This window comes from Cupressus sempervirens, chromosome 6 (assembly GCF_028749045.1).
Source record: "Cupressus sempervirens isolate cs-2001-9-10 chromosome 6, ASM2874904v1, whole genome shotgun sequence".
Lineage (NCBI taxonomy): Eukaryota > Viridiplantae > Streptophyta > Pinopsida > Cupressales > Cupressaceae > Cupressus > Cupressus sempervirens.
The window spans coordinates 454,281,011-454,425,189 of record NC_143123.1 but is presented as its reverse complement, the minus strand read 5'-3'; the positions used below and the strand labels follow the sequence as shown (position 1 = coordinate 454,425,189).

Genomic DNA, 144,179 nt, shown 5'->3' with positions numbered 1-144,179 from the left:
TGATGTAATTCTTTCTTCATTGCTTGAATCTAATGATCATCTTTACATGCTTCATCTATACTCTTATGTTCAACTTGAGAAATCAAACATATCTCTTCATTAATTTTGTTTCTTGTCACCATACCTTTGTCTTTACTCCCAATTATCTACTCATGAAGGTGATTCTTTGTCATGTTTTTGCTAGAGTTGGGAGTTGCCATCTGAACTCTTTCTCATTTCTTGGTTTAGAACTTTGTTCTCCTCTTTCCTCAACATCATTCTAAAAACCATTGTTAGTCTCAAAGAATATTTCAACATTAATTTTACCAATTCTTGAATTTCTTCTTCTTCATTAGAGTTATAACCTACCATCTTTTCCTTAGTTCCAATCTTTTCATCAATCTTAACATTTGTGCATTTAACTATTTTCTTAGTTCTATGATTAAAACATTCGTGTGCCTTGCTTTTCAATGAATAGCCAAGAAAAATACCTTCATCACTTCTTGGATCAAACTTATCAATGTCATCTTCTCTCTTAATGTAACATTTGCTTCCAAATATTTTGAGATACTTAACTAATGGTGAATGACCAAACCATAATTCATTAGGTGCCTTGCTCATACCTTTTATGATTTGTACTCTATTTAGAGTGTATATTATTGTATTGATTGCTTCTCTCCAAAATGTCTTAGAAATATCATTCTCAAACAACATTTCCCTTGATGTCTTTGCTACTGATTTATTTCTTCTTTCAAGAATCTCATTCTTCTTAGGTGTTCTAGGTGAGGATAGTTGTCTTTTGATTCCATTGTCTTTATAAAACATGTTAAAATCTCTAGAGGTGAACTCTCCCCACTCTATCTGATCTCAAACACTTTATCTTAACACCAGATTCATTCTCAACTCTATTCTCAAATATCTTAAACTTGTCAAAAGATTTTGATTTCTCTTTAAGAAATGCTACCCACATCATTTTAGTGAAATCATCAACAAAAATCATAAAATACCTTTCATCATAGAATCTTCTTATTCTTAAAGGACCACTCAAGTGGTGGTGAACTTCTTACTAGGATATTATACTTTCTTTTGTTTAGCTAAAATGCATTCTTCACAAACAACATTAGTAGGCTTTATTATTTTAGGCAAGTCTTTGATTGCAAATGTACTACTAATTTTTACAATATTATCAAAATTTATGTGACAAAATCTTCTATGCCACAACCAATTGTTGTTCATTTTAGCTACCAAACATGTCATTTCAATAGGATTCTACTATAATACATTACCTTTGGATCTTGTGCTTATTCTAGTCAACTTACCATCTTTTTCTTTGATAATGTAGGTCTTCTTAGTGAATTGCAACTGACAATCATTGTCCACTAGCTATCCAAAACTTAACAAATTATGCTTCAATCCATCAACAAAATAAACATCATCAGTATTAGTTTTACCATCAAGAGTAATGGATCCAATTCATGTTATATGACCAGCTACATTATTACCAACTCTAACAATACCTCTGTCATGATTCCTGAACTTAACAAACTTATATATATCACCAGTCATGTGATGTGAACATCCATTGTCAATTATCCAATCAGATTTCTTTTTGACTTGGGAAACTAGAGCTCTTTCTTCTCTAATTTCTCTATCAAGATCATCTTTCTTGATAGCCACAAATCCCAATTAATCATCACTTTCACTATGACCTCTCTCATTAGACTCTTCATCTTCATTTGCATACAAACAGCTTTTTGGGTTTCCTAGGTCTAAACTTTTCCTTATAATTTTTCTGTCTTTTAGGACATTTAGATGCATAATGACCAAATTTATCACAAGTCCAACATTTAAATATTTTCTTACAATATTTTTCTTTTCTCACAAGAAGGGCTATACCTTCCTCAATCTTCTTTTCTTCATCAAATCTGTTGCTACCAGTAAAATCTCCATGTGTGCTTACACTCCTTATCAGATTAGGTCAAATGTTAAGGGCACTAAAAATTATTTCCACTCTTTCTAGATCTCCAAATTTTCTTAGATCTATGTATGTAGCTACTAATCTTCTAAGCAACATTTCCTTGGTAAAATCCTTAGTGTAGGGTATCAATAGCTGAATCACCTGAGCTACTTGCTTGAATGGTGGCCCCAAACTTTTCAAGATTTTGAATACTACCTCATATTCTTCCTTGGTTCCACCATGAAACTAAACTCCTAAAATAATTTTTGATATTCTACCAATATAGTTTCTTACAAATTCATCTTCCATCATTTTAACATCTTGAAATGCACATATCCAATTCTACAATCTAATTCTCTTTGCAAGTGTATCACCTTCAAAAGTAGATTCTAATGCTTTCCAAATTTCATGAGATATTTGAAGTGACTTTAACTAAATGTAATCATTCTTAGGAAGGGGTGATAGTAATGGTTCTCTTTCTCTCATGTTACACATGAATAGATCTCCCTCTATTTCACTGCATTCTTTCAAGCTTTTCTTCTTTCACAATGGTATTCTCATTCTTTGTCAAAATCTAGTAACCTAGACCCATACATAAGAAATAAGTCTTCATCTTCTCCTTCCAACTATCATAGTTGACCCCATCAAATCTAGGACTATCCTTCTAAAAAGATTCTCCATAGATCTCCCAAAGCTATTAAGATTTTCCTTCAAGGACCTGTTGCTCTGATACCAATTGTTAGAATATATAATCCACCAATACAACTAAGGGAGGGGGCGGGGGGGGGAGGGTGAATTAGTTATACAACTATTATCACAATTATCAACCTTAAACATACTTAACCATATGAGCAATATAATTAGAAACCGCAACAAGATACTCATACACAATAACACTAGATATCTTAACTAGGGAAACCCTTGATCAAAGGAAAAACCCTAGTGGGGATGGTACCCACAAGATGATGTACTAATATAAATATTCCTTGTTAGAGGATGGTTTTGAAAATTGGCTAATGGAGATATGTAATTGTTGTAATTTATGGAAACACATGATGTACATGTTTGTAGGAAACCTTTGAAATAAAGATACGTAGCTTTTGGTAATCAAAAAACTGCCTAAGTATGGAATTTGGTATACAACAGTGTATTATTTTTTTTATAGCTTGTTGCTAATGTCATATTATAGCTAGAAAATTTAGATGGAGATAGTATACATGTTGATGATGACGTGTATAACCTCAAAAGTTAGTATGGACTATACGGAAAAGAGACATTCATGTTTTAAGTGAAATAGGACAATGGAATTGAAGGAAAGGAATTATTTTGTTTAAAAAATAATTACTTGTCCAATTAGGGCCAACATCCTAGATGTTTACTCTAAGTTGGTAAAGTGTATTGTGGTCTTAGCAGACCTAGCAAAAATTTCTGTAAAGACATGGTATTTATGCAAAGGACATCTTGCGATGAAAAGTGGATTTGTGTAGTTGTGATGTTGAGCAATTGTATGTGAGCTTTTGTGACAGTGATATATGCAAAGTTTGTGAAGCTATTTTGTGATCCAAGATTGGGCTGAGAAAAAATCTATATTCTAGAAGTCTGATTACTTGTTTGGGTAGTGAGCTCTTCTTGTAATTGGAAGTGCACATTTGGGTAATGGGCTTGTCTTGCATTTACTATACTACAACTCCTAACAAGGTTGGCATGGCTCCTAATAGGGTTGGAATCTCCTAATAGGGATTCAAAGTCTCCCAACAAGGACTCCTTATACTTAATTTACTCATTGACTCCTAACAGGGTTCATCCTCTAAGAAGGAACTTATATATAAGTATATTATCTAGTGGGTATCATCCCCACTAGGGTTTTCCCTAGTTAACAAAATATGGTGTTATGAGTTATCTTTGTGCATGGCTTCTATTACTATTCAGCATTACTTTATTACTTTGTTATGTATGGTTCAAAATAAAGAATAATTTCAGTTGGTGACTAAAGTTTGTAGATTACAAATTCAACCCCCACCTCAATAATTCCTATTTCTAACAAATGGACCCTATTAGGAGTATATAACAATCATTCAATACACATCAATCCCTATTAGGAGATTGCAACCTTGTTAGGAGTTGTGGAAGATAGCTGGACCCACTACCCAAACAACTTCAAGGTTAAGACCAATGAACCCACTATCCAAATGATCTTTGTATTATTCCTTTTAGAATAATAGAAATGAATAATACTTCCTTCCTTTGTCCTATGAACCAAAATTTTTCTCCTTTTGATCTTGTAACCAGATCAAAAAACTTGCATCCAATAATCCCTTGGATCACTTACTCATATTTAGTAAAACACTCTGCTCATTTTCACACTTCGCAATTCATACAATGCTTGATTCTTATTTCAAACAAGGAAAACATCTTTCCTTTATACCATGTCTTCAAAATAATTCCTTGCATTGACCATGAGGCTTTCCCAATTAATTATAATAAGATAATTAATTAATTACAATCATAATAGCACTGCCTACTCATAGTTTATACAAAACTTCACACATGTGATACTAAGGCTTGTGCATTTTCTGACATCACTAATAGACTATCCTCTATCACTAGTTGATTGCACATCTCTTCATTGCATGTCAGATGTAAGATAGTGAAAAAACATCAAGGATTGAGCACTTTCCTAATGCTTTGTTTCTATACTTCTCTTTGTAAATCAGGTACAACTCCCGTATGTCTTTGACTTATGTGTTGTGCATTGAACCACATCATCAGAATATAGTGATGAATATGTCCATGACCATGCATCACTAGAAAAGAAAAGCCTTCTCTATACAACTAATATCTTTGTCTGTTACTCTAGAAATCTTAACAAACTTACTACTATGTTGACATCAATGACCAACACAGTCATGAATGCAACATGTCAATACGTTCCAATGCTTAGGATACTCCCCCAAAGTAGTATCATCATCATTCATGCTAACAAGCTCAACCAATACTAGAAAACTTGGGAACTATTGTAACTTGGCAATAATAAGTAGAATGCACAAAATGAGCAAGATTACAAGGCAACCCAAGATGCTCCTGCATCAAGTTTAAAGTTGTCTTTTAATGTCATTTTCTTCAGAAAAATTGTTAAACTCATTTGAAGTAAACTCTTCACCTCTATAAATCTCAAATATTTAATCTTTGAGCCAAATTCAGTTTCAACTCTATACTTAAATATATTGAATTTCTCAAAAGCTTCATATTTCTGTCTAAGAAATCCTACCCACATCATTCTGGTGAAATCTTCAACAAGAATCACAAACACCTTTTACCATCGAATGTTTTTGTCTTAGTAGGATCACTCAAATTTGTGTGCACAATCTCCAAATTTATTGATGTAGTAAACTTCTTGTTGGGAAATGTAATTTTTTTCTATTTTTCCATTTCAAATTCCTTACACATCATATTAGCAGGTTTTACAATCTTAGGAAAATCTCTAACTACAAGTGTAGTAGTAACCTTCATAATATTATCAAAGTTGATATGACAAAATCTCTTATGTAATAACCAACTATCATCCACTTTAGCGAGTAAGAATTTCATATCAGTATGATTCAACTAAAATGCATTACCTCTTGTCCTTGTACTAGTACCAATCAATGAACCATATTTGTCTCTGATAGTGCAAGTCTTCTTAGTAAACTGCAACTAATAACCCTTGTCCACTAGTTGTCCAACACTCAAAAGATTATGTTTCAAACCATCAAAAAAATAAACATCATCAATTTTAGTCTTTCCATCAAGTGTAATAGATCCTTATCCTTTTATTTGAAAGGCTACATTATTTCCAACTCTAAAAATTCCTCTATCATAGCTATTGTATTCAAAAAACTTATTCATATCTATCATCATGTGATGGGAACAACTACTATGAATATTCCAATTAGATTTCTTCTTTTAAACTTGTGACACTAATACTTTTCCATCTCTAATTTCTTTTGTTTTAGGGATTTTTTTCCTTAATAGAAAAAAATTTTATTTCATCATTGCTATCACTCAAGATTTCTTCATTTAACTCATTATCATCATCTTTTGCAAAAAAATATTCCTTAGGCTTTCTTGATTTTAAGTGCTTTCTATTCTTTCTCACTCTCTTAGGACACTTAGAAGAATAGTGACACTATTCATTACAAGTCTAACATTTAAATATTTTGTTACATTTAGGTTCTCTTTTCATAAGGAAAGTCCTTCCTCAATATTCTTTTCTTCTTTCACTCTTGTTCAACTACTACTAGCATAATCTCCATTAGTACTTGCACTCCTCATCAATGTAGGGTGAACACTAAATGCATTGAAAGCAATTTCAACATTAGGAAATTCTCCACTCTATCTCATCCACTTATCTCCTAACTATAATCTTCCATGAAGGGTCTCTCTGGTAAAAGTTTTTGTAAAGGGAATAACTTGTTCAATAATTTGTGTTGTTTTTCTTAATACGGGTGTCAAAGTCTTTAGTGTCTTCCATATAATCTCATCTTCAGATTTTTCTTCTCCACATGTCTTAATTCCTCCAATAATTTATGTTATTCTTCCAAAATAACTTCTAAGAGATTCATCTTTCATCATTTTATCATCTTTATATAGTCATATATATCAAATTTTCTAGTATAACCTTATGGCCATGATTATCACCTTCACAATATACTTTGTAAAGAAGTCCAAAATTCATGACAAAGTCTCAAATGTTTTACCTGAGTGAATTTAGTTTTAGGAAGAGTTGATTGTAGAGCTTCTCTTGCAATCATATTGAGCATGAATACATCTCTCTGAGATTCATCACAAGTTTCAAGATCATTTTCTTCAATCACAACCTTTTTCTTTACAGTAATCAACCAATATCCCAGACCCATGCATAGTAAATGTGTCTTCATCTTTTCCTTCCAATTGTCATAGTTAACTCCATAAAACTTTAGACTTTATTTCTTAAATTGTGTCATAGATCTCCTTAAAATGTTAATAATTTCCTTCAAGAACCTAGTTCTGATACCAGTTGTTAGAAAGTAAAGTCCACCAAGATAACTGAGAGGGGGGATGAATTAGTTATGCAATTAAAACAATTATAAATATTCTTATTAATTTTATAACATATAAATAGTAGATGCAACAATCGTAGAAAGATCACCATACACAATAACACCAAATTTTTTAACTAGGGAAAACCCCAGTGGGGATGGTGCCCACAAAATAATGTACTAATATATAAGTTCCTTGTAAGAGGATGGACCCTGTTAGGAGTTAAGGAAATACATTCAATACATATAACTCTCTATTAGAAAAATTTGAATCCTTGTTAGGATATTCCAACCCTATTAAGAGTTGTGCCAACCCTGTTAAGAGTTGTGCCAACCCTATTAAGATTTGTGCCAACCCTATTAAGAGTTGTTGTGCCAACCCTGTTAAGAGTTGTGCCAACCCTGTTAAGAGTTGTGCCAACCCTATTAAGAGTTGTTGTGCCAACCCTGATAAGAGTTGTGCCAACCCTATTAAGAGTTGTGCCAACCCTATTAGGAGTTGTGGAAGGAAGAAGGACCCATTGTCAAAACAACTTTAGGGAAAGGCTGTCAAAATCACTCTCTAACTAGCCTTAGTACTATCATTGTCAAAATAATATCAGTATACAACTGTACAACAATAATTTATTTTTCCAAATATAGTCTCATTGTGAGCTCATTGTGCCTCAGTTATAACAAACACTTCTCTTATCAAAAGATGTTCTTTATCAGGCTCACTAGATCTCACATACAAGTTCACATACTCACATTACACAAATATCTGCATTGGATATCACAATCACATTTCATGTCATTAACCCCAAGAAAATGACCTCTCCTTTATACCAAGTCCTAAAACTAATTATTGAGTTGGCCTTGAGGCTTTTTGAATTTATAATTATAATATAAGACCATCTTAAGAGATTACATTTACATGTTACATTAGAATATTACAACTTTTCACAATTACCAAAAAGTTGTTGGCTCATAGTCTTCATTACTCTTGACTCAATGAACATCTTACTTTTCTCACTTAACCACATCATTTTCATCATTTCGTCTACCTTTTCACAACCTTTCTTAACCATATTCTATCATGGTTATTAGAAACAATCAAAATATCAGCAACTTCTCAACCAAAAACTTTGTCTAAATGTTGCCTTCAATAAATGTTAAATAATTTAACATTATCTTCATTTTTCTAGATGCAGACTTAAAAATATCATTAGGAAACTCTATAGAACATTATCCCAATTCCAAATAAAATCAACTTCATTCTTTGATCCTTGCAAAACCAAATGATGTCTCTTGTGTTGCCAATCTTCACAGAATAACTAGTATGTTGACATCAATTACAAACTTTGTCATGAATGCAACACGCAACCTTTGTATCATATCTCCAATAATTATCAAATACTACCCCATAGGAATAACATCAAAATTCATTCTTAATAACAACATGTGACAAGAGAAACATAAGATAGCAATGAGAATTCAATCTAGGAGTAGGCTTGATAGTTCAAATTTTGAATTCATGAATTAGAGTTTCAAAGTTGAAAGAGAAGAGATTATAAAAGAGAGCATTGTCCAAAGAGAGGTTAGAATGTTTATTGATTATCTAGAGAGCCAAGAGAGCTGAGTTAATCATAATCTCAAAGTGAGAAAGAGTAACAAATTGAACTCATAGATAAAGAGCTAGTGTGTTGAGGAGAAACTAGTGAGTCCGAACAAAATAAGAGAGATCATATGAGAGAGCAAAAAGTGCCAAGCATGTAAGTGATTGTGTTTGAAATTGAAAAGCTGAGAGAATGCAAAGAATAGTTTTAAACAATTCAAAGAAGTGATAAAGGGATCTATATTCAAGCTAAGTGTAGTAGCTAATTCATTAGATCATACCTCTATTGTTTACTTATCTCTACAATAGTAAATCTCATCGAGCGTGGACCCTATTGGGAATATGGCTAAGTAGAATGAGTTAGGGTTGTCATTTATGGAAACATATACCTTTAGAATGGAAGGCATAATGTATAGATGAAGATTCTTTAGTCAAAGATAGAAAATTTTCTAAGTGTTAGATAGTCTCACTAACAATACATAGACAGTTTTTGGTATTGCAAAGTCTACAAAGATATTTGGCATGTGCACAGTTAGGTATGATCACTATAGATAGTCATGACGACATGGTCAAGAACATAGATCAATATGGAATAATTTATAGGCTATTTATTAGTAAGATAGTATATATGAAAGAATAGAGCATGGAAGGAAAGAGGTAATTACAGGTTGAGGAATTATTTTGGGAATAAAATAATTGCTTAACTAATTAGGGATGACATCCTAGAAGTTAACCCTATGTTAGAAAAAGTTAATTTTATAATATGCCAAGAATGTGAAATCTTGAAAGCCAACTAAATAGAGTTTTGTAAAAAGGAAAGGTATAAGTAAGAAATCATAATTTGTGAAGTGTGTGGTGCAAATGTGAACTATGTATGTGATATGTGAACTTATGTGAAGGCCATGTGATGTGAATTCTAATGAAAGATCAAAGATATGTGAAGTACAACAGTCAAAAGTAAAGAGTTTTTTGTATCTATCTCTTTTGTATAAAGGCACTATATTGTATAATTGCATGTTTGGGTAGTGGGATCTTCTTGCATATATTTGTAATTTTTATTAACAACTCCTAACAGGGTTAAAGAAACTCCTAATAGAGTTGAGGCTTTTAATAGGGCCTAGTCCTCTACCAATAATCAAGACACTATATGTATTTCATAGACTCCTAACAGGGTCAATATTTTTAACATTATTCTTTTTTTTAGTGGATCATTCTATGGGTACCATCCCCACCAAGGCTTTCCAGTTAATAAAATATGGTGTTATGAGTTCTCTTTGTGTATAGATTTATTTACTATTCAACATTTTTAGTTTACTTTCATATGTATTTGATAAAGTAATTAACAATATTCATCCCCCTGCCGCCCCCCCCCCCCCCCCCCCCTGCCCCCAACCTAGTATTATCTATTTCTAACTATTATAGTAAAGGGTTAATTTAATTTAATTTATTAAGTTTCCTTTACTCCCTTCTTAAGATTTCCCTTTATGCACTTGTATTTCCATTTAATAATTGATTAGTAATTAGTAAATGCCATTTACCTCTTAGGGTTTCCCTTTTAGGTTTTTGACCTCCTTCTATAAGGATTGATCAATTGTAAATTTCATTTCATCTTTTTAGTCTAATAATATAATTTTCCATATTTTCAAAGCGAAACCCTTGCCTCTTATTTTTCTTTTCTTCTCTGTGATAGGTTCTTGCATGTAGGTATTCTTCAAGCTTTGTAGATGTGTATTTCTCAAATCCTTCATGGTATCATAGAATGACTTCTTGTAGCTTGTTCTTATTTGGAGAAAAAGAAGAACAAGGGTCTAACAGAATAGATCTAGTTTTTTTTAGGTATTTTATATGAAAATAGGTGGATCTCTTATTTTTGAACCACTTTGAGGCCAAATAGACTTCATAGTTAGATTTAGAAGATGTCCAAACTACTATTTTCATATTAAATTTATCAATTTTGGACAATGTTGACAGGGTAGGAAAAAACAAATTTCATTCCAAGGTTATACAGCCACTAGCACACATAACAATGTGACTATGATAATTTTTTTAAATAGAAAATTTAAAAAGTGGCAATTCAAATTGCTACAGTTTATTAAATGACACAATGGTTAGAATTATGTTGCTTGTGGTTAGAAGAGTCACTATTGGCTGTCACTAAGAACATGTCGCACTTCAAACACCGTAGCTCATCCTCCACTCAAATTGCATCACTTCAGCACCACCACCCTACCACCATTGCTAACTACTCACCGCCCGAGCCTCACCCAACTCATGGTCCTATCAGAAACTAGGGGGGGTTTAGCCCTTTTTCCATTTGTGTGTAGTTTAAAAATAAATTATTTGTTATACAAAAGCCCTATTAGTTTTTTGGCTCTAACTTGAGTATATGGAGGCATTTTTTGGATCCAAAAGAAGCGTTGGAAATATGATTCTAAGATGCACATGATGATGAAAGTCTTTTTGGGTTTTTTTCTAGTTTGGTACATATATTTTTTCTTGAATTCAAATGATGCTCTCTATCTTCCTGGGGGCATAAATTGCCTATTTTAGCTCCATTTTCCAATCCGAAAGAATTATTTAAAAACTCTTCTCAAGAACTATCTAGATTATCTATTATCTTCATCAGCATTTTAAAAAGGTATATGTGATTCTCAAATTGAATCTTTTTTCTCTTTTCTTGTTTACGCATTCCTTCTAAAAGTTGGGGTTTAGTTTTTTGCATTTTGGGCGTTGTTTTGTATTATTTTTTCTATTATTTACATTAGTAAACCATAAATCTTTCAAAATAAAATCCAATACCTTATAAAATAATGGCCAACACCTCTTCTTGTCTAGAACTTATGACCCCTCATAACTATCACACATGAAAGTCCCCAATGACATGACTTCTCTAGCCGAAAGGGTTGTGGTATTGTTTAGATGTAGTACACCCAATTTTATAGAGGCCTCTTGAGGTCATGTAGCATAGGAACAAGATGGATGAGAAATGGGGTTGATTTCTTTCTAGGTATTTGATAGTTTACATTTTCATCTTGATGGGTGCAATACCCCTCTAGCTATGTGGAGCAAGCTTGATGACTTGTTTGGTATTAGTGAATGAGTTCAAGGAACTATAGATTGAGGCAGAGCTTACCTCTCTTGTATAGATTATTTTCCTTCCACTGAGGAATTCTTGATGAATTTCAAACAATAGAGATCTTCATTGTAGGGTTGTGGGAAAACCAAGATTGACAATGAGTGCATATACTTGATTCTTTCTAAGCCTCATGGAAACTTTCAATTTTTTGCTTCTACCTTCTATTCCACCAAGGATTCTTTGGGTACTAGATTTATCATGCCATCCTTTAATTTTTTTTGTGATCGTTTGACTTGAGAGAAAGCTAAGCTCTCTCAATTAGATTCTCTCACAAGGTCACAAACTTATGCATTAATAACTTGGCCATATTCTAGGATGAATGAGAAGAAATAGAAGTCACATCCTATAAAGTCTCAGATTGATTCTAGCCCTCAAATCACATCAGTTCCACCTGCTCCTAAGGGGGATAAACCAAAGCCAGAAAGATAAGCCCAATCATGATTATTCACATTTCCATGAGAAGAAGTTAGATGGCTATGCCAAATAGGTTTCATTTTTGGAAACTCTCCTTCTAAAGAGAAACATTGATATTCCTTTTACTTCTCACAAATCTTCTTCATCATTGTCATTTCAGTCAGATAGTAAAGATATAGGAAATGGTCATGCATTATGTGCAACTACTACTCCACAATCTTCTAGATGGTTACTTGATTTAGGGGTTTCACACCATATGGCATCTTCTCAAGATTTGTTCTCTTCTTTTGAGGCTTCTCCTACTCCACACATTTTGATGGGGAAAAACATTGTTATTACTATATGTGGAAAAAATTTCTATTGACATTAACGATGGTATATTTCATGATGTATTATGTGTTCCATCTTTGTCCTAAAACTATCTCTCTATTTATCTGATTACACACAGTGGGACATAGAAGATAGTTGAGTTTGCACAAGATTCAATGCACATTAGAGATAGTGAGATAGACAATATTATTGCTACTATGACTATTGACCACTCTTCTCTCCTATACTCTTTCTCTCATTTTGTTCCACCATCTCCACTATCGGATACTCTCTCTCCTTCTTCACAAGAGACTATTGAGGTGAAGTTGGGTCACTTGAACTTATGTGTTGTTCTTGATACCATTTTTGTGACTTCTATACCTCCACCTCCTATTTAGATTCCATCTATTGTATAGGATTACTCTTCAGCATTTCCTACCATTGTAGCTCCAGTCATTGAGCCACCTACTATAGTTATTGAGGATATATTAGAGGACACACATCTCCTCTCTGATGAAAAATTCAGCATACCTTTTATCCCACCTCCATTAGAGATTCCATTTTAGTATTCTCATGCATTCTTCTTTGAGTATTAGCTAGGACTTCCAACTTCACCTTACATTCAGGGGTTTCACCCTCCTTGTCCAATGCCTTTGTTTCTTTTAGATTGAAGCCACATTGGAATGTTCATCAACATAGGAGTTTTTCCATTCTATGGAGGCTATGGAGTCTCAATCCTCTATCATGGGTGGTTTCATTGAACTTATGGTCTTGAGAGAGTCTCTTGAGATATTTCATTTGTGTATATTTTTCTATCTCTTTTTGGAGTAGGATTTTTCCTACTCAATTTTCTCCATTTCTCTATTTCATAGAGATTTGGTTGTGATTGGGTACATCATCAAGCCTTATTGTCGAGACAAAAGCTTTGCTTTTAGTATTGTAGTTTCCTTGCTTTTTTTATTTGTAGATGCATTGTTTCTCATCTTAAGTGGGGTGCTAGAGTAAAGGGTTAATTTAATTTAATTTATTAAATTACCTTTTCTTAGTTCTTAAGTTTTCTCTTTATGCACTTGCATTTCCATTTAATAATTAATTAGTAATTATTTAATGTCATTTACCTCTTAGGGTTTCCCTTTTAGGTTTTAGATCTCCTTCTATAAGGATTGATCAATTATAAATTTTATTTCATTTTTTCAGTCTGACATTATGATTTTCCATATTTTCAAAGAAAAACCCTTGCCTCTTCTTTGTCTTTTCTTCTCTATGATAGGTTCTTGCATGCAGGTGTTCTTTGAGTTTTATGGATTTTTATTTCTCAAATACTTCACTACTAATTGATATCAAAGAAAAATTACTTAAAAGAGGCTTAAAAGGTTGAGTAAGATCTATGTGAATATGGATCAACTAAAGAGGAATCTTGATGAATGAATCCCTTGAATAGATTGATCTTCTTACTGAAGAAAGAGACAACCTAAAAGAAAGGTATGAAGATGAAAAAGATTATATTGGTAAACTAAAAGACAAGATTGATCATCTCAAATCTAGAAAAGAACCTAGCAAGAAGAATAATGATAGTTATGAGGTAGCAACCCTAAAGAAAGAAAATCAGATTTTGAAACATGAGTTAAAGATTGATGAACTAAAGTTGAGCTTGAAGAAAGATGATAGCAAGATTGAATTAGATCTAAAATTTGAGAACGTGGATCTAATATCCCATTTGACTCAAGTGACATCTAAATTAGATTCTATCAAAATAGAGCATGTCAAATTAGAGAAGTGCAACACTATTTTGAATGGAGAATTGACTCAAGCTAAGCAACAGTTAGAGAAGTTATATTCCACTGGTGAGAAAATTTATGAACAATTATTCTATCAAAGATCTTCTTATGATAAGAAAGGTATTAGATATCTTATTGGAGAAAAATTAACAAAGAAAGACAAAGCTAGAAAAGAACTAAGTCCAATTGTTGAAACCCCTGAATCTAAGGAGAATAATTAGAATAGGATTAAACCAAACAAGTCTAAAAAAATACCTAAAGAAGTTGAGCAAGTAAGTCAACCTAAGAAATTTGATGAACCCAAACAAACAAAGTGAGTTGAACTACCTAAAGAAGTAAGACATGAATTCAGATGTAGATGTTTTATATGTAATGAAGTTGGTCATATAAAGAGATATTGCATAGGTAAGTCTTTCAAACTATTACTAATTTCTTTTGTTATAATTGTCATGGTTTTAGACATAAAGTAGTAGATTGTAGGAAACCTAAGTTTGATAGTAATCATGGAAATAGTACAATGTTTAGGGATACTAACCTTGTAGGTAATAAAAGAAGGAGATCCTCAAGAAAATCGAATAATGGAGAAGCAGATAATGGAACAAGAAGAAACATTGTGTGTTATAAGTGTAACAACTTTGGATTCATGGCAAGGAATTAAAGAGCACTAGTCAATCAGAATGGACCTAATTAGAGAAGGAGTACACCTGTCTGTCAATTATGCAATAAATTTGGACACAGTGAGGTTTTGCAAAATGGATATGAGAAACATCAATAAGAACCCAAACTAGAAAAGAAACAAAAACTAAAATGGCAGAAAGAATGACAGTGGCAATAACAGTCAGAAGGAAGCACTTAAAGAGCATGTTGAAGAATTCAAGGAAGTATTTGACAAATAAAATGATCCATCAAGTTCACATGTGGCTTTAGAAGAATAGTATTTTGATGCACCTGATGAAAGAGTGAAGTCAACCATTGTGTGGGATTCATCTTATTTGAATTAAGCACTTATCTATCAAAGACAGAGTATCAAAAAGATGGAACAGAGGTTAGAGATTGAGTTAGACATTTCAAATTTAGAAATGGGATTAGCAGATAGTAAGAAAGCTCTGATTAAGAGTACAAGTAATTTGGAGACCGTACAATGTGGTGTGAATGAAAAAAAGTTTACTAGTTAACAAAGAACATCGTTTATGAATTGGATAGTTGTGCAATCAATATGAAGTTTAATTCAAAAAGATTTAAAGGATGCAAACAAGATTTTGAGTACCATTCAATCGTGTGAAGAATTAAGAAATAATTGAGAGTTATTTGAGGATGAAGTAAAGGAGAATTTGAATAATTTACAAGCATGAAGTAAGAAAGCCCAAGTTACATGAATCTCAGGTATTTTATAGAATTTTTAAGTTGTGTTTTGGAAATATATGAATCAGTTAAGATGGAAAATCCTACTATATGTGATGTAAGTGAAAGGCCAAGGTACAAGTTCAAGAAACACTCATTTGTGTCAATGGAAAATGATCCTTTGGGATTATTTTTACAAGTTTTATTAAATGTATTGGATGTAGAGGATGTAAGGGCATACATTCACTACAAGTTTGATACCATTGATGATAGTGATATTCACAAGGATTTCGATGTGGTATGTAACAATGATTTATCATTGAAACAAGGTTTTCAGCATTTAGAAGAATTGAATATTATGAGGTAGATGTTCTACACAGAGTTTGATAACTATGAATGGAGTAGAATTATCTTGAGCATAATCCATGAAGGAATGTTTTGGGTAGGAGACATCCCTGCAATGATTGATAATGACATGACCTATGGGATTATTGGATTAAGCAATAAAGGAAGCAATCAAGTGAATGAGAAGAACGTGAAGAAATTGGTTGAGACCAATCTTAAGGCCAAGTCAGATGGTAAAAACATGAGAATTGATCTGATTAAGGAAGATAGTGTAAGAATCATCAGCAAAATTATAGGCTATAAGATGAACCATAGTTCAAGGTTGAACTTTGTACATGCTAGATTTATACATGCAACATATCTAATGATAGTGAAAAAGGAAAAGATCGATATCTAAAAAATTGTAAAGCAATAGATGCTTGACAATATTGAGAAGTTGAAAAGGACAAAGAGTACAGTTTTTAGATTTGAATCACTGATAAATAACCTATTCTTCCAAGTTATTAGAAATTTTCCAAGTATGTTAGACCATGAATGGAATGGAAAAAAGTGCAAAATGAATTTGACTACTAATCATTATAGAAGACAATCAAAGGAAAGAATTGTTGAAGACATAACCAAGATGATGTAGAATTTCCAGTCTAAGATGAAGAAGAGATTTAGGATCCCTCCATCACTAGTGGATAAATACAAGAATGACATATGCTTATGGTTGAAACTGATGTCACATGTATGGGATTAGTTGAACCCAAAGTTAAGATTGTAGGCCCTATGGGCTATAAAATGAGTGAAGATCTTGTTGAAGGCTATGCAAAGATCATCCTAGAGCCTGATAGGGATAAAGAATACCCTATATGGGGTACTTATGATGAAAAGATTAAAGAAGTTTGTACTAAACTTTATAGAAAGTATATTAAGAAAAAGGTAGATAAGAAGATAGAAGTTATCTTGAAGGAATATGTTATGACCAGAGAAGAATTCAATGAAGTAAAAGGTATAGCCCTAGAGATGAAGGCAAGTAGGAAAAATAAGGTATTGGTAGCCATACCTATTTCTATGGAAGGACCTATAGAAGGAGTAATAATAGAATGATCTACTTTGTAGATACCTATTGTTCCTTATCCTATCCTAGCACAAGTGAAGCCCACTATGCACAACTAGTTAAAAGGATTGATGAAGAGGAAGTATAGATAGTAGAAGGGAAATCAACTACTCCTCCAACCAAAAGAAAATTAGAGAGACTCACTAAGGTTAAACAAGATATTGAGTCAACTAGCAAGAAGAGAACTAAGTAATTATATAGTGGACATAGAAAGAGAAGAAAGACACTATAGATGATTGAATTAGAATTAGATGAAGAATATGAAGAGGAAATAGAAGATAGACCAACTAGACAAGTAGTTGGTGAAGCAAGGACATTAGTTGGAAAGAAGACCTGGAAGCCCAAGGTAGAAAATTTAAATATGTAAATTATTAATAAAGACAATATCATTTAATTGAATAAGTATTATAGCATGTGTAGTAATATGGATAGACTACAATTAGAGAATGTTATAGTTAGAAATATGATTATAAGGAATAAAAGGTTTGAAGATATTTAGAGAAAGATACCAAAAGATCTGTATAATAGATTAGTAAATAGGAAAAGAAGAGTTACTACTGAAGACAAGGGTATTACAGAGAATTTGATCAAGAAATTTTGTGGAGTCCATAGTGATGAGGACATATAGAATATAATGAAGGGTATTGAACCCCTACTAAGAAATTAAAGAAGAGCTATTATTTTGATTGAAGGCAATTATGAAGAGGTAAACAAGGAGATAGAAGAAGCAATTGTTAAATACATGACTTCAGTTTCCAACGTAAGTGTGATTTTAGGGGGAGCTATGTCTATTGAATCAACTACAGTAGCACAAATGATAGAGGCAGAGGATACAAAGATGCTAGACTGATCTCCACAAATCATAATTAATATCAACTCCATGCAAGTAGACAATACATAGATAACAATAACAGATAAGGAAGATCCTTTTAAGGATCTTGGTACCTACATTGTTGGCAATATTATTGATTACTCTAGCTCAAATGAGGAAGAGGAAAAGAGAAAGAATGAAGAAAAAGAGAAAAAGAGAAAAGAAGATGAGAAGAAAGAAGAAGAGAGGAAGGAAAAAAAGGGCAAAAAATGTAAAGAAATAGAAAGAATAAGAAAGAAAGAAAAGGAAAGAAAGAAAATGGAGAAGGAACGAAAAAAACCAAAAAAATCAAAAGAAGAGGAGAAAAAGGAGTCAGAAGAGAAAAAGGAGGAAGAAGAGAAGAAAGGGAAAGAAGAAGAAAAGAACAAAAAGAAGGAAGAAGAAGAGGAAGAGAAGAAGAAGAAGGAAGAAGAAGAGGAGAAGAGGGAAGGGGAAGAAGAAATCAAAAGAAAGAAAGAAGATAATAAGAAAGAGGATGAGGAAAAGAAAAGAGAAGAAGAAAAAAGGAAGAAAAAAATAGAGGAGGATGAAATGGCAAGTGCACCAAACACATATCTCACCCTAGCTGCACTAACAAGTTTGGATGATGATGATCAAACAGAGTTGATATCATCGCTTAACAAGATTATCAGCAAGAATAAGCAAGTGAAGAGTTTGTAGAAAACTCTTATGGATGTAACTAAAAAGTTACAAAGCACATTAATAGTGAAATCACTAGATCCTAATCCAAAGGATAGAGCCAAAGTTGTGATTCAAGCATTCGATGTTGAATTCAAAAATTTGTTAGAGGTGGCAACATCTCAGGAACAAGAAAATCATGATACTCAAATGTTTGACACTATATGTCAAAATATCATAAATGACTTAGGAGTTCTTAATGCTTGCCTCAAGGAGTTCAGAAGGTGTGAACTTGAAGGAAAGGAATTATATGAAAAATGTGTCATTTCCTTTAATTTCACCAAGGACATTGATGAGGAGCAAAAGAAAAATAATGATGAAGTCAAGGCATCAACAAGATTGAAGGAATTTGAGAACAAGTCAGCAAGACTTATGATGAAATAAGTCTTCTAGAAGTCAGCAAAGAGAAGATCATCAAAATGTTCTCACTTATGAGAGAACACTTACCACTAAAGGTTAGCACAATTGAGCAATAGTTAGAGGATTTCCTAGTAGCAAAGGCATCATTTGATAAATTTATTTACTTAGACCTAAATGCGGTTGAGATTACATCTTATGGATTATGCGCTATCCTCAACATATTAGAAGGAATGAAAGACACATGGGAGAAGAATTTGAAAAGTTTGATAGTTAGATTTGCAGACTGTATCTCTCTCTTAATGGCCTAGAGTGGAGATAATGAATCAAAATTTGGATATGAATATAAGTTTTGACACCTTTGTCATTGATGTCAAAGGGGGAGAACTGTACAAGAAATTTCTATAGAGTAACAATTATATACTAAGGGGGAGTAGTATTATAGTATTATTAGAAGATATAAGGAAAGATGGTTATAAGTGTAATGATCCACAATTTTTTGTAATTTTGTAAAGTTTTGAAGGCTAAATTTTGAAAAAGTCTTTGTGTAACATTTTGGGACTTATCCAATTTTTCCATATGTTGTCATCAATGCCAAAGGGGGAGAATATTGGAAATATGGCTAAGTAGGATGAGTTAGGGTTGTCATTTATGGAAAAATATATCTCTATAATGGAAGGCATAAGGTATAGATGAAGATTCTATAGTTAGAGATAGAAAACTGTCACAATTGTCTAAGTGTCAGATAGTTTCACTAGCAATACAAAGATAGTTTTTTCTATTGTGAATTATACAAAGATATTTGGCATATGTGCAGTTAGGTATAGTCAATAAAAACAATCATGGTAGTGTTTTCAAGAGTTTAGATCAATACGAATAGTACAGAATAAGTTATAGGCTATTTATTAGTAAGACAATGTACAGGAAAGAACAGAGCATGACAAGAAAAAGATAATTACAGGTTGAGGAATCATTTTGGGAACAAAATAATTGCTTAACTAATTAGGGATGACATCTAGCATGTTAACCCTATGTTAGCAAAATTTGATTTTGTAATACGTCAAGCGTGTGAAAGCTTGAAAGTCGATTGGATAGAGTTTTGTAAAAAAAAAGGAAAGCTAATAAGTAAGAAATCATAACTTGTGAAGTGTGTGGTGCAAATGTGAACTATGTATGTGATATGCAAACTTATGTGAAGGTCATGTGATGCGAATTTTGATGAAAGATCAAAGATATGTCAAGTACAAAAGTCAAAAATAAAGAGGTTTTTGTATCTACCTCTTTTGTATAAGGCACTATATTGTATAATTGCATGTTTGGGTAGTGGGGTCTTCTTGCATACATTTTTAATTTGTATTACCAACTCCTAATAGGGTTGAAGCAACTTCTAATAGGGTTGAAGCAACTCCTAATAGGGTTGAGGCTTTTAATAGGGCCTAGTCCTCTAACAAGGACTAAGACACTATATGTATTTCATAGACTCCTAACAAGGTCAATATCCTTAATAGGATTCTTTTGTTCAATGGATCATTCTATGGGTACCATCCCTACTAGGGTTTTCCCTTGTCCAAAGTTTCCCTAGTTAGCAAAATATAGTGTTATGAGTTCTCTTTGTCTATGGATTTATTTACTATTCATCATTGTTAGTCTACTTTCATATGTATGTTATTAAGTAATTAACAATATTCAATTGTGGGCAAACATTTGTAGAATACTGATTCACATCCCCCAACTCAATATTATCTATTTCTAATAAACCCTATCTAACTCTTTGTACTAAATCATCTAATAGGGTGACACGTCAACTTGTATTCTAAAGTCCTTTAACTAGGTTGCTCCTAATAGGGCAAGATTTTCAAAGGTCCTAGTCAAATCCCTTAACCAAGTTGTACTTAACAATGTCATAATATTTTAATAGAGATAAGCCCTTGACCAAGCACATTTTAGGAGAGTGCAAGCTTTGTGATGATCGACTCACACACCATGGTTTTTACCCCCATAACATAAATAATGTGTTATGTTTTTCTATGTTTGTCTTCATTGTTTTTACTTAATCATGACAAGTTAAGTTGTGGAAAACACTAACGTGTAGATTGGTGTGAAGTCTGATAAAAGAGGAAAGTTGAAACTACTTGGGTATACTGATTTAGCCCCCTCTTAGTAGACTAACCTGTGATTGGACCAACAATATATATATATATATATATATATATATATATATAGTTTACTTTTATATGCATTTTATAAAGTAATTAACAATATTTAGTTGTAGGAAAATGTTTGTAGAATACTAATTTACCCCCCCCCCCCCCAATATTATCTATTTCTAATAGACCTTGTCTGAATTTTTGTACTAAATTTCCTAATAGAGTCAGACATCAACTTGTGTTCTGAAGTTCTTTAACCAAGCTACTCCTAATAGGGAAATATTTTCAAAGGTCCTAGTCAAATTCCTTAACCAACTTGTACTTAACAGTGTCATAATCTTTTAATAGAGATAAGCTCTTGACCGAGCACACTTTAGGAGAGTACAAGCTTTGTGAGGATCGATTCACACATCATGGTTTTTACCCCCACAAGATACATAATGTGTTGTGTTTTTCTATTTTTTTCTTCATTGTTTTTACTTAATCATGATGAGTTAAGTTGTAGAAAACACCGACCTATAGACTGGTGTGAAGTGTAATAAAAGAGGAAAGTTGAAACTACTTGGGTATAATGATTCAAACCCCTCTTAGTAAACTAACCTATGATTAGACCAACAACTATTAGATGTATAGAAAATTGGCTAACTTTATGATGAGATTTTAATCATTTAATGAAAAAATCAATTTATTTATTTGCAATCACATAATTTTTGAGTATGATTGAATTTTTTGTGGCATTTCACATGTCATGTGTTGTGTAAAGACTTGATGATTTGTAAGATATTTTATTATTTCCTTGGATTTATGTAGAGGGTATGTCAACATATGTTAGCCTTCATTTATTAGTATAAGTAACATAACTATTAATTGAATTTAAAAATATTTAACCTAGAAAAATAATTACATCTATAAGTGATTACAACATACTTATAAATACACAGAGGTATGAAGAAATTTGGTTATCGAAAAATGGCAAGGGGGGCAGGTGGGAACTTGGTAGGTGGGAATTTGGTAGGAGGGAATTTAGCTAAGGGGTTTGCTTCTAGGTGTTTAGGGAATCTAGATGTAGGGTATTCAGAGGATGTTGCAAGGAGTGAGGAAGTCTATTTTGGCAATGGATTAGATGGGGTTCAAGAGTAGGAAGAAGTCAAAGTTTTGTTGGGTTTCTAAATGTATTAGGTCTAATCTTTTGCCCAAGATCCCATCTCTTAAAGGGGGCCCACTCACAAATATTTTGAACGGGGAATCTTCTCTGGGTGAGTGTAAGAACTCTGAAGTAGTACATTTTGAGGAGTAGAAGAAGGAGGACAATGAAATAGGTCAAAGAAAGCGGTCTTCATTATTTGGTAGAAGGCCAGGAGGCAAGTCATCTTTTCCTCCTATTACTTCTAAGTACTACTAGGAAAAAAGTGAGTTTTAGATTTTTATCCTAGATTCAATAATAGATTATTCTATCTCTACCGTGGATTTAGCCCTAGTTGGGAAACTTTTGGAGGCCTGACCAGACATTGAAACCCTAAGAAAATGATTAAAAGAAAATGGGCTCTCCCTGATCAAGTGGATATTACTCTTATCATGAAAGGCTTTTTTTTCCTTGTAAGAGAGATCTAGATATGGTCTTATGTGGTGGACTATGGTCTTTTGGGAATAGTACTTTAACAATTAAAAAATGGGAACCAAATATGGATCTATCAGATATTTTTCCTAACTACTCTAGGAAAAAGGTGAGTTTCATATTTTTATCCTAGATTCAATAATAGATTATTCTATTCTACTATGGATTTAGACCTAGTTGGGAAACTTTTGGAGGCCTGAACAGAAATTGAAACCCTAAGAAAATGATTAAAAGAAAATGGGCTCTCCCTGATCAAGTGGATATTACTCTTATCATGAAAGGCTTTTTTTTTCCTTTTTTTTCCTTGTAAGGAAGATCTAGATATGGTCTTATGTGGTGGACTATGGTCTTTTGGGAATAGTACTTTAACAATTAAAAAATAGGAACCAAATATGGATCTATCAAATATTTTTCCTAACTACTCTGGGAAAAAGGTGAGTTTCATATTTTTATCCCAGATTCAATAATAGATTATTCTATCTCTACTATGGATTTAGCCCTAGTTGGGAAACTTTTGGAGGCTTGACTAGACATTGAAACCCTAAGAAAATGATTAAAAGAAAATGGGCTCTCCCTGATCAAGTGGATATTACTCTTATGATGAAAGGCTTTTTTTTTTCCTTTTTTTTTCCTTGTAAGGAAGATCTAGATATGGTCTTATGTGGTGGACTATGGTCTTTTGGGAATAGTACTTTAACAATTAAAAAATGGGAACCAAATATGGATCTATCAGATATTTTTCCTAACTACTCTAATGTGGGTAAGACTCTTAGGGCTCCCTCTTGAGTTCTAGCATGAAGATATCTTTAAGGGGATACCTGGATGATTTGGAGAACTTATAGCTATTGATAATATTACTACCTCTATATCTAAACTTTATTGTGGGAGAATATATGTGAAAATGGTGCATTTGAAAGACCTCCCTCAGAAGGTGGAAATAAACTCAAAAAATGAAATCAAGAGGTTTCTTTTGAAGTTCTTCCTAATGCCTACTTTGTTTATAAAAAGATGGGACACTAGTCTAAATATTGTTCATTGAAACTTAAAAATGACCAAAAAATGATGAATATGGAAAAGAAGGTTCTGAAAAGGGTGTGGAAACCTAAAATTAGTCTTGAATTGCAAGGCCTGAAAGGGGAAGTAAATCTAAAATTGAAGGATGAAGATAAGAAGATCTAGGACAATGAGGTCAATCAACCAACATTTAAAGTCTCTATAAATTCTGAAAACCAAATAGTTATCTATTAAGAAAAGGAAGAGGAAATGGAAGATGTTGAGGAGTTAGAGGAAATTGAGGAAGGAGAAATCCTTGAGGAGAGGAGTGGACAATTGGATGAGAATGATATCTTGGAGGAATTATAGTATGAAGAAAATCCAATGCTTCTTAAACCTCTATGTCTAGAAATTCCTCTATTTTAAAGTGACTTAGACTCTATGCATTTGGATCTCTTATATGAGAAGGAAGAACCAAAATAGAAACAGGCTCAAAGGGGGAAAAAAAATAGATAAAAAATCTAATCCTTTGCCAATAGGAGTTGTGACTCAAAGAAGTAAGTTGGAAAACCCTATAAATTTGAAACTGGATGTTGGAACTCTAGATAAATCTGGAAGAAAAACTACCAAAAAAGGAAAGAAGCTGAAAGTATGTAGAATATTGTTGATGGGAAGAAAACAACTATTCTAGATTTCACCCCTAAAAATTTATAATAAAAATCATTACATGGAGTATTAGGGGGGTGAATAGTATTCATAAATTGGATATTGTTCAAAATTTTGTTAGAGAGCATAAACCTGATATAATGGTGATTTAGGAAATGAAAATGGAAAAAGGTAAAGATGAGAATTTTAAGTCTTTCAAGAACTATAGTGTTATGGCTAGTAGTTTTAAAGAAGCTTAAGTAGGTACTCTAATAATATGGAAGAATTCCATGTTTTTTGGCATACTGATGGATTCCAAAAAGCATTTTATTGCAGTAAAGATCAAGGATTTAAACCAAGATAAAATTTGGTATGTAGTTAATGTGTATGCTCCTAATAATAAAATCTCTAGAAAAAAAATTCTTGGAATCTCTTTCTAAGTTTAAAAGTTTAGATTATTATGGAAAATGGCTATTTTTGGAAGATTTTAATGTTCCTCTCTATGAACATGAAAAAAGGGGGAAATCCTAGTCAACTAGAAGGTAGACTGGATCTTATGGATTTTATATGTAAAGAAGGTTTGATGGATTTGGAGCTCCAAGGGATTGATTTTACTTGAAGTAATAAAAGAATTGGTAATGATTGTATTCAAGCTTGTTTGGATAGAGTTATTATTTCTCCATAGTGGACTAAAGATTTTGTTTATACTCTTAATGTGTTACAAAAGATTGCTTATGATCATTTTCCACTCTTTCTTAAGGCTGTAGCTACTCAAAAAAGAATGAATGTTCCATTTAGATTTGAGAAAATGTTGGGGGTGAATCAATTATCCAAGTTCTAGATGTACAAATAAAACTTTTCAATTCTTGGTAGACTCATATCCATAAAACCTTATCAAGCATGTATCCATAAGATCATACAATACATAAACTTTGTAGGTTATTGTCCTATGTCAAAATAACTTTGCAAAAATGTAAACATAAAACATAACAAATTCAATAACACATTTGACACAAGAATTTTATGTGGAAACCCAATTTAAGAAAAACCACCAGTAACATGCTACTAATTCTCACTCTTCCGAAGTGATTCCTTGTGAAAGGCCAACCTTGTTAAAGGCTACAATACACATTTTTAAATGTGACCTGGTTAAAGGATTTCAATCATCTTGGTATGAGTCTTTTTAGAGGACTTTAGAGCATTCCATCAGAATGTCACCTGGTTAAAGGATTTACAAATGATTGTTAGGTCAACCTTAATCCAAAGGATTCACCCTAGACTAATACAATGATTAGAAAGTAATAGTAAGGCTTGATCTGATAACAAATTACAACTCACTTGCAGATTACGGATCTCAGTTTTAATCATCCATTCTACTTGGCTTTTATACACTTCAACTCTAATAGCTTGTTCACCCTTCAAGCATTCATACTATTAAGCCTTCTTTCTTTGCATACCAACTACAGTCACTTTTTTTCAGCCATTGAATGAATCAATACCCTGGCCTCCTTGTCTTCCTTATGTTCTTGCACATGAAAACCTTTGCTTCTAACTAGCTATCTCTATAAATAGATAATTAAGATCTTTTTTTGCTTAACCACAATCCTCCATTTAATGGTTACATAGGATTAGGTAGGATATAATGAATCTGCTCACTTTTCCATTTGGTTCCTCTAGAAACTTCTTCTAAAATCTTCCTTGAATTCACCTCAAAATGGTTTACCTTGAATTCAATGCCACCAACTCATCATAGGTTATCTTCCATATGCTTCACACAATTCAAGAAAATAAAATAGTTGGCTTGAATTGATCAAATCTTTGATTTAACACTATTTGTTGTCACTTGGCAACTATATGGTTTAGTCACTCAACCAACACTAGATCACTCAGCAAACACTAAAGTTTACTAATGCTCCACACCAAGTAACATTTACTCGGCATATATTTACAATCACTTGGCTTGCATTGTTTTTCATCTTTGCTCAACACCTCTTATTTTTCACTTGGCTTCCACTAATTTCTTCTCAACTTGTACTAACTACTTGTCAAGGCTTGGTAGACACTTTTCATACTTGATCTACTTCCAGTCTTAACTTGAGTAATCTTTCATTTTATACTTAGCAGATAAACAATACACTATAGTCTCAATGTCTTACTTGGTCTTAGTGCTTCTTTTACATACCAAATAACTCAACCTTTCTCTACATGCTATTGTTATCTCCTCTTTTCAAATCCTCGTCATCAATTAACTAAATGATATCTTTCAGACCAAAAGCAATTGTCTCACCAATAGGTAGCAGGTTTGACATCATTGAAAAATAATGATTGTTCCATTATAGGTTCTTCACTTCAAAATAATCTCATATCAACATAGAATGTGGATGCAGCATCCTAATTTTGAGGTTTTGTTGGTAGATTAGTGGAATATTAATGGTGAAGGAATAACTTGTTTTCAAGTTGCATCCAAACTAAAGTATGTTAAAAAAAGAGTAAGAGAATGGAATAAGAAGTCTTTTGGGAATATCTTTGAGAATAAGTTGAATCTAAAGGATGATATGCAAACTATCTAAGATAGAATTCAACAAGAAGGTTATTTGGAGGATCTAGTTAAAGAAGAGAATGAAAAGCTGGTTGAATACCATGATATCATTTCCAAAGAGGAAAATTTTTGGAGGTAGAGGTCTAGAACCATTTGGCTGGAAGAAAGCAATAAGAATACTAATTTTTTTCATCTAACAACTATGAAACATAGAGCTAAGAATCAAATTTCTAGCATCATTAAGGGAAGAGAGAAAATTAGAAATGATATTGAGATTTATAATGAAAGGTTATCCTATTCTCTTCACTTTTGTCTTCTAATCGTAATGTGGATGACACTAGGAAGTTTGAGCTCCTTGAAGTTATTCATCATGTTCTTTCTAGTGAGTAGAACAAAATGTTGATAGTCATTCCTAGTGGAGAGGAAATTTATAAAGTTGTTTGTTCTTTTGAAGGAGACAAATCCCTAGGCCTAGATGGGTTTCCTATGTTCTTCTTTCAAAAAGAGTGGAAACTAGTTGGTAAAGATGTTTGTGATGTTGTTAAAGAATTCTGTGAAGCTAAAAGAATGTTGAAGGAGACTAATTCTACTTTTCTCTATCTTATTCCAAAGAAGCATGGAGCTAATTCCCCTGATCAATTTAGGCCTATTAGCCTTTGTATTTCTATTTACAAAATCATTTCTAAAGTTCTAACTTTGAGGTTACTAAGTATCCATCCTAACCTTATCCCTTAACCAGAATGGTTTTATTTCTAGAAGGAAAATCTTGAATTCAATTATTTTAGCTCATGAAAATATTCATTCTTTATCTCTATCCAATAAACAGGGTTTTATTATGAAAGTGGATATTGCTAAAGCTTATTATAGAGTTGAATGGAGCTTTCTTCAAAAGGTCTTATGTTTTTTTGGCTTTAATAATTCTATCATAAGGCTTATTTTTCAGCTAGTCTCAACCTCTTCTCTGGTTAGTTTAGTCAATGGGAGTGCTACTAAGTTTATAAATTCTTCTAGAAGTTTGAGGCAGGGTGATCCTATTTCTCCTATCTTCTTTACTATTATGGTTGATAGTTTGGGTAGGTATATTGGGAAGATGGTTTTGAGAGTGTAAATTCAAGGGATGAAACCTACTTCTCATTCGCTTATTTTCTCTCATGAACAATTTTTGGATGATACAATTTTCTTAGGAAAAGTTGATGTCAGGGAGGCTAGGAATCTTTAAAAAGATCTAAATCTTTATTCATCTATCTCTAGGCAATTGATTAATTGGGATAAGAGTTCTCTCTTTTTTTTCAACACTCCTGATCATAGAAAAAGGAAAATAGCTAACATTCTTAGGTGTTCTATTTGTTCCTTTTCAAGTACTTACTTAGGTTTTCCCCTAGGTCTTAGTCCCTCTGATACCTTTTGGGAGGATCTAATAAAGAAATTCAACAAGAAATTAGCTGGATGGGAAGGAAACATGTTGAGCCAAGTAGGTAAACTTGTTCTTCTTAAAGCTTGTCTTTAAAGCCTTCCAACGTATGCTCTGAGTCTCTTTAGGATTCCAACTAAATTTACAAATGTTATTGATAAAATTCAAAGGAAGTTTTTATGGTCTAGAATTGAGGACAAAAAGTGATTGGCCATGATAGCTTGGGATAAGGTCTGTAAAGCTAAAATGGAAGGAGGATTAGGAATTAGATCTATTAGAAGTATGTATAAAGCTTTATTATCCAAACAAGGATGGAGAGTGTATCATGATGATAAGGAATGGAGTTCTATTTGGAAGAAAAAAGTATCTTTATAATGCCCCCTATATTGTTGACTTTTTGTCCTACCCTATTATCCAAAGTTCCTCTACAATCTAGGGTGTGTCCAAGGTGCTAAATATATTTTGAATAAAGGTTGTAAGTGGAAAGTTGGTAATGGTAGTAAAATTAGGTTCTAAGAAGATGAGTAGCTTTTTGATCACCCATTGGTGGATGATTTTGTGGATTTGAGTACTATAAATAGATGTAAACAAGCTTATGGAGAATTTGTGGAGAATTTTTGGTCCAATAATGGTTGGGTGAATATTGTGGAGATTCACCAAAGTCTTTCCAGTATCCAAATTTCTCTCAATACTTGTAGCCTTTATCCTAATCAAGAAAACTTAACTATGTGGGGGAGTGAAGCTAGTGGTTCCTTCAAGGTCTCATCGGTTTTTAAAATAGAGGATAAGGTTATCTCCTCTATATGGGCTAAAGCTTGGATCAAGGGCCTTACACCTAAAATTCACATTTTCTTTTGGACTCTGCTTCAAAATAAAATTTTAACCTTGGATAATTTGCAAAAAAGAGGTATCAATTTGGTAAATAGGTGTTGTCTTTGCAAGATGGAATTGGAGGAGAGGGATCACCTTTTTTTTGAACTGCAGATATAGTTAGAATGTTTGGGGATACATCCTTCAATATTGGAATACCTGGTGGATTTGGCTTGAAATTATTGTTGATTATTTTAAGAATTGGATAAGTTTGATTAAGGGAGCTGAAAATGGTTTTCTTTGGAAAATATCTCTTCCCCATCTTTGTTGGGTGTCTAGAAAGAAAAGAACCATAAAATATTCAGAAATAAAGACTCTGGAGTGGGTTGTGGGTCAAAGTATCATCAGAGCCATTAAAGAGAATTTTAGATCTCAGAATAAAAATATTGATGAAGCCCAAATTAGTAATCCTATGAAGGGTATTGGTACTAAAACAAAAAAAGAAGATCAAAGACAATATGTGAAATGGAAAACTCCTCCTTTGGGCTGGCTGAAAGCCAATTTTGATGGATCAGCTAAAGAGAATCATATAAGAGTAGGATGTGGTGGAGTTTTAAGAGATCATTTTAGTAGAGTGGTGGATTCTATTACTATTCCTATTCGTAAAACTACCAGTCATAACGCTGAAGCTACTGCAACTATGTGTGTTGTTAGGTTGGCAGTGAATTCTGGTTATAGGAATCTATGGTTGGAAGGGGACTCTCTTAATATTGTCAATATAATGAATAATAGGAGTACGACCACATTGAATATTGATGGTAGTATTAAGGAAATCAAAGATCTAATTAAAAAATTTGACAAATTTATCATAAGTCATATCTTTTGTGAAGGTAATAAAGTAGTTGATTAGATTGTGAATAAAGCAGTCTATATGGACAAAAAAATGGTTTGTCATGATTACCTCAGCAAGGAGAGTGAGATGGTAGTGACTATTAATAATCACATGACTAATGCTACTGAAGGAAAGATTACAAAAGATTTAGCAATTTATTATGATTATTGATGGTTTTATGGCAAATTTTTTGCCTATCTAAAGGAGGTACTATGTGTCATCATTAAAGTACTTGGTACATTTTAAGGGAAAAGTATTTTCTTGAGATTAAACATGCCCTAGTCTTAGTTGATACTATCATTTCTTAGAAAAATTACAGAGCTAGTTGTGCAATGGGTGGAGAGCCGAGGAAACAAGAACTGACTACATGCAAGGAGTGGAAGGTGAAATGTGTGGTGTGGGGTATTCTTTCCAAGGGCAAAGTTACAAAGTATATTAAGAAGTTACATGGCTATAAGCCCCATATCACGAAGTAATTCTTTAAGAACTAGACTGAAGAAAGGGTTACAATGCATGGAGTGAAAGTGAATTTGATAGAGGAATTCATAGTGGAGATTTTTGGTCTTCCAAAGGGTGGCTTAAAATTTAGAAAGGAGACAAGTATTTCAAATGCAGCTTTCAAGAAATTTCCAAAAATAGATGATAAGGAGAAAAGGTTTGTGAAGAATAGGGATTTTTATGACCTAAATCAACTTAAGGCAATATGGCAAGATGTCATGTCCTAAATTTGTGAATACTTCATTCTTGATGGAAGATCAAAAAGGGTATATAAATTTCATTTCATTTTTTAAAACCATTTCAGGTATAAAGATAGGATGTCTTTTCCTTTTTATTTGATGTTTTCTTTGCTTCATAGTATTCAAGCCCATAGGAAGAAGGAGTTTAGACCTATGCTCTATGAGGGGCTGATTCTTTTAATTGAAAATTACTATAAGAGTAATTCCATGCAACCCTCTCCTATAACAAAGAAGAAGTGTAAATCACTTGGTAATGAGCCTCATCAAAAGGTGAGTGCTAAGAAAATCAAGGTTAAATCTGAGGAGGGTTTTAGTGATAGAAAGAGTGTTAAGAAGGAGATGGAGAGGGAGAAAAAAGAAGAAAATTATGTTGGAAATATTCAAGACTAGCTAGGTTACTAAGAGGGGAGGGGTGAATCAATAACCTCAAAACTTTTAACAATTTTAGCACTTAATAACATAATCCATTTACCATTAATAGATCTAATCTATTGCATGCATGAGAAACTGAAAGCACAAAAGCACTTTGAACACAATATTTGGTGACCCAGAAACCTTCCAAATAGAAAGTAAAATTGGTGTGGGGATGATACCCACAAAACTTCAATACTGCAGTATAAAGTTGGCCTATTAAGGCTTACAATGATCACTTATAATGATATGCCCTATTAGGAGTAATTAGGACTGCTAGGTTCACCTTGTTAAAGGTTTTACAAACATACAATGAAGTATGTAGTCAGTAAAGAGATTTAAGAAAAGACTATTAAGTCTACCCTATTAAAGGATTGAAGTTGATTCACTTGTTAGGATGAAATAGTAGATCTTATTTACAACTAAATTATTGATTAAGATCCTTGAAGTACTAATCACCTCTATGTGATAGATGTCACTTGATTGCTCCTGATTTGACCTTGCTATACACTTTGCTCTGCTATTGATTCACATTCGCATGCTTTTCATTACATTCACATTTTCTTCTCAAAACATTACTCTTGGGTATGATACAATACATTACATATATATCAATCCAATTCTCATAATTACAAGGTTGGCCAATACACAAGATAACACCAATATTACTGAGCTGGCCCAAATGTACAAACTCAAGTTCTAAAAACTAACTTGGTGAATTTTTGATACTCGATATCCACTATCATTACTTGGCATCGTCATGCACTCGATAGAAGTAGAGACTCGGTCCATACTAATCACTTCATCATAGTTTTGAACTCGATATACACTGGAGACTCAGTAGATACTGTGTCACTCAGTAGAAACTAAATTCCATGTTTACCATGCCTACACTCAGTAAAAACTAACTTCTCATCACTCAGTCAACACTAACTTCACTTTGCAAGAACAAATGACTCAATAGACACTATGAAGCAAGGTAACCACTAAACTACTTAGTAAGAACTGAGCTGCTCAGTTTGAACTGCTAGACTTCACCCTGCTTGAATTCACTTGGTAACCACTGGAATGCTTGATATGAACTATGAAGCTTGGTAACCATTGAATTACATGGAAAACACTAGAGACTGATCGAAAAGCTCAGTAAATTTGAATAAGTTTTGTCACTAATAACAAACATGACTTAATACCAACAATCTCCCCCTTTGGCATTAGTGAAAAAAACACTTATTAGCCAAAACTTATGTACAACATGGAGTGATACTAGCTTGATATGGCATGCTGATTTTTAATTTTTCAAAATTTGTCTTTGTAACTCTGTTGTATATACATTTGCATATATCTCCCCCATACAATGTACATATCATATAATAACATACTTAGTGTATATACAAATATCTCTCCTCCTTAAATATATACATGTCTCTCTCCCCCTTTCTGAAAATACTACCAAAGATTTATAAACAATCTACTTATATAGAGACACCAAAATGTGAGAGAAACTCATAATGTACCTTACGAATAAGAGTTAAGGTGCTATCCCAATTTTCTTACAAAATTTTGCAGGTTTGAAGTGCAACTTGGACTTCTATAGAGAGCTCAATCATAGGATCTACAATTGAAAAATTATTGTCATGGATCAATGTTTTAGAATAAGCAATATGCTTCTACATTGTATCCATGATAAGAAGGATCATGTTCTATATGTCTATCAGTGTAGACTAGATCCTTGTGTTGGAAATATAGATGAAGTAACTGAGAGGGGATAGGTGAATCAGTTACCACAAAATTCAATTTCAAAAATAAATGCCTTAGATGTCTTTACTTTCTGTTGATACTTGATAAATAGTGTAGGATTACTGTAACTCGGTAGATTAACTAATTACTGATTATCTGGCATTCATAGTCATTAATATGCTTGCAAAGATTAAAATAAATGAACACAAGAGACACCAGATTTAACGTGAAAATCCAATATGGGAAAAACCACCAAGTAACTAGTCACCAATTTTCACTCTTCTGAAGTGAGCCCTGTTAGGAGCCAACCCTGTTAAAGGTTACAAAACACACTATTAGGTGTGACCTTGTTAGAGGATTTAATCACCCTTTAGGAGTGGCCTGGTTAGAGGTCTTGAGAACAATTCAACTGAACTACCACCTTGTTAGAGGATTTACAAAATGGTTGTTAAACCAACTCTGTTAAGAGATTCTAGATTCACTGTTACTATGGTTAGAAAGCAATAATGAGATGACCTAAGTGATATGCAACTTATCTTTTGCTAATTACAGATCTCTGTTCTTCTTTTACTAGATCCTAGCTAATCGAATACAACTTTGCATCTCCTCCAGGATATCTAATCCTTCATTAGAATTTGCTCATATCGCTTATTCCATCCTTATACATTTATTCACTCTCACATTTTAATTCATGACTTGAACATCTAAATATATACCTTTTAGATTATCAAGTCAGCTCAAATATAAGTTACAACAACTAAAAGAATCATTACATCAGTCGGCTACATGGAAAAATTGAACTTAATATTAAAGCAATAAAATCCTTTTCTGGCTGACCTAGCTCGGTAACCATTGCTCCAGCATGGTTTTCTAGTGTTAACCAAGTGAAGCTCAATAAACACTGCAGACCCTGCAAAAATCCTTTGGAGATCGAGTGAACTCAGTTAGCACTAATCTTCCTTTGCTGACCTTGTGAGCTCGGTAGACATTAACTTTCCTTTGTTCACCTTGGGAGCTCAGTAAACATTAACTTTCCTTTGTTCACCTTGGGAGCTCAGTAAACATCAACTTTCCTTTGTTAATCTTGCAAGCTTGGTAGATATTAACTTTCCTTTGTTAACCTTGGGAGCTCAGTAGACATTAACTTTCTTTTGATAACTGAGTGAACTCGGTAAACATTAGCTTTTCTTTGTTAACCTTGGGAGCTCGGTAGAAGCTAACTCTCTACCACTTTTTCTTTGATAACCGAGTGAGCTTAGTAAACATTAGCTTTTCTTTGTTAACCTTGGGAGCTCAGTAGAAGCTAACTTTCTACCACTTTTCTTTTGATAACCGAGTGAGCTCGGTAAACATTAGCTTTTCTTTGTTAACCTTGGGAGCTCGGTAGAAGCTAACTTTCTGCCACTTTTCCTTTGATAACTGAGTGAGCTCGGTAAACATTAGCTTTTCTTTGTTAACCTTGGGAGCTCAGTAGAAGCTAACTTTCTGCCACTTTTCCTTTGATAACCGAGTGAGCTCGGTAAACATTAGCTTTTCTTTGTTATGTTCAGCAACGTTCAGTAGACATTGTGAATTGCTTTGTAGATTATCTGAGCTCGGTAGACTCTGTCTAATGACTAATATGAAATTTGTTGTAACATCAAAGACAATACACAGTTAACAATTGTATCCAACAATCTCCCTCTTTAATATTAATGGAAACACAACATGTCATAGCATAATGAAATTGAGAACAAGTCTAACAACTTTCTTTATTAGATAGAAAACTCTCCATCTTTCAGTAACCTCCTTTTGTGAGAAAAAAACATATTCTTATCAAAGCAAACTTCTTCCTTTTAAACAAATTTCAGATCAAAGAAAACTTCTTCCTTTCAAACAAATTTCAGAAAGATATGACAGTAAAACTCTCCCTCTTTGACAACACATACCAAAGACAACACAACTCAAATGGATTTGAATGTACCTTTAGTACTAATTCATATGCAATATTACCTGATTATGTTGCATCAACTGATAGATTTTCAACTTGGTATGCGTTGATGCATCACTAAAACTTAATTTTAGCGAACTTCAGATAGGGGAGTGACCCCTAACTTCCCTCTTAGATACAAGAATGCATCCTTAGGTAATGGCTTTGCGAATATATCAACAATTTGTTCCTTTGTATGAACATATTCCAATCTAATTTCCTTATCTTGCACCAATTCTATGACAAAATGATATTTTATTGCAATGTGTTTGGTTTTGGAATGCATCACTAGATTCTTAGATATGTTTATTGCACTTGTATTATCACAGAACATAACGACTAGTTCTTTGATTTCCACCTTCATGCCTTCCAACAACTATTTAAACCAAACAATATTAGAACAGTTTACTGCAGCAGCAACATACTTTTCCTCTGCTATAGATTGGGATGTGCAATTCTGCTTTTTTCTTGTCCAAGAAACCAACCTTTTTCCAAGAAAGAATGCTCCTCCACTTGTACTTTTTCTGTCATCAAGGTTTCTTGCCCAATCAGCATTAGTAAACACTTTCAAATCCAGATTACCTCCAAATTTGTATCATAAACCATAATCTTCGGTTCCTTTCAAGTATCTAATTATTCCTTTGATTGCCATTATGTGATTTTCTCTTGGTTTTGCTGAAAATATTGCTACAATACCAACTGCAAGGGCAATATCTGGCCTAGTATGAACTACATACTACAACTTTCCAATCATAGATCTATACAGTGTTTGATCTACTTCTTTTGATTCATCTTCCTTGATAAGTTGTAATCCAGTACACATAGGAGTCCCAACTGGTTTACAATCTTCCATACCAAACTTTTTTAATATCTCCTTGATGTATTTTGATTGGGTGATGTAGATACCATTTTTATTTTGCTAAATTTGAAGACCGACAAAGAATTTGATTTCACCAAACATAGGCATTTCAAATTCCTTGTTCATTTGCTCTAAAAATTCTTTGCAAAGATCATCATTCCCTATGAATACAGTATCATCTACAAATATTTCTACCAAAAAAATCTTATTATCTAGTCCTTCCTTTATATACAAACTACTGTTATCATTAGTTTTTTGAAAACCAATCTAAATAAGATAGTTATGCAATCTTTCATACCATGCTCTAGGGGCTTGTTTCAGACCATAAAATGCCTTGTGTAATTTCAAACCATGTTCCTTTTATCTGGATCAACAAAACCTTTGGGTTGTTCAATGTAGACCTCTTCATCCAGTATACCATTGAGGAATGCTAACTTGACATCCATTTGATAAACTTTGAATCCTTTGTGAGCAGCATATGCAAGGTTCTAACTGCTTCCAATCTTGCAACAGGAGCAAAAGTTTTTCCATAGTCTATTCCTTCTTCTTGAGCATAACCTTTGCATACTAGTCTTGCTTTGTTGCTTGATACCTTACCATCTTCATCCAACTTGTTTCTGAATACCCACTTAGTTCCAATCACATTTTTATCTTTAGGCCTAGGTACAAGAGTCCATGTCTTGTTTTTCTCTATCTGTTCTATTTCTTCATTCATAGCCTCAATCCAACTATCATTTTTCAAAGCATCATTGATATTTCTAGGTTCAAAATCAGCAAGTAAACAAGTACCTTTCAACTTACTTCTTGTCATGGTTCCTTCATATTTGTCTCTAATGATCTGATCTGCTAAATGATGTCTCCTGACATATTTTGCTAATATAGGTTCCTTGCCTTTTGAAAGAATTTCATTGTTATCTTCTTGCATTTCAATTTCAGGTTCTGGCTATTCTGGCTGAGTAGATATTGGCTAAGGTCCTTTAGACTTGATAAACACTTGCTTGATAGCATCTGAATGTAACTCAAGTTGTTGTAGCTCAGTTTGAACTTCCTGTAACTCGGTTACTGATGACCTAGGAGTAGAAGATTCCTAATTGACTGGTACTGTATCAGGTTCAGTGAAAACAAACCTTCTATAATCTTCTAGTTCCCTTTTGCTTTCTTCTTCAGTCCTTTCTGCAAACTCATCAACTTTCACATGTGCACTTTCTATGACTTTGTAAGTAGACAGGTTCAAACATCTATATGCTTTACTTTTGCAAGAGTATCCCAAAAATATTCCTTCATCACCTTTTACATGAAATTTTTCTTTTCTAGATTCTTTCAAAATGTAACATTTACTTCCAAATACTTTTAGATAACTTACATTAGGTTTGTAGCCATACCATAGCTCATAGGGAGTTTTGAATGAGTCCTTTTTGAGTTGTGCCCGATTCAAGGTATGAACTGCAGTGCTGATAGATTTCTTCTAGTATTTGATAGCAATGTGTTTTTTAATCATTAGGGTTCTTGCACAATCCATGATAGATCTGTTCCTCCTTTCAGCTATTCCATTTTGTTCAAGAGTTCTAGGGGCTAATACTTGTCTTTTGATTCCTCTTTCAATGCAAAAGTTATTGAACTCATGTGAAATGAATTCTCCTCCTCTATCTGACCTCAAACATTTCAATCTTTTTCCTATTTCCTTTTCTACTCTAGCCAAATACCATTTGAATTTCTCAAATACTTTTGATTTGTTCCTTAGATACATGACAGTCATCATTCTTGAGTAATCATCAACAAAAAGAATGAAGAAATTTTCTCTAGTATAGCTTTCAATTCCAATGGGTCCACATAAATCAGTATGCACAATTTCTAATATATCTTCAAACTGGTAGTTTTTACTTTTAAAACTAGTCTTTCCCATTTTACCAATTTGACAATTCTTGCATAGACCGACCTCAAGTTTCTTTATGTTAGGAATGCCTCTTACTTTTTTGAATTTTCTTATCTTTACCAAGTTATCAAAATTGACATGACACAACCTTTTATGCCATAACCAAATTTCTTCAAATTGAGCAATAAAATATGAATATTCACCAAGTTCAAGATAAAATAAGTTACCTTTTGTTTGAGTGCCTGGCCCAATCAGTTTTCCTTTGCCATCCAACAGTCTTTCTTTTTCATGCATGAATTCTACTTTGAATCCATTATTGAGTAGTTGTGCCACACTCAAAAAATTATGCTTTAGTCCTTCTATCCAATAGGCATTATCACATATAAGTTCTTTGGTTAGAGAGATTCTTCCTCTTCCTTTTATATAGAAAGGTTCATTGTTACCAAATCTTACACTGCCACCATCATAGTCTTCAAAGTATTCAAACTTAGTTTTATCACTAATCATGTGATGAGAACAACCACTATCTATGATCCATGTATCATTTTTTCTCATATGATAAATGAGTGCCATTTCTTCATCATTATTAAACTCATCTTTCATAGCAATGTAGACAATTTCATCTTCTTCTTCATCATTAGAATCATTAGAATCTTTAGCCATAAAACATGTTTTCTTACCTTTATCCTTGAATGATTTGAAGTATTTCTTGCCATTGTACTTGTAACCTTTCTTTTCATCTTTGTTCTACTTGTTTGGCCACCTAGCAACAATATGACCAACTTCTTCACATGAAAAATAGATTAGAGGAACTTTACCTTTATATTTCCCTCTACCTCTATAATATTTCTTTGCTAGTAGAGCTTCAATCACCTCAAGATCACTATCTGAACTTTGGTCTAATTCATCTTCACTTTCTGACTGAGATTCCTTTTTATTTTTACTTTTCTCCTTGAATGAAAGCTTGGCTTCAAATGCTGACTCAATGTTCTTGGAAGCTGGAACATAGTTGTCAAAGTTGTCTAGTTAAAATGTAGTTAATCTTCCAACTATGGCCTCTAGATTTATCTTATGATTTGCTTCACATCTTCTTTCTTGAATTACAGAAACTCTGATTGCATAGATGGGAAGTAGAGTTCTAAGACTTTACTTATAACTATCTCTTCCTTGATATCTCCTCCAGATTCTTTAATCGCACTAACACATGCTTTGACTCTTTCAACATATTTTGCAATGTTTTCATCCTCTCTCATCCTCATTTGATCAAATTGTCCTCTCAAATTTTTTGCTTTGGCTCTTCTTACATTATCATCTCCTCCATAGATTTCTTTTAGCTTCTCCCACATTTCAAAGGCAAATTTGCAGTCTTTAATGTCATCAAATTCTTCATAACTTAGAGCAGATGCTATATCTATCATCATAATGTTGTAGGTCTTCTTTTCAGCAATATCATTGATGGATAGTGTACCGGCTGGTTGTGCATATTTTTCATCAAGGTATTTCAGTCTTGTATCTCCAATAGAAGCTAGATGAAGTCTCATCAACCCTTTCCATGTTGAGAAATTGTCCATGTTAAGTCTTGGAATTTCCCTCTTATAAGACATCCTGATCTTTGGCTTAGATCCTTGAAATCTTGTCCTACAAGCACCAAAAGCTCTGATACCAATTGTTGGAAATATAGATGAAGTAACTAAGAGGGGAGGGGTGAATTAGTTACCACAAAATTCAATTTCAAAAATAAATCCCTTAGATGTCTTTACTTTCTACTGATACTCGATAAACAATACAGGATTACTATAACTTGGTAGATTAACTAATTACTGATTATCTAGCATTCATAGTCATTAATATGCTTACAAATATTAAAATAAATGAACAGAAGAGACACCAGATTTAATGTGGAAACCCAATATGGGAAAAACCACCAAGTAACTAGTCACCAATTTTCACTCTTCTGAAGTGAGCCCTGTTAGGAGCCAACCCTGTTAAAGGTTACAAAACACACTGTTAGGTGTGACCTTGTTAGAGGATTTAATCACCCTATTAGGAGTGGCCTGGTTAGAGGTCTTGAGAACAATTCAACTAAACTGCCACCTTGTTAGAGGATTTACAAAATGGTTGTTAAACCAACTCTGTTAAGAGATTCTAGATTCACTATTACTATGGTTAGAAAGCAACAATGAGATGACCTGAGTGATATGCAACTTATCTTTTGCTGATTACAGATCTCTATTCTAATTTTACTGGATCCTAGCTGATCGAATACAACTTTGCATCTCCTCTAGGATATCTAATCCTTCATCAGAATTCGCTCAATTCGCTTATTCCATCCTTATCCATATATTCACTCTCACATTTTAATTCATGACTTGAACATCTAAATATATACCTTTCAGATTATCAAGTTGGCTCAAATATAAGTTACAACAACTAAAAGAATCATTACATCAGTCGGCTGCATGGAACAATTGAACTTAATATTAAAACAATAAAATTCTTTACTAGCCAACCCAGCTCAGTAACCACTGCTCCAGCATAGTTTTCTTGTGTTAACCAAGTGAAGCTCGGTAAACACTGCAGACCCTACAAAAATCCTTTGGAGATCTAGTGAACTCAATTAGCACTAATCTTCCTTTGCTAACCTTGTGAGCTCGGTAGACATTAACTTTCCTTTGTTCACCTTGGGAGCTCGATAAACATTAAATTTCCTTTGTTCACCTTGGGAGCTCGGTAAACATCAACTTTCTTTTGTTAATCTTGCGAGCTCGATAGATATTAACTTTCCTTTGTTAACCTTGGGAGCTCGGTAGACATTAACTTTCCTTTGTTCACCTTGGGAGCTCGATAAACATTAACTTTCCTTTGTTCACCTTGGGAGCTCGGTAAACATCAACTTTCTTTTGTTAATCTTGCGAGCTTGGTAGATATTAACTTTCCTTTGTTAACCTTGGGAGCTCGATAGACATTAACTTTCCTTTGATAATCGAGTGAGCTTGATAATCATTAACTTTTATTTGTTAACCTTGGGAGCTCAGTAGAAGCTAACTCTCTGCCACTTTTTCTTTGATAACCGAGTGAGCTTAGTAAACATTAGCTTTTCTTTGTTAACCTTGGGAGCTCGGTAGAAGCTAACTTTTTGTCACTTTTCCTTTTATAACCGAGTGAGCTCGGTAAACATTAGCTTTTCTTTGTTAACCTTGGGAGCTCGGTATAAGCTAACTTTCTGCCACTTTTCCTTTGATAACTGAGTGAGCTCAGTAAACATTAGCTTTTCTTTGTTAACCTTGGGAGCTTGGTAGAAGCTAACTTTCTACCACTTTTCCTTTGATAACTGAGTGAGCTCGATAAACATTAGCTTTTCTTTGTTATGTTCAGGAATATTCAGTAGACACTGTAAATTGCTTTGCAGATTATCTGAGCTCGGTAGACTATGTCTAATGACTGATATGACATTTTTTGTAACATCAAAGACAATACATAATTAACAATTATATCCAACACCTTGCTTCCTTTCTCAATAACTATGCCTGCATATTTGATAGGAATATGATCCTCATGTGGTGTGTAGAGCTTGAACTGGGGTCAAGCTGCAACTTCTGAGCACTGGCCTTCAGATCCTCATCAACGTTATTCAATTTGGTCTTTATTTCTTTTGTATGATTGGTAACATCACATAACTTAGAAAAAAGAGATGTTACATTTGTGTAAGAGGTTTCAAGATTTGCCAAAACTAAAGAGAGCTCTATCTACTAGATAGTTATCTGCTGAGCAATGTGCTCAAGAACTTTATTGTCAAACTTCTCTTCTTTCTCTATTAGCTTTTCCTAGCCACTAGAGTCCTCATTGAATTTCCTAACTGCCTCTTCTAATTGCAATAAAATGTGTTTAGAAGAATCAACATCAACACCTTTAGCCTCTATCAAAATATTTTTGGCACTTTCTATAATTCTGAATTCTCTATCTCTTTCTTCTCTTAGTTGTTACTGCTTGGCTTTCTTTTCAAGTAGCTGACTGACTAATCTCGTTTGGTCTACAGTAGCATTGTCAAAATCCAACTTGGGTATCTCAATATCCTTATCCAGATCTATGTCTTCCTCAATTTCCTTTCCACTAACCAAAAGTTTTAGTTGTGTCTTTGGTTCAACTTCTAACATTAATGATTTAGATTTTGAAACAGAAACAATAGTGGAAACTATAGGGCTTGCAGTAAAAACTTGTATAGTGCCTACTGATGGAATACTTACTGGAGTACTCAAAGAATCCAAAACTGATGTATTTGTAAAACTTCCCAAAATTGAAGTATTTACAGGTGGAATACTGATAGAAGTATGCACAATTGAAGAACTTACTAGAATATGTACACTTGAAGTAGCCAAAACTAAAGAATCCAAAATTGTAGAACTAGAAACTATACTTACTGTTAATGATCTTGACTTAGGAATTGAAGAAGAAGAAGGTTGCAACTCGGTAGATGAAGTGGTAGACACTTCCATTAGTGATATGTTGAGATGAGAGGGAGTGAAGAGTGATTGGACATTTGATGTATCTGCTATGGTCGCAATCAAACTTGTTGAAGCTGTCTCCATGCTTGATGATATTGTAGTTTTTGTTGGAGATTGAGGAAGGGAAGCTATGATAGCTATAGCTATCTTAACTGGATCACTTTCTTCTTATTTTTCCTATCTTCCTCTTCAGCTTCATCCTCTTTTTCTTCTTCACCATCCTTCATCAACTCCTGATATTCTTCAACATCAATGGTGACAAAAGGAGTATTGTCTTCTTCATTTTCTTCATCCTTGTCACTATCATCATCATCATCTTTGATCTCAAAAGAGTTTTCACTTGGTTTGTGCAGATGATAAATATTCTTCCACATAGTTGTAGCATCTTTGACTACATGCTTTATGTCTTTTATCAAAATTAAACAAGTATGAAATCTAATAGTGATTTTGTCTTCATTTTTCTTCATAGCTTCCTTTTCTTCAACATTGGTAATGCTCAGTAACAACTATCTCAAATTTTTTTCATATATGTCTTTTTCTGATTTCATGGCCGATTCCCATCTTGTCTTTAATCTTTTTAATAGCTCATTAGAAATTTGAGGTATAATTTGATTAGGGGAATACTTCCATTTTCCATCTTTGTTAGTATCAACTCCTCAATCTACATCTTCTTAGTCTCTGTTCTAGTTTCATATTTTAATGCTTTGAAATTGGTTATATCAGCACCTTCTTCCATTTTCTTTAGTCTTTCCTAGAAGGTGAGAGGGGGCTTACTAAACACAACTTCACTGCCACCTTTCTTCTTATGTCTTCTTGTGAATGCTACAGTAGAAGGCTTGGTGATAATCACCTTACCTTTCTTCCTTCCAAGCTCTTCTTCCTTCTCTAATTCCTCTTCATTCTCAAATTCCTCCTCATCTTCACCTTTTCCTTTGGTAAGCATAAGAGGGGCACTTGTTATTTTCAACTTTGATATCCTCCTATTTCCTTTATTTACCACCTGTGGAAGCTTGATCTCTAGTTCTATTCTTGCTTTTGCTTCATCATAGGTTCCAAAGAGAGGTTCCTTTGGATCTATAGGCTCATTCACTAGGGCTTCAATTATTTCTTTTGCCTCATCAATATTAACCTCATATGGAAGAGGTTTTACCCACACTATTCTAGGCCTTACTGCCTGGATGTATACTCTATCACTATCAACCATAAAATAGACATCATCCTTATAGTCTTCAACCAATTTTTGTGGTATCCAAAACCTGTTATTCATCTTTGCCTTGAAAGCTTCAAAATAATTGTCCATGATGCTATCAAAATTTTCACCCATTTTAGCTATAAACTCATTTATCTGATATAAGACAAGTGTATCTTTTCTCCATACCACTATGCCTTTAGAGGGGAAAAAATTTTGAACATAAAAGAACAAACATGTCAACAGTGAACCAAACTTGCATGGGTTATTCTTTGAAGTCCTAATGCTTTCCATATTCTTTTTCAATTATTTCAACATCAAATCTGCTAGGTCATATCCCAAATTCTTCTTAACAACCTTATAAGTTAGGTCAACTGCTTCACAAGACACACTATTGAGTTGACATGAGCTGTAAATCATATGAGCTATGATATGAATGCCAAATTGGAGCTCTATGTCAAATACACTAGTAATTTTCAATCATCTACCATCCCACTCAACTAGGATTTTCTTATGAAGCTCATATGGACCCAAGGTTTTTGTGACTTTGGCTTTGGTAAGCATAAGGAGATCAGTAATGCAATGAATCATTTTCTTTGTAATCAAAATAGGTTGCTCTAACCATAATTGACCATTATGAACTCAACTTAAGATTTACCTAATCCATTTGATTTGAAGGTTTCATGGCAGGTGAGGAATATGGGTTAAGCCTTTCTCTTCTATGTGCTTATGCTCGGGTTTAAGAGTTCCATCCACATGCAACTCACTTAAGGCACTATCCATTTCTAGGGTTCCTATCTCCTAAACTACACATTTGAAATGAGTTTGAATGTCATTAATAAGAATTACCTTTGATGGTATCTGTGATTGAGCTCCATTTGGGTCAAGGGTTCATTGGTATCAATTTGAAATTTGGAGTGTTCCTCTCAACACCTCACACCAACATTTCAATTCCTTTCTTTGCCTTGCTACTGCTACTGCTAGATGCCATGATCACTCATTAATCTGAGAATTCTTTGAAAAACCTTTGCTAGAAATTCTGCTCAAGATCCCCGGTATGCTCTACAAATTGCTCTGTTCTCAATATGCTAAATTCACAATGGAAATTAAGTCTAATTCTAGCCTTTTGATAAAAATTTCCCATTAATGCTCGGTATGATGAGAGTCATAATGACATAATGCATGATAGTCTGTCATCCATTATCTGCATAGATCACTTGGTAGAGGCTTTGTAACTCAGCAACCAAACAAAACCTTGCTCAGTGATTACTAATGCTAAACTTTTGTGATCTCCTTGTATCTAGAATACTGATTTGGATCTTTTCTTCCTCTCAATTGGAACTGTTTAAGATGTGACCTTGAGAATATAGTTCCAGTTCTTCCTTAAGAACTTAATTAGAAATGATGGAGTCACCCACTTCTTGAGTGACTTGACTACCATCACTTGAACTAGCTTGCTTGGTAGATTTAGGAATCCACTGTTGTCTCATCTGTTTCCTGATGTTATTAGATTTTTCTTTCTTTTCATCATCAATTCTACCTATATTCATGCAATTCTTAGCTATATGACCAAGTTCAGTACATGTGTAACATCTTATTGTAGTATCCTTTCTTCTCATGTGATGTCTAACACAATTTATGCCAATGTGTCCATATTCTCCACAGTAATGACATCTACACCAAGTATTGTAGTCCCAACCAAATATTGCCTTGCCTTGTGACCTTGTTTCTTTCATTTGTGACACTTGCCTTCAAATTTTGGTTTCTCCTTGCATTCATTAGCTTTATGACCATGTTGACTGCAATTGTAGCATTTTCCATTGAATTTTTCCTTTCCATTACTCCAACATTTTTTTGATGTATGGCCTATCTTACCACAATAATTGTAAGTAGGTCTTTAATTCCTTTGAGCACCTTTTTTGAAAGATTTTGTTAGATTATGGTGACTGATCAGGAAAGTACTATAAAAAACAATTTGGTCATGGCTGACGTTGTAGCTGACATATTATGGCCGACATATGGCCGACATGTTGTAACCCTAAAATGGATAAAATACTTGTATAAAAGGGTTTAGGGTTAGGTATTTTCATTATGTTGTGATGTGAAATTGGTTCTTGTGGCAGTAATGAGCTGTAAGGGATTATGGACTGTAATCAGGTTGTGATCACCAGATTGTAATAAGATCAAACTTGTTGTTTGGTGGACGTAGCCCAAGGATTGGGTAAACCATGTTAAATCTTGGTGCCTTGTGTTCATTTATATGTGATCTATTATTTTTCTATTATTGGTTATATTTTCAAGTAGTTTTATTTCTGTCGGTGGTTTATCCTAATAGATTCATGTTCTTCTTTGTATCCAAGTCCTGCATTATCCTTTTGCTTATAAAGATTCTGCTCATTTTGCTGATTCAATTGCTCCATGTCTGCTTGGAATTTCATTATTCTTTCATTGAGTTGCTTCTCAGAGTTTAGATCAACTCTCATCCTTTCATTGATTTTCCTTTTAGTGTTTAAGTCATTCCTTAACCTTTCATTTTCAGATCTCAAACTCATGACTTCTTCATTTGCATTGGAGAGTTGACTGATATGACTTTCTTGCTAAAGGGATTGATTTTGAATTTCATTGTTCCTTACCTCCAAGTCTTCTTTTTCCTTATTTCTTTGTTTTGAGATTTCACAAAAAGTTATTGACTGAATTTCTTGTTCTCTTTTCAATTTTCTTACTTCTTTTAGGGAGCCATTCTTTTCTAGAAGTTCTTTGATTGCATCATTTTCTTCATCTGAACTGCTTGAGGGGAAAAAATCTTCAATCTTCTCTTCAACATGTTGGTGGTCATTCATCTATTTTGCAAGTTCCTTCCTTCTTTTTAGGGATTGGGAAAGATGCTCTTTTGCTTTCTTGAGTTGAGTTATGGCCATCTTCAGATCTAGCTGTCCATTGTCAATAGCTTTGTCAAGTTTGAATATCTCCATTGTCCTTCATCTTTGCTCAAGATGTCAAACTTTATCCTAAGAACCACAATGATACCAATTGTTGGAAATATTCAAGACTAGCTAGGTTACTGAGTGGGGAGGGGTGAATCACTAACCTCAAAACTTTTAACAATTTCAGTACTTAATAACATAATCCATTTACCATTAATAGATCTAATCTATTGCATGCATAAAAACTGAAAGCACAAAAAAACTTTGAACATAATATTTGGTGACCATTGGAATGCTCAATATGAAATGTGAACCTTGGTAACCACTAATTTACATGGAAAACACTAGATACTAATTGAAGAGCTTGATAAGCAAACAAAATTTGAATAAGTGTTGTCACTAATAATAAACATGAGTTAATGCCAACAAATTAATGACGATAATAGAGACTCTGAGAAAAATAGTGAGTAAGAGGATAATACAGAAATGGGGGATTTGAGATTGGATTTGGATGGTTATTCTGGTAGCAAAGGTATTTCTAAGGTTAAGTTTGAGGAAGAGAGTAGTAAAGATAGGAATATGGAGTCAAAATCTCTCACTGAAGCTTCAGAATAAAATGAGGGAAACCAGAATGTTCAACCTACTCCCACTAAAAAGGATCTTTCTAATACTAAGAGTTTGGAGGATATTGATACTAAGAAGACTAAGGAAGGAAAATCCCTTGTTATAAAAGATCAAGCCTTGAATCAAGAGAATCGGAAGAAGATTCTGGAACACAAGGGCAATACATCTGAAAATCAAATCTATCTTAAGGAAAACTAGGACATAACTACTAATTCTGGTAAAACATCTAGTGAAGAGATCACAAATTAAATTAAACTTTCCTTTATAAAGCTAGATGAAGCAGATACTATGCTCCAAGTGGATTCCTAGCTCTACAATAAAATATCTATGTTTAAGAGGAAAATGTATGATATGCACAAATATCTAGAAAAGGAAAGAACTAAAAGAACACAACTAGAAAATCAAGTGGGGAATATTCCAAAGAAACTAAGAGAGTATGAAATGAAACTTTAGCAGTTGGTCAATGACAGTGGGGAAAAAATGAAGATGGTTACTTCCAGCTTATGCATCGTGGCTGCTACTTTAGGGAAAAAGAGCAATGAAGAGATCATGTTTCCTAAGGTTATGGTGGTAAAGATCCCTAGTGGGCCAAGTAAGAGAATTATACAGAGTATCAAGAAGGAAACTAGAGAGGTTCCTGGTTTTGTTGGGGAAGAAATCATTTAGAGTATAGAGGAGGCTGGCAAAGAATTAAAAAATGTCATTAAATAGCTAATCTAGTACCCAGTCTAGTTTACAGGTGTCTACTCTCTAGTTAGTGTGTTGGTTCTAGTTTTTGTAGTTACTGGTTTTTTTGGATTTTTACAATTTACTCTAGGTTCCAAGTCCTTGTAAAACCTAGGTTTGGACTTAATTTTTATTCTGATTCTAGGTCCCTATAAAACTTGGTTTTGTTTTCATGTATTGTTTTGAACTTTGGGTTTTAGGAACTCGTAAAACTTGGTGATACTTCTCGTATATATTATGTTATTGTAAGGGGTTTCAACTTGTTTTTACCTTAATCTAAAATATTATTATAAATACACCATAACCAATTTTAACTAGATAAGTAAAATTGAAAGAATGTCAACTACCTTAGCATATCTAGTAATTAATTTAACCCAAGAAATAAATATTAATGTCTAAGAGTAAAACTGTTTTATTTAACTTTAACTAAAACCAATAAATTCAAAACATACTAAATTGTATATTAAATTCTTAGTAAAACAATTTATTATAATAGTCTAATAAATAAAATTTAATTGAATTACACTAATAAAATAATGCTCCAAGTTGGCGTATTAACTTAAACTTTTTTTATCAACCTTTTATGTAAATTTATATTATTCATTTAGATTAATTTTATTTCTAAGAAGCCAACTTTTCTAACATAATAATAAAAAAGAGAAACGTAATGTTGAAAGAGAATATCCTATTTATGGTCATATTCATAAAAATTATATAATACGTTTAAAAGCAACATTTAATTGAAATATTCTCTCATGTATCATATTTTAAGGAAAGCATTCCAAATCAAAACATAATAATTTTATATTGTATTATCATAATATAAGAGATAAGATAATGTTAAAAGATAATATCATATTTTATGGTCATATTTATAAAAAATTATATAACATGTTTAAAACCAATATATAATTGAAATATTTTCTCATTGAACATATCTTTAAGGAAACCACTCCAAATCAAAACATAATAATTTCATATTAAAAAATCATAAATAAAAGAGAGAAATATAATATTAAAAGAGAATATTTTATTTATGGTCATATTTATAGAAATTGAATAATACGTTTAAAATCAATATTTATTTGAAAATGTCTTGTCACTCTTCCAAATCAAAACATAAGAATTTCATATTAAAATATTATTATAAAAGAAAAAAAGATAATGTCAACATTCCGTATCAAAATATAATAATTTTATATTAAAATATCATAATAAAAGAAAACATAATGTTCAAAGAGAAACCCTATTTATTATCTTTGTAAAAAAGAAATAATATATTTTTAAAATAATATTATTAAAATGTACTCACCACAAGGAGTTGTCTATTTATAATATCAAATTCTTGCACTTGATTGGTGTATATAGAACTTTCACACTTTATGTGAATACCTTTTTTTTTCAAGTTACTAATTCTATATAAATTACTAATTATTTCATATATGTTAAAAATAAAATGTCAAGAATAAAATATTAATTACATTATCTAAAGATTAAAATCTTTCCCTATAATACTCAAATTTTGGATCAATTGAAAATAGAGCAAACTATCATGAAGTGACTGAAATATTAAAATTGATGTCTATAGATATACATCCATTGGGTTGTTTTGGCATGTTAGGTCATGGGAATGGCAATTGATCGACAAAGTGACTAATAGTACAATAAGGAAACTCTAGGCTCATGCATATATGCAATGGATGAGAGCCAGTTATGTATGGTGGGAGAGTTGGGGGTATCTGTTAGTTGCATAGCCAACTCCAATTGCAAGCACATTTTCATCAACTTCCATTTTTTGTGAAGATATAAACATCCACATTCTCATCTAGATGGACACATAAATAAATGAGGAAAAATATGGTTGTGTTAATTTGCCATTGCTTGAGTTTGTACACACCTCATGAATAGGGCATATATGGAGTTAAAAATGTATAGTAAATATTACAAGGACAAGTGTTGTAACAAGTTGACCCCACAAAACTATTGGTCCTTTCTTTGACTGAATATTATCTTAAGAGTTTCATATCTAGTCAACATGGTATGCTTACAATAAAGGATGTTATAATATTTTAAAATATATGTATGATTTTCTTGTCCACCACTTTTTAGCATAAATAAATACTATTATAAAATAGCATTCCCTTAATGATGCATATTCATGCAAGCTATGAGAATTGTTTAAATACTTTTTATTAATTAATTGTCCAATATGAACCCCACTTTAGTCAACTTTTACACCCATGATAAGACCCTACTCCACCATAAGGTCCCACTCCACCATCTCATGAAAATGTACTTAAAAATTATAGTCCTCTTTCAACCCTACTTTGGTTAACACTAGTGTTCACTACAAGACCTTGATCCACTCTCTCATCAAAATGGGCTCAAAAATCAAATAAAGAAGACATTGGTGTATTAGCTTTCCATTTATTGAGTTTCCACACACCTCATGGATGTTATATATGAGGAGGCATTAGCTTGGTAAAGTGGATATTATAACTTCAAGTGCTAAACAACAATTGGACCCCACAAAATTGTTGACCCCTTCCTTAGACTTAATGTGATCTTAAGGTTTCCACACCAAATTAACTCAATATGTGTATAATGTCTCTCACATGTTGTTAAGTTTAGAAAGGTTTGTCAGCAAATATATACCTATTATACAAAAAATATTCTCACAACATTGTTTGGTGCATATTTGTACAATTTTTAAGAATAGTTTGAATTTTTTATAATCAATATTCAACTATGAGCACCAATTTCTTCAACTCTCATATCTACAATAAGTCTCCACTCCACTATGACAACATTTATGAGAGCGCCAAAACATACAATCCCATTGCCACATAATTCCACTTCTATAAGTCCACACTCAAAATTAAATGGCAAGGCTATACTAATCTCCTAGCACTTGAATTTGCACACATGTAATGATGGAGGCTTATACACATTTATGGTGGAGGCATTGAAGAAGGTTATATTGAGTAAAATAATTGGTTCAAATTTCATGTGGATAAAGTAGACCAAACTCAATGGACCATATGTGCACCTCTCATATTATTAGGTAATAAGTCATTCAAAGCCATGAGCACCAACTCTCTTAAATTCTACTAGAAATTTTGCTCAAGATCCTCGATATGCTCTACAAATTGCTGATGGGGGCACAATCCAAGCACAGAATGGACACAACAGGAAAGGGGAAATTTTATTAACTTTTTAAATAAGCTAATGCATTCAGTACAGAGAAAATAGACTTCAAAACATGCCCTAAGGGCTTACAACAGTATAAGTTTGGAGATAATTTCTCCTTTTAGTACCTTCTCTCAAACTCCACTCCGAACTTCCTTTTACAATGCCAGAAATATTCTTAAATAGACCCCGGAGGGTTAAGGATTAGGAGTACATTCTAGAAAGTTCTAGTTAGCATCCACTGACCAAATAGAAGGCTCCAGAAGCTGCGTTATAAGTCGATGCAAATCTAGAAGAATCTAGAAATGGTAATCGAACTTTCGAGAGGTATAACTTTTGAACCGTAGCTCCGATTGACGAACTGTTTACATTTCTGGAAAGCTCTCGAAGCACTCTATAGCCCTATGGACCAGCTTCACTCATCCCCCATTTTTTGGCCCTGTTTGAGGTCATTTAATGCCCCTAACCTAACTTTGAAGCATTCTTAGGATGTCTCCATAAATCGAAAAACTGTGATAACTTTCAAACCATGGGGCCTTTTGACCTAATTCTTTTTCTGGAATGCTCTAAATTACAATGAAAATCATCCAACCAATTTACACCTTCTAGTTCGCCAAAATGGTGGCTCAATTACATACTCCTATTTTTTCAACATTTACACATATCCCAAGGTGTTCAAATACTCTATCCTAGAACATTGATAGTGGAACTGTGAGAGTTGGAACCTTTATTTGACCCAAATGGGTATCCAAAAATGAAAACTCATGAAATAGAAACTAAGTCTAAGTACATTTTTTTTGGTTGACACAAGATTGCCCTTATACCTCTGGATGCTCCTGCATCAGACACCCAGGGTAGATTGAAAAGTGACCCTATCACTTTATGAACGGTAGAGGAAATCCCAAATCGGATACCTCAGCTACTAAAATCCAAGTTGAGTCCTCTATCGACCATCCTTTCCAGTTGACCAAATACTCTTCATACTACCTATTTCTGGTACTCCTACCCACATGATGATCTAGAATGTCTTCTGTGTCCTCCTTCTTAGAAGCAGGAATTGGACATGGCTCTAACATCAGCTCCTTATCTGCACCATCATCATGATACTCTGTTAAGTCTGCAATGTTGAAAATAGGAGAAATGTGAATACCATCTCGCAACTCCACCTCATATGCATTTCTTGAGTCATGTTTCTTCAAAATTTTGCTTGGGCCAAATTTCTTCATTTTCAGCTCGTTGTAAGTACTAGCTGGAAATCTTTCTTTTCTTAAGTGTACCATAACTAGATCCCCTACTTGTAATTCCTTATGTCTTCACCTTTGATCAGCCCTAGCTTTATACTCTTGATTCATCCTGACAATGTGTGCCTAGACCTCCTCATGTAGACGCTTGATATGTTCAGCAAATTCTTCAGCTTTACCACTTGTCCTCTCCGCTTGTTCTATCTTCCTCAATTCTGGTGCAGTCCTTGGGCTACTTCCATATACAATTTGGAATGGTGATTTTCCAGTACTCCTATTTATAGAGTTATTGTAAGAAAACTCTGCTTATGGTAGAATCAAATCCCACCCCTTGGGCTTATCCCCAACTAAACATCTCAGCAAATTTCCCAGACTTTTGTTTACCACTTCTGTTTGGCCGTCAGTCTGTGGGTGGTGTGTGGAATTGAATTTCAAGTCTATTCTCAACTTCTTCCACAATGTCCTCCAGAAATACCCCAAAAATTTAGTATCTCTGTCAGAAACTATACTCCTTGGAAGACCATGTAGTCTTACCACTTCTCTGAAAAACAAGTCTGCAATATGGACAACATCATGAGTTTTGTGGCATGGAATGAAATGTGCCATTTTGGAGAACCTACCAACCACCACAAATATTGAGTCATTACCCCTGTGTGTCCTCGGCAATCCAAGAACAAAATCCATACTTATGTCCTCCCATGGCTTTGATGGAATAGGCAATGGCTGTTAAAGTTCAGTATTGTGACTAAATCCCTTGGCAACTTGACAAATCTGACAACTTTGTACAAACTTCTTCACATCCTATGACATTTTAGGCCAAAACTAATGTTCTTGAGAATGGTAATGGTCTTATCTCGACCAAAATGTCCTACCATCCCCCCACTGTGTTTCTCCTTAATCAGATTTTCCCTCATGGAACTCCTTGGAATGCATAATTGATTGCCTTTGAACAACATACCATCCTGAATCAAATAGTCTAGCCACTTGGTTCTGTCTACAGCAATAGGCTCTTTACAAGCTTTCCATGCTTCAGCAAAATCAGGATCCTCAGGGTATAGATTCTTGAGTTCATCAAACCCAACTACTTCAACTTGCATTACTTCTTGGCTTAATACAGCCCCAATAGTGCTGCCACTAGCATCACAATCCACCTGGAACACCTTTCTAAAATTTGGAAGTGCCAACACATGTTGTTCTGTCACCTTCTTCTTCAGCAATTCAAAACTTCTCGCAACTACTGCAGTCCATTTGAACTCTTTTCTATCCCCTCTTATTATGTCAGTTAGGGGTGCACATATGCCACTGAAATTCTTAATGAACTTCCTGTAAAAACTAACCAAACCATGAAATGATCTTACCTCAATAGCAGACCTTGGAGTAGGCCATTCCAAGATGGCTCTTACCTTCTCTGGATCCATTTTGAGACCTTCAGGTGATATAACAAACCCCAAGTAGAGTAACTCCCTTCTTGCAAAGATACACTTCTTTAAATTAATTAACAATTTCTCTTCCCTTAACCTTTCAAGGACACTACGAATATGCAATAAATGTTCTTCCAAAGTCTTGCTAAAAATTAAAATATCATCCAAATAAACAATAACAAATTTTCCCAAGAACTTCTTAAGTACCTCATTCATAAGCCGCATGAAGGTGCTTGGGGCATTCGTCAATCCAAAGGGCATGAATAACCACTCATAAAGACCCTCCTTGGTCTTGAAGGTTCTTTTCCACTCATCTCCTTCTTGAATCCATATCTGATGATAGCCACTCTTGAGATCTATCTTTGTGAAGTACTGAGCTCCACTCAAGCAATCCATAAGATCATCCATTCTTGGCAAAGGAAACCGATACTTGATGGTTATCCTATTTATAGCTCGAGAGTCTATACACATCCTCCACTCTCCATCCTTCTTTGGTGTCAGTACTGCAGGTACTGCACATGGACTCAGGCTCTCCCAAATCAAGCCCTTCCTCAATAGTTCATAAACCTGTCTGTTTAGCTCCTCAGTTTTAGTACGAGTCATCCTATGAGCAGCCTTGTTAGGAAAACTAGCTCCTAGAATTAAATCTATCTGATGACTGAATTGCCTTACTGGTGGTAATCCTTCTAGAACATTATCAGAGATTATATCTCCAAACTCACCTAGTAAATTTGAAACTTCAAGTGGTATTTCACTACTACCTTCTTTATCTTTCCTAGGAATCAAAGCATAGCACATACGCTGATGTTTCATGCCATCTAAAAACTTCCTTCCATCAACAAGACAAATCTGAGCACTACTACATACATTTTTGCCTTCCTTTTTCATGGGCTTTAGTTTGTGGTGAACTCCATCCTTTATTAGAGAGTATGTGTTTGCATGACCATCATGTACTGCATGCCTATCAAACTGCCACGGTCTACCCAACAATAGATGGCAAACATCCATTGGAATAACATCACAGAGAACTTCATCATGGTAACTCCCAATTTTGAATTTCACTAAACATTGTTCACTTACTAGGACCTTATGATCATCCTTCACCCAAGCAATCTGATAGGGCTGGGGGTGTTTCTCCCTCTTGAGCTTTAGTTTAGAGACCATCTCCTCTGATACCAAGTTATCAGTGCTACCACCATCAATGATCACATCACAACATTTATCCTCACACTTGCACCTGGTACGGAATAAACTCCTCCTTTGTCTGGGTTCAATCTCACCACTTAGTAGGACCCTTTCATTTACCAAAGTCTCTCCTCTTTCTGCATCTTCTGAATGTGATGATTGTGCATCCTCATCCACATGAGCAACCCTAGCTTGACCCTCAGCTCTCCTATCTGTCCTTCCTTGTCGTTGAGGGCATTCAAAGGCACGATGACCTTCTTCATTGCAATGAAAATGGGTACCACGGAAGTCTCCTCTTCCTTGTCCACATCCTCTACCTCTTCCTCTCTAATTTCCAAAGTCTTGATCACGGGAGCGATTGAAACCCTCGTTCCTTTGGTTCCTACTAGTACCCACATCTTCATTTTTCTTTTGGGTTTCATTTCGACCTCCAGATGACCTACCACTACCCCTCCCTCCTTGACCATGCCCTCTTTTTCTCCCTTCAAACCTCTTATTTAGCTTCTCTTCAACTCGTAGTGAAAATTGGTATGCCTCTTCAACGCTGGTCATTCTTACCAGACTTAATTCCTCCTGGATGCTAGGTCGCAACCCACTGATATAACGAGAAACCTTCTCCTTATTTGCTTTTGCATGCCCTAATCTAATAAGAAGTCGGTAAAACTCCTCCGTATATTCTTGGACTGATTTCCTTCTTGTTTTAACCCATGCATCTTCTTAAACAAATCAAGCTCGTAGTCAATAGTAATGAATTACTTCTTCAATTTGTCGACCATATGATCCCACCTTGTGATCTTCTCCTTTCCTCTTCTATTTCTTTCCAATTGAACCTCTTACCACCAGTTTTTGGCATGGCCTTTCATTTTGGCCTTTGCAAACTTAACCCTATCTGGATCTCTCATATCCTCATACTCAAAGTACTCTTCCAGTTCATTGATCCAGTCGATCAACTCATCTGGTTTTAGGTTTCTTGAAAATACAGCCACATCAATTGTGGGTCTTTTCCCAAACTTAGTAATGGCCCTAACAAGCCTTTCCTCTACCTGATTCAGAACTTCCCGGTCAAATTCCCCTTCTGGTCTAATTTCTTCTTCTTTATTTTCGTCCTCACTTTTGTTGCCTGCAGCAACATTTGTTCCTCTATGGAGCTCCTCCTGCAACGCTTGAACCTGCCTTTGGAGGGCTCTAACCTCCTTAGGGTTAATAGCTCTAGCCCTTCCACAACACTCTCTTCATGGAGGCATCTTCTTAACTCAAACCCACAACCACACAATCCTGGTGCAAACTGCCTCACAGTCAGCGCTTTATCTACACACTCAGGAAAACTAGCTTTGATACCACTTGATGGGGACACAACCCAAGCACAGAATGGACACAATAGGAAAGGGGAAATTTTATTAACTTTGTAAATAAGTTAATACATTCAGTACAGAGAAAATAGACTTCAAAACATGCCCTAAGGGCTTACAACAGTATAATTCTAGAGATAATTTCTCTTTTTAGTACCTTCTCTCAAACTCCACTCCGAACTACCTTTTACAATGCCAGAAATGTTCTTAAATAGACCCCGGAGGGTTAAGGATTAGGAGTACATTCTAGAAAGTGCTAGTTGGCATCCACCGACCAAATAGAAGGCTCCAGAAGCTATGTTAGAAGTCAACACAAATCTAGAAGAATCCAGAAATGGTAATCAAACTTCTGGGAGGCATAACTTTTGAACCGTAGCTCCAATTGATGAACCGTTTACATTTCTAGAAAGCTCTCGAAGCACTCTATAGCCCTGTGGACCAGCTTTACTTGTCCCCCATTTTTGGCCCTATTCAAGGTCATCTAATGCCTCTAACCTGACTTTGAAGCATTCTTAGGATGTCTCCAAAAATTGAAAAACTGCGATAACTTTCAAACTGTGGGGCCTTTTGATCTGATTCTTTTTCTGGAATGCTCTAAATTACAATGAAAATCATCCAATCAATTTACACCTTCTAGTTCACCAAAATTATGGCTCAATTCCATACTCCTATTTTTTTGACATTTACACATATCCCAAGGTGTTCAAATACTCTATCCTAGAACATTGATAGTGGAACTGTGAGAGTTGGAACCTTTATTTGACCCAAATGGGTATCCAAAAATGAAAACACATGAAATAGAAACTAAGTCTAAGTACATTTTTTTGGTTGACACAGGATTGCCCTTATACCTCTGGATGCTCCTGCATCAATTGCTTTGTTTTCAATATGCTGAATTCACGGTGGAGATGAAGTCTAATTCTTGCCTTTTGATAAAAATTTCCCATTAATGCTTGGTACAATGAGATCCATAATGACATAGTGTGTGATAGTCTATCATCCATTATATGCACAGATTGCTCGGTAGAGGCTTTGTAACTCAGCAACCAAACAAAACCTTGCTCAGTGATTACTGATGCTAAACTTTTGTGATCTCCTTGTATCTAGAATACTGATTTGGATCTTTTCTTCCTTTCAATTGGAACTATTTAAGATGTAACCTTGAGAATACAGGTCCAATTCTTCCTTAAGAACTTAATTGGAAATGATGGAGTCACCCACTTCTTGAGTGACTTGACTACCATCACTTGAACTAGCTTGCTCGATAGATTTAGGAATCCACTGTTGTCTCAACTATTTCCTGATGTTATTAGATTCTTCTTTCTTTTCATCTTCAATTCTACCTATATTCATGCAATTCTTAGCTATATGACCAAGTTCAGTACATGTGTAACATCTTATTGTAGTATCCTTTCTTCTCATGTGATGTCTAACACAATTTATGCCAATGTGTCCATATTCTCCACAGTAATGACATCTACACCAAGTATTGTAGTCCCAACCAAATATTGCCTTTACAAATTATTCAGCTAGATTGAATGGTTTAGATTTGCATTTAGATGCCTTGTGACCTTATTTCTTGCATTTGTGACACTTGCCTTTAAATTTTGGTTTCTCCTTGCATTCATTAACTTTATGACCATGTTGACTGCAATTGTAGCATTTTCTATTGAATTTTTCCTTTCCATTACTCCAACATTATTTTGATGTATGACCTATCTTACCACAATAATTTCAAGTAGGTCTTTAATTCCTTTGAGCACCTTTTTTGGAAGATTCGTGTTCTTCTTTGTATCCAAGTCCTGCATTACCCTTTTGCCTATAAAGATTTTGCTCATTTTGCTGATTCAATTGCTCCATGTCTGCTTGGAATTTCATTATTCTTTCATTGAGTTGCTTCTCAGAGTTTAGATCAACTTTCATCCTTTCATTGATTTTCCTTTCAGTGTTTAAGTCATTCCTTAACCTTTCATTTTCAGATCTCAAACTCATGACTTCTTCATTTGCATTGGAGAGTTGACTGATAAGACTTTCTTACTGAAGGGATTGATTTTGAATTTCATTGTTGCTTACCTCCAAGTCTTCTTTTTCCTTATTTCTTTGTTCTGAGATTTCACACAATCTTATTGACTAAATTTCTTGTTCTCTTTTCAATTTTCTTACTTCTTGTAGGGAGCCATTCTTTTCTAGAAGTTCTTTGATTACATCATTTGCTTCATCTGAACTACTTGAGGGGAAAAAATCTTCAATCTCCTCTTCAACATATTGGTGGTCATTCATCTATTTTGCAAGTTCCTTTCTTCATTTTAGGGATTGGGAAAGATGCTCTTTTTCTTTCTTGAGTTGAGCTATGGCCATCTCTAGATCTAGCTTTCCATTGTCAATAGCTTTGTCAAGTTTGAATATCTCCATTGTCCTTCATCTTTGCTCAAGATGTCAAATGTTATCCTAAGAACCAAAATGATACCAATTGTTGGAAATATTCAAGACTAGCTAGGTTATTAAGAGGGGAGGGGTGAATCACTAACCTCAAAACTTTTAACAATTTCAACACTTAATAACATAATCCATTTACCATTAATAGATCTAATCTATTGCATGCATAAAAATTGAAAGCACAAAAAAACTTCGAACATAATATTTGGTGACCTAGAAACCTTCCAAATAGAAAGTAAAACTGAGGTGGGGATGATACCCACAAAACTTCAATACTGCAATATAAAGTTGGCCTATTAAAGCTTACAATGATCAGTTTTGATGATCTGTCCTGTTAGGAGCAATTAGAACTACTAGGTCCACCTTGTTAGAGGTTTTACAAACATACAATCAAGTATGCACTTGGTAACGAGATTTAAGAAAAGATTGTTAAGTCTACCTTGTTAAAGGATTTGAAGTTGATTCACCTGTTAGGATGAAACAGTAGATCTAACTTACAACTGAATTGCTGATTAAGATCCTTGAAGTACTGATCACCTCTATGTGATAGATGTAACTTGATTGCTCCTAATTTGACCTTGCTATACACTTTGCTTTGTTGCTGATTCACATTTGCATGCTTTTCATTACATTCACATTTTCTTCTCAAAACATTTCTCTTGGGTATGATACAATACATTACATATATACCAATCCAATTCTCATAATTACAAGGTCGGCCAATACATAATATAACACCAATATTATTGAGTCAGCCCAAATGTACAAACTCAAGTTCTAAAAAATAACTTGGTGAATTTCTTATACTCGACATTCACTGTCATTCCTCAGCATTGTCATGCACTCGATACAAGTAGAGGCTTGGTCCATACTAATCACTTCAACATAGTTTCAAACTTGACATACACTGGAGACTCGGTAGATACTATGTCACTCAGTAGAAACTAAATTCCATGTTTACCATGCCTACACTTGGTAAACACTAACTTCTCATCACTCGGTCAACACTAACTTCACTTTGCAAGAACTAATGACTCGGTAGACACTACGAAGCTTGGTAACCACTTAACTACTCGGTAAGAACTGAACTGCTAGGTCTGAACTGTTGGACTTCACTCTACCTGAATTCACTTGGTAACCATTGGAATGCTCGATATGAACTGTGAAGCTTGGTAACCATTAAATTACATGGAAAACACTGGAGACTGATCGAAGAGCTTGATAATCATACAAAATCTGAATAAGTGTTGTCACTAATAACAAACATGACTTAATGCCAACAAAATAGTGAGGATAATAGAGACTCTGAGAAAAATAGTGAGGAACAGGATAATATAGAAATGGGGGATTTGAGATTAAATTTGGATGGTTATTCTGGTAGCAAAGTTATTTCTAATGTTAAGTTTGAGGAAGAGAGTAGTAAAGATAGGAATATGGAGTCAAAATCTCTCACTGAAGCTTCAAAACAAAATTAGGGAAACTAGAATATTCAACCTACTCCCACTAAAAAGGATATTTCTGATACTAAGAGTTTGGAGGATATTGATACTAAGAAGACTAAGGAAGGAAAATCCCTTGTTATAAAAGATCAAGCCTTGAATCAAGAGAATCAGAAGAAGATTCTGGAACACAAGGGCATTACATATGAAAATCGAATCTATCTTAAGGAAAACTAGGACATGACTACTAATTTTCGTAAAAAATCTTGTGAAGAGATCACAAATGAAATCAAACTTTCCTTCATAAAGCTAGATGAAGTAGATGCTACCCTCCAAGTGGATTCTTGGCTCTACAATAAAATATCTATGCTTAAGAGGAAAATGTATAATATGCACAAATATCTAGAAGAGGAAAGAACTAAAAGAACCCAACTAGAAAATCAAGTTGGGAATATTCTAGAGAAATTGAGAGAGTATGAAATGGAACTTTAGTAGTTGGTCAAAGACTATGGGCAAAAAATGGAGAGATGGTTACTTCTAGCTTATGCGTTGTGGTTGCTAGTTTAGGGAAAAAGAGCAGTGAAGAGATCATGTCTCCTAAGGTTATGGTGGTAAAGATCACTATTGGGCCAAGTAAGAGAATTAGACAGAGTACCAAGAAGGTGGCTAGAGAGGTTCCTGGTTTTGTTATGGAAGAAATTATTTAGAGTATAGAGGAGGCTGGCAAGGAATTAAAAAATGTCATTAAAGAGCTAATCTAGTAGACGGTCTAGTTTGCAAGTGTTTTCTCTCTAGTTAGTGTGTTGGTTCTAGTTTTTGTAGTGACTGGTTTTTCTGGGTTTTTACAGTTTACTCTAGGTTCCAAGTCCTTGTAAAACCTGGGTTTGGACTTAATTTTTATTCTGATTCTAGGTCCCTGTAAAACTTGGTTTTGTTTTCATGTATTGTTTTGAACTTTGGGTTTTAGGACCTTGTAAAACTTGGTGATACTTCTCGTATATATTATGTTATTGTAAGGGGTTTCAACTTGTTTTTGCCTTAATCTAAAATATTATTATAAATACACCATAACCAAATTTAACTAGATAAGTAAAATTGAAAGAATGTCAACTACCTTAGCATATCTAGTAATTAATTTAACCCGAGAAATAAATATTAATGTCTAAGAGTAAAACTGTTTTATTTAATTTTAACTAAAACCAATAAATTCAAAACATACTAAATTGTATATTAAATTCTTAGTAAAACAATTTATTATAATATTCCGATAAATAAAATTTAATTGAATTACATTAATAAAATAATGCTCCAAGTTGGCGTATTAACTTAAGCTTTTTTTATCAACCTTTTATGTAAATTTATATTATTCATTTAGATTAATTTTATTTCTAAGAAGCCAACTTTTCTAACATAATAATAAAAAAGAGAAACGTAATGTTGAAAGAGAATATCCTATTTATGGTCATATTCATAAAAATTATATAATACATTTAAAAGCAACATTTAATTGAAATATTCTCTCATGTATCATATTTTAAGGAAAGCATTCCAAATCAAAACATAATAATTTTATATTGTATTATCATAATATAAGAGATAAGATAATGTTAAAAGATAATATCATATTTTATGGTCATATTTATAAAAAATTATATAAAATGTTGAAACCCAATATTTAATTGAAATATTCTCTCACTAACCATATCTTTAAAGAAACCACTCCAAATCAAAACATAATAATTTCATATTAAAAAATCATAAATAAAAGAGAGAAATATAATATTAAAAGAGAATATTATATTTATGGTCATATTTATAGAAATTGAATAATACGTTTAAAATCAATATTTATTTGAAAATGTCTTGTCACTCTTCCAAATCAAAACATAAGAATTTCATATTAAAATATTATTATAAAAGACAAAAAGATAATGTCAATATTCCGTATCAAAATATAATAATTTTATATTAAAATATCATAATAAAAGAGAAACATAATGTTCAAAGAGAAATCCTATTTATTATCTTCTTTGTAAAAAAGAAATAATATATTTTTAAAATAATATTATTAAAATGTACTCACCACAAGGAGTTATCTATTTATAATATCAAATTCTTGCACATAATTGATGTATATAAAACTTTGACACTTGATATGAATACCTTTTTTTTTTTCAAGTTACTAATTCTATTTAAATTACTAATTATTACATATATATGTTAAAAATAAAATGTCAAGAATAAAATATTAATTACATTATCTGAAGATTAAAATCTTTCCCTATAATACTCAAATTTTGGATCAATTGAAAATGGAGCAAACTATCATGAAGTGACTGAAATATTAAAATTGATGTCTATAGATATACATCCATTGGGTTGTTTTGGCACGTTAGGTCATGGGAATGGCAATTGATTGACAAAGTGACTAATAGTACAATAAGGAAACTATAGGCTCATGCATATATGCAATGGATGAGAGCCAGTTATGTATGGTGGGAGAGTTGGGGGTATCTGTTAGTTGCGTAGCCAACTCCAATTGCGAGCACATTTTCATCAACTTTCATATTTCGTGAAGATATAAATGCCCACATTCTCATCCAGATGGACACATAAATAAATGAGGAAAAATATGGTTGTGTTAATTTACCATTGCTTGAGTTTGTACACACCTCATGAATGGGGCATTTATGGAGTTAAAAATGTATAGTAAATATTACAAGGAGAAGTGTTGTAACAAGTTGACCCCACAAAACTATTGGTCCTTCCTTTGACTGAATATTATCTTAAGGGTTTCATATCTAGTCAACATGGTATGCCTACAATAAAGGATGTTATAATATTTTAAAATGTATGTATGATTTTCTTGTCTACCACTTTTTAGCATAAATAAATACTATTAAATAACATTCCCTTAATGATGCATATTTATGCAAGCTATGAGAATTGTTTGAATACTTTTTATTAATTAATTGTCCAATATGAACCCCACTTTAGTCAACTTGTACACCCATGATAAGACCCTACTCCACCATAAGGCCCCACTCCACCATCTCATGAAAATGAGCTTAAAAATTATAGTCCTCTTTCAACCCTACTTTGGTTAACACTAGTGTTCACTACAAGACCTTGATCCACTCTCTCATCAAAATGGGCTCAAAAATCAAATAAAGAAGACATTGGTGTACTAGCTTTCCATTTATTGAGTTTCCACACACCTCATGGATGTTATATATGAGGAGGCATTAGCTTGGTAAAGTGGATATTATAACTTCAAGTGCTAAACAACAATTGGACCCCACAAAATTGTTGGCCCCTTCCTTAGACTTAATGTGATCTTAAGGTTTCCACACCAAATTAACTCAATATGTGTATAATGTCTCTCACATGTTGTTAAGTTTAGAAAGGTTTGTTAGCAAATATATACCTATTATACAACAAATATTCTCACAATATTGTTTGGTGCATATTTGTACAATTTTTAAGAATAGTTTGAATTTTTTTAATCAATATTCAACTATGAACACCAATTTCTTCAACTCTCATATCTACAATAAGTCCCCACTCCATTATGACAACATTTATGAGAGCGCCAAAACGTACAATCCCATTGCCACATAATTCCACTTCTATAATTCCACACTCAAAATTAAATGGCAAGGCTATATTAATCTCCTAGCACTTGAATTTGTACACATGTAATGGTGGAGGTTTATACACATTTATGGTGGAGGCATTGAAGAAGGTTAATTGTGAGTAAAGTAGACCAAACTCAATGGACCATATGTGCACCTCTCATATTATTAGGTAATAAGTCATTCAAAGCCAAGAGCACCAACTCTCTTACTTAGCACATGTACAATTCTTACCAATTCGTAAGAATACCTACCAATTTATTCTACTCTAATATGTACTGTAAGTCCCCACTCTCCTACAACAACATTTGTGAAGCTACTAAAAGACATGATCACATAGTCATTCTAATGCACTAATTTAAAACAATGAATATATTAATTTCAACTCACATGTGTAATATAAGTCCACACTTTTCTAAGAGTTCATTTATGAAGTGGCCATGTAAAAGACCATGTAGCCACTCTTCTCCACTACTTCAAGATATGAATAATTTCCCATATCTTGAATTTGTACACATCTCATGGAAGAAGCAAAGTTAGGAAATAAAATATGACCTCAACTTTCAATGTGAACAAAACACCAAACTCTATAAATTGACTTAAACATAAACTAAAACCTAAATCTTATAAACTAAAACATAAATCTTAATGATAATAATAACAAGAGTACAAAAAAAGAAAAAAAGAAAAGAGAAGTGTACCCAAAAACTAAGTGTCCCTTGGTAAGATTTAGCTTCTGGTTGCAGCACTCATATTAGGTGAGTAGCCGGGCTGTCTTAGTTGGCACATGTGCAAATCGTACCAAGTGCACGTGGGCATCCTTTCTTCACGCCGTTAAAAACTCGTCACTAAACGCCGACAGAACTGGCGGCAAGCTGAAAGATCCGTAGTACGGCAGCTGGCATGAAGCTTTAAAAAAGAGGCGTACATTTCTGTACGGAACTGGATTGGAGCACGTTTCGAAATTCAGTGCGTGGCACTGGCAGACTTTTCGCACTTTGGCTGCTTGCATGATGAAATAAATTCACTTGTCTGAAATATAAATGGCGCATTTTAAATTTTCCCACTTTAAACCATAAACCATAATGTTTATGTGTCATAAACATAAAACATTCTCTGCCACTCCATTAAACGTCTTTTCACGTGCTTGTTATGTCTCCTCTCCTTTTCAAAATTAATAGCCACGCCATTTGTGGTTTTGTCGGGTTTCAATTGTCAATGACATAAATTATATGAGAAATAAAATAAAATAAATAAATTATATATATGAGATATGATGATAATACTGGAAATTTTAATTTATAGCTTACGCCTATCCTAAATCATGTTACAATTGATCTAGCCTCAGTTCAAGTTGCATCAAGGAAAATATGCCCCATTCTGCTCTTACCCTACAACACATAAGATTGTAATTCAATAATAATAAAATATTGATAAATTTGCATTGTTTCTAAGATTTCTTAATTTTTGTGACATTATATACAATTTCACAAACCTAACTCCATTTTGTGGATTTCTCTCTAGGCTTTAATTAAAGTTTTCTTTATTTTGTTTTCTCTCTATAAACATGTTCTAGGATCTCTTGCTTTTCTTTGTGGATTTTTATTATCTAACAAAGGTGACAATTCTGCAAGATGATAAACTGGCTCTTTTAAGGAATTGAATGTTGGAATTATTCAAGATATGACAAGTTACTGAGAGGGGAGGGGTGAATCAATAACTTTAAAATTCTTCTTTTAAATTCACCATAAATCTATCTATGCTATAGCATACATTAGTACTGAAAGATAAAACATTCATCACACAAAAGAACACAATGTTTTGGTAACCCAGAAACCTTCCAAATAGAAAGTAAAATTGGGGTGGGGATAGTACCCACAAAACTTCACTACTACAGCATAAAGTTGGCCTATTGAGGCTTACATTAACTACTTCTGGTGATCTTCCCTGTTAGGAGCACAAAGGACTATTGGGTCCACCTTGTTAGAGGATTTACAAACATACAATGAAGTATGCACTTGGTTAAGAGATTTATACAAAGACTATAAAGTCTACCTTGTTAAAGGATTTAGAAACTAATTCACCTATCAAGATGAAGTAGTGGATCTACTTACAACTAATTGTTGATAAGATCCTTTGTGCATTGATCACCTTATGTGATAGATATAACTTTTCTGCTTCTGTATTGACCTTGTTGAATTCCTTAAACTGCTACTAATAATCCTTCGCATACACTTCTCAAAATACTTCTCATTACGTCTAATATTTCAATTACAATTATATCTTACAATACACCTTACATATATACCTTTCCAATTTACAAAATTACAAGATCGGCCAAAATACAAGTGAACAACACATTACAAAGTCAACCAAATAGTAAATAACTCAGGTTCACTGAACTGACTCGATGACCTTCTAATACTTGACATCCACTACATTACATGGCATCATTATGCACTCGGTAGAAGTGAAGGCTTGGTCCATACTAATCACTCAACGTAGTTCTGAAATCAGTGACCACTAGTGACTCGGTAGATGTAGTGTCACTCGGTAGATACTAATGGGGACACGACCCAAGCACAGAATGGACACAACATGAAAGGGAAAATTTTATTAACTGTAAAAATATGCTAGTACACTTAGTGCAGATAAAATAGACTTCAAAACAGGCCCTATGGGCTTACAATAGCATAAAATTGGAGATAATTTCTTCTCCTAGTACCTTCTCTCAAACTCCACTCCGAACTGCCTTTTACAATGCCAGAAATGTTCTCAAATAGACCCCGGAGGGTTAAGGATTAGGAATACATTCTAGAAAGTGCTAGTTGGCATCCACCAACCAACTAGAAGGCTCTAGAAGTCACATTAGAAGTCGGCACAAAATTAGAAGAATCCAGAAATGGTAACCAAACTTCTAGGAGGCATAACTTTTGAATTGTAGCTCCGATTGAAGAACCGTTTACATTTCTGGAAAGCTCTCGAAGCGCTCTATATCCCTATGGACCAACTTTTCTCGTCCCCCATTTTTTGACCCTGTTCGAGGTCATTTAATGCCCCTAACTTAACTTTGAAGCATTCTTAGGAGGTCTCCAAAAATTGAAAAACTACGATAACTTTCAAACCGTGGGGGCTTTTGACCTAATTCTTTTTTTGGAATGCTCTAAATTACAATTACAATCATCCGACCAATTTACACCTTCTAGTTCACCAAAATGATGTCTCAATTACATACTCCTTTTTTTTGGCATTTGCACGTATCCCAAGGTGTTCAAATACTTCAACCTAGAACACTGATAGTGGAACTATGAGAGTTGGAACCTTTATTTGGCCCAAACGAGTATCTAGAAATGAAAACACATGAAACAGAAACTAAGTCTAAGTACATTTTTTTTGGCTGACACAGGATTGACCTTATACCTCTGGATGCTCCTGCATCAGATACTGCATGCTGAGTTTACCTTGCTTCACTCACTACTTCCAATGCTCAGTTTACACTGAATTTCTATGACACAAACTTACTGCTCAGTAGACACTGTGAAGCTCAGTAGACACTACTGGTCTTCACATTGCATGTATTCACTTGATAGCCACTGTTATGCTCAGTGTAAACTGTTGAAGACTTTGAATCTTGGTTAACACTAAAATGCTCGGTAAGTGTAAGAAATTAAGTGTTGAGCTCGGTAGCTATACTGATATAGATAAGTGTTGTCACTATTGGAAATACTAACTTAATGCCAACAATCTCCCCCTTTGGCATTAGTGACAAAACACTTATAAGCCAAAACATATGTACATAGTCTGACTCACTGAATTTTGTTTTTCAAAATTGATATTTGTAAAGCTGCTACATATATCTCCTTGATGACACATAATGTATGTATGAAGATACTTATGTACATAACTATACACATATACATATTGACTCTAACATATACATGCTGACTCTATTGAGTGTTATCTCCCCCTTTCACTTATACTGAAATCTCTCCTTATATACAGAGTTTCCCCTTTTGCTTATACTGATATCTCTCGCCCTTTTTGACAGTAATGCCAAAGGGCTACATATACTATCTATATAGTTACACCAAAATGAGATAGAAATTCTTGATGTACCTTGAGAATGAGGGTGAATGAGTTATCCCAATTCTCTTGCAAAATTTGACAAGTGGAGAGAGCAATTTGAACTTCTGCTAATAATTTGATCATGTGATCAGCCACTGAGAAGTTATGATCCTAGAACAATGTTTTGTAATGAGCAATATGTTTCTGCATTGTGTCCATTATTGGCAAGATCATGTTGTGAATATCAATCAAGTTTGCTCTTATTCTTGTTTCTTCTCTTAGAAGTTTTGCCTGCACTTTTGCCAAATATTTCACCTTGGTGTGCTGAGAGGAGTTGGAGGAGGGGTCAGCCTGCAACTTTGATGCACTTGATTGCATGTTAGCATCAATCTTATTAATCTTCTCCTTTATTTCATTAGTAAAATTGGAAACATCACAAAGTTTGGCAAAAAGTGATGCTGCATTATTAAAAGAATTTCCAAAAGTACCCAAAAATGCGGACAACTCAACTTGTTTGATTGCAATCTGTTGAGTAATATGCTCTAGCACCTTTTCATCAAACTTCCTTTTAGCCTTTTCAATGAGTTTCTCTTGTCTGGAAGAGTCCTCATTATATTGTTGTATGACCTCTTCTAACTGAATCTAAATATGTTGAGTGGAATCCACTTCAACACCTAAAGTTTCTGTAATTATATTCTTTGCATTTTCAATTATTCTATACTCCTTATCCCTTTTAGACCTTAACCGCTTTTGCGTAGCTTTCTTCTCTATGAGTTGACTTGCTAACCTCATCTCTTCAATCATAGTAGTCTCATAGTCAATCTTAAGTATTACTATCTCTATGTCTAAGTCAATGTCTTCTTCAATTTCTTTTCCAGTGATCAAAAGTTTCAATGGTTGCCTTTGTTTTACTTCAGTGATTACTGATTTGACCTTTGGAACAGACACAATAGTTGAGATAGAAGGGCCAGTAGTGAAAAATGGTTTAAGACTTAAGGATTGAATACTAATAGGAGTACTAACCAAATTAAAAACTAAAAAACTTCCCAAAAATGGTGCCAAACTCGATAGAATACCCATAGCAGTATCTGAACTAACTGGAATCAAAGTAGCTATAGACAATGCTGATGAAAACAAAACTATAGAGCTAACTGGAATTGATGAAGACAAAATTATAGAACTCACTATTTCACTTACTGATGATGATGCAGGAGCAAAGAGAGCTAACTCGATAGCTAAAGAAGTAACAGTCAGCTTAGTGGATGAAGTGCTTGACACTTCCATTGCAAACACTTGGAGCTGGGAGGAGGGTGGTAAATATTGAGCAATTAATGTTGTTGTTGTGCTCACAATCTCACTAGTAGAAGCTATCTCCACAGATGTGACAGTATGTGGTGGAGTGTGAGGAAGAGATGCAATTGCTTCAGCTGCTATTCTGAACAGATTATCTTCATCCTTTTCTTCCTCTTCTGCTTCTTCCTCCTTTCCTTCTTCTTCCTTCTCTCCTTCTTCCTTCTCCTCCATTAGAGCATGCAGTTCTCCTGTAGTAACTGAGATGGAAGGAGTGTCATCATTATCATCATCATCACTGTCATCATCTTGAATTTCAAAAGTTTCTTCTGATGGCTTATTGAGATGATATACATCTCTCCAAACATCTGAGGCATGCTTAACCACCGATTCTATATTTTTCATTAATATGAAACATGTGTTAAGCTTTAGAATCATTCTATCTTCATGCTCTTTTATTGCCTTCTTTACTTCTACATTAGACAGATTTGGTATCAACTATCTCAGCTATTTTTCAAAGATGTCCTTTACAATTTGCACTATGTTCTCCCATCTAACTTTGATTTTGGCAAAAATATCTGCATGGATTTGAGACTGTATCTGTGCAAGTGAGTATTTCCAAATACCCATCTTCTCCATAACTAGGTCCTCAATCTCTTTTTGCTCAGCTGGAGTTCGAGTCTCATATTTGAGAACTTTGAAGTTGCAAATTCCTACTCCAACTCTTAGCTGCTTCATCCTTTCCTCAAATGTAGGTGCAGAGCAAATGAATACTGGTTCACTTTTACCTTTCTTTTCTCTCTTGGAGAACACTACAGTTGGTTTCTTCTATGGTTTGGTGATAATCACTTTACCTTTCTTCCTTGCAGGTTCCTCTTTCTCTGATTCTTCTTCTTCTTCTTGTTCCTCCTCTTCATCCTCACCCTTGCCCTTAATAAGCATTAGAGGACCTTCATCTGTCTTTAATTTGGCAATTCTCTTCTTGCCTCTACTGAGAGCTTGAGGAATTTTGATCTAAGCTCTATCCTCTTCTTGGCTTGCTCATAAGTGCCAAATGTAGGAAGATTTGGATTGGCTAGCTCATTAGCTAATGCCTTAATGATGTCTCTAGCTTCATCAATGTTAATTTCATAAGGCAATGGTTTTACCCATGCCACTCTTGGTATGACTGCTTGAATGTACACTCTATCACAGTCCACCATGAAACATATATCATCCTTGTAGTCTTCTACAAGCTTGGGTGGGATTCAAAATCTATTGTTCATTTTCTCCTTGAATTCTTCAAAATAGTTATCCAACACCCTTTCAAAAATTTCACCCATTTCTTCAATAAATTCATTTATCTAATAAAGAACATGGGTGTCTTTCCTCCATACGATTGTGCCCTTAGATGGAAAGAATTTTTGAACATAAAAGAATAAACAAGTAAGCAATGAACCGAACTTGAAGGAATTGTTCTTGGAAGTCTTCACACTTTCAATGTTTTTTAGAACACATCAGACAAATCAAATTCAAGGTTCTTCTTTATAACCTTGTATGCTAAGTCAATTGCCTCATAGGGAACATTGTTCAACTGACTCAACCTGTAGATCTTATGTGCAATGATGTGGATGCCAAACCTAAGCTCTATGTCAGTGACATTGTTTATTTTCAAACCTCTACCATCCCACTCAACTAGGGTTTTCTTTTGTAGTTCCTCCCAACCTAGGGTTTTGATTGTCTTAGCTTTGCTTAGTATTGGCAAACCCGTAACCTTGTGTATCATCTTCTTTGTAATCAGAGTGGGTTGCTCCAACCATAATTGTCCATTGTAGAACTGACTCAATATGTACCTTATCCTTTTTACTTATAAATTTTGTGGCATGTGAGGGATATGAGTTAATCCTTTCATTTCCAAATGTTTATGCTCAGGTTTCAAAACTCCATCAACACACATTTTAGCTAGGGCATTATCCATTTCTAATGTCCCTAATTCTTGAATAGAACATTTAAAATGAGTTATTATATCGTTAATTAGGAGTACCTTTGGCGAGATTTGTGATTGAGCTTCGTAAGGATAAAGTGATTCAGTAATGGCCAGAATGATTTTGAAGTTTGGTGCTTTCCATTTGACACCCTTAACTAGCATTTCAGAACCCTTCTTTGGTTTAGTGTTTCTTCCACTAGTAGATGCCATCATTTCTTGGTAGATGATAAGATTCGTGAAGATCTCGCTACTAAATTGCTCAAAAATAATATATGCTCTTTCAAATCACTCTACTCTTCGAATGCTATGAATGCGGTGAAAAATGAAGTCAAATTTGCCCCTTTTGTTGAGAAAATTTCATAAATGCTCAGTGCCATAATGACAGTGCATGACAAATTGTCATCCACTGACCTAACTCAAAAAGATTATCAACTCGACAGACGGACCAAATTTCTCTTACTCCTAACCTCGCTCAATAAGGTCTTCAACCAACTTTCCTCAGTGGAGTCTGATGCAACTCAGTGAAAGTTAACCTTTCTGTGATCCTTGTGTATCTAGAATATTGATTGGATCATTTGCATTCCTCATATTTGTTGGAACTACTTATGATTTTCTTGCTGAGTACAACCTCAACACATTTTTAGGAATTTAGTTTGAGGGGATGGAGTCACCCACTTCTTGAGTGACTTCACTTCCATGATTTGAGATTGTATCCTCAGTAGATTTAGGAATCTATTGCTGCCTCATTTGTTTCCTTATGTTGTCAGCCCTTGCTTTCTTTTCATCTTCAACTTTTCTTATATTCATGCAGTGTTTAGCTATATGACTGAGTTCAGTGCATGTCTAACACCTTATAGTAGTATCCTTCTTTCTTAGGTGATGCCTTGCACAATTTATGCCAGTGTGTCCGTATTCTCCAATAATGACATCTACACCAGGTATTGTAGTCCCATCCAAATATTGCCTTTACAAGTTGTTCTACTGGATTGAATGATTTGGATCTGCATTGAGATTCCTCATGACCATACTTTTTGCATTTGTGACATTTACCTTCAAATTTTGTTTTCTCCTTGCATTCATTAGCTTTGTGACCATGCTGATTGCAGTTGTAGCACTTTCCATTGAATTTTTCTTTTCCATTGCTCCAACATTTGTTTGATGTATGACCAATTTTCCCATAATGATTGCATGAGGGTTTTTTATTCCTTTTTGCACCTTGCTTGGAAGATTCACCTTCTTCTTCATTGTATCCAAGTCCTGCTTTACCTTTCTGCCTATGAAGGTTATGCTCATTTTGCTAATTCAATTGATTCATGTCTTCTTGAGATTTCATCATTCTCTCATTGATTTTTTTTTTTAGCATTTAGGTCATTCTTCAATTTTTCAATCATTTACTTTTCAGATCTTAGTTCTCTCATTATTCTTTCATTAATTTCCCTTTCATAATTTAGATCACTTCTTATTCTTTCATTCTGTGCTTTGAGAATACTGATTTCTTCATTTGCTTTAGTGATTTGATCAATAAGGTCTTCATGTTGATTGAATTGATTTTGTTCTTCATTATTTCTTGCCTCTAAGTCTTCATTTGCCTTATTCCTTTGTTCCAAGATCTCACATAGCCTAATTGATTGAATTTCTTGTTCTCTTTTGAGTTTCCTTACTTCTTGCAGAGAGTCATTCTTTTCTAGGATTTCTTTGATTGCCTCATTAGCTTCATCTGAACTGCTTGATGGGAAAAGGTCTTCAATCTTTTCTTCAACATACCAATGGTCATTCATTTGTCTTGCAAGTTCCTTCCTTCTTTTCAGGGATTGGGAAAGATGCTCCTTTGCTTCCTTGAGTTGAGCTATGGCCATCTCTAGATCTAGCTTTTCATTTTCAATTGTCTTGTTAAGTTTGAATATCTCCATTTGTCCTTAGACCTTTGCTCAAGTTGTTAAACTTTTATCCTGAGAACCACAATGCTCTGATACCAATTGTTGAAAATATTCAAGATATAACAAGTTACTGAGAGGGGAGGGGTGAATTAGTAACTTTAAAATTCTTCTTTTCAATTCACCATAAATCTATCTATGCTACAACATACATTAGTACTGGAAGATAAAAACATTCATCACACAAAAGAACACAATGTTTTGGTAAACCATAAACCTTCCAAATAGAAAGTAAAACTGGAGTGGGGATGGTACCCATAAAACTTCACTACTACAGCATAAAGTTGGCCTATTAAGGCTTACATTGACCACTTCTGGTGATCTGCCCTATTAGGAGCACAAAGGACTACTAGGTCCACCTTGTTAGAGGATTTACAAACATACAATTAAGTATGCACTCGATTAAGAGATTTATACAAAGACTGTAAAGTCTACCTTGTTAAAGGATTTAAAAATTGATTCACCTGTCAAGCTGAAGCAATGGATCTACTTACAACTGATTGTTGATAAGATCCTTTATGCATTGATCACCTTATGTGATAGATATAACTTTTTTGCTTCTGTATTGACCTTGTTGAATTCCTGAAACTACTACTAATAATCGTTCGCATGCACTTCTCAAAATATTTCTCATTACTTCTAATATTTCAATTACAATGATATATTACAATACGCCTTACATATATACCTTTCCAATTTACAAAACTGTAAGGTCGACCAAAATACAAGTGAACAACACATTACAAAGTTGGCCCAATAGTAAATAACTTAGGTTCACTGAACTGATTCGGTGACCTTCTAATACTCAGTGTCCATTGCATTACACGACATCATCATGCACTCGGTAGAAGCGAAGGCTTGGTCCATACTAATCACTCAATGTAGTTCTGAACTTGGTGACCATTGGTGACTCGGTAGATGTAGTGTCACTCGGTAGATACTGCACGTTGAGTTTACCTTGCTTCACTCGGTAAACACTACTTCTTCCAATGCTCGATTTACATTGAATTTCCATGACATAGACATACTGCTCGATAGACACTGCTGGTCTTCACATTGCCTGTATTCACTCGGTAGCCACTGTTCTACTCGATGTAAACTGCTAAACACTTTGAAGCTTGGTAAACACTAGAATGCTTGGTGAGTGTAGGAAATTAAGTGTTGAGCTTGGTAGCTATACTGATATAGATAAGTGTTGTCACTAATGGAAATACTAACTTAATGTCAACATTGAAAGGTGTAAGTGCTGCAAGTTTTGTCAAAAGCTTTCATGATCATTTTAGTCAAGTTATAACCTCAATTATTTATGCTATACTGGAGGCTTTGTAACAATAATTTCCAAATTCATTGCTTTTGTATAAACAAATACAATTGAGTAGTTGGGCATGTTAGCCATAAATTTATTACTAGCATTTCTCTGTTAAGAGTTGTTAGAGATTTGTGAAGGATCAATAGAAAGTTGGAAGGGTTAGGTCCATTTCATTTAGAATCTCTGCCTACTGTAGTAACATTTGATAAATATGTGATGTCAAACGGTAGGTGCTGAAAATTCTTGTATCATGAAGGTATGATCCTTCCTATTGATTATGAATTTTCAATTAAATTTGCTAAATTTTGATGGTCAAAATGGGTAGATTATTGAAATAGCACTAGCAATAGGAGTTGGGTTTAGGCAAGAGCTCATTTAACATGTAAATTTTCTTGTCTTCTTCATGTAGCAAAGGTTGAATATGAACATATGGAAAAAAAAAAAAATTGGAGATAAAAAAGCCATCTAATCACTGGTTGTTTGTTAAAGGGGTCACAAAGAACCATCGTACATAGTAATTGATAATTAGAATGTGGTTTTATTGCATTTGATGGATCTGAGATAGAGCATCATCTTCTTGTTGTTGGGGACTCAAATATTTTGTTAGTTCCTTACAAAGTAGATCTAGTCAAGAGCTTCAAGGAAAATAAGATTTTTTCTACAACATACATGGTTGGACATGGGCACAAAATTTTATTTTATGATTACTTTTGACAATTTTTTAATTTGATTTGTAATATTTTGGATTTTATTTAAGAAGATGAAATTGTTTATATATTTTTAGTCTATTTAATGTGGCTACTCTTCCAATTCTATGTGTTAAATGGTAAACATTGTAGTACAACATTTATGATTTTTGGTGGTAATACATTTTCCATTAGGCCATGTAATAATTGCAACATCCTCATGTTTGCACAGAAGGGAGAGTTGTGATTGGAGTTATGAAATTTATATCTTAGGGAGGTTCTTACAAAAACAATGTGGATTTGATGCAATGATTTCAATAATATTTTCTAGGATTTCAAGAAGTAAAGGTAGCAATGGGATATGAATGATGTTGTATAGAAATACTTTGTCTATTATGTTGCTAACAATAATTTCTAGTGTGTTGTTGGAATCATTTAGTGTGCATGATATGATCACCTATGTGAATTATTGGTTGTTGTTTAGTGTGGAGCCTGATCAGTCCCCAAGTGGGAGATTGTTAAATTGTGGTGACTGATAAGGAAAGTACTGTACATATGGTTGACATGTTATAACCGTAAAGCGGTTTAATACTTGTATAAAAAGGGCTTAGGGTTGGGTATTTTTTCATATGTGGTGATACGAAATTGGTTCTTGCGGCGGTATTGAGCTGTAAGGGATTACGGATTGTAATCAGGTTGTAATCACTGGATTGTAATAAGATCGGACTTGCTGTTTGGTGGACGTAGCCCAGGGATTGGGTGAACCACGTTAAATCTTGGTGCCTTGTGTTCATTTCTGTGTGTTCTATTATTTTCTGTTATTGGTTATATTTGCATGTAGTTTTTATTTTTGTCCGTGGTTTATCCTAACATTGGTGTCCTCTGACCTCATTAAATTGGGTGGCGTTGGACATGATTTGGGATGTAATAGTTGCAAACTGAAGTAATTGTAAATATTTCATCGTGATAGGGTTGGGTAGCCATTACTCTTAGTCTTGATTCTGAATGGATCATTGATAAGCATGGGATACCATTGATCAAATTCAATAGAGGGCATTCTCTTATATACATATCGATTGAAAGGAGGTAAACCTGGTCAACAAAAATGTCGGCCATACATTTTTTCTTATTACTGATAGCTTGACTCCAGATGTCATTAATCAATGAAGATTGGGGGAAGGGAGGTTTGAGATGAATGTTTATCTCTCCTAGCCCATAAAATTCCAATTTGTGAATTTCTTATGTGATCATCATTTTTCACATACAAGATCTTTTACTACTCCATGTTCTTTTTGAAAGCATGTCAACCCCTATGTTGTGCAGAGTTGAGCACCTTCTATTCATTGGGAGTTGGAGCCCTCTATAGGAGCCTATAATACTAGATTATATTGTACACTTAGGTCCCTAGGGAGCTTTAGGATCTCAAAGTAATTATTTGATAGCATTAGAATCAAAATAGAGGTCTTGGATCTTGAATCATTTCCTTCATTTTTGTCAATGGGAAGTTCTAAGGGGTGTGATCCTCCAAGTCTCCATTTTTCAAGGCTACAAGACCACAATTTTCAAAGGGTTTCCAAAAATTTCCCATTAAAAACTATAAATCTGAAATGAAAGAAATAAAAAATAATTTTTTTAAAAAACTCAAAAATAATTAGGTCTCTAATTTTTCTAGGCTGCAAATCCACAATTCTCATTGGGTTTGTAGCTCCCAATTAGTGGCACACCCAGCAACATGAAAACAAATAAATAAAACCCAAAAATGTTAGCCAGAATAACCTTCAGATGGAAAACCATAAAAAAAAATGTAACAAAGATTAACCAAATTTCGTGTCTACCCTTTCTATATTAGGTTTGGTAGCTCCTCAGAGTGGAATGAGCCAAATAAAGTATGTCTTAATGTTTAGAAAATGAGAATAAAGAGAAGATAGCCAGTTGTTAAAATTTTAGAAATTGCATACCAATTTGAGCATACACATGCCCTAGATTCTTTGCAATATGTCATTCACAAATAGTGCAAATTGTTAGAGAAAATGTAGAGTGCGAGGATAAGGATGAACAACTTGATTATTTATGAACGTTGAATAGTTTGCATTAAATAACATTAGCTAGGATGATCCTTCTGGATTCTTTTTTCTAATTAAAGTTTTATAAAAAAATGTGTTTTTCCTCATTGCCCTTTTTAATGACAGCTAATAACAATGTAGATAAATAGTATTATTTGAATTTCTAAAATATGTTTAAATTATGAAACTATAGAAAAGACAAATAGTTAAAAAAAATCATGAAGTTGATTGATCTAATAAATTAAAAATTAAATCTCAAGGATACAATAGCATCCTACCTATCGGTAGGAACTAATAAATATCTCATTCAAATAACTAAAAATTTAGTTTATCTATGGAACATGAGATTAACTAAAATATAGAAGATAAGAGTACAATTTTTTTAATTTTTAGCTATCTTTTGATTAATGAATAAGTGTTGTCATTTGGTGTGGTGCATTGATAATTTAAATATGAAGTGTTTAAATGTGAACTTTGTTTAAGTATTAATATATTGTGTGCCAAATTATTGATTCTTTATATTTCTATTAAATGTGTATATTATGATGTGATGCATTTTTTTAAAAAATAACTAAACTTATGTTGAAGTAAATATAAATTGAATTACTAAAGTAAACTTATGATGATCTTACTCCCCCTTTTTGTAATTGTGTAAATTAGGGGGTGAAGTTCTATTTAGAGTGGTTATTCTTGCTTATGTTAGAGGATGTTTATTTGTTGTTATTTTTTGGTTGATTCATGTATAGTTGAAAAGTGATCATGTTGTAATTATCTGATTATACTATTTTAATAACAAAAATTTGAAGCATCAAGGATATGTATGTATGTCATCATGTCACACTATGTTCAACTTTTACTTCAAATTACACTCCTTACTTATCTAAGGATTAGCTCGAGAAATAAGTCAACCAGACAAGGTTAGGAAAAAAAAGGCACATCACATAAAAATAGAAACACATTACACAATATTTATATCGTGGAAACCTAGCTAAGGTAATAACCATGGTGTGTGAGTTGATCCTCACAAGTTTGCACTCTTTTGAAGTGTGCATAGTCAAGAGCATATCCCTATTGAAAGATTACAACGATGTTGTAAAGTACCACCCTGTTAGGGGATTTAGATAAGACTTGCTAATATCTTTTCCTATTAGAGTATATGCAGGATCATGGTGTGCCAAAAAGTGGTGATGTGAAAAAGATAGAGTTTGAAAACATCTAAAAGTATTCCAAAATCTACTCTGACTTTTTTTCACCCATCCAGATACCAAACCTAGAAAGTAAGGCCCAACCCTTATCAGGTATCTGATTTGATATCAGATACCTGATATTATTGGATACCTGATATTATATTAGATATCTAATAATATAAAGTATTTGATATTATATTAGATATCTAATAATATAAAGTATTTGATATTATATTAGATATCCAATATATGTCAGTGCTATTAAAAAAAAAGCACAACCTACAGGTTGTTTTCAGAGTCATATTTAGAGTTTTGTGGCATAGATATCAAGTTTACAATCGGATACATGATATAAGGTTTTTTTTTTGTTTTTTAAAAATCAATTTTAGTATAAATTTAATAAATTTTATCCTAAATTTGTTAGTTTTAGGTGAATTTGTTAGAATTTAGGGTTTTTTGATAGAAATTGTTAAAATTAAGGTTTTTTTAATATAAATTATGTTTTCCAAATTAATAGGAATGGCTGATCAAAATGATGACACTAAGGCAAGGAATACTATTCCTCGTAACCCCCCACCAAACGATCTAGTGCCCCCACAAAATTGTCCACCAAATGATCCTTTACCCCCTCAAAACCCTCCTCGAATCAAGGATTTGATAATTGAAAATCTCAACGAATTGAGGGCCTTGTGAACAACATATAATAATGTACCCACATTGGCTCCTATGTTATCCGTGTTAAACACCATAGTGGATAACATTGAAACCCTTAACAACAAACAAAATGCTACTCTTCGTTGGCATGATGAAATGTACAAGATTTTTGATGATGGCTTGGACTATGATGAGGTTGTGGCCCTCAATATAACCAAGGTGATTTGGTTGGCCTTTTTGTGAACCCAAAAATTGATTTACCAGTCGATCACAAGAAACCCAAACTATTGATTAAATGGTGAACAAATGATGCCATACGTGCAAACTTTTGGGATCATTGGTGGATGGCTTTTGATAGCCCTCCACATAGAAATTTAGAGGTACCATTTTATTTCCTTAGAAAATTGTATGCAGAATTTGTGTTGGGCCTCAAGGTGAACTAGTGGAGCATGAAGCCCAACATGGGTGTAGGGTTAGGAGCTCCTCAAAATAGACCCTCTTCCCAACAAAAGAAAACTACCACTTTTGTCCCCCCTACTAATGTCTCCCCCCTCCTCGAGTGCAACATCTTGATATTATCATAGAGGCTAGCTCTTAGACCATTAGAGCCATTCATAGATTGAGTAGCCTTTTGATATCTTAGACTAAGTCGTGTTGATGATGATGGTGCCAGTTCATCATAGGCTAGCTCATCACACATTTTTGTGCCTCAAACTTGCATTACATGCAAGAATATTTTCCTAGGTCCCATAGGTGATTTTCGTGAGTATCATTTTGTATTACATGAGGATACACCAAATGCACGTGCAGAGACTACAGACCCTAATGCGAGAGAGGAGGGGAATGCAGAGGCATGGACTCCTTCTATGTCAGTACGTGTATACATTTTTTTGTTATGACATATGCAATTTAAAGTTAATTTTTATAATAAAGTAATTTTAATTTTTAAGCCATACTGACTTATACATGTATGTGATCTTCATTCATGTTTAGTTGATGATCGAGGAGGAGTTGAGATAGGTTGATGATGCCATGCTCTCAACCATTTCATTTGGCCTTGAGACATATACGATACATTATGTTGTGTTCTCATTATTTTTTCTATTTGATATTGTAGCATATATGGTTTCTAATCTTTCTTTTATCTTGTAGGTATCACTTATCCCTGGGGGACAAAGTGCGGGGGATGAGCCAACACCCATCGACAAAGGAAAGGTAATTAGGTGCTTTCTATTCGATTAAATATTGATGCATTCTTGTAAAAATTTTATGGAAATGAAATTTAATTACATTCATTATTGTATATAGGCCATGGCTACTGGCGATGAGCCCATACAGATTTCACATTGTAGACACTCAAGCATTTCCATTCGCACCAACTGCCCCATTGTATGTATAAGTATCATTTATTTTTTATTTTCCTTATCTTCATAAATAAATTCAATACTGAATTCCATGATATTAACAAGTACTATTTTGTATCTCATTAGAAACTCCTAGTGCACACAAGGTTTGATGAGAGAGTTTTGTAGATTTGATGATGCAACCACTATATCTTGAGGAGGAGCCTACACTAGTAAGTTGTAGTTTGAATTCATGATTAAATATGTTATAAATTTATCATGCTATGAATTATAATGTTATAGTTTAAGTTGTAGATTCATCTAACAAACATATTTGAACAAAATTTAAATAAAGCTTCTACAAACTAAACAAAATTCATAAACTTCAAGATAGACTAAGATGAACTCTTAATTGAGAATATGAGCCATTAATGGGCTCTCTCAATGAGAAGCTCTCTTGTTGAGTAGCATTGTCTAAATAGATAGGATGTATGCTCAAGCTTATGCTTCAAAAAGGGCTTCAAATGGAATTGAAATTTGGGTGTGAGTGTATGGTTGTGATGTAAAATGGCTTCTCAAAATGGCATTATGACTTTACTTCATGGATTGTGTTATTTTGCAAAGGGGAAGGATCCAATTTATAGGCAAGAGGCTTGAGGGATTGAGGGCTAAGATGCAAGGATGGGAAAAAGCTCATGGAGGGCTTAGATTGCATGAGAGGAGAGCACATGGATTGTGCTTCCTTACAACCAATGAAGGAGTGACACATGTCACATGGTGAGAGGATGGAGAAAAGGGGAAGGATCAGTCAACAAAGGAGGCTCAAGGGATAAAATCTTCATAAAGACCCTTCATAAGTGCTTTGTAAGAACATTTATGACTTTGTGGGCTTTATAAAGTTTTGTGGTTGAAGATATTTGTGAGAGATACCATGAAATTCGAATTTGAGGGTTTAGGGAGGTTTTAAGCTTGCTTAGGGTTGTAAAAATGGTTAGAGGAAGGGTTAGAGATGGCTTAGGACTAGGCAAGTGGATGGCAAGTGGATTGCAATTAATGAGGGTGGGTGAAGGAGGAGATATTTGTTAACTTTGCCTTGAGTTAGCAAGTCTTAACCCATGTTTAGGGAATGTGACAAGGTTAGGAGGGGATTAGGATTAGGGTTAAAGACATCTTCTAGAAGAGTCTAGGCTTTGGATGAGGATGAAGACTTTCTAGCATAGTTTAGAATTTCCTAGGATGAGGATGAAGACTTTCTAGAAGAGTCTAGAACTTCTTAGGATGAGGATAAATTAGATTTTTAGGAAATAAATAAAGTTTTATTTATTTCAAGGGTTTGGGTTGAGGAGATATTTATTAAAACTTTTTTAATAAATATGAGGATTAATATTTAATCTTAATTAAATATTTTGAGTTGGGATTAGGGGTAGGAAATGATGAGATTAGCCTTTAATCGAAATTAAAGAAGGATTAGAAGACTTTGGAAGAGGTTATTGGTCTTAAGGAAATTGGACAAGTTTTGGGCAAAAAATAATTTTTTTATTTATTTTGAGTTTTTTGGTCAATTTATTAATTAAATAATTAATAAATAAGGAAATAATGTTTAAATAAGATTTAAACATTTTTGGGAGGGATTCCTTAATTAAATATTTTTAATTAAGATAAAGGGATTTAATGGCATAAAAATTAATTAATTAATTAATTAAATAATTAATTAATAAATGATGATGTCATCAGGACTTTTTTAGAAAATAAAAATACTTTATTTTCTAAAGGTTTTTTAGGTGTCTACAACACAGGCCACAATCAGTGAGGTACAAGCATTGTCGAGGACATATGAGAGGACTCCTGACTGGTGCAGGAGGTCGACGAGAGAGGTATTTATTATAAAAGTTTAATAGTATAAATATTCATTAAAAAAAAATCATTATGCATTTGAGTAATTCAATGTTAGATACAAAGAATCATATAAATTTAGTAGTCTAACTTTGGGTTTTCCTTTTTTGTAGCCTAGGATAGTATAGTTGTCATAAGATGCTTCATGTGACATTTTGAGATGGCATATGCCACATTTTTTATAGAAACATCGATATTATACACATTCCGATGGCATGATCAGCCACATTTTGTATATGGATCTATGTATTTTGATATATATATATATATATATATATATATATTTGTGTACTTTGTCTATGGATACATGATCTTTGATATATATTTGTGTAATTTGTCTATGGATACATGTATTTTGATATATATTTTTGTCATTTATGTGCACAATGATATACATATTAATTTAGTATCTAGTATTGTTCAATTTATCGTGGATCATGTGTATCATTCATGTTTATGGAATATCAGTAATTTTGATCATGTTTTTTATATTTGATTCAAATGCAATAAGTTTTGAATAACATTTTAACAACCTTTATTATCAAATTTGGATGCAATGTTTAATTTGAAGTGCTATCATGACATAAACACACTTGTTAACCTCCTACACAAGGTTCACATAACCCATACTGATCTACTTAACAAAATTGGATTCATTAATGCATGCTATAATTTCACATCTTATATAAGTGTTTCCAACCTTGTATGGTCATGCTCAAACCCCTAATTGACTCTTTGCACTCATTTTCACTTTGCAAGAAAAAGTTACAAAAGCTGCAAAATTGTAATTTTGCAACTTTTGCAATTTTGAACAATTTTTGTTATAACTTTAAATTCTTAATTAGAGAAGTTCATCAATTTTGGTAAGGGGTTATCAATAGCCCTCATGAGCTTTGAGTTATGACCCTTAGAAGATTGACCTCGAAACACACATAGAGCACCTTGGAGACTCCTTGGTACAGGATGGCCACGGATGATGGATGGTCTCCGTGACCAGAACAAGGGTGTCACTAGGGTTCACACACCCATCCAGAGCTAATGGTGCTGACAATTCAATGCCAAGATCAACAGTTTCAAAGTTACGTTGTGGTGCACCTATGAACTGAGGCACACTGTGAGTTTTGGCACTGAGAAGGATCGCTATGCCAAATCCAAATGAAATGTGATCTCTCAAAAATGAGATAGGTTATTTTAGGCCTAGACATTACCATCTTTTAGAATTTGATGTTTCATCAATAGCCCTCATGAGCTTTGAGTTACAACCCTTAGAAGATCGACCTCAAAATGTACTTATAGCACCTTGGAGACTACTCAGTACAGGGTGGCCACGGATGATGGAGAGTCTCTATAGCTAGAAAAAGGGTGTCACTAAGGTTCACCCAACCATCTAGAGCTAATGGCATTGATGATTCGATGCCAAGATCAATGGTTTCAAAGTTACACTCTGGTGCACCTATGAACTGAGGCACACTACGAGTTTTGGCATCGAGTGAGATCGAATCCAAACGGAATGTGATCTCTTGAAAATGAGATATGTTATTTTAGGTCTTAGCATCATTGTCTTGTAGAATTTTATGTTTCATTGATAGCCCTCATGAGCTCCAAGTTACGACCCTCGAAAGATCGACCTCAAAATGCACTTAAAGCACGTTGGAGACTACTCGGTATGGGTGCTAGGAGATGATGGATGGTCTCCATCGCCAGAAAAAGGGTATCACTAGGGTTCACCCACCCATTTAGAGCTAATGGAACTGATGATTCGATGCCAAGATCGATGGTTTCAAAGGTACGCTATGGTGCACCTATGAACTAAGGCACACTACGAGTTTGAGCATCGAGCGAGATCGCTGTACCAAATGAAAATAAAATGTGATCTCTCAAAAATGAGATAGATTATTTTAGGCCTTGGCATAACCTTCCTATAGAATTTGACATTTCATCAATAGCCCTCACGAGCTCTAAGTTATGACCCTTAGAAGATCAACCTCAAAACACACTTAGAGCACCTTGGAGACTACTTAGTACGGGGTGGCCACAGATGATGGAGGGTTTCTGTGGCTAGAACAAGGGTGTCACTAGGGTTTACCCACCCATCTGAAGCTAATGGCACTGATGATTCGATGCCAAGATTAGCGATTTCAAAGTTACATTGTGGTGCACCTATGAACTGAGGCACACTGTGAGTTTTGGCATCGAGGGAGATCGCTATGCAAAATCCAAATGGAATGTGATCTCTCAAAAATTAGATAGATTATTTTAGGCCTTAGCATCACCATCCTGTAGAATTTGACATTTCATCAATAGCCCTCATGAGCTCTAAGTTATGACCCTTTGAAGATCAACCTCAAAACACACTTAGAGCACCTTGGAGACTACTTGGTATGGAGTGGCAACAGATGATGGATGGTCTCTGTGGCTGGAACAAGGGTGTCACTAGGGTTCACCCACCCATCCAGAGCTAATGGCACTGATGATTCAATGTCAAGATCAACAGTTCCAAAGTTACGCTATGGTGCACCTATGAACTGAGGCACACTGCAAGTTTTGGCATCAAGTGAGATCGCTATGTCAAATCCAAACGAAATGTGATCTCTCAAAAATGAGATAGGTTATTTTAGGCCTTAGTATCACCATCCTATTTAATTTTACCTTTCATCAATAGCCCTCATGAGATTTGAGTTACAACCTCGGAAGATCAACCTTGAAACACACTTAGAGCACCTTGGAGACTACTTAGTACGGGGTGGTCGCAGGCGATGGAGGGTCTCCGTGGCTAGAACAAGGGTGTCACTAGGATTTACCCACCCATCTAGAGCTAATGGCACTCATGATTCGATGCCAAGATCATAGGTTTCAAAGTTATGCTGTGGTGCACCTATGAATTGAGGCACACTATGAGTTTTGGCATCGAGCGAGATCATTGTGTTGAATCCAAATGAAATGTGAAATCTCAAAAATGAGATAGGTTATTTTAGGCCTCGGTATCACCATCCTGTAGAATTCAATGTTTCATCGATGACCCTCACGAGCTTTGAGTTATGACCCCCCAGAAGATCAACCTTGAAATGCACTTAGAGCACTTTGGAGACTACTTGGTACGGGGTGGCTGTGGATGATGGAGGGCCTCCATGGATGAAAAAATACTATCACTAGGGTTCACCTACCCATCAGGAGCTAATGTTACTGACAATTGGATGCCAAGATCAGCGATTTTGAAGTTACACTGTGGTGTACCTATGAACTAAGGCACATTGTGAGTTTTGGCATTGAGTGAGATTGCTATGCCGAATCCAAATGGAATGTGATCTCTAAAAAATGAGATAGGTTATTTTAGGTCTCAATATCATCGTCCTATAGAATATGCTGTTTCATCGATAGCCCTCATGAGCTTTGAGTTATGACCCTCTGAAGATTGACCTCAAAATGTACTTAGAGCACCTTGGAGACTACTTGGTAAGTGGTTTCCGTGGAAGATGGAGGGCCTCCGTGGCTAGAAAAAGGGTGTCAATAGGGTTCATTTCCCATTCAAAGCTAATGGCATTGACGATTCGATGCCAAGATCAGTGGTTTCAAAGTTATGTTGGGGTGCACCTATAAATTGAGGCACACTATGAGTTTTGGTATTGAGCGAGATCATTGTGCCAAATCCAAACAGAATGTGATCTCTCAAAAATGAGATAGGATATTTTAGGCCTCGATATCACCATCCTGTAAAATTTGATGTTTCATTAATAGCCCCCACGAGCTTCGAGTTACAACCCTTAGAAGATTGACCTCGAAATACACTTAGAGCACCTTGAAGACTACTTGGTACAAGGTTGTCGTGGATGATGGAAGGTCTCTATGAATAGAACAAGGGTGTCACTAGGGTTCACCTGGCCATCTGGAGTGAATGGTGCTGATGATTCGATGCCAAGATCAGCAATTTCAAAGTTATACTGTGGTGCACCTATGAACTGAGTCACACTACGAGTTTTGGCATCGAGCGAGATCTATGTGCTGAATCCAAACAAAATGTGATCTCTCAAAAATGAGATAGGTTATTTTAGGCCTTGGCATCGCTGTGTTGTAGAATTTGACTCCGAGTTACAACCCTCAAAAGATAGACCTCAAAATGCACTTAGAGCACCTTGGAGACTACTTGGTACAGGGTGACTGCAGACGATGGAGGGTCTCTATGGCTGAAACAAGGGTGTCACTAGGGTTCACTAGCCCATCCAGAGCTAATGGCATTGATGATTTGATGCCAAGATCAGTGGTTTCAAATTTATGCTGTAAATTAGATAAATCTATTTTAAAGCCTCCTTACCAATTCCATCAGCAAGCTCCATATGTTTATCACCCATCCATCCCTTCTTAAGCTTTATGTCATCCTACCAATATGTATTAGCAACCCCATGAGAGCCAGTTTATTTCCAACTAACATGATGATTTTAGGATCATCCCCCACATGTTGATAACATAAGAGGAGATGAGGAGTATTGATAGACAACAAGAGTATTACATGCATAATGATGAGTGTGCTTAGCAAGATCAACAAAAAATGGATTGGAAACAAAGAAAGTATGATGAATATATTGCAAGAGAGATAACTATAAAAGAAGAGTAGACGAGATTGCAATTTTCTTAACTTCAAGAGGTAAAGACCCAACCACCTTGTGTTCCTAGTCAATGAACCAACCCATTAAAGTGGAAGCCCTCAAAAATGAATTTCCAAGCTCTAGGCATGTTGATCCTCTACAATATCCAAGTATACCTCATATTTTTGAGATTCCAAGTTTTAGGGGCCATAGCCTTGCAAAAGAAATAGAACAACCCCGATATGAGTCCCTACATGGTCAAATTATCAAACTGACATGGAGGCCTTCTTGGACCAACTATCCTGATTTTAAAATGCCATACCTTGTCAAAATTGTCCCACGTGAATCGATACAAGATCAAATGGTTGAAGAAAAAGATGATCTTGTTGGTTCTAAATTGGTAGAACCATTTGAGGAGGCTCGTGATCATAGACATCAGGATGAAAAGGAGGATGTTGTTGGTTCTAATTTATTTATTGAGTTACCTATAATGTTGAACATGATGATGAATAAATTTGATTGGTTGCAAGGGAAGAAGTTGAGGACAGAGTAGAGGTTATGCCCATCTTTTAAGAATTACCGTCTTTTGTTGAGCAGAATGAGGAAGATGTGATTCAAACCACATAATCACAATAAAAAATATGAATGAGATGGTAGCTAACCAAAGATTAGAAGATTATTTTTATAGTATTGTAAAATTTTTTTGTGAGAACCTTGCTACTGAAAATTTAGAGTATATGCATGTTATAGAAGCTCCAATTTTGGAAAACATTTTTCCTAATGATTCTAAGCATGAATGCAAGATGGATCCATTTCTTAAGAGCATTTAGTAGGTTAATAGTTGTTATGAACTTTGACCTACCTTAACAAAAGGAGGGGACTCCTTGACCATGGAGGAAGAGTTGGCATGGTTGTAATAATGCATGGTAACCATGATGAACCAACAAAATAGAGAAACACTATAGAAACCAGAAAATCAAGCTTAAAGTTTGTGCTTTCAAGAGGATGTGCAATCAGGTATTTTTCCTAGCTCAAGTTAATGGAGGAGTCACTATTCAAACTAGCCCTTGAACATGAAGATGATTATGGAGAGGATCAAATGCAACATGTTGATTCAGTCCCAAATGTTGATACTTTCAAATAACAATGTGAATTAAGTCACACCATTTTCATTCCTCAATATATGTTGCATCAAACAATTTAGTATTGTTCATTTATCCATATTTTGGTATTTTCCTTTAAGCACATTAATCATGGCACTTTTAAGAACAAAGTCAACTATTTTAGCCAACTAGTGAATGAATTTATTTAGCATTTGTCTTGTTACTGGGTAGGCTAGAGTAGGTTAGTTTTCTAGCTTGCTACAAGTGTTACCTTTGGATAATACTTGTCAATTGAATGGTACAATCAATGACCTTATTTATAATAGATAAAAACCAAGTCCCATGTTTAGTTCTTGATGAATATAATTTATCTATTGATTTAGAAAAATTATATTTTCATTCTTTATTGCTTAATCAAAAGTGCTTGGTTTATGACTACTTAGAATGCTTGACATTAATGCATAATTAACCTCATAATCTTACAATATATTAGGTGCTATCTTATCCATTATAATATTCATATAGGGACATTCAATTGTGGAGTGTACATTAAGCCTAAATTTGACTCGTTAATATCTTTCCTTTCTTGTACATTGATTCAATAGGAATTTTGAATTCTAGCTCAACATTTTTGGGTAAGTATGATGATGTGTCACCACCATCTTTCTCTTCTAATAAACCAACATGGAAAAAGGTTGAAAGGTGAAACACTTATTTTAATTTGACATATCTTTACAGATGTTAATTCACCCCCCTAGGATCATATAACCAATAGGCTTTACTAGAGTCATAATAACCAATAAGGATTAATTTTTCAATGTTATTATCATAATTTATTGTCTTCTCTTTTTGGGATATGTTAACCTAGGTTGGCTGAGTCTAGAATAGGTTAACTTAGGTTGACTGAGTCTAGAATAGGTTAACCTAGGTCCAACTATTCCAAAATAGGGACTTTGGGTCCCAGTGCAATTTTTTTCTTAGAGTTGTAAATTTGGAATTTGGGTGACTTGTAGGCTTGCTTAGTTTTTTTCCATTGTAGAATTTGAGAAATATAAATTCATGAAACCGTGAAGAACACATGTATACAAGAACTTATCATAGATAGGTAAAGAGAAAAAAAGACAAGGGTTTAACTTTGACAATATACAAGATCACATTATTAGAATAAAATAATGAGTAAAATATACAATGGATATATATGGACAACAATACTTTGAGTTTATACAAATAGATTAGATAAATGAAGCAAAGTACACAAGTGTTTCAATAAGTTTATCTGTTTGTTGTCACACAATTAGAGCCTATATAATATATTGAACCCAAAATTTGAGTTGAACTATAACAACCAACTTTAATAAAGTGTAACAAAACCACCCTAGCATTCCCAAGATATAGAAAAACATTATCCAAATCAACTATTTCTTCCACCCATTGCTCTTCTTGCACCACGAGTCTTTCTTTATAATAACCTAGAGATGGAAACCTCACACCATAAAAAGAAACAAAATGCATTGATAAGACTTGTAGTGAAAGGCTTACACAATATTAGCATCATAAAATCACTTCTTGTTTTAATGCCTCATTGTGAATGAGTCTTTAAACTTATTGATACCTTCCCCAATTTTTTTTTAAGGAATCAAGTATACATATTCTTAGCTCAAATTTTCTGCCTCAATAGTTATCTATATTTTTGGACTTGCATGTCCAAACCTTCACCTTTCACACCTATGTTTGTGGTCTTCTATGTTAATTCTAATTGTTCATATGTATTTTCTAAATTTTTCTTATTTGATTAGTTTGATAAAAATGGTTTTAATAATCATAATGTCAACTCTATGTCAAATAAGAAAAAAGCCAAACTTTTAATAAGATATCCACAAGAAATTATCTTTCATTGTCTCCTTACTTCAATACTCATATAGCTATAAATGTTCTTAAAATTTTCCTCTTATAATTACTTAGAAAGAACCTACCAAAATAAAAATTAGGATATGTAATTAATTTAACCTATCTTTTTCATTATTACAAAAACCATATATAAAAAAACTTCACATTTTACATCATAATACATCATAAAATCTTAGGAATTCTAACCAAAACCATGGCCCTACCTCCCCCCACTCTTCATGATGTACCTACATTCCAATATCATAAAAAATATTAGTAACTTATTGTATTAAACAAGATAATCATCGATTCACTGAATCATTATGAAGAAAATAACATAAGAAGTAAATATACCTAGTCAAGTGTTCCAGTAGGGTAGTCTCTCTATTTTAGGATCTCCAATAGGGCTTCATGATCAACATTAGTAATAGTAAAAATTTATTTTACTTTTGGTCTTCCTTGATGCTTCAACAAATTTACATTTGTTGCTATAATAAGATGTGAATATATGAGAATTATTTTGTGCTTCTGATAGTCTTCGAATGCAAGAATTCCATTCCTTCTAAGCATGTATGTCCACAGCCATGTTCTAGTGACAACCATTGAACCAGTAGGATATGTGAATCCATCATCATCTATGATCAGTTGTGCAAGATTTTGTTTACCTCTTACACAACGTGCTAACCAATAATCAGATTTCTCATCATTCCCTTGTGGTGTAACCAATGCAAAGGCATGTCCTGGCCGAAGAAGATCTAATAGATGGTTATGCTCAAGTGAACTTTCCATGTCATCATTTCTAATAGAGGTTATGATAGATAATGGAGTAAGATAATGTGGAGCCCATGTGTCCACCCACTCACTTGACTCATAGTGATCCCAATCACACTGAAAACAACTAGGAAAAAAGTAAGCTAGTTGTCGTATCCAAATGGTCCATGTAATAGAATTAGAGCTCTGGAATGAATAAATTTTTGACGAGTCTCTCACTGTAGCACAGTCTGATCTATCACCTATGGACCCTTCCTCAACCAACCAAAAGAACCCGTGTACCACTAAATCAAGAGTCCCCTCCTATGATAATGCTAAACTACACCAATCAACAATGCTATGAGCATCAAGAAGCTCTACTGCTGAAATCTTTAATTGCTTCTTAACTTGAGTGATCCATGTGCACAAGAATATTAGTTAAGCAAGATCAAAGGTTGACTTTAAGAGGAAAATTATGTGTAGAGGAGAATTAAAGCTATTTTGAAAATAAATATTCCTCTCACATAGAAAAGTGTACTCCTCATGTGAGACAAAAATGACTTTTATTTTTTTAATATGAATAATGTTGTATTGTCTTAAAATGGAAGAAATTCCATGTTAAGAATATTTATTCCTTTGAGTAAGTGGTTTGGGGTCATGTCAAGCACCTTCATTAGGTCTTTGCATGGATCTAGCTATTTCCCCCCTGCTATGCTTTTATCCCCCTATTTCTAGCCCCTTTTCCACTTTCTTTCTACATTTTTCTAGCATTCTAGACTAAGATTTTGAGACGTGACCTCAGGGTCAAGGTTGACCTTTTAGATCAAAGTTGATTTCAACCCTGACCTAGGTCAAGATCGATCTTGACCCTAACCCAAGGTCCAAATTTCAAGATTCCATGATTTTTGGATGTCAGGTTTCAGAAAGAATTATTTTCCTACTTCTAGGTCAGTTGTTTTGGTCTCTGAAATGGTAAAATCTTAAATTGCATTTAATCTAGGTGTTAAGGTTAATTGGGATTTAATTCTCCAATACCGGCCTCTCTAGAAGTTTGTGCCCTAGATCACTATATAAGGAAGCCTCCTCCTCTAATTTACTCTAATGCATATTAAGGAGAAGATATCAGATGATCCATTATTTTCACAATCAAGAAAGCATTCCATCAAGTATTTTTAAGGAAGTATCCAAGCCATTTTATCTATTCAAGTTCTCTATTGAAGATCAAGGATTCAAGCATTCAAGCCTTTGAAGGGATTTGATTCAAGCATTCAAGATTCATTATTCAAAATCCTAGAGCTAACCATCATGGAGGTGTGATCTTCCTTCAAGATCCTTTGTTCATCTTCAAGATTCATTCATTCTTCTCTCAAGGTGGATTCCAAGCATACAATCATAGGGGTTTTGATTTACATTTTCTAATGTTATGTTCAAGCTATACTTGTTTACATTTCAAATACAATTGCATATCTATTGAATATCATAGCTTCATTGTTAGATTTACATCTAGTGCTTGCTAACATTCTCTATTTCAATTCCATTATTAAGGTTGATTCCAAACTAGGGTTTGACCAAGGCAAATCCCTTATCCAAATAACAAAACCATTTTTCTTATAGGTACAGGTACAAGACAACAAATACCTGTGTAGATTTGAGTACCCTTTTTGCCAAACATTCCAGATCCATGAAAAACATTTCCATTAGAGTAGTGTAGGTCAAGGTGAAATTTTTGGGGTAAGATTGTGCCCCACTATCTAGGTAAAGGTCAACCTATCCTTAGAAAGACAAAAAATTTCTAGGTTTTCTTTGTCTTGGCATTTCCAATCCAAAATATGTTGCAGAATTTCCTGCAACTGTACATAGGCATCAAACAATAGGTAATTCCAAATATTCCATCATGAGGTATGTATATTATCTTATCTAATTTCTAGCATTTCTAGATTTACATTACTTATTCAATTTCAACTGAAAAATATAAATGAATAGTGGGAAATGTTAGATTCATTGTTAAAGTTCCATTTTTATCCTATTCATTTTGGTGAACTCGACAAGCTTATCCCCTCTCTTTTGTGGAATTAGATGCTCTATTGTGTTTTTGGTGTTAAATTTCTCTTCATATTATCTTGTGTGTTCACCTTCACCTATACATTTTGGTGAACCCATTTATGAAAACTCTTTCTTTTTGGTGTTAGAGTTGCATCTTGTGTTAGCTCTTGCATATTTATAAAAGTAGATTTCTTTTATGCTTAAGTTTAAAAAATACAAAAAGAATTGTAAAATTTCTCTTTAAAATACAAAAATATTTACATTTTTCATGCTTTTAGTATTACTTTGTGTTCAACATGTATGATTTTTTCTTTGAATACTTTGATGAAGCTTTTATTACATACAAGGATAGATCCTTTAATGAGGTACATATAAGTGATGATGAAAATTGTTTGAATGTGATCTCCATTGATCCTATTCCTATTTCATCTTCCTTTACAACCTCTTCAATTGATCTTTACCATAGTGTGTGTACATGGTTAACTTCATGTTCCACTATTTACAAAATTGATGCACCTAGAATGTTATATCCTAAAAATTCTATTCAAGCTATAGAGGCCTCTAAGAAAGTTCTTTGTGATAGTGATCAAGGTTTTAATCTCTTGTGTTGTATCAAACCTTTAATTCAAGAAGTTCAAGATTTGGGATTCACTCCTTCTTTCACTAGTGTGGAACCTTCTTCCATTTATTTACCTAGAATTTCTATCTACACTCCTCCTATAGTGGTTACATCTCTTTTATCTCTTCATGTGAGTATTCCACCAGTTTCTTTACCTACCTCACAACCTACTTACCATAGTATTCCTTATACTTATTCCAACCCTCTTCCAACTGAGGTTCAAAGTGTTCCTCTAGTTGTGTCTTCTATTCTCGTTACTTCTTACACTCTTCCTAATTGTATCCTTCGTAATCTAGCTCCTAATCTAAGTCCTACTATTAATATTCCCAATTCTCCATCTGCTATTCCTAGTTCTTCCCACACTTATGATGAGGCTCAAACTATGGTTTATGATGCATATGTGCAAGAATTCTTTAAATCACCTTCTCCTTATTATATGATCATAGGGAAGAGAAAAGAAACTTCCCTTTTAAGATTTCTTCACAATTTTACTCCTCATTCTTCTAAAAAATAGATCTTTTCTCCTCTTGTCTCTTCACTAGTGGGCAAGAGGTATTTATTTTAGTTCTCTCAAATCCATTATGTTTTGTTTTGAGATTAATTGGTTATCCTTTCTATATTTTATACCCATGGTTTTGTATTATGTTAATAATCATCCACAATTTTCTTTTTCTAGATATCTTTTCTAAAAACATTTTTTTTGCAAAGGTATCCCTTGTCTTCATCCTTGGGGAAAAAAGTTCTTCCTTCTTTCTCTTTGTCTAGGGAACTACTTTCCTTAGCTTAGTGGTACATATTTATATTGCAATACTATTTCATCATATTGATATATGTTTTGACTATGGATAACTTTTTAATATGAGAAGTTGTTGTCCTAGCTCATCACCTCTTCTCTATGTTGTAAATTATGTTCTTTATAAACTCTTAACCTTGCTTTGGTGTTAGAGTTGTTTTCCTCATTCCAAATATTCCTCTTCCTCTTCTTTATAGAGGGCTTTATGATTGAATCTTTGTTCCTGCTTTGTTTATCTTTGAAAGATGATATTTTAATATAAAAGAGCTCCTCTATGGTGGGGGTCTTGTTGATAAGATCTCTGTCTCTTTGAGGATTTTTTTCCATAAGTGACATATCCTTTTTACAATTATCTATGCTCTTGGATGTAGGGGTCAATATCCCTCACTAAGAATATGGTATACATTGTTGTTAAATAGGATATCTCCTTGCATTGTGAAGTAGGTATCCTCTTCCTCTTCCTTATCATGTCTAGTAGACATCAATGATAAGGAGGGAGGCATATATAGGGTCTCCCTTGTACTATAATTTTTTAAAATTATATGCTAAATCTTAGAAGGTAACACACATAAGTTGCTAAATCCTAAAGAGACACACATTTTTCAGTTTTCAACATGCTAAATCTTGGAAGGTAACACACATAAGTTGCTAATTCCTAAAGAGACACACTTTTTCAATATTCTAAATCCTCTGAAGGTAACACACATAAGTTGCTAAATCTTGAGGAGACACACATTTCATATTCATAGTGATACAAGAAGGTGGATCTATGGGTATTCCAGAAGCCCTCAGAAGATGTATTACAATTGCAAGAAAAATTAATGGGTGAACTATCAGGTTTGGCCACCTATTTGGCTCTCCCTCCTTTGGTGATTCATGGTAAGGTGGGCATCTTATTGGGCAAGGTAATCACTTCCTCTTTTCTCTCTTTTCACTTTCATACTAGTAAGACTGGATCATGAAGCTATGTCATTTATAGTGTTCCTCTTGTCTTTCTTATGTAATAATTTATGTTTTTATGATAGATTTCTAAATATGATATTAGTATAGGAAGCATTTCTTAGCAAGGTTTCTTGTGCTAGTTGATTTGGTTTTGTTTTAGTACTAACCCCTCTTTTTGTGTCTTTTAGCTTTGTTTTTGTTTTTCTTTGTTTTCACACCCTTGTGCATGTATGTTGACTTAGAATCCTTAGCCTGGGGGCTTGTATTCTTAGCTAAGTGTTATTTTATCTCATTGTGAATCCACTTGGATCTCTTCTTTCTTCTCCTTTAATAAGAGTTTGCATTGAATCCATACTCTTGCTAAAGTGGGGGCTTAATGTATTGTCTTAAAATGGAAGCACTTCCATGTTAAGAACATTTAGCTCTTCGAGTAAGTGGTTTGGGGTCATTTCAACCACCTTGATTAGATCTTTGCATGGATATGGTTGTTTCTCCCTTGCTCTTCTTTTCTCGCCATGTTTCCAACCCCTTTTCCACTTTCTTTCTGCAATTTTCTAGCATTCTAGACTAAGATCTTGAGATGTGTGACCTTAGGGTCAAGGCCAAACTTTTAGGTCAAGGTAAACCTTGAATCTAACTTAGGTTAAGGACAACCTCAACCCTAACCCAAGGTCTAAATTTCAAGGTTCCATGAATTCTGGATGTTGGGTTTCAGAAAGAATTATTTTTCCACTTCTGGGTCGACTGTTTTGGTCTTTGAAATGGTAAAATCTTAAATTGCATTTAATATAGGTCTATTTTGTTGGAAATATGGTCAGTTAGATGTCTTGAAAGATTTCATTTATGGCAACATATATTTAGCATTTCATTTATGCATTCAGAGACAGAAAACTGTCTAAGTATTAGATAGTTTACAACAGAATAGTGAACATATCTTAATAGTATGAATGATGTGTAGAGAGTTAGCTTATGCATAGTTGAAGAAAGGCTTGTGATATCATCATGATGATGTGTAGTAGTGTGCATGTGTGTACAGTTAGTATGGTGTAAGTTACAATAAGTTTAACTATAATAGTATTTAACAGTGCAAAATAGAGCATAGTAGAAAACAAAGTTGTACGACTTTAGGGATTATTTTGGTTTCAAAATAATTACTACATCATGTTAATCTGACTATGTGGATATTATTTTGTATTATGTCAAGTGTGTGAAGACATGGAAGCTGATTGAGCAGCAATTTGTGAATGCACAAGATATAAGTAAAGATCTTATGTTGCGTAGATAAAGTGTGAGTTGAACAATGAACTTTTGTGAGTTGCGCAGTGATAAGTGTGAGTTGCATAGTGAATGTGTGTGAGTTGCACAATAAATGTGTGTGAGTTATGTAATGAATATGTCTAATGTGCATATATTATGAAAGTTGTGTGATTAGATGTAACATGTGAACTATTGTGAGAATCATTTGTGAGAGTTATGTGATGTGAAATCTAATGTAAGATAAGAGAAAGTGTGAGTTAAAATAGTGAAGCAAGTATTCTATGTATATTTATTTTATGAAGAAACTAAATTGTATAATTGCATGTTAGGGCAGTAGGCTCTTCTTGCATACATTCTAATTGTTCTACCAACTCCTAATAGGGTTGAGGCTTCTAACAAGGCCTAGTCCTCTAACAAGGACTCGAGATACTATATATACTTCATTGACTCCTAACAGGGTTGATATCCTTAACAAGATCTTATTATTTAGTGAATCATTTAGTGGGTATCATCCCCACTGGGGTTTTGCCTTGGCCAGTGTTTTCCTAGTTAACAAATAATGGTGTTATGAGTTCCTCTATGTGCTTGGTTATATTTACTATTCAGCATTGTTGGTTTACTTTCATACACAAGATATAAAGTAATTAATAATTTTGAGTTGTGGGAAAAAGTTTGTAATATACTGATCCACCCCCCATCTTAGTATTATCTATTTATAACAATTGGTATCAGAAAAAAGTTACTTTGAAGAGGCTTAACAACTTAAGTAAGATCCCAATAAATATGAAATAGTTGAAGAAGAATCTTGAAGATGCTCTTGAATATATTGACCTTCTTATGAAAAAGAGAGATAACTTGAAAGATAGATACAAAGATGCAAAAGTTTACATTGGAAAACTAAAAGATGAAATTGATAATCTTAAACTTGGCAAGGAACCTTTTTTGTAGACCAATGTTAATGATGGTACAAAAAATCTCAAGAAAGAGAATGAGATCCTGAAACATGAGTTGAAAATTTTTGAACTGAAGTTGAGTCTTAAGACTAATGACAATAAGAGTGAACTTGATCTAAAATCTAAGAATGCAAACCTTAGAGCCTAATTGAGTCAAGTGACATCTAAATTAGATTCTATTAAGATAAAACATGTAGTGTTGGAAAAATATAACATCATTGTGAAAGGAGACTTGACACAAGCAAAATAGCAGTTAGAAAAACTTTACACAAGTTATGAGAAAATTGATGAACATATATTTCATCAAAGACCTTCTTATGACAAGATAGGCCTTGTATATCTTCTTAGAGAGAAATCAGCAAAGAAAGATGAGATTAGGATGGGCCTTGTATATCTTCTTAGAGAGAAATCAGCAAAGGAATTGCCTTGTATATTTTCTTAGAGAGAAATCAGCAAAGAAAGATGAGATTAGGATATAACCAAATTCTATAACATAAATTCTTAAAGAAAAGTTCAAATGGTCTAATGAAGTTGAGAAAACTGAAATTATAGAGAAACTTGATGAACCTAGAACAACAAAGCAAGTTTAAGAACCTAAGCAACATGATTCATCCAAAGAGGTAAGACATGCCAAGATAGGCCTTGTATATCTTCCTAGAGAGAAATCAGCAAAGAAAGATGAGATTAGGATAGAACCAAATTCTATAACATAAATTCCTAAAGAAAAGTTCAAATGGTCTAATGAAGTTGAGAAAATTGAATTGATAGAGAAACTTGATGAACCTAGAATGACAAAGCAAGTTGAAGAACCTAAGCAACATGATTCATCCAAAGAGGTAAGACATGAATTCAAAGGTAGATATTTTGAATATGCAATGAAGCTGAACATACGAAGAGAGATTGTACAGATAAGTCTTTTAAACCTATTACTAATTTCTATTGTTATAATTCTCATGGTTATGGACATAAGGTAGTAGAATGTAAAAAACTTAAGTTTGATATTAATAATGGGAATAGTAGAATGTTTAGGAATACTAACCCTAAAAGAAATGGAAGAAGTAGATCATAGAGAAGATCTAATGATGGAGAGAAGCATGATGGTGAGAGAAAGTAGTTTGTTTGTTATAAATGTAACAATCCTGGACATATTGCAAGGAATTGCAGAGAACCTAAATGTCAAAATGGGAACAATCAGAGGAGAAATGCAATTGTATGTTAGTTATGCAATAAATTTAGACACACAACAAAATTTTGTAGAATGGACAGAGAGAACTTTAACAGGAACCCTAATCACAGAAGGAACAACAATAGGAATGATAGAAGGAATGAAAATGGAGGCAACACTAGTCATAAAGAAGTACTCAAAGAACATGTTGAGGAATTCAAAGAAGCATTTCTAAAGAGATGTAATCTAGAGAGTTCATAGATAGTATTGGAAGAACAATTCTTTAATGCACATGATGGAAAGTTGAAGTCACTGATTGTTTGTTGCTCAACCTATTTGAATTAAGCTATTGCAGAAGTTGCAGAGAATTAATGGTCAGAATTGATGTTAGAGAGTGAGTTAGAGATTGTGTAGTTAGTAGAAGGTAAAAGACATAGAGATAAAGCTATGGTTCAGTGTGGAAGTCTTGATGTGATCATAGTAAGCAAGAATCATAAGATCAAGGTCACTGGTAAACAGAGATAGTATTAGGAGTTTGTGGTAGATACACATTTAATGCACAGTCTATTTTGAAATGATTCAAGGATTGTGAGCAAGATTAGATGTACCATTTATTCATGCAAAGTGTCTTGAGTGAACTGAAGAGCAATTTGATAGGAATTGAAGTGCAAAGCAAGCTTGTAAAGCCAAAAGTTGTAGAAGCCCTAAAATCATGAATTTGAGGTGATGAGGAGATTCACAAGGACTTAGTAGTCATGTGTAATAATGACTTATCCTTGAAGTTTGAGTATGCACACCTTGAATTATTTGAATTTGGTGAAGTATATGTTCTACATAGAATTCAACAATCATGAGTGGACCCAAATTATATTGAGTAGAGTACATGATGATATGTTCTAGTTAGGTGATGCACAGATTGCCATTAATAATGACCTAATCCATAAGGTCACAATATTTAGCAATGAAGGTGATATAGGAGCATGCTGGGTGTAAGAGCAATCTTGCATCACCTAAAAATATTTTATTTTCAATCTTTTCTATTTTAATAAGTACTAGTAGACAGGGTGGTTACTATTTATGGGAACTTGTTATTTTTAGTAAGTTTGTTATATAAACTTGGAATGTTGTCATTTTTTACAAGAAGGTTAATTTTAGAGTTGTAAGCCTACCATAAAAAATCTTATTACTCAAGCTTAAGTATCATAGAAGTTATTGCAGATTTTTGGTGGAAAAATTTGTAGAAAAATCTTCAAGCTCACCATTGGAGGCCTTAGAGTGCCCGTATGAGGTTCGAAAACTTGACAAAAGGTTGCTTATGCCATTTTGAGCCTGTAGACCATGAGCTAGCATTTCTAAAAAGTGGTTATAATAGCCAATCAGAGAAACAGTTTGAGAGTTATGGTCTTCTGAAGTTGGGATACTCGAAATATCTAAAATAATTGTCAAAGATGTATTTGGCCAACTCTATATGTATTCTTAGGGTTTGTCAGCCCTAGGTATTAATTTCATTGTCTAGAACCTTCTCGAGTGGCATAAAATTTCCTATTTAAGAAAGGCCCAAACATTGTCTAGGATAGCTTTGGGTGTAGTTCACAGCTTAGTCTTGTAGATTACTGTAATGAAGGCACCCATGTGGGTTAGCATATTATACTTGTGAATTATGTAATTCTATATTTGTAGCACAAATAAGAAGTCCATATTTTGTTCTCACATTTGCTATTGTTTCTTTATTTATATTATAAGTTCATGGTATTAAGGGGAGTATCCTTCATCTGAAGGTTGTAATCCTATTAATGAGAAAAGCATCTAGAAAATAGTGGAGACAAACCTGAAAACCAAGTTTGATGGAAGAAATATGAGGGTTGATCCTATTTAGGATAAAGGAGTCAAATTATTGACCAAAATCTTAGGGTACAAGTTGAACCATGGATCAAGGATAAACTCTATACTAGCTAGATTCCTTCATACAACATATGTGATGGCCATTGAAAGGAGAAAGGTAAATTTATGTGACATTGTTAGAGTTAAACTATTGGAAAATATTGTAAAGATAAAGAAAATAAAGAGTACAATATTTAGATTTCAGTCCCTATTGAGTCATTTGTTCTTCTATGTTGCTAAGAAGTTTCGTAGAGTGATAAATTGGGATAGCAGTGAGTGCACAATGAAGATTGTAACTCAAAGCTATAGATCTAAACTTGAGAATGTTAGAGACATTGATATTGACAGGATAATGAAGAATTTTTAGTCTAAGATGAAATTGAGGTATAGGATACCTCCCTCTATGGTACAGAAATATAAGGATGATTTTTGCTTCATGGTGGAGACTAATAAAACATGCATGGAAGTAGTGATACCTAGAGTGAAGTTCATTGAGCCTATGGGATATGAGATGAGTACCAAACTAATTGAAGCGTATGCATAAATCATACTTGAATTTGAGCAGAATGTCCTAGTTAGGGAACATATGATGGAAGGTTAAGGATTGTAGGGTCTGAGCTCTATAGAAAATAAATCAAGAAGAAAGTAGAAAATGAGATAGATTCCATACTCAAGGAATATGGTATGACCAGACAATAATTCAATAAGCTGAAGGGAATTGCGTTGGAGATGAAGGCTAGTGGGAAAATAGAAGTGTTGGCAACAACACCTCTTGTAATGGCAAGACCTTTAAAAGGTGTAATGGTGGCACATCCATGTGCACAAGCTCCCATTGCACCATATGTGTTAGTTGTGCAAGTGAAACCTATAAGAGAAATCTATGAGAAAGAAAGAAGTAAGTTAGAGGTGGAAGCACCTACTATGCAAAGGAAGTCAAGGAGATTAGTGAAGGTTAAGCAAGAATCTACACCTCAAGTGAAGAAAAGAGTAAAGAAGATCAACAACGGGCCTAGAAAAAGGAGGAAAACCATGCAAGTGAGCAATTTTGAAAGATCAAATGATAATGATGAAGATAAAATTGTTGAGCAAGATGTGTAGGAAGCCAAGACAACCACATGAAAGAAATCATAGAAACCAAAGGTAGAGAATCTAAACATGCAGATTATAAATGATGACAATTTTGTTCAGTTGAATAAATTTTATAACATGTATAGCAGTATGGATAGGAGGCAATTAGAGAATGGCATAAGAAGAAACATGATTATGAGGAATACGAGATTTGATAGCATTTAGAATAAAATTCCTTCAAAGCTATACAATAGGTTGATCAATAGGAAGAGAAGAGTAGTAGAAGAAGATTTGAATATGAGGATCACATCCATAAATAAGTTATGTGATGTTGGATCAAAAGAGGAATTTGAATTTTTTTTGAAGGGTATTGAGCCCTTGTTGAGGAACACAAGAAGATAAATTCTTCTGATGGGGGGCAATTATGAGGAGGTAAGGCAAGAAATATAGGAGCCTATAGTGAAATATATGTCCTTAGTACCTAAGGGGAGCACACAAGTAAAGGCACATAGTTCAGTATATCTATAGGTAGACACACCTTCTAGTGAAGAGTAAGAGGTAGAAGAGACACATCAAGCACTATCTCTACCTCACATTGTTATGGGTACTGAATCCATGGAAGTGGATAGTACACACATAATTGTGGATACAAAGGAAAATCCATTTATAGGTATGGAGAAAATATTGTTGGCAATATCACTGTCTATATTAGTTTTGATGATGAAAAATAAGAAGAAAAGAAGATAAAGGAACATGAAGAAAAGAAAAGAAAAGAAGCAGAAGAAAAGAAGAGGAAAGAAGAAGAAGAAAAGAAGAAGAAGGAAGAAGAAGAGGAGAAGGAAAAGTAAGAAGAAGAGGCAAAGAAAAAGATAGAAGAAGATGAGAAGAAGAAGAAAGAGGCTGAGGAAAAGAAGAAGGTAGAGGTATAGAAGAGAAAAGTACTATATCTTTAGTAGTATTAGAAACTCAAACATCAACAATAATACCTATTCCATTTGATGATGGAGATCAGAAAGAGCTAATGGGAACTTTGATAAAATTGTTTGAGAGAAACAAATCTGTAAAGTCTTTGGAGAAGACCCTTGATGAAGTATTTGAGTGCATGCATAAGATAGTTTCCACAACTAAATCTAGACTTGCAAGCCAAGGGAAAAGAGTTGGTGAGGACCTTTGATGGGGAATTCACAACCTTAGCTGAAGTAGCAACAATGCAAGCATAGAATAATTATGATGTAACCCTATTCAATATAGTGTGCACCAATGTGCACAATAATTTGAAGGAACTTGATGGAAACATCAAGGAACTCAGAAAGTATATTACTGAAGGTAAGAAGTTGTCTGGATAGTGTGCAATGTCTTAAACTTACTTATCTAATTTTGTTGCAAAGATCAAAGGCCTTATGAGTGAGCTTCAGTCAATCACTACAAGATTGTAGCAACGAAATATCAGAATTAAAGATTTTGAGAAAGAGATTGAGAAGATCCACAATGCTATTAGAAGCATTAATTTTGAAAAGGAGAAGGTATTGAGAAGATTCTCTTTTCTTAGAGAATATCTAATACCCAAGGTTGTAATTTTGCAGAGGCAATTGGAGGAATGTCTTTCAGTGAAGAATTCCTATGAAAAATTTGCCTATACTAACCTGAGCATAGTTGAAGTGGAATCTTATGCAATTTGTGCACTCATCAGTATATCAAAGACAATCAAAGGAAATTGGAAGGACTTTGACAAACTAAAGATTGATTTTGCAGATTGCATATCCAGAATGACGAGCTGATCAACAATAGGTAACAAGTTTTTGTGATATAGTTTTTGACACCTTTGCCATTGATATCAAAGGGGGAGTATTATGTTATTAGGTAGAGGAAAATTGTATATTGTAAAAATGTAAACATATATGTAAGGGGGATCTTATGTATGTATCAATGTATCTAAAAGAGTGATAAGGAATGTAATGATCCATCAAAACATGAATACAATTGTTATGTTTTGAAGGGAATTTTAGTGTAGTTATTTTATTTGTTTTTATTATTTATGACATCATTTTGAGACTTAGAAAATTTTCCCAAATGTTTCCATTAATGCAAAAGGAGGAGATTTTTGGTAATATGGTTAGTTACATGTCTTGATGGTCATCATTTATGGCAACATATATTAAACATTTCATTTATGCATTCAGAGATAGAAAATTGTCTAAGTATTAGATAGTTTGCAGTAGAACAATGAATAGATCTTAATAGTATAGATGATGCATAGAGAGTTGGATTATGTGTAGTTGACAAAAGGCTTGCGACATCATGACATTTATGTGTACCAGTGCAAATGTGTGTATGGTCAGTATGACACACGTTATAGTAAGTTTAACTATGCTAGTATTTAATAGTATAGAATAGAGCATAGCAGAAAATAGAGTTGTATGACTTTACAAATTATTTTGGTTTCAAAATAATTACCAAGTCATGTTAAGCCAACTATGTGGATATCATTTTATATTATGCCAAGTGTGTGAATAAATGGAAGTTGACTAAGCAACAATTTGTGAATGTGCAAGATATAAGTAAAGATCTTATGTTGCACATATAAAGTATGAGTTGCACAGTGAATGTCTGTGAGTTGCACAGTGAATATGTGTGAGTTATGTAGTGAATGTGTGTGAGTTATGTAGTGAATATGTGTGATGCACAAATATTGTAAAAGTTACATGATTAGATGTGACATGCGAACTAATGTGAGAATTGTCTGCGAGTCTTATGTGATGCAAAATCTAATGTAAGATCAGAGAAAGTGTGAGTTATAGAAGCAAATAAAGTACTGTATGTATATCTATTTTGTGAAGAAACTGAATTGTATAATTGCATGTTAAGTAAGTGGGCTCTTGTTTCATACATTGTAATTGTTCTACCAACTCCTAATAGGGTTGAAGCTTCTAATAAGGCCCAGTCCTCTAACAAGGACTCGAGACACTATATGTACTTCATAGACTCCTAAAGGGTCAATATCCTTAATTGGATCCTATTGTTTAGTGAATCATCTAGTGGGTATTATCTCCATCAAGGTTTTCCCTTGGCGAAGGTTTCCCTAGTTAATAAATAATGGTGTTATGAGTTCTCTATGTGGTTGGTTATATTTGCTATTCAACATTGTTGGTTTACTTTCAAATGCAAGATATAAAGTAATTAATAATATTTAGTTGTGGAAAAAAGTTTTTTATATATTGATTCACCCCCCTCTCAATATTATCTATTTCTAACACATTTCTAAGGGTTAAGGTTAACTGGGATTTAATTCTCCAACATCGACATCTCTAAATGTTTATGCTATAGATCACTATATAAGGAAGCCTCCTCCTCTCATTTTTTCATTAAGAGATATTAGACGATCCATTATTTTTACAATCAAGCAAGCATTCCATCAAGCATTTTCAAGGAAGTATCCAAGCCATTGTCTCTATTCAAGTTCTCTATTGAATATCAAGGATTCAAGCATTCAAGCCTTTGAAAGGATTTGGTTCAAGCATTCAAGATTCATCATTCAAAATCCTAGATCTAACCATCATGGTGGTGTGATCTTCCTTCAAGATTGTTTATTCATCTTCAAGATCCATTCATTCTTCTCTCAAGGTGGATTCCAAGCATACAATCATGGAGGTTTTCATTTAAATTTGCTAATGTTATGTTCAAGCATTCATATCAACATAATTTTTTACATTTTAAATACAATAGCATATCTATTGAATATCATAGCTTCATTATTAGATTTACTACTATTGCTTGCTAGCATTCTCTATTTCAATTCCATTATCAAGGTTGATTCCAAACTAGGGTTTGACCAAGGCAAACCCCTCATCCAAACAAAAAAACCATTTTCTTGCAAGTACAAGAACATGACAACAAATATCAATGTAGATTTGAGTACCCTTTTCACCAAACTTTTGGGATCTATGAATAGAATTTCTTTTAGAGTAGTGCAGATCAAGGTCAACTTTTTGGGGTAAGATTGTGCCCCGTTATCTAGGTCAAGGTTGACCTACCCTCAAAAAGACAATTTTTTATTTATTTTCTCTTTCTCAACATTTCTAATCTAGAATAGGTTGCATAATTTCCTGAAACTGTACACATGCATCAGAAAGCAAGTATTTCTAGATTAATTCCATCATGAGGAATGTATCTTATCTAATTTCAAGCATTTCCATATTTACATTACTTAGTCAATTTCAAATAAAAAATACAAATGAATAATTGGAAATATTAGATGCATTTTTATAGCTCCATTTTTCACCTATTCAAATGCTTTTCATATGTACACTTAGGATAAGTAGGATTTTGGGGATTTTATTTAATTAAAAGGGAGAAAGTTCTTTTAGTTAAATAAAAGACTTAGGATAAGGTGGTCAAACCATAGGTTATAATTGAATATAATAGAAAAGCAATGATTTGATCAAGAATAAGTGATAGATAAACTAAGAAAAATGCTAGAAAAGGGGCTCATAGTGTAGATGCCCCTTTTTGGGTGATTACATTTGCCCCTCTTTTACTAATGTATGATCAATCTGGGAACACATTATGTCAAGGAATTAAGATAGAAAGACAATAGTTGATAGAGGGATCTAACTCTAAAGATCAAATCATAGAGAGATGACTAATCCTAGATGTAGTCAGTAAGCAACAAGATAGAACATGACGAGGGAGATAGATCCAGAGAAAATGGAAAGGTCAAGCATATTACCTAGAGAAATAACCAGTTTAGGAACAAATGGAAAGGTCAATCATATATTCTTGAGAAATAGATATCCATACTAGAAAAAAGTACTGATAAAGTATTCTTGCCTCTTTAGGATTGGAATAGAAATATAGAGGAGATGTAGAAATGAGATAGATTTGATCAAATCAAGACAAGATATAGTCCATGATGATAGATAAGAGATCAAGGCCAAAGGATGACCACCAACTAATGAAGATATGTCCTAGCGTGACTAAGTTTGACTAGAAAGATAAAGCATCAAAATTAGGTCAAAAGGAGAAGAAAGGATGAAATGAAATGAAATATGATAAGAGAGAAATGATGATAAGAAAGATGAAAATGATGTAGGAAGAAGAAATGATGATATCCTCAAAAGATTCAAAGATTAAGTCTCAAAAGGTCAGCTAACTATGCAGAAGAAAGGAGAATTTTAAAATGTGATTTTGACCATCAAGATGAACCTAGATTTTGATTTTTATCTCAAAAATAGATCTAGGATGTCAAAATTAGGCATGGTTACAATTATTGTAGAAATTGGAGGTGATAAAAAATTAAGTTAAAAAGAAGTCAAAAGGGTATATAAGGGGTCTAAAAGGATGGATTAGATAGGATGAAATGATTATCCCTTTTGATGATAGGAGAAGAAGAGAGTAATGAGATGAAAGAGAAAAATAAGATGAAGACATGATTGAGAAGAATAAAAAAGATGAACACAATTGACCGACATGTCCATGAAAGATAAAGAAGACTCTCTCAACACTCATATTGAAACTAAGCTAGAATGGACCCTAAATTGAAAGCTAGTATGCATGGTACAATTGCAAGGGTTATATAAGTAGGTCCTAGTTTTATCATCAATATTTATTAGGGACATCAGAGGATCATACAATCATCACTAGCATAACTATGAGGATATCAATATGATCTATATCGGATAGGAATGTGGGAGCCCAACCTATGCATAAAAGACATAAAGCTCAAGATGATGGTGGAATTAGATTCCCTAGGTTTAGTGTAGTGAGAATAATGGGGAGAAAAATAATTTCAGCATGTGTCAATAGTATTGTATATGTTTTCCTCTAAAAATTGAGCCTTTATATATTAATCATTGACATCATGCATCATTTCTATGCTAACATCTAATTTACCATTTTTTTTTGCATATTACATCAAATGATAACATGATACATCAAAACAATGGTATTTAGTGGAGCTCTATGTTGGATAGGGTTTCCATTTATGTCACACTAGATAGATGCAAAATTACAATAGATATGTAGTCTTCCTATTTACACTTATATTTTTGAAAAGAATGTAAAATTCCTTAAGAAGAATCAATATGTTGCTATTGTAATAGTTTCATGGTTTAAACATGGAGGTTTTCTTCTTTCCACCAAGTTTTAAGTTTAAAATCGAGTGGAGTCATATTGTTAAATGTCTTGAGGTGAGGTTCCCAATTTGAGACTACAAGTTCACGACTTTGGGTCAAAAATATTTAGACCTCTTATCAAATAATGTAGTTCAATATTATTAGTTGATTATATATTATTTCATATGCAGTCAAAAGTATATCTCTACCATCATCCACCTCTATTTGTTTAAGCTTGCTTTGCAATTCACTCTACTTTTTTTTCCATCTGATGACAGATTTTGTGTTTATAGTATTTCATTGAGCTTTCACATGATCTCTATAATAAGTTTCATGATGATACATGAGATTTCCTCTATTGAAAACATATGACAACCTCATTTAAGGTTTTATATGTCAAGGCTTCTAGCCTTGATTCACTTCCATTATCCTTATCTTCTATATTAAGAAGAGCCTAAATAATATTTTGCACAAATAGAGAAAGTGAAGAGGAGATTGCCTCCCCAATTTCATATCTATGGGCTAGAAAATATTAGGCACCACATAATTTCTCAACAATGTTTGGAACATTTTAAGACTATCAATCAGCACTGCAAGAATATGTTGGAAATTTGAGTGTATAATTTTGAGGACCTCCATCATTGGACCATGTGGAAATTCAAATATTCTACCAAGGGTCCATGTATGTGTATCTTTCACATGAATATATTCATCTTTCATGGTAGACAAAATAAATTTAAGATCAGAATTCACAAGAAGAGGCAATTTATCAAGTAACAAACCTTCCAGAATTCACCCAAAGGTATAGATGGTTTCCTCTCATCTTCTCCAATCTAGCTTCCCAATAGATTTTGCAATAGGTCCCAAGAAAGTTCCTCTAGCCATGGACAAGTTCCACGCCCCTTCATCCTAATCTTGGTCATCTTCTTGTTTCAAGAGTGTCTCTAATAGAATTAGCAAAAGAGCTAGAAGTGCATGCTTGATAAAATAAAATAAAGGAAAATTAGAGTCTCAAGTCCCCTCCATTGTCTTTTTGTATATCAATTTTATCATAATAGATAGAATTCTAGAACTCAATTTCTTGGAGAGAAACAGGTTCTTCATCTATTTTGACAGCCTCTGTAGTGATGGAAAATATATGCTACATAAATCAATCTATCTTATCATATTATATTAAAGACATATATACTAAGAATTCAAATGAAGCTTGTCAAATTCTCCATTTAGGAGAAAAATTTGATTCACAACCTACCTCCATTATATAATTCCTCTCTACTTTATTGCCAAATTTTGTCTAAGAAAAGTTCAAAGTATTGGACAATGCTTGAGTAGAAACATACCTAACATCATTATTATCCTCAGATGAGTTCATCACCTACACAATAGTTGTAAGAATAAAATTCATTTAATCCTTAGCAAGAACATCCAAAGTGACCTCCTGACATACATAACTTAGTTTCCAAAATAGCCTTCTTGAGATAAGAAGGAAATTCTATATTTGGGATACCCTTATTAAGAAATAAAACTTTGAAGAATTGTGGCCAATAACCTTGTGGTACTTCAATATCAATAATTTTTGCAATAACTTGTGTAGATGTAGACCACACATCCAAAATAGGTGAAGAAAGGGTTTGTTAAAAGCATCCTTTGATCTAGCTTTTAATAATCCCATCTAAAGTAATCTACCATTGTATTACTAGAGCCTTTCTATGAGGCTCCTTTTCTTCTAGAGTATTCAAGTTGGAAACAAGGTTCACCTCAAGTCACCAATCAATCAAAGGCACAAGATAACTCCTTACCCCATAATGGAAAGGAAATGCCAACTAAATCAATTCATAAGGTAGGAAGTCCAATGAAAGTAAGTAAATATATTAAATTTCAAGTATTCTCTCCATTAATTGCAATAAGGAAACTAGAAATGATACGAAGTGCTACTATTTCATTACAACTAGAAAACTAAAAATGATTCTTTAGTAACAAATACCAATCTAAAAATAGAGTTTCAACGCTTAGGAAATATGCATCACCCTTTATAATGGGTGTTGAATTATTAATAAAGCTCATATTTTATGCTACATCTAGGATATAATAAACTTTCTATGAATGCAAACCTTCAACCATATTCAAAAAGGAAACTCACTCTTCCTTCACACTCAGCAATGAGCCACACCCTCTCCCAATAAAAAACATTGTATGTGGTTCAAGTTCTATATAATTTAATTCCTTGATAGATATTTAACCATCTCCAAATATCTAGTTTTTGTTGGAATTCTTTATAATAATTGAAAGGGGGGTGAATTGGTTATCCAAAGTCTAGATGTACAAATAAAACTTTTCAATGCTTAACAGATCCATATACATAAAACCATAACATGCATTCATCCATTAGATCATACAATACCTTAACTTAGTAGATTACTGTCATAGGTCAAAATAACTTTGTAGAAATGTAAACATGAAATACCATAAGAACATTCACACAATTTCACACAAGTATTTTATGTGGAAAATCAATTTGGGAAAAACCAATAGTAACATGCTACCCAGTTTCACTCTTATGAAGTGATGCCCAATGAAAGGCCAACCCTATTAGAATGTCACCCAGTTAAAGGATTTACAAATGACTGTTAGGTCAACCTTAATCCAAAGGATTTTATCCACACTGGTACAGTTGTTAGAAAGTAACAATAGGACTTGATCTAATAAAAACTTACAACTCACCTACAAATTACATATCTCTAGTACTTTTTATCTTCTTTTCTCAACACCTATTGATTTTCTGCTCGATTTGCAAGATTTTTTGCTCGGCTAGGCTTGACAGACACTTTTCTTACTTGATCTTCTTCTGGTCTTTTCTTCATTAATCTTTCATTATAGAATTTAAGTAGATAAACAATACACTATAGTATCAATGTCTTGGTCTTAGTGCTTCTTTTATACACCAAATAACTCAACCTTTCTTGAGGTTCTCTTGTTATCTCCTCTTTTCAAATCCTCTTCATCAATCAACCAAATGATACCATTTAGACCAAAAAGCAATTTTTTCACTAGTAGATAGTAGGTTTGACATCATTGACAAAATAATGATTGTTCCATTATAGGTTCTACACTAAAAAAAATCCCTTTTCAAGAGTTGTATGGGCTTCAAGTTCTATATAATTCAATTATATGTTAGAGATTTAACCCTCTCCAAATATCTAGTTGTATATGCTTCAAGTTCTATATTTAGTTATTGGGAGTTGTCTACTGTACTCATTGTTAAATCTCTTTAGGTGATCACTAGTGCAATTTAATGTAGCTAAAAATTTGAGGTATTCATTTCAAAAATTTATGATACCAAGTAGGAAGCCTTCTAATCAGATTCATTGTTGATGATATGAATAATTTTACATTTTCTAGTTTAATGAACCTAGAAGTAAACTACAAAAAGTTCCTAACTTGTCCACTTGGATAACCATCGCTACATCAAGATTGATATTAACCTTAGGAGCCTTAGTCTAACAATGGTAAATCAAAATTGGAGCCAAACAATGTTATAATCAGATGCCTAGTACTAGTATACATTTGCAAAAGAGACAAAGTGATATGGCATCTAGGCTTGTAAAGAGGCATTACTTTATCATAATCTCTTCACATCATACTTCCTATAAATATGATAGAGGCATCCCAAATACATTTACCTCATTCAGCATCCTGTTAAGTCCACCCCTTGCCTCAATTACATGGTCTATCATTTTTGTCTACCAAAAAAAATAGATCTTAACTATCCTATAAGTAGTGTCTCCAAAGTGGTTGGATGTGTTATACAATATAAAAATAATTATATCAACATCACCAAAATTAATTTGTTGATATCTAATGAGTAGAATATGGTCATTTAGTTATGCAACAAGAAAAGTAATTGTTATTTCCAAGTTGCAAAACTCATGTAGTTTGTGTAAAACATGAAAGAAGTGTATAGGAATGACATAGGGAGGTAGATGGAAACTAGGGACAAAGGTACACCTAGCTACCAAAGCTACCTACAAGAGTAAACACATCGAAAACACAACAAGGAAACAACCAAAGGAGATAGAAAATAAAAATGCCTATTGATTCATCAAATTATCAACATACATGCCTGGCTGTGAGGCCTTCCAGGTTACAGCCAAAAATTCAATTAAATATTTGACCTTCAATGATGATCTTCACATTCTTACTCTTCCAGAACAACTATTCAATCCCTCTCTCTAACTCCAACTTTCTTCTAAAACTCTATCCTAGACCTCCTTAAATACTAGTTTGGCCATAGTTTGACCTATCAAAAAAATTAAATTGTACATTAAATGTATGCACAACCACAAGTAGGCCACCAAAAATTATTAAATACAAATACCAAATTGAATACACACAAAATCAGCCCAAACTGGAACTAGACATAGACAACTCAGTCAAAGAAGGACCAAGAAAAATACTGTCACTCAACAATGCTTGACATATATAGGAACTTGACCCCAACAGGAACTTAACACCAATAGAAAATCAACAACAATAGGTACTTGACAATGCTTGGCACTACAACTCAGTCAACATAAAGAACTCAACAGACACTATGAACTTGACAACAACAAAGAAACATGAAAATATGCAGGATAGCAATGCAACCCAAGATGCTCTTGCATCAGACAATTGGGGTTGAAAGAAATGATTCTTCTAAATCATGGAATTAGCACAACCCAAGCTGAATCCAACTCAGATTAGGAAATCCATGTAGCATCTTCAACTGGCATGTTCCTCCATTTCACCAAATACTCATAGTAATATTTTCCTCTTGTGCTTTTACCAACTCTCTAACCCAATTCCTATTCAACCTCTTCAATCTACTTCTTAGGATAATCATCTAATACGATAAATTCATCATTTGATTCATGATACTTACACAAATAAAAAACATTGAATATAGGAGATATATCCATGTTATTAGATAACTCAACTTCATAAGCATTGCCACTATCAAACTTCCTCAATATCTTACAAGGTCCAAACTTCTTCATTTTCAGCTTACTATATGTTCCAATAGGAAATCTACCTTTCTTCAAATGAGCCATCACCTCATCACCAACTTCAAAAACATGATTTCTTCTAGGATTATCACCATTCTCTTTATACTTCTAATTACTTAGTTCCAACCTCAACTTCACTTCCTTATGCAAAGAATCCATAAAATTAACAAATTCTTCCCCTGCATCACTTCTCTTTTCTTCACCACCAACATCCTTCAACTCTAATATTCCTCTAGCTTGCATTCTAGTAACAATCTCAAAAGGTATTTTCCCTATACTCCTATTCATAAAATTATTATATGCAAATTCAGCTTGCGACAACACCAGCTCCCAATTATATAGTTTATCTCCAACTAAACATCTCAACAAATTACCCAAGCTTCTAATCACAACCTCTATCTATCCATCTATTTGTAAATGCAATGTAGAACTAAAATTCAACTCAGTACCCATCTTCTTCCACAAAGTCCTCCAAAAGTAACCAACAAACTTACCATCTCTATCAGAAATAGTACTTCTTGGTAATCCATGCAATCTAACAATCTCTTTGAAGACAATTTCAGCAACATGCTTAACATCTGATGTCTTCTTACATAGTATGAAATGTGCCATTTTAGAAAATCTATCTACAACAACAAATATGGAATCATACTCTTTTATTGTCTTAGCTAATCTAAGAATAAAATCCATACTAATTTCACTCTAAGGTTTCTTAGGAACATAAATAGGTGCATACAAAAAATTATTCTGACTTACTCCTTTTGCAACTTGACAAACTCCACAACTCTTTACAAAATTTTGAACATCCTTATACATCTGTGGCCAATAATACTTATCCTTTACCAAACTCAATGTCTTATCAATCCCAAAATGTCTAGCCAATCCACCACAATTCTTTTCCTTAATCAAATTAAATCTCATAGAACTTCTAAGGACACATAACTAAATTCCTTTGAATAATATGCCTTCTTGAATAAAATACTCATCAAATTTAATTGGTTCTATCAAACTAGGTGCTCCACACTCTCTCCACGCCTTAGGAAAAATTTGGGTCAATATCGTACAACTCTTTCATTTCATCAAAACTAAGAAATTCAACCTTCATCTAAGGTAACAAAGAATGTCTTCTACTCAATGCATCATCAACTCGGTTAGTGACTCAACTCTTATGCTTAATCACAAATGTGAAACCCTACAAGTATTCAACCCACTTTATGTCTCTAATTCAATTTATGTTGACTTCCCAAATACTGTAAAGTTTTATGATCAATATACAACACAAATTCCTTAGGAATCAAATAATGTCTCCACTTCTTTGAGGCTTGAACAATAGCATAAAACTCTTGATCATACACAAAATACTTCCTTCTAGCATCATTCAACTTTTTACTAAAGAAAGAAACAAGTTTACCTTCTTGAGTCAACACAACTCCTATTGCACTACCACTTGCATCATATTCAACTTGAAATACCTTATTGAAATTAGGCAAAGCTAATATAGGTAACTCAACAACCTTTTGTTTCAAAGTCTCAAAATGCTTATCAGCTCCGTGTCTCCACTTAAAATCTTTTTTGTCTCCCCTCATTATCTTAGTCACAACATTACAAACAAAATTGAAATTCTTTATAACCTTCCTATAAAAACTAGCCATACCATGAAATGATCTTACCTCACCCACATTATAAGGTGTAGGACATTCCAAAATTACTTTAACCTTGTCAAGATCCATTCTCAAACCATCAGTTGAAATAAAAAATCCCAAATAGACAATCTCCTCTTGCATAAAGGAACAATTTTTCAAGTTAATCATCAAATTCTCCTTTTCCAATCTTTGCAATACTTGCCTAACATGCTTATGGTGTTCCTCCTTAGTCTTATTGAATATCAAAATATCATCCAAATAAATAAGCACAAACTGACCCAAAAATCTCTTGAGAACCTTATTCATCAACCTCATGAAAGTACTAGGTACATTAGTCAAACCAAAAGGCATTACCAACCATTCATACAAACCATCTTTTGTCTTGAAATCAGTCTTACATTCACAACCTTCTTTGATTATGATATGATGATAACCACTCTTCAATCAATCTTGGTAAAATATTTTGCTCCACTCAAACAATCCATTATGTCATCTATCCTCGGCATAGGAAACCTATATTTCACTATGATCTTGTTAATAACTTTGGAATTAGTACACATTCTCCATTCTCTATTCTACTTAGGTGCTAATACAACATGTACAACACATGCACTCAAATTTTATTTGATCAATCCTTTCTACAATAACTCATGCACTCCTCTTTTAAGTTCTTCATTCTCTGTAGGTGTCAATATATATGGTGCTTTATTAAGAAAACTAGCTCCAGGAAGCATATCCATACAATGACCTATAATTCTTACTAGTGGTAAACCATTAGGTATATCTTTTGCAACAATATCTTTATACTCATTCATCAAATTTTTAATTTTTGCTAGTGCTTGTCCTCTACCAATTTCTATTGTCACTCAGCTTCCACTAGTTATTACTCCATCACCACTATTTTCTATCATGAGATTGCTATTGGTACAACTTGGCCTCCTAGGAACTATGGAAAAGTAGACTTGATTCTTCTTCACTTCTTTTTCAAATTGGTTTCCATTAACCATGCAAATTCTCACAGTAGTACAATTAACCTCATCTAGACTTTCAATCAAAGGCAATAATACTTGTTCTCTTCCATTCATCCAAAGAGTATATATATTCAATCTCCCATCATGTATAGCATATATATCATATTGCCAAGGTCTACCCAAGAAAATATAATAATAATCAATAGGCATAATATCACACAAAAATTCATCAAAATAATGTCCAATCTTAAACTTTACAATGTATTATTCACTTACCAATATCTTATGCTCATCTTTGATCCATGAAATATGATAGGGTTTAGGATGCTTCAACCTTTTCAATTGCAACTTTGTAACTAGCTCTTCTGATTCCAATTTTGTAGAACTTCCATTGTCAATGATCACCTTACAACATTTTCTAGCCATCTTACATCTGATCTTGAAAAATCTTCTTCTTAGAATAGGTTCCTCATCACTTCCCTACTTACATAAGGTTCTTCTCACCATTAGATTTTTGTAGCCCCAAGTCCACTTGGTGAACCCTTAATGTCTCCTTGAACCATAAAGTTTATGTTACATTGTTCATTCTCAAAGGATCTACACTCAAAGGATTTATACCCTTCTTTGCCACATCTGTAACAATTACCACAAAAACCACCTCTAGAATAATAATTAACTCTTCCTTGATAAGAACTAGTACCTCCTTAGTAAGAAATACCAACTTTCCACTTGGTCTTGCCTTTGTCATCATTCTTCCATTCAAAATTTCCCTTATCTTGCACAAAACTATTAGATCTACCACATTCTCCATAAGATCTATCTCTACCTCTCAAGAATGTACCACCTCCACCTCTTTGTCTTTGTTTGTGCTTCTTTGTCAAGATCTCCTAAGATTTCAAGACATATTGATATGCTTCTTCCATACTTTAAAATTTTACAAAATTTATTTCATCTTGAATTCCAAAACTCACTCCATTTAGGTACCTTGCAATTTTCTCCACATCATCATCCACATGTCTAGATCTGATGTCCAATCTATAGAATTCCTCAATATAGTCCTTCATAATCATGTCCCTTTGTTTCAAATTTTGCATCTTTCTCAACAAGCTAACTTGGTAATTAGCAGGAAGGAATTTTTCTTTACCTTGTTCACCATTTTCAGCCAAGTCCTAATCTTCTCCTTTCCTCTCCTCTATCTATCAGTTTGCAAATGCTCTCACCACAATGAGGCATGGCCCTTCAACATAGTAACTGCAATTTTCACCTTCCTATAATCAAGAGTGTTTTCATACTAAAAAATCTTCTCCATATCAGATATCCAATCCAATACAACATTGGTGTCCAATTTACCATCATAAGGAACAACTTCTACAACAAGCTTTGAATGTGCCCTAGATAATACTCCCAACAATCTTGCCTCATCATGATCTTCTTTAGGGGTTTAGGGTTTGGTTTTATTGCTTCATCATCACTCACATAATCAAGATGTGCTCCTCTCCTCTAGGATTTCTCAACAAAATCTAATCTGGCTACAATTTGTCTCAATGTATCCAATACAATATTATCAACATTCCCTTTACCTTGAACCATTTTTATAATTAGGTTCTTGCAAGATCACAAACCTCTGCAACTTGTAGGTCAAATCCTCAAAACTTTTAACCTACAACCAAATCAATTTAGGTTTCTACATGATCCAATCTCCACAAGAATGAACCTCAAGCTTTGATACCACTTGACGTAGGGATGTAGATGGAAACTAGGGCCAAATGTACAACTAACTACCAAAGTCACCCACAAGAGTAAACATAATAGAAATACAACATGGAAAACAAAAATCAAAGGAGATAAAAGAGAAAAATACTTATTGATTCATCAAATTATCAACATACATGCCAAGCTATGAGGCCTTCTAGGTTATGACTATCAAAACAATTCAATATTTGACCTTCAATGATGATCTTCACATTCTAACTCTTCTGACCAACTATTCAATCCCTCTCTCTAAATGTAACTTTTTTCTAAAAATTAATCCTAGACCTCCTTTAATACTAGTGTGGCCACAGATAGAAATTAAATCCTACATTAAATGCATTCACAACCACAAGTCAACTAGCAAAAATTATTAAATTCAAATACCAAATTGAATATGCACAAAGTTATCCCAAATTGAAACTAGACATAGACAACTCGATCAAAGAAGGACCAAGGAAAATACTGTCATTCAACAATGCTCGACATATACTAGAACTCAACACCAATAGGAACTTGGAACCAATAGGAACTCAAAAATGCTTAGCATTGCAACTTGATCAACACTATGAACTTAACAACAACAGAGAAACATGAAAACATGCAGGATAGCAATGCAACCCAGGTGCTCCTGCATCAAAGAAGATAAAATTTTAACAAATCTTTAAGAAGGAAATATAATGATATAAATTGATATTTGAAACAAATGCAAAACTTCTTGAAAATGCTTTAAGCTAATTATGTGTTCCATTATCACTAACAAATAACTATATGAAGTACTCAACTCAATTTTTTTGACATAATTTATGGAAGCGGAGTAGTGGATATTTATTGAAATAATACATGCAATTAGCATATTTGATTGTTGAATGAATTTATTAATAGTACCTTGCCCTTGATCCCTACATCTCACATAGCGAAGCTGATATTCTTGTATTTGACTCTCTCTACATTGAATCCTAGCATTAAAATCAAATGCAATATCATTTTGAAATTCTATTAAATGCAACACTAATGGAACATCAAAAAAAGAAGAGAATACATTATATATAATTGAAAAATAAAAATAACCAAAACACAAGCTTAGTTTCTAAGACAAAGATGGTTTCTAGGTAGAACTTATAGAATTGCTTTGGGATTATTAACCCAATTATCAAAAAGACAAGTTGATCCTACTCTCTTGTTAGTTTAGAAAACCACCTCAAATCATCTCATCTTATGACTACATAGAAATAAGAGAAAACTTTGAGGTTTCTCTTGAAAATAATGAACTTGGTCAATTAATTTTTTTATAGAAAACACCAATTATATAAATTTTTGACAATTATGAAAATGGAGAAACTTTTCTTATCTTAGAGAAGTGCTTATAAATAGTTGGAATAGTCTAAAAATCCTAAGGATGTAAGGTTTAGGTTGTTCACAAAGAAGGACTATTGGATTCTTAGTCGGTTTGAAGGAAATTGAAAGGAGGAGTTTGGTCTTTGAGAGTCAAAAAGACATTTTAATAGGATGTAAAGACCCCTCTATGAAGGGTGTATGTGTTGATGTAAAGAAGTTTTGAATTAAATGAAGAGTTTTCTTTGCAGTTCTATGAAACTTTTTATATAATAGTCATTGTTTAATGAACTTCTTGTAGGATAAAGACAAATGTTTTTAAATAATCTTGAGTGGATATGTTAATTTATTGAATCACAATTAGTTTTTCTTTGGAATGGTTTTATTTGGTTCATTTTAGAGGAAGATATAGTCATTTTTATTCTAATTGTAGTAAGCCCTCATTCACGGTATTCAAAATGAATAAATGTACATCTTTAATAGTTTAACATGCAATGAGGCCTAAGTTTTGGACAATACATAATAAAGGAAGGATGTACCATATTGTCTTGTAGGCTATAGGGCTTGTGTATAGCTTACTAGTCATGTTGAAGGAAGGATTGTGTCAGGAAAGTACATCCTTGATACGGGGGCCATATCTCGACATTCAACCATTGGATTAACCTAAATTTTGGATATGGTCTTCATAATGAAGTTCTCCAAAATTCAGACTAATGTAATTAAGAAATTTTTGTCTGTTTCAAAAATTATAGACCTCTATGTATGGGTCTATCAAAGTGGATAGCAAGAAGGTAAAATTATTTTAGTTTGATTAGGAAGTTACCTTTGATGAATCTAATGTGTATGGATGAATTGATAGGTTGTTGAGGTTTGGTATGGTGTTGATATTATTAAATGCTAAGTATGAATAGATTATTTAGAGAAGATTAGGGTCAATAGTTTGATACAAGTTTTAGATCCTTAAATACATATAGTGTCCAATAGAATGTGGGGTTATGACAACTAGAAAAAGCAAGTGATTGACATTTTGTTTGTTCATAGAGGTTGAGGAATGTAAGAATGAGGAGTAAGGTGGGTATAAAAGTTTTAAAAATGAGTTTTTGGAGCATTGAAAGGTCTTGTGAATGTGAGGGTTGAGCGGATGAACCCCAAGTTATTCCTAATTTAGGAATCCAAGTAGTATCTTGGAGATAGATTTTTTATGTTAGAAGTTGTATCTCACATAGAAACTGAAGTTGTTTGTCCTTGTTCGATAGGAATAAAGAGGAAACCTACCAAGTTATGCATCACCTTCATCTATTGGACTCCTCATTCCTTGCAAAATCTCAAGGTCAAAAAGTTCTAAAATCTTTTCTTCACACTACAGTTTTTGCAATGGTTGGCAACTCAATGATACGACTTGATGAATCTATATTATGGCTGATTCCCTAATTCATTTATGACCATTAAAGCTTGAGTAAATTAGCCCCTATTTAAAAAATATTTGGCATAGTTAATTCACTTATTACTAGATTTTACCCAAATGAGTGAAATTATCATTTTAATGTGGTGCAAGGTAGGGGAATCCCCAAAGGAGATGTCCTAGCTGCCAACAAACAACCACACAGTGGAAACAATACAAAAAAGCAACAATAATGTAAGATTTGATACTAAATCAATAATCTTTATTCATAGATAACTAATTACATGAAATATGCCTGGCTGTAAAGTCTTTTGGGTTAGGGAAAAATATAAAAAATTATTACAATACCAATTCTACAAGATCTCAGAAGATCCAATTACTAGACACCAAAGCTAGTCTAGATCTACAACTGAATAAGAACACCAAGAAGAATCCACACTTGTACCCTCAGGTCCACTAAGAAATCCTCTAGTTCCTACGCTGCAACCCTAGCTCTTCAAAATTCACATCTAAACTTTATCCCCTTCTCCAACCTAGATGAATCATCATCACAATCCTACTGTAAACTGCCTCACACTCAATGCTTTGTTCATAGACTTTGGAAAAAAATACTCTTCAACTACTCCCTAGAATCACTCCTCTGAATGAATGAATTCCTAAAGACTCTACAAGACCCCTTACTTATACCCAACTAAGACACAAGTCAGCCTAGCAATTACAACTAAAATAAATCCCTTACATTAAATATATGTTGAGCCACAAGTCAGCTATAACACAAATTAAATGCTAAAAGTTGGTTCATAGACAACTTGACACCAATAGAAACTAAGACCAAGTTGAGTGTCATAAAAATTGAGCTAAGCACTAGTAAATTCATAAGCATCACTGAGCTTGCAGAGAAAACTGAGCACCATAGACAATACCAAGCTCCAAGACCATGCCAAGCTCCTAAGACCATGCTGAACTCCAAGGCCTTGTGGAGCACCACTATGCACACCGAGCTCCTAGAGCATGTCGAGCTCCATAAAGCATGCCAAGCTCCTTGAGCATAAACTATGCCCAATAGTGACCAACCACTGCTCCTTCTTTGATTGAGTACTAGTCCAAGCACCCTCCAAAGCAACTACTGAGCCTCCTCCCATGAACTCCAAAGTAGTCACCAAGAAATCCCAACACTAGTACAAAAACAACAATATATTACTAAATAAACTACTAAAAATTATAGATAAGTGGCTAATTTTGATCAAGAGACCAATGGTAGTTTATTGCGAGACATTTATCTCTTGACCAAATTTGTGACTAAACTATTTTAATCATTGATTAGGTCATTGATTTATTCATCTATTGTTGTTACTTAGTAGTTTATATGGTAGTTTATTTGGTAATTTTGGTAGTTTATTTGATAGTTTGTTTGGTAGTATATTTGATATTTTTTGTGTAGCATATTTGGTAGTTGATTTGGTATTATATTTAGTAAATGATTTGGTAGTATATTTGATAGTTTTTGGGTAGTATATATGGCAGTATATTTGGTAGTTTATTTAATCATTAATTTAGTCATATTAGGGCACAATGGAATTGAACCACCATCTCCTACTTATAAAGCAAGTGCTCTTCCATTGAGCTAGTACCCTTTAAAGAATAATGCAAAAAATGACAAAGTTGTCTTTCTGTTATTAAATCTTAAAGAGAAAAAATTTCTACAATCCATTATATTGTAATATGTTTATGGATTCGATTGTGTTAAGATTTTTACCATTAACGTTTCGAATCACACTATGTGATCCATCATCAGGATGGAGAGCAAGATATTGTGTTAAGATTTTTACCATCAATGTTTCGAATCACGCTACATGATCCATCATTAGGATGAAGAGAAAGAGAAGCTTGCTCTTCATCCTGATGATGGATCATGTAGTGTGATTTGAAACGTTGATGGTAAAAATCTTAACACAATCGAATCCAGAAACATATTACAATATTACAATATGTTTTGCTTCTCTTGCTCTTCATCCTGATGATGGATCACGTAGTGTGATTCGAAACATTGATGATAAAAATCTTAACACAATCAAGTCTAGAAACATATTACAATATTAGATCTACTGTCATATAATATTTATATTTATTTTTTAATTATATCTAAATCATACAATAGAAATGATTATTTGTGTACTAAAAAAAGAAAAACCATTCTTTCTAATTAAATATTTTCAATTATGTTGTTAAATAGGTAAACTTCTTTTATTATATTTTTTATTTTTTATTTTTAATTATAAAGACAAGTATCTATTATAAATTTTTAAAATTATATATTAAGTGGTATTGTTCTTCCTATTAAGGCTCAAAAATAGTTACTAAATAACTAAATTATAATGTAAAAATGTGATATTTTAAAAATTGAAACTTCTATTTCCATTATGTTTTTTTTATAGTTTTTTTGTTTAAAAAGATTTTTAATTTAAAAAATTAAAAACTCAACTTCAAAACTACTTAACCTTTTTTGGTTATTTCATTCTAAATTATTATTTTTTAATCCATAGTTTCTAATTTTCAAATAGAATTGTATTTAGAATGTTTCAATTGTAACTTAATTAAACATTCTTAAAAAACACTAAAATTACATGAAAATATTTTAATTAAAGAACATCCAAACTTCCATTAATAATTGGATATCTCAGACTACTAGGCAAAGGATTTTATGTTTTTGGATTGAAAATAGTAAATGCTTTATAATGTAAGCTTCTTGCATTGTTTAGCTAAACATATAAAGTTTAATTTTAAATAGAAGTCCCTCACTACAAAATAAGTAAGTATTCAGATTGAATAGGCTAATATATAAAAACAATTGATGGCTTTGATAAAGTAAATTAAGGACTTGGTATAAAGCCATGATATCCAACTTCGAGAAATTAGTCAGTACAAATTTTGCAAAATTTGGCAGACATGATATAATGTATCATAGCACAATAGCAATATGTAGGCTTGTGAATAACCACTAATCAAACTAGTGTGAAGAGACAATAATTTATACTATTTAAAATTAGTTTCATGAAAATGAATGAAATAAGCTATTGCACTTCTACCCGAAGTATGATTTACAAGCCTTTTGCTAACTTATCCTATCCAATAATTCTAATTCTCCAACCTTAAACTAAGTTGTAAATTGAATTTATTGAAAATTATGGCTTAATGCAAAAATCTCTATGATGTACCAAAATATGGCTTTAAAATATAAATACCGAATGCTCTCTGCACAAAAAATAGTGACCAATAAAAATAACACAACTTATAAATATTTTTGGCTATAAATATGAAATTCTGAAAGACATTAATTTAGGTGTTCTATGACTGCTATAACTATTTTTTCTACCACTGTCATCATGATTAATTTAGGCATTGTTCTACAAGCATAATATATTTGCTTCGTTGCTTATGAAGCCTTGACATACTATTTATGCTTGTTAAAATTTAAAAATATGCATAATATTTCATCTTCTACTTTTATTTAATACTATTTAAACAGTAGAGGTTAAAGTAATTTTCAAATAATTTCCATCAATAGTTTAGGTATAAAAAGGGAATTTGAATAGGAAATAGTGTTGTTTGAGAGCATAGAAAATGATATGCCCTTAAAAGGGACAAAAAACTTCTCTACACTTATCATGACCATGATCATAAGGAAGTCCTCTACTTTTTCATAGTACTTTGATGAGGAGCAACCATAAACTTTAAGATAAAACACACCATACCAAACCAAAAGCATAGGGAACCTAACAAGAATCGATAAGAAAACTTAATCACCATTAAAAATAACACATATTTTCACTACATATAACTATTTGTAGATTACAAAATAGATGGCTCTCTGGCTACTGCCAGAGAACTATTTACATTTCCTTCTATTCACTCACTCTCTATCAAACTGCTATCTTTTCACCCTTATCGATTCTCTTCTATGGTCCCTCCATTACAATATGAGATGTCTTTTAAAGACTATCTTAATGGTTTACAAACCATTTTACAACTATCTTCATATTGGTTACATTCCCATTTTCATTTGGCTATGAAAAGTATAAGAATTGTTTTACTTTTGGATTTGTTTTAATGCAATTTAACCAATTCAATCTTCTTAGAGGTGACATGAAAACATTATTAAAAAAAACCTTAATAGATGACCCATTACAATAATATGAATTCTAAGGATAAGGTGGTGCCCTTGCACCATACTGCCAGACTTCAAATATTTTCATATCCCACTAGAAATGAGGTGAAAGACAAATATGTGCCTTGTCACTCGCATCGACGCCTCTGCTAATTCCTTTTTCACTATCAACCAACTCCCATCTATGGAGTTATGCTAGTTTCCTCCATGGTGCTTCCCATTCCTCAATCCACTCCTCCATGCTACATCACAACCTTTGTCCCTCACCTGGGAGTCCATCATGCCTCTCTCCCCAATCTATTGGCAATACACAAGACCATCTCCTATGGCCTTTAGTAGACCTTCATGTCCACCCCCTGTAGTTGAGCAAACTAGTACCAATCTGCAACCACAAACTTCATACCAAGAATACAAAACAACCACAATACTACCTAGTGTAGATAACCTTCCATCTACACACTCAAAATCTTCTGAGCTCTGATACCAATCTGATGTGGAGTACACAATAGTAAGATGAATTAAACCCAATGAAACTATAAAACATTCTATTAAAATCTAATCCAACTTCAACAAAATTTGATATCAAGAATCGATCAAAATAGATTCTTCAATGTCGATTCAAAATAGAAAATACTGTAATAGATAAATAGTTCCTAGAAAATGCCATCACCATTTTCATTATTCTCTTTTCATTACATCCTTCTATCTCTTTATCAAGACTTCCTTCCCCCTTTCTCTATTCTCAGTTTCCCATTACAGAGATAAATAACTTTTCCACTCCCAATAACCATTTTCTAAAACTAACCTTCAACTTCCCCTATTTCAACATACTCGAAACCGAATCAGTTAATTACTAACCATATGATAATATAAACCCTTTATTTATATCTAGATTATTTAGACTACTATGATTTCAACTTACAAAACCCCCAAAGACATGAAATGACTTTTTAAGCCACATTACAATGCATAATAACAACATATAGTCTAAAAATATTATTAATTGCCTGATGCTCCTACATCATATCCCCGGGGACAAAAAAATTCAAGTCCCATTGAATTGCTGTGATCTTCTTCCAAGTTCTCCAATTGTATGTAGGTAATGTTGCCACCATAAGAAAGATTGAATTGATGTTGTTCCCCACAACATGTTGATTCCAAACTTTATAAGGAATGCCCTTCATGGTATCTTTGTTGAATCTTGGAACAAATACATGTTTGTCAATTGTATATCACCTACATAAAAATACCAATCTACGTGATACACAATCTGATCTTCTTCCTATTTATATATCTTTAGAGCATCACATTGATCAACAAATACTTCATCCCTATCATTAATAGTCTTCTCCTTAGCCTATAATCTTTGGACTATGTCCATTCCATCTTGATCATTTTTGTCAACATCTCCATCATCTGGGAAAATCATTTCTTCAACCATACCTGTCACCAACTCTCCCTCATCCACAAGAACCTTTTCCTCACAAGTTTCAACAAAAACCTCTTGTTTTTCACTCTCACTCTCACTCTCTACACCAGCATTCATCTATTGTCCATGCCCTTCCAATGGAATGCATACCACTACTTGATCCTTGTCTTCATCAACAACTTCATTTTCATCTATTGCTTGCTCCAAAACAATGCTATCCTCTCCCACTTTGCAATACTCTTATCTAACTCTTCTCTAAGATTCTTGTAACTTTCTTCTTCTTATTCTTCAAAAATGCTTCTTAGGCTTCTCAAATCCTATTGTCTCATCCATTCTATTTCTTTCTTTATTGCTTCTTCTTCCTTCTTCTTTCTTTTTCTTTCTTCTCTCTCTTTCTTACCACGATACAAGTACTCCTTGAACACCTTAATCATTTCTCTTTCACTCCTTATCAAAACCATCTTCTCAAACCAATCTAGGGTTCATCAGATATCTAGCCACCACCTTGGAACACTCTCAGAGGATAGTTCAACTCCAAGCATCAACAAGGGACCTTCAACCTACCAAATCCTAGATCTTCTTCCTAGACCTTTTGCTGTGCTCTGATACCAATCTAATGAGGAGCAACCATAAACTTTAAGATAAAACACACCATACCAAACCAAAAGCATAGGGAACCTAACAAGAATTAATAAGAAAATTGAATCACCATTAAAAATAACACATATTTTCACTACATATAACTATCTATAGATTACAAAATGGATGGCTCTCTGGCTGCTGCCAGAGAGCCATTTATATTTCCTTCTATTCACTCATTCTCTATCAAACTGCTATCTTTTCACCCTTATCAATTCTCTTCTATGGTCCCTCCATTACATTATGAGATGTCTTTTAAAGACTATCTTCGTATTGGTTACATTCCTATTTTTATTTGGCTATGAAAAGTATAAGAATCCTTTTACTTTTGGATTCATTTTAATAGAATTTAACCAATTCAATCTTTTTAGAGGTGACATGAAAACATTATTAAAAAAAAACCTTAATAGATGACCCATTACAATAATATGAATTCTAAGGAGAAGGTGGTGCCTTTGCACCATACTTCAATTTTAGTGCATAATGTAGGTAGAGATTTCAGGCACACATCATGACTTCAACACTGTGCTGAGGAAAATAAGAAAAGTTTGGCACATATGGATAGGTAACCATGTGCGTAGAAGGAAAAATAAATGTCAAGATCAATTTGAATTTCTCAGCCTGCTTCCTCACCAACACCAGGAATGGAAACATTTCCTAAACTTGGGGTTTTATATGACCATTAAAATCATCGTAAAAAGAAAATTGTTTAGGGACCAAATAAGCAGTCACAGTGCCTCAAGACATTTTATAGTATCCAGTTGTGATATAGAATTTTGCAGAGTTTTCTATAGGCCGGTTGGATAGATAGTTCAGTACTCCATATACACATTTGGATGTACTATTTGAGTCTTTTAATCTTATCCCACAATGTTAAAAATAATTAAAAACTTCACAAAAAGATACAAAAATTAAATGCAAACTTTCAGGATGGTTTTACAAATATCTTGGGCTATTAGTTGTTTGAAACTTGGACACTAATTGTCTAAACATTGGAAAAACTGGTAATGTCAAATTGAAATTCATTAAGTCAATAAGTAAACTCTCAAAGAAAAGCTTTGAATGGTCAGCATAAATATAGTTATAGAAACCTATTGAAGAAGCAAACACAAGAAACTTGCAATCTACACCTTTAGTAATGTATAATAGAAGCAATTACCTACTACAAACAATTTGATTCCTAATTGATCACAATTGAATTTGATTCCTTTGAGTTCACTAATTGAATTTGATTCCTTTAAATCAGTTAAAATAGAGTTACAAATAGAGCATTTTTCCACACCATCAATGCACTAAGGTTATTCAAATAGTTGCAGTCTCTGTTAAATTTCACAGTTATTTTGTATGTACAAATTTTGACATTAAGCCACACAAGATAGAGTCAAAACAAAAAAATGAATTGGCAATGAAAAAGCCAATCTAAAAAAGTAGAAACCCTTCAAACTATTCAAGAAAAGAAACCCTTGTGAGAATTTATTCAAACCAAAAGAATCAAATGGCTTGAATGGAAGAAAGAAAGAGAAGTCAGATTACTCCAAATCAGAGGCTATATATGGGAGGTGGTGACCATAAAAACAAAGAGCTAACAAAGAAGGCCACTTGTTTATTTTTAAGATTTACATGAATCATGGGCAAGTCACATTTAGGGCTTCCTTGTAGTAGAAGTGGTGAAAAATCTTGCATTTCATGTCAACATAACATGCTCTTTAACTCATATTGATTATTACACCTTTGAAAACAATACATACAATTTTAGGCCAAAATTTTTCCAAAGCTTCTACAACTTCAATCTATTTATAAATTAAAATCCTCCTAAAAGAGTAAATTGTCCACCATTTTTTTGTAGGTTTTGCAGTTACATAGAATCAAATTGTAGAAAACTAATTTAAAATAATTTAATAGTCATTCACAAAATAAAATATATCTAATTCAAACATACCTCTAGTCATGGGCTAAAGGTAGCCGTGTTGCTACTGGCCACAAAAAATAAGAAGGATTTGGGCCCTAGAAGCAAAATATCAAAAGAATTTACAAGATCTTTAGGTACTAGAGTCGTAGATTCTGGGATAATTTTTGAGAGCACAGAGGGTGTGTTGTAGTCCACAATATGCATTTTAGGCCCAACAACATTCATAAATAAAAATGAAAATAACAATTACTTACATGTCCGTAAATCTTGGGAGAGTTCTATTTTTTTTGCTAATTTACCTCTTGGAAAAATATTTATCTCCTTACCTAAAATTGCACGAGCCAATCACATTGTAGAAATATAGTATTATTTAAAAAATTTAAATGAGTAAGAATATTAGGACTATAACAAACACAAATATTGATCTCATTACCTAAAATTGTAGGAGCCAATCACATTCTAGAAATGTAGTATTATTTAAAAAAATTAAATGAGTAAGAATATTAGGACTTTAACAAACACAAATGAATATCATAAATTCTTAAATGTGATTGGTCACCTTAAATAAAAAATTATATTTAATTTGCATTCAATGAATGCAATAGTTTCTTGTGGGGTAGGAACTAAAAACTACACCTAATGCTCAAACAAAATTTCTCAAGAGAAAAAAAAATGAAGCAACCCACTGAAATCCAATTTTTTAAAACGTCATATCGACAGCACACCAAAAACTCTAAAACTCACATATCTTAGCAAATGTGGTGGAAGAAGAAGCACAACATTTGGGAGAAAAAGAAAGTTGATACGGTTGCAAAAAACCCTCCAACTCCAATTTGAAGTTGAGGCATGCCCAGTTCACAGAGTGGGTGGATTTAAGGTTCAAAACAAGAGGAGAAAAAAAATTATGGATGTGAGGCAAAGGCCTTCAGGAAATTGAGTTGCTGAAATCAAAGATATGAGTCTCAAAACTCATGGATTTTATGCTCTCCTTAGTCCCCTGCACCTACCTCTACATCTATGTATGTTGCTTCCCCTCCCACAATCTCTCCCAATTGTGTCTTTGCCTCTGGCACTATTACTTTTTTCATTTTATAAATCATCGAATCCTAAACAACCCTCCCCCTTAGTGTTGGACTTGTTTCCACTCGCTTACCTAAGCACCACCCCTCTCATAGCCTGCGCCACATGATCCAGTCCTAGTTGATTGATTAGAATGGGTTTTGATCTCAAGAGCCTATGTTATGGAAAAGCACATATCAATATGTAGAGGTGAGATTTTTCCTACTCTCTACTCTCTGTAGGTGGATGAATAAAGTAGTGACATTGGTGTTAACCCAGCAACAAATCTAGAAGCAGAGCTAGGACATTGATTCATTTACCCTATGATTATCATGTCATGAGATGTTTCTACATGAAAATCTCAGTGGCTTGTCAAAAGTTTAGTATATTTCTCTATTTTTTCTTCAAAACTTCTTGTTATAGATGCCTTTCGACACTACCCTATATGTGGTCCTATGATGTGAACCATTTTACAATGGAAAGATTGTCCCAGTCCTTTGCTTTAACATGTATCTCCCTTTCTTATCACATTAATTCTTATACTCTTCTATTTTATTTACTTTGTTGTGATTTAGCACAAAAAAACTTAAAATGAGAGACATCAAATTTCCACAATCCATTACATTTATAGTGATTGGAGTCTGGTTTAGATTGTGTTAAGATTTTTCATTGAAATTTCAAATCAAACTACATCTCTTACTCTCCTTCATCCTAATGATGGATCACTTCATGTGGCTCGAAATATTGATATCATGCTAGCAGTGGTGTCCTGGATGGTAGTATCATTGTGTCTTCTCTATTTTTGTTATAGGTTAGGTACTTTATTGGCTTGATCCATGACATGGAGGCAAGACTCTCATTAAAATCAAGATCATTATATAAGGGTTGTATTTATGACTACTGCCTACTCTCTAATTTTACTTGCAATCACCTAGGTGAATATCAGGTCTTCTACATGCAAGCCTTCATTTAGAAGATTTCATTTCTAAATTAGCAACAGCTATCCCATATGATACATAAATGATTTTGAATTGCACATGTTTGTGCATGGACCCTCCTAAACAAAAAATTTAAGGAAATGGATAAAAAAAAATCCAACTTGGAAAATGGAGCCAGTTAGCTCCAAATAAAGGAGCTTTGGGCTAGTTCATAAAATAGTAGCATGACTAGAACATGAGGTGTGAGCTTCTATTGGCCAATGCTGACTATATTGATATGGCTAAGGTGTTGAATAGCCTCACAATGAAACAAAAATAGGGCAATTATAAGGTATCCAATGATTGCACCATTCACATCTTCGGTGCTGATTGGCTGCATGGAACCTAGAAGCATAAAGAAATCTTCAACATTGTTCACTTCAATACCACAAATGATATAGATAGTGGTTAGAACCTTATTCTTATGGAAGTTGAAGCTTTGGCAAGATAGGGTGTGGTTAAAAGTTCAAGTGTTGGGAGGCAAGATGTGTATTAGTTTCATTTCAATATAGAAGCATCTAGACATTCTTTGCATTGTGTTTTGATCAAGTATTTACAAAAATCTCTTATTTCATTCTAAATCGTGAACTTTCTATTTTGGGCACACTACAACCATTCAAGATCTAATATCTTTCATGATTGAATTTTTTTTTGTCCCAATTCTATGGAGAAGAATTGGGTGTAATGTACATTAAAGTCTCCTAAAATTTTAGTTTGGAATGCATGGCTTCACACATGAATTACACAAGCAAGAAGTGTTTGTCTTAGAAGGTAGATGAAGGACTATCATAGAAAACATAGTCTTAGTGTAGGCGCCACATCTTTTCACTCAACTGTTGGATTTCCCCCATTTTTTGATATGTTTGTGAGAGGCAAGTTTACTAGAATGTTAGTGGACCGATTGAAGAATTTTTACTAGGTTCAAAAGTTATTGCTTTCTAAGTACAGGTCTATCAAAAGGGATCTGTAAGTTCTTATTTTGATAGTAAGGGGTGTAAAATAATGTTAATGATTGGGACTTGAGTGTGAGTCTATTGATGGGAGTTAAGAAAGTGTGAGAAACATCTTCAACACTATGGGAAAAGTATTGTTGAGTTTAATGAGCATCCAAGTATTGGAGGAGGCCGTAGACCCTACAAACTAAGTGTTTAGTTGCCTAAAGGATATGAATGTCATGCTTGATAGTATAATATGTTGTGGAAGTCAAATAAATTCTGATTTAGAGGTATTGCAAAGGGTGAAAGGTTGTAAAGAGATTTGAGAGTGTCAATACAAGAAGAGAAATGTTGCAGGACTTAGGAAGAGGATTCTAGGTGTTTGTTTATGTTAGTTGCATGATTGTCCATGATTGGGCAGTAGGATCTTAGGAGTTGATTTGAGTTGAGAGATGTGAGAAAGAAACATGTTACTATCATAGTGTATCACTGAGAATAATGTAATTTATAGATAGAGATATGGAGTTTAAGTATGTGTGCAAAGATTGATGCGAATTGAAAAGGTTTTTTCCTTACTGATAAGGACATTGGGAGAATAGTTAAAAGATACTTTCATCTTCTTTTGATGTACTAAAAATTTCTTCCTTTATCCTACTAAATATAAGCTTAATTGAAATACTACTAACTAAAGAAACTTCAGCAATTTTAATTGGGTGGGTTGATTCATTGGTCTCCTTTGTTAAATTATGTTCAATAGTTATAGAAGACAATGGTCTTGTCTTCTGTGATGAAAAAATCAACATTTTTCAAGAATCTCTTTGGTAGTTTCTTATATAATGTAGAATAATGCATTTTATTCCTAATATATCAAATTTAATGTTTAAGAATATGTGGATAAACTTTCCTCAGTGGTTATGTATTAGATACTAGGATGAATTGGAAATGTCATTAAAAAACGAACAAGATCAATAGTTATGATACTACCTTGTAGGGTTGCTACATCCAAGACATGACTAGGATGATGTAGCAATTCATTTAATATTTAAAATCATAAGTTTTAAACTATCAATCATAACTTTTAAACAAATCACAAGCAGGGTTTAGTTTTAGTGTCCCTGTCAATCATAAGTTTAAAACTAGCACCTATTCATTAGTAAGTCATGAAAGAGGGTGCAAATATAATTCTCTAGCTTCAATTTCTAATGAAAATTATCATTAGTATTAAGTAACCTCTCTTAGAAACCCAGTAGAGTGAGAAGGAAAATGTTTGTTTATTTTAAGTTACAAAAATATGATCATGTTCTAGTTCTAGCATTTCTCCTCCTACAATTAAATGTTTACAAACACATATGTTCTAATTCTAAGATTTTATGTCTGAACATGTATTGGTATTCCTTTGGCTTTGCATTATCTTTTCTTAGCAACTTATTCTAGTAATTTAGATATAATTCTCTCTTACAATTGATCAATTTGTAAATCCCATTAGACTAAAAACCTTTGATTTCATTCCTTGAGATATGTATGAAGTGAAATGCCAAACCTTTAAGGTTTCCTGTCTAACAATTGAATAAATTTTGTGTTATGTAGGGTTCCATAGATTTGTGTACATGTCTTTAGGAGAACACAAATACATTTTGTGAGATAACATGATTCTTCTTAGGCATTCTGTCATATACATGGTGTATGATTCTAGCCTTTGCAAGCCTATGTGCACAAGTAGTTTTTGGCATCAATATGAGATGACATATGTTACAGGTATTTAAGAAAATAGCTTATGGGGTTTATCTTATGATATCTCATTTTAGATGCATACCTATGCCATTATATATGTACAGTGACTTAAAATATCAAAGGTTTTGAGATGACATATGTTAGAGGCATATGAGAAAATAGTTTATTGGATTTATCTTAAAATTACATATTTTACATGCATGCCTATGTCATTACATATGTACAATGTCTTAAAATATCAGAGGCTTTGAGAGTTTCCTAGAAAATTTTGGTTTGGCACATATTCTAAAATCATTTCTGTTCATTCCTAGAGGAATCATCTCGAAAGGCATTTTGTCAAACATTTAGCAAGCATAGTCTATGATTCCATATTTTGAAATCATTTTGGTCATCAACATATATATGTTATGTTTACATTCCATGACTTGACATATCTTCCAGAAAATGTATCAAAAAATTCATGGTAGTTTTCATTATTGTTTTAGAACCTTTCTCAAAAAAATTATTTTGTCCACATCCAATATGCTTGATGGATGTCTATAACCTATTTTAGATTTCCATCTCTGCAAGTTCACTACATAGTTGAGCTACTTTAAAAATTTTCTCAAGAAGCTACTGAAGTCTTTTAAATAAATCAATTTTGTGGATAACTTAAAATCTTAGACAACATATCTTAGAGACATTTTGTCAAACAATTTTCTTGCGTTATTTATGCCTTGTCACACATTTTGGCTTTATTTTCTTAGGGGCGTTTGGTTTAGGTTTTCACATGCTAGAGGTATATATTGGACTAAGGAAATATCTATAACACATAGATCAAACAAGGGATAGTAATGATCTACCTAAATCAAAAGGTGTACACTACTAAAAGAAGCTAGAGAGATCTCTATAATAAACATGAGCTGAAACTTACATCAAGAGTTTGTTTTTTATTCTTTGATGAATTATTGTCTTGGTACTATGTAAAATTTCTTGTCTCAATTCATTCTGATAAAATTTGAGAAATCCCCTCTTGCTACACCATTCAAACACACCATTATATGATCAACTCGTCTGCCATAATTGATACTTCATCCTTGGAATCCTAGTCTTCAAGAAAGATTCGGTAGGTGGTGCCATTACAATCATTTGCCTCTTGTAGATGAGTCATTAGCAAGGATTAAAATAGAAACCTAGATCCATCCCTACTCTCCATATCTACCAATAAATGCATAGAATGCAACAGAGACCATGCCTTCATGTTCTTCTACAGCGTACAACTACCGCTCACTGGCCAGTTTCATTGTGATATTTATTCCACAAAGAATCTTTACATTTGAGGGAGGGTTTTGATCAAGAAACTATTTGGGTTGATTCCTTGTAATCAGATCATACCCTAGCCAATAGCTCGGTGTTAAATCTTGGCATCAACAACTCTTAGCTATCCACAAATAGTTATGTCACACATTTTTTATGTCAAAATTCTGATGGTTGATTTGTTTCAAAATGTAGGATTCAACATGTATTATCTATTTGAGTTCTATAAGAGTAAAATTTATAAATGAAAAATATTTTCTAAAATATTTGTATTGTTGTGTTTAATTAATTCATAAAATAAAGTAAATTAAAATTACACAATAACTTTGAACTTGTATTATAAGATTAAATGAAGTAAATGTTATACTTAATTTTTTTATACATATTATATATCAAATTAATTCTATAATAATTTCAAGTATTTAGAAGTTTATTACTTTATTATGTGAATGTTTATGATTTTTTAAAGAAAAAATCATTAATAACTATCAATTTGTTTGGTGACATAATTCAAAAAATATTTAATTTCTATATACTTTGTATGTAAACTTGTGGCATATGAATTTATTAATTCTTAAAGACTATTGGTAAGCTTTCTCAATGACCAAGCATAAATATAGTACTTATAACATTAAAATTATCACTAAAAGAAAAATAATTAGATTTTGAAAGAAACTGACAACTTCTTTATTTGCAACAACTAGAAGCTTTATCATCCAAAAATGCTAATAGGTCCCATGTCTAAATGATATTATTATTGGTTATGAGGGAAAAATAAGTTTTGAGTTTTAAGTTGTAAAAGAATCAATTGATATGCAAATCTATTATAATTTCTTGTGTATACAATTTAAAATTTAGTGGATGATCAAAATGACAGTGTATGCCTACAAGTAGTAGTCAAACATCATTTTATTAAGTTCCTTTAGTTACTTCATTGTCCTAAAGATAACATTGAAAGAGGCTGGGAGCAATTTGATTGTATAGCAACATATACATTATCTATCCTTAAATTATCAAATGTTAGTGTAAAAAAGCAATAATCATTCTTTAGTAATCTTTTTCTAGGGTGAAATTATTTTTAATCATTTATTTAATCATTTTAATCTATTTAACCTTGTGACTTTACTCGATGACCAAATTAGTCATTTATTTAGTTGTTTATACGTAGGAATTATAAACAATTTGTAGAATTTGATCACTTTTAGTCACATGAGTAAAAATCTTATACATGTGGTCATTTATTTACCTAAATTCTACTAGTGCAAGACGCTCCTGCATTAGACTCCCCAAGTAAATAGAAAAGTGTGTCCCACACTTTGATTCCCAAAGAAAGATAAAAAACTACCTTCATCTTCACCAAAGGCTTCCACTCCAATAGGGACAAAAAAACATACACATCATCCATATCTACATCATTCTATCAAAAACTAGAATCTCAACCATCCAATCAACATGCTCACTCCCAAGAATAAACTAAACATAATACTTCATTAGAAAACCCTCATCCACATTAGCAACTAGTGAATCCACACAAGTAGCAATAAACTCCATGTCAACAACAATATGTAGATCTCCATCAAGACATTTCAAGCTTACAACACTAGTGGTCTTATTTCTCACATGGTCTTATTTCTCACAACAAGATTCCTTGCAACATACATGTCACCACCAACAATAACCAGAACATCCACAACTAAGTGCTCTGATTTCTACATGTCAGTCTCGACTAATTGATCATGAAAAGCAATCTTCATCCCAACATCAACAAGGTTAGGAATATCCTCAACAAAAACTGATTAGACTCTATATCCTTAGGAATATGCTCTGTAGGTTCTATATCACACTCCTTAAATTGATCAACATAACCATTCTCTTCCACCTCAACCTTGTTATGCCAAATACTCTCTTGAACAAGTCTTCTAACAAACTAGACAACTCTCTTTCAAATTGGTAGAATCCAACTCCACAAATATCTATGGAATGCCTTCCTCACTCCATCCTTAACTTAATTAGCCAAGCTAGCTTCAAATTGAGTAGAAATTTTAGAAAACCTCCTCTCCACTACATCACAAAGATTCACAATTATCTCAGGGTCTAATCCTCTTAGAGCCATCTTCCAAGATCTTCTCAAACCCTCTATAATAAATCCTTCCCATGCACTGTGTGATAAACCTAAATTTTTTGCAAGTTAGATCACAACCTACCACCTCACATGATTAATCAAGAACCAAGTCACAAGTCCAAGAACATAGATCTACAATCCACAAACTCCTTGTAATCATGTCTCAACAAAATCAACCTTCCAATATTTTCATTCATCAATCGATTTGCAAACCCTCTGTAATTGCAAGTTAGAACTATGATCTACCACCTCACAACTAAGAGATCTAGGACTCTAGAGAGAACAATCCACCACTAGATCAAGATCTTCTCATATCAAATTCTCCAACACAAGGTCCTAGTGTAAACTACCACAACTTTGATGATCTGTCTACACACTCATAAACAATCTTCACTTTGATACTACCTAACCTAGTGCAAGGTAGGAGAATCCCCAAAGGAGATGTTCTATCCCCCAACAAACAACCACACAATGGAAATAATAAAACAAAGCAACAATAATGCAAGATTTGATACTAAATCAATACTATTTATTCATAGATAACTAATTACATGCAATATGCCCAACTGTAAGGCCTTCTGGATTAGGGCCAAATACAAACAACAATTACATTACCAATTCTACAAGATCTTGCAAGATCTAATTACCACATAGCAATTCTAGCTAGTCCAGATCCACAACTAGATAAGAACACCAAGAAGAATTTACACTTTTACCCTTAGGTGCACCAAGCAATCCTCTAGTTCCTAAGCCACAACCCTAGCTCTTCAAAATTTGCATCTACACTTCATCCCCTTCTCCAAGCTACATGAATCATAATGTAGGAGCATCTGGTGGTGTAAGGGAAATCTTGTATCACCCAAAAATATGCTTAGTGTTAGTTTCTATTTAAAGTGTTTTCATTTTTGGATACCCATTTGGTTCAAATGAAGATTCCAACTCTCATTGTTCCATTATTGGTTTTTTGGGTTAGTGTTCTTGAGTACCTTGTGATATGTGCTTATGTAGAAAGTAGGTTATTTTTTAACTAAGCCATAATTATAATGAGTTAGAGGGTGTAACTTGGAGGGATGATTTTACTTATAATTTAAAGCACTAAAAAAAAAGAATTAGATCAAAAGGCTTTACAGTTTGAAAGTTATTGCAGTTTTAAGTTGCCTGGAGACCTCCTAAGAGCACTTAAAAGTCAGATTTGAGGCAATAAATAGCCTTGTATAGGTACCAAAAATGAAGGAAAAGAAAATATTGTGCATAGGGATATAGAGCACTTTGAGAGCTTTCTAGAAATGTAAACAGTTTGTCAATCGAAGTCCCAGATCAAAAGTTATACCTCTCAGAAGTTGGACTACAATTTCTGGGTTCTTCTAAATTTATACTTACTTCTGACATGTTTTCTAGAACCTTCTATTTTGGAAGTGGATGCCAAATATAATATTATAAAATTTATTCCTAACCCTAAACCTAATTTGTTTTACTTAAGGACATTTCTAGCATTGTAAAGGTAGTTTTTGGTGGAGTGTAGGAGAAGATACTATGAGAAGGGTTTTCTCCAGAATCTGATAACATTGTAAGCCCATAGGGCATGTCTTAGAGTCTATTTTTGTTGTAATAGCTGTAATAGCATATTAGTTGTGATAATAATATTCCTCTTTTCCCATTGTGTTCCTTTTTGTCTTGGGTTGTGTGGCCATCAAGTGGTATCAGAGCTGGTTTTCCTCAGTGTGTAGGCAAAGCACCAACTATGAGGTAGTTTGCACTAGGACTATGTGGCTATGGATTTTGATACAAGAAGATGCCTCCACAAAGGGAGCATGGTGGAAGGGTCAGAGTTGTTACTATTGAAGTTAGAGCCCTCTAGAGACAAGTCCAGGCATTATAGGAGGAGATCTATAGAGGGATGAATGTTGTTGTAGTGGACAAAAGTGAGAAAGAAAATGAAGAATAAGGAAATATTGGGCAAGAAGGGGAAGAAGATGGAGAAGCCCTAAACCAGGTGATGGAGAGTATTTTTAGGGCCATTTCCAAGCTTGGAAAAAGACCTAAAGTTGATGTTGACATGTTTTCAAGAAATCTAAATCTGGATGAGTTGATCAACTGGATCAATGAGCTAGAGGAATATTTTGAGTATGAGGATATTGGGGACCCTAATAGGGTTGAGTTTGTAAAGGCCAAAATGAAATCCCATGCCAAAATATATTGGAAAGAGACTCAATTGGAAAGAAATAGAAGAGGAAAGGAGAAACTCACAAGATGGGATTGCATGGTGGACAAACTAAAGAAGCAATTCATTCCTGTTGATTATGAGCTTGATTTGTTAAAAAAGATGCAAGGGTTAAAGAAAGTAGGAAAATCTATTTAGGAATACACAAAGGAGTATTATTAAGTTCTTATTAGGGTGGAGCATGTATAATAAAACAAGGAGAAGGTTTCTTGTTACCTTAGTGGGTTAAGACCTAGCATTCAGGAGGAGTTAAGTCTACTTAGAATGACTAGCATTGAAGAGGCATAGCAGTTTGCCTTGTGAGTTAAGGAGAAGCTAAAAAAAAAATTTGATGGAAGGCAAAGAGGGAGGAGTCAAGGAGGAAGGGGTGGTGTTAGGTCATTTGGAGGCTGAAATGAGAACTAGAAGAAAAATGAAGATGTAGGTACTAGCCAAAATCAGAGGAATGAGGGTTTCAACCACTCCCATGATCAAAACTTTGGAGATTAGAGAGGAAGTGGTAGAGGACATGGACAAGGTTTAGGAAGAGGAGGCTTCCATTGTACCTATTTTCATTGTAATGAAGAAGGTCATTGAGCCTTCGAATGCCCTCAATGCCAAGGAAGGATAGATAGGATGACTAATGGTCAAGCAAGGGTTGCTCATGTGGATGATGATGCATAATCATCACATTTAGAGGATATAGAAAAAGGAGAGGTTCTAGTTAATGGAAGGGTCTTACTGAGTAGTGAGACTAAACTTGGACAAAGAAGGAGTTTGTTTCATACCAAGTGCAAGTGCGAGGGTAGATATTGTGATGTGATTATAGATGGTGGAAGCACCGACAACTTGGTATCAGAGGAGATGGTATCAAAGCTAAAGCTCAAGAGGGAGAAATAACCCCAACCTTATCAGATTGCTTGGCTATAGGATGATCATAATGTCTTGGTTAGTGAGAAATGTTTGGTAAAGTTCAAGATTTGGAGTTACCATGACAAGGCTCTCTGTGACATCATTCCAATGGATGTCTACCATTTATTGTTGGGAAGGTTGTGGCAGTTTGATAGGCATGCTATACATGATGGTCATGCAAATACATAATCTTTGACAAAGAATGGAGTTCACCAAAAATTGAAGCCCTTGATAAACGAGGGTGAAAAAGTATGCAGTAATGCTAGGATATGTCTTGTTGATGGAAGAAATTTTTTGGATGGCGTGAAACATCAACATATGTGTTATGCTTTAATTCCTAGAAAAGATAAGGAAGGTAGTAGTGAAATTCCACTTGAATTTTTAGGTCTATTAAGGGAGTATGGAGATGCCATCTTTGATAATTTACAAAAGGGTTGCCACCAGTAAGGGAAATCAATCATCAAATAGATTTAGTCCCTAGAGCTAGTTTGCTTAACAAGGCTACTCATAAAATGACTCCTAATGAGACTAAGGAGCTAAACAAACAGGTTCAAGAGCTATTGAGGAAAGGTTTGATTTGAGAGAGCCTAAGTCCATGTGTAGTACCTACAGTGCTGGCACCAAAGAAGGATGGAGAGTGGAGAATGTGTACAGGTTCTCAGGCTATAAATAGAATAATCATCAAGTATTAGTTTCCTTTTCCAAGAATGGATGATCTTATGGACTATTTGAGTGGAGCTTAGTACTTCACAAAGATAGATCTCAAGAGTGGTTATCACCAGATACAAATATGAGAGGGAGATGAGTGGAAGACTACATTCAAGACCAAAGAGGGTCTATATGAGTGGTTAGTCATGCCCTTTGGACTGAAAAATGCACCAAGCACCTTCATGCAGCTTATGAATGAGGTACTAAAGAAATTTTTGGAAAAAATTGTTATTATCTATCTAGATGATATTTTGATTTTCAGTAAGTATTTAGATGAACATATATTGCATATTTGTAGTGTCCTTGAAAGGTTGAGGGAAGAGAAATTGTTGATTAATTTTAAGAAGTATAGCTTTGTCAAAAAGAAGTTAGTCTATTTGGGGTTTGTTGTATCAGTTGAGAGTCTCAAAATGGACCCAAAGAAGGTGAAGGTCATCTTGGAATGGCCTACTCTAAGGTCTACCACTAAGGTGAGATCATTCCATGGTCTGACTAGTTTTTACAAGAAATTTATTAGGAAATTTAGTAGTATATGTGCACCCCTAACTGAAACAATGAGGGGAGATAGAAAAGAGTTGAAGTGGACTATAGGAGTTGCCAAGAATTTTGAATTGATGAAGAAGAAGGTGACATAGAAACTTGTTTTGGCACTTCCTAATTTTAACAAATTGTTCTGGGTGGATTGTAATGGTAGTGGTAGTGCTATTGGGGCTATATTGAGCCAAGAAGGTAAACCTATTGCCTATTTTAGTGAAAAATTGAATGATGCAAAGAAGAAGTATTTTGTTTATGATCAGGAGTTCTATGCAATAGTTTAGGCCTTAAAGAAATGGAGGCATTATTTGTTGCCAAAAGAATTTTTTTTGTATACTGATCATCAGGCATTGTAGTACCTAAATAGCCAAGGTAAATTTAATTAGAGAGATTTGAAATGGGTAGAGTTCATGCAAAGCTATACATTTGTATTGAAACATAGAAGCGAAAGGTCTAATACAGTTGCAAATGCATTAAGTAGGAGACAATTGTTGTTGACAGTAATGTAGGTTGAAGTGGTTGGGTTTGATGAACTCAAGAATCTATACCCTGAGGAACTTAACTTTGTAGAGGCTTGGAAGGCTTGTAAAGAACTTGTTACTCTAGAGAGGACCAAGTGGCCAAATTACATGATTTATGATGGTATGTTGTTCAAGGGAAGTCAATTTTGTATTCCAAGGAGTTCCATGAGGGAGAACTTGATCAAGGAGAAGCATAGTGGAGGGATGGAAGGACACTTTGGTCATGATAAGACCATTTCCATGAATAGAGAACATTATTTTTGGCCTCAATTTTCATAGGATGTGAAGAAGTTTGTGCAGAGTTGTCAAGTATGTCAAACAACCAAAGGATTTAGTCAGAATACTAGACTCTATCAGCCATTGCCTATTCCATTGAAACCTTGGGAGGACATAAGTATGGATTTTTTTCTTGGATTGCCAAGGACACAAAGGGGTAATTAATTTGTATTTTTGGTAGTTGATAGGTTCTCTAAGATGGCACATTTCATTCCATGCCACAAGACTCATGATGTAGTGCATATTGCAAATTTATTTTTAGAGAGGTGGTGAGGCTACATGATCTCCCAAAAAGTATTGTTTCTGATAGAGATACTAAATTTGTTGGGTATTTCTAGAGGACTTTGTGGAATAAGTTGAAGAAAAAATTCAAGTTTAGTTCTACACATCATCTACAAACTGATGGACAAACAAAAGTAGTGAATAGAAGTCTGGGAAATTTGCTAAGGTGTTTAGTAGGAGATAAGCCCAAGAGATGGGATTTGACTCTACCACGAAGAATTTTCTTACAATAATTCTATAGATAAGAGTATTAGTAGACCACCATTCCAAATTGTGTATGGGAGTAGTCCAAGGATTGTACCAGAGTTGAGGAAGATGGAGCAAGGGGAGAGGATAAGTGTTGAGGTAGAAGACTTCATTGAACATGTCAAGAACCTACATGAGGAGGTGCAAGCACATATTACCTTGATGAACCTACTATATAAGGCTAGGGCAGATCAAAAGAGGAGACATAAGGAGTTCCAAGTTGGAGATCAGATTATGGTATATTTGACAAAGGAACAATTTTTATTGGTACCTAAAAAGTTGAAGATGAAGAAATTTGGCCCTTACAAATTTTTGAAGAAACATGATTTAGAGAATGCATATGAGGTGGAGTTGCTAGTTGTGATTCACATTTCCCCTATTTTCAATATTGCAAACTTAACAAAATATCATGATGATGGTGTAGATGAGGAGTTGATGCTGGAGCCATGTCCAATTCCTACTTCTATGAAGGAAGAGATTGAAGAAATTTGCGATAGTCATGTGGGCTAGAGTACTAGAAATAGGTAGTATGAAGAATACCTGGTGAAGTGGAAAGGATGACTAGTAGAAGAATTAACTTGGATATCCACAATGGAGGTTTCCCATTTAGGTTTTCCTCTACCAACTATAAAGTGATAGGGTCACTTTTCAATCTACCCTAGGTGTCTGATGTAGGAGCATCTAGTGGTGTAAGGAAAATCTTGTATACTCCAAAAATATGCTTAGTATTAGTTTCTATTTAAAGTGTTTTCATTTTTGGATACCCATTTGGGTTGAATAAAGATTTCAACTCTCATAGTTCAACTATTGGTTTTATGGGTTAGAGTTTTTGAGCACCTTAGGATATGTGCCAATGTAGAAAATAAATTATTTTGTAATTTAGGCATAATTATAATGAGCTAGAGGGTGTAAGTTGGAGGGATGATTATACTTGTAATTTAAAGCACTCTAGAAAAAGAATCAGGTCAAAAGGCTTTATGGTTTGAAAGTTTTTGCAGTTTTAAGTTGCCTAGAGACCTTCTAAGAGCACTTAAAAGTCATATTTGAGGCACTAAATGACCTTGTATGGGTCCAAAAATGGGGGATAAGTAAAGCTCATCCATAGGGATATAGAGAGCTTTCAGAAAATGTAAACAATTCATCAATTAGAGTCCCAGATCAAACGTTATGCCTCTCGGAAGTTGGACTACCATTTTTGGATTCTTCTAATTTTACACCAACTTTTGACTTGTTTTCTAGAACCTTCTATTTTGGCGATGGATTCCAAATGAAATATTCTAAAATTCATTCCTAACCTTAAACCTAATTTGGTTTACTTAAGGACATTTATAGCATTATAAAGGCAATTTTTGGTGGAGTTTGGGAGAAGGTACTGTGAGAAGGGTTTTCTATAGAATTTGATAACATTGTAAGCCCATAGGGCATGTCGTGGAGTCTATTTTTTTTGTATTGGATGTAATAGCATATCACTTCTAATAATAATATTCCCCTTTTTCCCTTGCGTTCATTTTTGTCTTGGGTTGTGTCCCCATCAAATCATCATTACAATCCTACTATAAACTACCTCAAATTTGGTACTCTATCCACAGACTCAAGAAAGACCCAGTCTTCAATTACTCCCCAGATCCACTCCTCCTCCTCTAAATGAATTCCTCAAGATTCCATAAGACCCCTTACTTAGACCCAACTAAGCCACAAGTTGGCCTAACAATTACAAACTAAAATATATCCCTTACATTAAATATATGTTGAGCCACAAGTTAGATACAAGAAAAATTAAATAACCCTACACAAATTAAATGCAAAGAGTCAACTCATAGCCAACTTGGCACCAATTGAAACCAAGACCAAGCTGAGCATCAGCAAATCCAAGTCGAGCACCAGTAAATTCACAAGCATTGCTGAGCTCGCAAAGCAAATTGAGCACCATAGACAATGCCAAGCTCCAAGGCCATGCCAAGCTTCCAAGACCTTCTTGAGAACCACTATGTACACCAAGCTTCCAAAGCATGTTGAGATCCATAGAGCATGTCAAGCTCCATAGAGCATGTCGAGCCCCCTAAGCATAAACTATTCCCAACAGTGACTGAGCACCACTCCTTGTTTGTCCAAGTACTAGAGTCCAATAACCCTCCAAAGAAACTACCAAGCCTCCTCCCATGAACTCCAAAATAGTCACCGAGCAATCCCAAGATGCTCCTACATCATGTTTTATATTATTTTTTTAATCTACGATATTGACTAGGTATTTCCTTTATCAAATTATGTATGTTTTATTGTTTTCAATTTATAGATATGTCTTAGATTATTTTATCTAGAACACATTTTACTATCAACAACTATAGGAAAAATTTGGAGTGATAAACTCTTAATCTTTCCAATGTAATAATTAAGTTGAAACATTATGTGCGGTTTTCTCAAATTTTTCTTTGATGCTCTCTCTACAAATTTTCTTAGAAACATATTAGTAGACAAAAACTACCTTTTGGAAAATGCCAATAGTTCAATAGAAATTATAAGACGTTATTGTAATTTCTAATGTACATAGTTCTAATCTTTAGCTAATAGAGTTCCCATTTGATTTATTTTGTGGAGTATTTGAGCTAGTATATAAATATTCATATTTCAACTTTCACCTTTTGATTTAAATTTAGTCATAATGGTAGCTATTGAATCTTTTGTTGGTATAGATATCTTCTTGACTATTCTTTGAATATTATTTAAATTATAAATAATATATTTTTCATAAATAATTTGGTACCTTGTCCCAATTATTTCATTCATAGGATGTCTACTAGATTCAACAATGGTATATCAACAAATAATTTAGAAATCATTGATTTGCTAGTATTTTTAAGATAGAAGTTTAAATTTTTTATAATTGTTATGAGATTCTACAATGGGGATATTGATTCTTTCAAATAATTATTTATTTGTGTGGCATTTCTATCATGTAAAGTTTAATTGAGGCCAAAAAACATTTTATGCTAGTTAAGCAAAACAATTTTGTCCTGTATCTTAAGCTGGTCAGAATTTTTTTCATAAAAGAAGACTTAGGAGAGGTTTATGTTGATGATGTAATTTAGTTTACAATATTATTGTTGTAGACATGGAGGTGAGGAACTTTTGACTCTATGGG

General features: G+C 33.6%; 1 pseudogene; it reads right to left on the bottom strand.

Annotated features, from left to right (window-relative positions):
• Positions 1–64,242: 64,242 nt before the first annotated feature.
• On the bottom strand, positions 64,243–124,810 carry LOC149553036 (importin subunit beta-1 pseudogene; annotated as a pseudogene).
• Between the last annotated feature and the right edge of the window lie 19,369 nt (positions 124,811–144,179).